At 33.4% G+C, this 138,202-nt stretch overlaps 24 protein-coding genes across 59 annotated transcripts in view; 12 read left to right on the top strand and 12 right to left on the bottom strand.

The window, feature by feature from the left end:
- Positions 1-112, top strand: part of LOC106759570 (membrane-anchored ubiquitin-fold protein 2) — a 3,921-nt gene extending 3,809 nt beyond the window's left edge. For both annotated transcript variants that reach the window (XM_014642800.2, XM_014642797.2), the window contains one exon: positions 1-112. This exon is cut by the window's left edge. The gene's annotated coding sequence lies outside the window, so the exon portion shown is untranslated.
- Positions 113-1,521: 1,409 nt separating this feature from the next.
- On the top strand, positions 1,522-7,973 carry LOC106759349 (chaperone protein ClpB3, chloroplastic). 2 transcript variants are annotated; one of them, XM_022780022.1, is made up of 11 exons: positions 1,522-1,955; positions 2,575-2,793; positions 2,908-3,145; positions 3,379-3,574; positions 4,179-4,233; positions 4,474-4,624; positions 4,887-5,195; positions 5,724-5,989; positions 6,241-6,928; positions 7,025-7,167; positions 7,434-7,973. In XM_022780022.1, the coding sequence occupies exons 1-11, from the start codon at positions 1,725-1,727 to the stop codon at positions 7,767-7,769; spliced, it is 2,832 nt and encodes a 943-aa protein (XP_022635743.1). In that variant the 5' UTR covers positions 1,522-1,724; the 3' UTR covers positions 7,770-7,973. The 2 variants fall into 2 exon arrangements, with proteins under 2 accessions (XP_022635743.1, XP_014497974.1); XM_014642488.2 differs by having other exon boundaries at positions 6,241-7,167.
- Positions 7,974-8,314: 341 nt separating this feature from the next.
- Positions 8,315-13,465, bottom strand: LOC106759574 (EID1-like F-box protein 2). 6 transcript variants are annotated; one of them, XM_014642808.2, is made up of 4 exons: positions 13,203-13,465; positions 10,435-10,611; positions 9,469-10,242; positions 8,315-8,796 (listed from the first exon to the last, which is right to left on the bottom strand). In XM_014642808.2, the coding sequence occupies exon 3, from the start codon at positions 10,231-10,233 to the stop codon at positions 9,487-9,489; it is 747 nt and encodes a 248-aa protein (XP_014498294.1). In that variant the 5' UTR covers positions 10,234-10,242; positions 10,435-10,611; positions 13,203-13,465; the 3' UTR covers positions 8,315-8,796; positions 9,469-9,486. The 6 variants fall into 6 exon arrangements, with proteins under 6 accessions (XP_014498294.1, XP_022635744.1, XP_022635745.1 ...); XM_022780023.1 differs by having other exon boundaries at positions 9,469-10,251; positions 10,449-10,611; XM_022780024.1 differs by having other exon boundaries at positions 10,449-10,611.
- Positions 13,466-14,276: 811 nt separating this feature from the next.
- Positions 14,277-17,447, bottom strand: LOC106758805. 2 transcript variants are annotated; one of them, XM_014641795.2, is made up of 3 exons: positions 17,267-17,447; positions 17,038-17,167; positions 14,277-16,327 (listed from the first exon to the last, which is right to left on the bottom strand). In XM_014641795.2, the coding sequence occupies exon 3, from the start codon at positions 16,247-16,249 to the stop codon at positions 14,696-14,698; it is 1,554 nt and encodes a 517-aa protein (XP_014497281.1). In that variant the 5' UTR covers positions 16,250-16,327; positions 17,038-17,167; positions 17,267-17,447; the 3' UTR covers positions 14,277-14,695. The 2 variants fall into 2 exon arrangements, with proteins under 2 accessions (XP_014497281.1, XP_014497280.1); XM_014641794.2 differs by having other exon boundaries at positions 17,038-17,447.
- Positions 17,448-21,959: 4,512 nt separating this feature from the next.
- On the bottom strand, positions 21,960-23,934 carry LOC106758768. Its single transcript, XM_014641753.2, has 2 exons — positions 23,805-23,934; positions 21,960-23,353 (listed from the first exon to the last, which is right to left on the bottom strand). The coding sequence occupies exon 2, from the start codon at positions 23,251-23,253 to the stop codon at positions 22,447-22,449; it is 807 nt and encodes a 268-aa protein (XP_014497239.1). The 5' UTR covers positions 23,254-23,353; positions 23,805-23,934; the 3' UTR covers positions 21,960-22,446.
- Positions 23,935-34,992: 11,058 nt separating this feature from the next.
- Positions 34,993-41,346, top strand: LOC106759266 (cyclic nucleotide-gated ion channel 2). The gene is made up of 8 exons (XM_014642355.2): positions 34,993-35,354; positions 35,512-36,166; positions 38,431-38,646; positions 38,761-39,071; positions 39,657-39,768; positions 39,849-40,085; positions 40,392-40,478; positions 40,580-41,346. Exons 1-8 carry the CDS (start codon positions 35,326-35,328, stop codon positions 41,063-41,065), a joined length of 2,133 nt encoding a protein of 710 aa, XP_014497841.1. The 5' UTR covers positions 34,993-35,325; the 3' UTR covers positions 41,066-41,346.
- A 123-nt stretch (positions 41,347-41,469) lies between these two features.
- Positions 41,470-47,055, top strand: LOC106759003 (phosphatidylinositol 3,4,5-trisphosphate 3-phosphatase and protein-tyrosine-phosphatase PTEN1). The gene is made up of 8 exons (XM_014642016.2): positions 41,470-42,328; positions 43,233-43,544; positions 44,195-44,371; positions 44,895-45,008; positions 45,234-45,428; positions 45,740-45,976; positions 46,198-46,299; positions 46,641-47,055. Exons 2-8 carry the CDS (start codon positions 43,269-43,271, stop codon positions 46,791-46,793), a joined length of 1,254 nt encoding a protein of 417 aa, XP_014497502.1. The 5' UTR covers positions 41,470-42,328; positions 43,233-43,268; the 3' UTR covers positions 46,794-47,055.
- Positions 47,056-47,708: 653 nt separating this feature from the next.
- LOC106758635 (tRNA (guanosine(18)-2'-O)-methyltransferase) lies at positions 47,709-50,889 on the bottom strand. Its single transcript, XM_014641574.2, has 5 exons — positions 50,239-50,889; positions 49,462-49,600; positions 49,170-49,231; positions 48,759-48,897; positions 47,709-48,166 (listed from the first exon to the last, which is right to left on the bottom strand). The coding sequence occupies exons 1-5, from the start codon at positions 50,754-50,756 to the stop codon at positions 48,038-48,040; spliced, it is 987 nt and encodes a 328-aa protein (XP_014497060.1). The 5' UTR covers positions 50,757-50,889; the 3' UTR covers positions 47,709-48,037.
- Positions 50,890-50,976: 87 nt separating this feature from the next.
- LOC106759043 (isoliquiritigenin 2'-O-methyltransferase) lies at positions 50,977-53,072 on the top strand. Its single transcript, XM_014642055.2, has 4 exons — positions 50,977-51,500; positions 52,083-52,396; positions 52,479-52,543; positions 52,655-53,072. Exons 1-4 carry the CDS (start codon positions 51,076-51,078, stop codon positions 52,949-52,951), a joined length of 1,101 nt encoding a protein of 366 aa, XP_014497541.2. The 5' UTR covers positions 50,977-51,075; the 3' UTR covers positions 52,952-53,072.
- An 85-nt stretch (positions 53,073-53,157) lies between these two features.
- Positions 53,158-55,613, bottom strand: LOC106759356 (probable mitochondrial saccharopine dehydrogenase-like oxidoreductase At5g39410). The gene is made up of 2 exons (XM_014642501.2): positions 54,785-55,613; positions 53,158-53,933 (listed from the first exon to the last, which is right to left on the bottom strand). The coding sequence occupies exons 1-2, from the start codon at positions 55,448-55,450 to the stop codon at positions 53,241-53,243; spliced, it is 1,359 nt and encodes a 452-aa protein (XP_014497987.1). The 5' UTR covers positions 55,451-55,613; the 3' UTR covers positions 53,158-53,240.
- An 81-nt stretch (positions 55,614-55,694) lies between these two features.
- LOC106759357 lies at positions 55,695-56,888 on the bottom strand. Its single transcript, XM_014642502.2, has 2 exons — positions 56,654-56,888; positions 55,695-56,578 (listed from the first exon to the last, which is right to left on the bottom strand). Exons 1-2 carry the CDS (start codon positions 56,799-56,801, stop codon positions 55,812-55,814), a joined length of 915 nt encoding a protein of 304 aa, XP_014497988.1. The 5' UTR covers positions 56,802-56,888; the 3' UTR covers positions 55,695-55,811.
- Positions 56,889-59,752: 2,864 nt separating this feature from the next.
- Positions 59,753-60,632, top strand: LOC106758143 (ATP-dependent zinc metalloprotease FTSH 6, chloroplastic-like). The gene is made up of 2 exons (XM_022780174.1): positions 59,753-59,846; positions 60,031-60,632. The coding sequence occupies exons 1-2, from the start codon at positions 59,753-59,755 to the stop codon at positions 60,630-60,632; spliced, it is 696 nt and encodes a 231-aa protein (XP_022635895.1).
- LOC106758142 (pentatricopeptide repeat-containing protein At3g29230) lies at positions 60,503-62,653 on the bottom strand. Its single transcript, XM_014641077.2, has one exon. It carries the CDS (start codon positions 62,522-62,524, stop codon positions 60,710-60,712), a length of 1,815 nt encoding a protein of 604 aa, XP_014496563.1. The 5' UTR covers positions 62,525-62,653; the 3' UTR covers positions 60,503-60,709.
- Positions 62,654-67,928: 5,275 nt separating this feature from the next.
- Positions 67,929-72,971, top strand: LOC106759365 (probable WRKY transcription factor 3). Of its 2 annotated transcripts, none has more exons than XM_014642510.2 (4): positions 67,929-68,417; positions 69,412-70,139; positions 70,225-70,383; positions 72,372-72,971. In XM_014642510.2, exons 1-4 carry the CDS (start codon positions 68,031-68,033, stop codon positions 72,652-72,654), a joined length of 1,557 nt encoding a protein of 518 aa, XP_014497996.1. In that variant the 5' UTR covers positions 67,929-68,030; the 3' UTR covers positions 72,655-72,971. The 2 variants fall into 2 exon arrangements, with proteins under 2 accessions (XP_014497996.1, XP_022635742.1); XM_022780021.1 differs by lacking the exon at positions 67,929-68,417 and adding an exon at positions 68,469-68,906.
- Positions 72,972-74,705: 1,734 nt separating this feature from the next.
- Positions 74,706-81,688, top strand: LOC106759505 (protein IMPAIRED IN BABA-INDUCED STERILITY 1). 6 transcript variants are annotated; one of them, XM_014642698.2, is made up of 9 exons: positions 74,707-76,009; positions 77,100-77,384; positions 77,490-77,807; positions 77,997-78,224; positions 78,444-78,541; positions 78,933-79,041; positions 79,124-79,630; positions 80,242-80,368; positions 81,249-81,688. In XM_014642698.2, the coding sequence occupies exons 1-9, from the start codon at positions 75,680-75,682 to the stop codon at positions 81,263-81,265; spliced, it is 2,019 nt and encodes a 672-aa protein (XP_014498184.1). In that variant the 5' UTR covers positions 74,707-75,679; the 3' UTR covers positions 81,266-81,688. The 6 variants fall into 6 exon arrangements, with proteins under 6 accessions (XP_014498186.1, XP_014498184.1, XP_014498183.1 ...); XM_014642697.2 differs by lacking the exon at positions 81,249-81,688 and having other exon boundaries at positions 74,707-75,538; positions 75,638-76,009; positions 80,242-81,216; XM_014642701.2 differs by lacking the exon at positions 81,249-81,688 and adding an exon at positions 80,569-81,214.
- Positions 81,689-83,534: 1,846 nt separating this feature from the next.
- Positions 83,535-88,673, bottom strand: LOC106758898. Of its 8 annotated transcripts, none has more exons than XM_022780018.1 (11): positions 87,146-87,263; positions 86,784-87,002; positions 86,651-86,690; positions 86,489-86,572; positions 85,889-86,338; positions 85,647-85,782; positions 85,383-85,545; positions 85,140-85,268; positions 84,811-85,005; positions 84,426-84,548; positions 83,535-83,886 (listed from the first exon to the last, which is right to left on the bottom strand). In XM_022780018.1, the coding sequence occupies exons 2-11, from the start codon at positions 86,952-86,954 to the stop codon at positions 83,770-83,772; spliced, it is 1,608 nt and encodes a 535-aa protein (XP_022635739.1). In that variant the 5' UTR covers positions 86,955-87,002; positions 87,146-87,263; the 3' UTR covers positions 83,535-83,769. The 8 variants fall into 8 exon arrangements, with proteins under 8 accessions (XP_022635739.1, XP_022635740.1, XP_022635735.1 ...); XM_022780019.1 differs by having other exon boundaries at positions 86,489-86,569; XM_022780014.1 differs by lacking the exon at positions 87,146-87,263 and adding an exon at positions 88,240-88,673 and having other exon boundaries at positions 86,651-87,002.
- A 7,333-nt stretch (positions 88,674-96,006) lies between these two features.
- On the top strand, positions 96,007-99,864 carry LOC106759158 (SNF1-related protein kinase catalytic subunit alpha KIN10). 4 transcript variants are annotated; one of them, XM_014642173.2, is made up of 7 exons: positions 96,007-96,223; positions 97,485-97,540; positions 97,791-97,988; positions 98,361-98,542; positions 98,636-98,818; positions 99,028-99,159; positions 99,498-99,864. In XM_014642173.2, the coding sequence occupies exons 1-7, from the start codon at positions 96,114-96,116 to the stop codon at positions 99,633-99,635; spliced, it is 999 nt and encodes a 332-aa protein (XP_014497659.1). In that variant the 5' UTR covers positions 96,007-96,113; the 3' UTR covers positions 99,636-99,864. The 4 variants fall into 4 exon arrangements, with proteins under 4 accessions (XP_014497659.1, XP_014497660.1, XP_014497661.1 ...); XM_014642175.2 differs by lacking the exon at positions 97,485-97,540 and adding an exon at positions 97,541-97,620 and having other exon boundaries at positions 96,102-96,223; XM_022780013.1 differs by having other exon boundaries at positions 96,108-96,223; positions 97,480-97,540.
- On the top strand, positions 96,095-107,984 carry LOC106759157 (SNF1-related protein kinase catalytic subunit alpha KIN10). Of its 2 annotated transcripts, none has more exons than XM_014642171.2 (11): positions 96,095-96,223; positions 103,558-103,755; positions 104,056-104,240; positions 104,323-104,505; positions 104,650-104,781; positions 105,219-105,404; positions 105,647-105,736; positions 105,804-105,887; positions 106,579-106,719; positions 106,965-107,207; positions 107,491-107,984. In XM_014642171.2, exons 2-11 carry the CDS (start codon positions 103,566-103,568, stop codon positions 107,602-107,604), a joined length of 1,548 nt encoding a protein of 515 aa, XP_014497657.1. In that variant the 5' UTR covers positions 96,095-96,223; positions 103,558-103,565; the 3' UTR covers positions 107,605-107,984. The 2 variants fall into 2 exon arrangements, with proteins under 2 accessions (XP_014497657.1, XP_014497656.1); XM_014642170.2 differs by lacking the exon at positions 96,095-96,223 and adding an exon at positions 100,925-101,124.
- Positions 107,985-108,151: 167 nt separating this feature from the next.
- On the bottom strand, positions 108,152-110,653 carry LOC106758464 (ethylene-responsive transcription factor ERF118-like). Its single transcript, XM_014641384.2, has one exon. The coding sequence runs from the start codon at positions 110,286-110,288 to the stop codon at positions 109,068-109,070; it is 1,221 nt and encodes a 406-aa protein (XP_014496870.1). The 5' UTR covers positions 110,289-110,653; the 3' UTR covers positions 108,152-109,067.
- A 1,421-nt stretch (positions 110,654-112,074) lies between these two features.
- Positions 112,075-120,012, bottom strand: LOC106759156 (CSC1-like protein HYP1). 3 transcript variants are annotated; one of them, XM_022780012.1, is made up of 12 exons: positions 119,843-120,012; positions 119,284-119,345; positions 118,149-118,498; positions 117,598-117,747; positions 116,898-116,961; positions 116,579-116,788; positions 115,795-115,983; positions 115,257-115,555; positions 114,256-114,532; positions 113,795-114,073; positions 112,844-113,077; positions 112,075-112,388 (listed from the first exon to the last, which is right to left on the bottom strand). In XM_022780012.1, exons 3-12 carry the CDS (start codon positions 118,427-118,429, stop codon positions 112,224-112,226), a joined length of 2,148 nt encoding a protein of 715 aa, XP_022635733.1. In that variant the 5' UTR covers positions 118,430-118,498; positions 119,284-119,345; positions 119,843-120,012; the 3' UTR covers positions 112,075-112,223. The 3 variants fall into 3 exon arrangements, with proteins under 3 accessions (XP_022635733.1, XP_022635732.1, XP_014497655.1); XM_022780011.1 differs by lacking the exon at positions 119,843-120,012 and adding an exon at positions 119,681-119,787 and having other exon boundaries at positions 119,284-119,361; XM_014642169.2 differs by lacking the exon at positions 119,843-120,012 and having other exon boundaries at positions 119,284-119,598.
- A 440-nt stretch (positions 120,013-120,452) lies between these two features.
- On the top strand, positions 120,453-123,006 carry LOC106759075 (vesicle transport v-SNARE 11). 2 transcript variants are annotated; one of them, XM_014642086.2, is made up of 6 exons: positions 120,453-120,565; positions 120,724-120,829; positions 121,585-121,643; positions 121,742-121,930; positions 122,241-122,411; positions 122,613-123,006. In XM_014642086.2, exons 2-6 carry the CDS (start codon positions 120,736-120,738, stop codon positions 122,760-122,762), a joined length of 663 nt encoding a protein of 220 aa, XP_014497572.1. In that variant the 5' UTR covers positions 120,453-120,565; positions 120,724-120,735; the 3' UTR covers positions 122,763-123,006. The 2 variants fall into 2 exon arrangements, with proteins under 2 accessions (XP_014497572.1, XP_022635731.1); XM_022780010.1 differs by having other exon boundaries at positions 120,519-120,565; positions 120,644-120,829.
- Positions 123,007-123,215: 209 nt separating this feature from the next.
- LOC106759333 (pectinesterase 31) lies at positions 123,216-126,741 on the bottom strand. The gene is made up of 6 exons (XM_014642462.2): positions 126,315-126,741; positions 125,969-126,073; positions 125,488-125,565; positions 124,977-125,164; positions 123,968-124,141; positions 123,216-123,709 (listed from the first exon to the last, which is right to left on the bottom strand). The coding sequence occupies exons 1-6, from the start codon at positions 126,555-126,557 to the stop codon at positions 123,547-123,549; spliced, it is 951 nt and encodes a 316-aa protein (XP_014497948.1). The 5' UTR covers positions 126,558-126,741; the 3' UTR covers positions 123,216-123,546.
- Positions 126,742-127,833: 1,092 nt separating this feature from the next.
- Positions 127,834-133,317, top strand: LOC106759332 (pentatricopeptide repeat-containing protein At2g26790, mitochondrial-like). Of its 8 annotated transcripts, none has more exons than XM_022780008.1 (6): positions 127,834-130,451; positions 130,551-130,605; positions 130,987-131,133; positions 131,760-131,859; positions 132,689-132,778; positions 132,863-133,317. In XM_022780008.1, exon 1 carries the CDS (start codon positions 127,968-127,970, stop codon positions 130,377-130,379), a length of 2,412 nt encoding a protein of 803 aa, XP_022635729.1. In that variant the 5' UTR covers positions 127,834-127,967; the 3' UTR covers positions 130,380-130,451; positions 130,551-130,605; positions 130,987-131,133; positions 131,760-131,859; positions 132,689-132,778; positions 132,863-133,317. The 8 variants fall into 8 exon arrangements, with proteins under 8 accessions (XP_022635729.1, XP_022635728.1, XP_022635726.1 ...); XM_022780007.1 differs by having other exon boundaries at positions 132,674-132,778; XM_022780005.1 differs by having other exon boundaries at positions 132,604-132,778.
- Positions 131,105-136,442, bottom strand: LOC106758978 (pentatricopeptide repeat-containing protein At5g06540). Its single transcript, XM_014641993.2, has 2 exons — positions 133,959-136,442; positions 131,105-131,160 (listed from the first exon to the last, which is right to left on the bottom strand). The coding sequence occupies exon 1, from the start codon at positions 136,239-136,241 to the stop codon at positions 134,775-134,777; it is 1,467 nt and encodes a 488-aa protein (XP_014497479.1). The 5' UTR covers positions 136,242-136,442; the 3' UTR covers positions 131,105-131,160; positions 133,959-134,774.
- Between the last annotated feature and the right edge of the window lie 1,760 nt (positions 136,443-138,202).

Genomic DNA, 138,202 nt, shown 5'->3' with positions numbered 1-138,202 from the left:
TTAATTTGCTTGTTATTTATTTGGTACCCTTGCCACTCTTGTATAGCAGTTTTTGGAATAGTGGTTTGCCCACACACCTCTTCCAAAATGGAGATTTGATGCTTGAATTAAACCTCCCTGGCCTTCATTTATTGTTTATATTTTAGAAAAAGAAAGTCTAATGTCTTACAATTCAAGTTTCATGCTAGAAGTCGCATACAGAATTGTTTAATCCTCTTACACCATTACTATTTTACCACAAGATATGCAGTATGTCTTGCCAAGATTATAGGCCTACAAAAAAAAAAAGATTCTTGTGAAATGCCCTATTTCTTGTCAGAAATATAATGAAATTACCTTTCCTATTATTTTCTCGTGTTCAACTATTGGGAGAGGTGTTCATTTCTTATAACATTCTAATTTCTTACTGCTTGAGGTTGTTATTATAACCCTATGCTGATTTTTTGGAGTAATATCTCATGCACTCTAAACAACAGCAGCAGATCCAGTCGCAAACATGGTTCTACACTAATTACATCCTTGTTTTTTCAAAGTAGGGATACATTAGGGGCAAAAGACCTCAGGTTCCAACATGTTGGTTACCTTTTTCTAAATAGTTTCTGAATTATTCTAGCCATACTTTTTGCAGTCTTCATATATACGAAAAACACAGAAGAATAAAATAAAAATGAGTTCATTTTACCAACATATTATTTCTTACAGTTTTTCCTTTAATACCATTGTTTATATTTGTGTTCATTTAGTTTTTGATCCTCAGTATTTAAATCAAGCGAAATTATAAGTACTTATTGCAATGGACAAATAATTATCCGTTATTCCCTACAACACTTTCTATTAGCTGGAGTGAGGGTCTGGAAGAAAGACATCTAAGAAAAGGAAGGAAAAGAAAAAAGAAAGACCATAAATTAGAAAGAGAAATGATTCTTCTATTATTTTGTCATAAAAAAAAAAATGAAAGGGAAAGAGATTATACACTAATTATTATGATACTTTTATTAATACTATTGTAACCACGATTAATTTTCACTTGACAGCAATTATCTTTACTTCTCAATTTTCAACTTTCAAAATTTAAATAAGAAATATGCAACAGAGAAGGCAAAATTGAATGATGTCGACAACAGAATTTCCTGTCTAAAGGATCTTATAGACCAACCATTTTACAGGTTTTCATTCAGTTGTAGGAAGATAATAATTTTTGTATAGGAATATAATAAATTATATATTAAGGAATCATTCTTTGCTAATTATAATTTAATTTCAAATTTCAATAATTTTATATAATCCATTAAAACGATATAGTTACTATTATGACAGTAGTTTGTTAACAAAATTCATGAAACTTTGAATTAAATGGTACAATTATGGCAAAATACACTGAAATATTACCAGTAATAAAGTTTTAGTGGATAAATTTCACGTGATGAAGGTTTTTGACAGCAACTGCATGGCTCCAAAAGGAAGATGAACACGTGTTGAGTGGCTGCATATCGATACAAATAACCATTTCAAGAACCTCCCAGAAAGCTCCACTCTCAGTCTTTCATTCCAAGTTCTGTTTCAATTCAGTAACACGCTTTCCCCTTTCTCTCTGTTTCTCTTTTTCTTTTCTCAATACCCAAGCAACACAAAGTTCCTTCTTCCTTCTTCCCTTCTTTAATTTTCCACTCTCATTCTTTCTTTCCACACTCCCTCTTTCCTCAAGTCTCTCTTCCTCCTCGGCAATGGCCTCTACGACGTCGTTTTCTCTCTCCCACGTCGCTGCCCCCTTCTCTTGCAACACTAACCGTGCTCGCTTTTCTCACCGCCGTTGTCCCTCCTTCTCAATACACATTTCCCTTAAGCCACTCCAATCGCTCCCCGTCAACAAAAGACACCCTTTTGCAAATGGGTTTTTGACAATTCGAAGAAATTCCTCACCTTTCACCGTTCGCTGTGAAGCTTCAAGTGGAAGGGTAAACTTCCTAGATAATGAATAGCGCATGTGCTTCTACTTTATTCTTTTTCCTTTCTTTCGAAACATGCAATCACCATGTTTGAGTTAAGTTCAGAATCGTTTTACTAGGTCCAGTTGGATGAATTGCTATACAAGAACTCTTAGAAAAATGAAACAAGAAAGTAATTGAACTAAGCTAAGTTAAAATTCATTGATTAAAGTTTAGGTAATTCAGAGAACTGCTGTTTTTAAATTATGAGATATTTTAATTGATTTCATCTTCTTATTCCTTCATCTAAAAGTGTTTATAGAAAAATTTATCCCGATCTGAACAACTGGTTTAAGTTTTCTCTATTTTTAAATTGTCTTCATTGGAAAACATGGTGGAGAGGAGAGACAGTTGAGAGATAAGAAGATAGGTTGAACGGAGAAAAGTGGTTCAAATTGAACTTCTATTTAGTAGCAGAGAAGCACGCAGTTATCAACTAACTAACCAAACTCAACCAATTTAACTATGTTTGTTAATTTTGTCACCCTATTTAGAATTTTGAATGTTTGTGAATTTGGGTTGTATGATGGCCTTAGAGCTTGTTAAGTAGGGTGAAGTGGTTGATACTGAGGTTTTGATGCTATGGCAGATTACGCAGCAAGAGTTCACAGAGATGGCGTGGCAGGCGATAGTTTCGTCGCCGGAGGTGGCCAAAGAGAACAAACATCAGATTGTGGAGACAGAGCACTTGATGAAGGCTTTATTAGAGCAGAAGAATGGGCTTGCTCGTAGGATCTTTTCCAAGGTTGGGGTGGATAACACTCGTCTTCTAGAAGCTACTGAAAAGTACATTCAGCGGCAACCCAAGGTTGAATTACATATTCAATTAAGATTGAAATTATTTTTGTTGTCTGGTTGAGTTTAACTGCTAGTTATTCCTCCCGAGAATCCCAGACGTTTAACGCATGTTCAATTATGTTAGGTTCTAGGGGAATCGTCTGGTTCAATGTTGGGACGTGATTTGGAGGCATTGATTCAGAGAGCTAGGGACCACAAGAAAAAGTTCGGGGATTCATTTGTTTCAGTTGAGCACTTGGTTCTTGCTTTTACCCAAGATCAGCGATTTGGGAAGCAATTATTTAGAGATTTTCAAATATCTGAGCCCGCTTTAAAATCTGCAATAGAGTCCATTAGGGGACCTCAGTCAGTTATTGATCAAGGTAGTTATATTTTTCCATTTGTCTTCTTTTTATAACTTTTAGTATGTGATATGTAACGAGGTGTTGTCTTCTTTTTATCTTCTTACCTCTTTTCTTTTGGAGGAAGGTTAGTTAGAGATTTTCGATATATACATTGTTGTTGTCCTTCATTTTTTTTTCCTTGAGTTTGAACTGTCTGCTTAAATGATTGACAACTTTGCATTGCTTAAGCCTCACTTTATGTTTCTATACAGATCCTGAAGGGAAGTATGAAGCCTTGGAAAAATATGGAAAAGATTTAACTGCAATGGCAAAAGCTGGAAAACTTGATCCAGTCATAGGAAGAGATGATGAAATACGTAGATGCATCCAAATTCTCTCCAGGAGGACAAAGAACAATCCTGTGCTGATTGGTGAGCCTGGTGTTGGAAAGACAGCCATTTCTGAAGGGTGAGTGCGCAGACGTTTATTCTCCATTGCCTATGATTGATTTCATTACCAGTTGTTTAACATTATTGCTGTTAAGATCTTTTTGAATGGAATGGAGAATTAAGCTTAACTAGTTTATAGCAATATTCACTAGCCTTAATTTCAATGTCTAACCTGCTTCATAAATACCAGCAATGCCATCTGTTAAACAGGTTAAAGAGTAATCAAATTTTGTCTGAACATTAAGTGTTATATTATGAAAAAAGGTAAATGAAATTTTAATGAAAATATGTGATATTGTAAAATTACATTTTAAAGGTAAGTTTTTGAATGGTCTTTTAGAGGTTGCCCAAGAGATAGTTTAGATAAAGATTTTTTCCGCCTACTTGTATAAATTAGAATGGAAAAATAAATTTGTTACATTTTTATACTCATTACTCAATGCGTAGTGTGAACATAATCACCTTTGGAGCACACATTTAGCAAAATTTAGCACAGGTTTTTCTTAACCTTAGTGGAAAACAATCAGGTTAACTAGTTTTTTCTTGCTTGTATCTTATTTGATACTTTTCTTAATGTTCCTTTCTTTGTTCTGTTTATTGATCTAATTCGTCCTTTGAAACAGACTAGCTCAGAGAATAGTGCAAGGTGATGTTCCTCAAGCTTTGATGAACCGTAGGGTATGTGCTTAATCCAAATGAATTGGCTATTCCTGATAGAGCTGTAAATCAATGGAACTTAATTTCAAGTGTCTATTCCCATTTTCAATTTCATATAATATTCTCTTTGACTTTATTCTATCCTCTGCCACCCTAGTTTTACTGTCATTTCTAAAGTAAAACGCCATATTTCCCTTTTCGGAAGTTTGTAGATTGTCTAGTAATTGTAAACTTGGTCTTTTTGCACTGGTTTCTCTTCAGCTTATATCGCTTGATATGGGTGCACTGATTGCTGGTGCAAAGTACCGTGGAGAATTTGAAGATAGGCTGAAAGCTGTGCTTAAAGAAGTAACAGAATCTGATGGTCAGACTATCCTTTTCATTGATGAGATTCATACTGTTGTTGGGGCAGGTAAGAAGCTTGAAACTCAACCATTTTGAACAGCTTATTTTGGGTATTGTTAAAGATGCTCAAATGGTCAGACTACTACTTGATGCAAAGTTTTAAATATCAAGACCCTTGGGATCAGTTGGGATTCTTATCATGGATGATGCATTTTAATTCACATCATTTTCCTGGGATATGTTTTTTTGGGTATCTGATGCCATATAGAGATTTGAAATTAACATGTTTGGTGCTGAATTTGATTGCAATTATTATCTATTCCTGTTAGGAGCTACAAATGGTGCTATGGATGCTGGTAATCTCTTAAAGCCTATGCTTGGTCGAGGTGAGCTTCGATGTATTGGTGCAACAACATTGGACGAGTATAGGAAGTATATTGAGAAAGACCCAGCACTAGAGAGACGTTTCCAGCAAGTTTATGTTGACCAACCTACGGTTGAAGACACAATTTCAATATTAAGGGGACTGCGGGAAAGGTATGAGCTACATCATGGAGTTCGAATTTCTGACAGTGCACTTGTGGAAGCTGCAATTCTTTCAGATCGATATATCAGTGGGAGATTTTTGCCGGACAAAGGTAATGATACTTATTTTAAACTCTAAATATTTTGCGTGAGGATTGAGAGGTTTCTGGAGCATTGACATTCATGCTACTAATTAGTACTATAATGACACAAGTTTTACTTGAAAGAGATTTGGATTCCAAATTAGAACATTTTCTAAGTGATGAAAACGTGCTTTTGAGAATTTATTAATTCAGTTGAGTTTGATGGAAAACAGTTAATTTACAGATGATTGATAGATTATATACCCTTGGAATGACAATGCTTAGAGAATATATTGCTGCTACAAAGGGATTGAAAATATTAAAGTTTAAAATCATTTGTAAAACCCTCAAATCTTTAGCACTTGGCTGCTGTTAGTAACATACATAGACCACAGTAGTGGTTTCTGAAGGGTTTGGCCTTGAATGATCCTAATATAGTGCTGACCTGTGAGTGATTCATCTCTTTTGTTACACATCTAAGTTAAACTTTCTTCTGGAATGGCATCAGCATCAACAATACCCGTGAAGCACTAATTGCTAGCTTCATCTAAATTGCAGCTATTGATCTGGTTGATGAGGCAGCTGCCAAACTGAAAATGGAAATCACTTCTAAACCAACTGCACTTGACGAGATCAACCGGTCAGTCCTAAAACTGGAGATGGAAAGACTCTCTCTCATGAATGATACAGATAAGGCTACTAAAGATAGGCTGAATCGTCTTGAGACCGAGCTCTCTCTCTTAAAAGAAAAACAGGCTGAACTGACTGAACAGTGGGAGCATGAAAAGTCTGTAATGACTCGTATTCAATCAATCAAAGAAGAGGTGTGTTGTTTATGTCTTTCCTGTTGGAGCTTTTTTTTTTTTTTTTTTCATTTTGAATTAAGCAGTGGTTCAGAAGAGGGGTAGGATTAATTTTGCATTCTGAAGTATTTTCTGTACATATAACTGGTGCAACTATTTGGGTTGATTTGACAATTATAATCTAAGAAAGCAATTCAATCAAATAAAAGATCGCTGTATTTTTAATATATGGTTTACAGCTGATAGTCATGATTTCTGAATTTATGCAACAGATAGACAGGGTGAATCTTGAGATCCAACAGGCTGAGCGGGAGTATGATCTTAATAGGGCTGCTGAATTAAAGTATGGCAGTCTAAACTCCTTGCAAAGACAGCTTGAAAGTGCAGAGAAGGAACTAGATGAGTATATGAATTCAGGGAAGTCTATGCTTAGAGAGGAAGTTTCAGGAAATGATATTGCTGAAATTGTAAGCAAGTGGACTGGGATCCCTGTTGCAAAGCTTCAACAATCAGAGAGGGAGAAGTTATTGTATTTGGAGGAAGTACTTCATAAGCGTGTTGTAGGTCAAGACCCTGCTGTTAAAGCAGTTGCTGAGGCTATCCAACGCTCAAGAGCAGGTCTTTCAGATCCCCATCGGCCAATTGCCAGCTTTATGTTTATGGGACCGACTGGTGTAGGGAAGACAGAGCTTGCTAAGGCACTTGCAGCCTACTTGTTCAACACCGAAGAAGCTCTTGTACGAATTGATATGAGTGAGTACATGGAAAAACATGCTGTTTCAAGATTGATTGGGGCTCCACCTGGATATGTTGGGTACGAAGAAGGAGGGCAACTTACTGAGCTAGTTCGCCGCAGACCATATGCCGTCATTTTGTTTGATGAGATCGAGAAGGCACACTCGGATGTCTTCAATGTATTCCTTCAAATTTTGGATGATGGAAGAGTAACCGACTCACAAGGTCGTACCGTGAGTTTTACCAACACTGTTATCATTATGACCTCTAATGTTGGATCTCAGTATATTCTAAACACAGATGATGACACCGTGCCAAAAGAGTTGGCTTATGAAACCATAAAACAGCGAGTAATGGATGCTGCAAGATCCATCTTCCGCCCCGAGTTTATGAATAGAGTTGATGAATATATCGTTTTCCAGCCTCTAGACCGTGAACAAATAAGTAGCATTGTCAGGTTACAGGTAATATATTCTTGTTACCACATTCTCAATGAGTTCAAGCCTCCCCATTTCCGAAAATTGCTTGATTCATATGTTCATATTGATTGTCCATACTTCTAAGGATGACAGTGGTTATGAATTTAGTGAAATTGACACTTTTTATTTGATTTCTCTTATCTCAACATCCGAAGTTACAACAAGTTTCAACTTCATTAAACCATGTTGAATTATTTTCATGGTGCTGTCAACATCCCTAATAACAAGTTTCCTTTTGTGGTGTATTGCAGTTGGAGCGTGTGCAGAAGAGAATTGCTGACCGCAAGATGAAAATCCAAGTGACAGATGCTGCTGTCCAACTTCTTGGAAGCTTGGGGTATGACCCTAATTATGGTGCTAGGCCAGTGAAGCGAGTGATTCAGCAGAATGTGGAGAATGAACTTGCCAAGGGTATTCTCAGAGGAGAATTTAAGGAAGAGGACTCAATTTTGATAGACACAGAACTCACTGCATTTACCAACGGCCAACTTCCCCAGCAAAAGCTTGTTTTTAAGAAGCTTGCAGCTGAATCAGAGTCTACCACTCAAGAAGACTCTTCCTTGGAACCCTTTCCACAGGCTCCATGAACTCTTACTACTCTTCCTTATTTTTTCCTTCACACAAATTTCAGTATACAGTTTCCTTATACTATTGAACAATGATCCTTCTGCACTTTGCATCTGATGTATATTTTCTATTAACAATACGAATAACATTTGTCACTCGATAGCAGTGTAATTGCCAGGTCACCCCATCATATAATGATATAATAATTGTGATAATGTACATGAGCTAGGCTGAGTTTTATTAAAGAATTAGTTTGAGAAGCATCAAACTGTTCCTGATATAGGCTATAAGACTGGATTTAATTCAATTATTTAATAAAGTACTTCTTTAAATAAATTTATATTTAAATTCTTATGTAAATTGAAAAGTTCATTTACAAGTTTGTTCTTTACGAGTATTTAATATTTGATAAACAACTACTTTGTATATAACAATGATTTTATAAATAATTTAAAAAAAAAAAAAATCTATTTCCATATAAACTTTAGTTAGAAACTTATATCCTTCCAGGACCCATTTGAGTATTTATTTAATTACTGAGAAAATAAAACAAAAATAGTATACGTATCCTAAACTTCATGAATTTATGGAATAATTAGAGTCATCCTTCTATAAATTGATACAAGTTCTACAGGAGTTCTAGTTATATCTCAAATACATTTATATCCCTAATCTCACCCATTCTTATTCAGACCTATGAAGACCGAGAGAACATTATTTTTCATTTAAATCCAATTTATTTTGTATTGTTCAGCTGGAGAGAGGGTTGAATAGAGGATTCATTACATTGAACTAGTGCGAAGTATTGCAGAGACATCTGTATCAATCAATATATTTGGGATATCACATATTTCACACTAACAACCTTGTCTATTAATCATTCCAAGAAATGCTTAATATCTCTGTATCGTTGGAAATGTTGGCTTGGAGAGACTGAAGCAACAAGATCGATGTAACAACCAGGACTTTACCAGCTCCGATTGGCTGAATTGACCCAAGAATTTACCACCAAAGTTTTCAACCAATTTGTGAAGATTTTCTGCCAACCTGTCCAAGGATAATAAGATGTGTCATAATGCCAGTTCTTCAGAATAATTCTTTACTCTTGTTGTCGTAAGTAGAAGGGAAGAATTTCAAGAACGACAGCAAATAATACATCTTTAGAAGAAACAGATTATCATTATTAAAAGAATTATGTACCACACAATAATTATTTGGTTTTGGCTGTTCGTACCACTGGCCCCACCACCTCCCATCCAGGGGTCAATAAACTTTCTACAAATATCCCTAGCATCAAATATACCTGGAGGAACCCTACACCAATTTGATACTTTGAAAGCGATTTAACTTGAAAACATTCAAACTACTGCCGATGATGAAATACAATTTTTATTTTCAATGTTCAATTTTACATATAATGTAAAGTTTCTTATTTATAATCTTTTGAATATTAACATAATCAAATTATATACTTTATAATCCATTTTAGGAAATATTATTTCATTTTTAAAAGAAAATAATAAATATTAACTACAAGTAAAACATTCAATAAAATTCCACCTAATGGCATTCTAAGTGGGTTCAGTTCTCAATGAAAACCAATTGTTACAATTACTAATACACATTTCAAACCCTATTTCCTTTTCATATTGAAATGTGAACAGATAACATAAACATCAGAGTAAAATAAGTGGTGATTTTACAGATAAACAAAAATACCTGAGAATTATTTAGATGTTATCTCAATTCAGATGCTTCTTCTGAATCTGACAGTGGTAACAGAGTACATATCCCAAGCATATGGCCGTTGAGGCACACATAATACTCAATACAGTCATCATAAGAACCCAATCTGAGACTAGCACTTTGAGGTATCATTTCGGCTTGCAGCATGCTCCACAACTTTGCCTTACAATAAGGGCAGACTTCAGTTGGATGGAGTTTGGCACCTTTATTAATAAGCATCTTTCTGACCTTTGAGGTAGCAAACGACTTAAAAATTCCACGGAAGAATCCTACATCTCCTTCTTCACCTTGGTCAAGATGCTCACAGGGATCAGACACATACAAAACATCAGTTCTGCATTGAGGCAAAAGAAAGCTTTTCCCTGATGTTCTAGAAAATCGTGTTTGATAAACAAAGTGACCGGGGATCTGAATGCTATTGAACAAGCCACCTTTTGTGCATCCTGAACAGTATATCAGCAGCTTCCCTAAGGCTCTCCAGTTTCCATCAACGATGTGGCTCCCATTAGATTGCAGATCCTGCAGCATCTTTGGAGCTCTCGTTCGACAAAACTCTTTCCATAGAACTCGCTTGGCAAGATCGTCAAACCATTTGCACACACAGGATAGAGTAGCAACCAGCCTGGGATTCCAGTTCAAATTATGAAATACTAAGAATATCACATCTTCACTTAAATGTCCTTTGGTACATTGACAGCTAGCTGAGTGTATGCATCGGTACTGCTTTGTGAGAATCATTTTCTTCACCTAGAAAGACTAAAAAACTATCAGTTCATGACAACCCTTTATTGGAAAATACAAGGGTATTCACATAAAGTTGACAAATTCATTAATTGAATACTTCTTAGTGATGAGGAGAAATCAAACCAACAGATGAAGCCAATATTGAACAATTCAAACAACAAATTAATGATTATACATTTAAAGCAAATAACTTACAATAAAGAAATAACCTAAGCAAGTTCCTTTCTATGTTACGCCAAAGTTAGCTCAAGAAAAGAATACAAGAAATTCTCTTCTCCTTCCAATGCTTTGGTATGGAGTGGATTTCCAGTGAACAGTAACTTCGATTACTTCTAGTCATGCAATCCATAAAACACCTTCTCTGTCACCAAACTGAAAATGAAGACTGCACATTAGAGTGTTTATTTTGGCCATTCTCGGTTTATATGTTTTTATCATAAATACAAAATAACGTGTTTTTATTTTTCTCACTACATGCGGAACAAGATGACTGTAAGGGATTGGCCAGGTATCAAAAGAGACACTCGATCAATCATGAGGCTTTGGACCAAGGGCTAAAAATATTTGGTAGTGTGGTGAGTCAAAGCACGAAACATAAGGTTAAGGTTAAAAGGGAGAGATATAAATCACAGTCCTTGTGTAAAAACCTGAAAATTGAATGCACACATAAATAGAAACGAAATGTAGGTAACAGCACTTGACAGATTATACCAAATCCTAATGCCTCAAGAAAAAAAGTATATACTTGTTATAGGTATAACAAAGAAAGACGAGACACGGACCAAGTGAAATGCATTATGAACAAAGAAGGTAAACTTGTACCATTATAGTCATAGAACAAGATACAAGGAAAAGTGGAAGCGTTACTCTGACAAGCCACTTAAAGAATGACAGAATTTTATTTCATCATGATAGGCTAAACCAAACAGACACGAAGCATAACCAAAATTGTACTTCTTTTAGTAGAATATAGAAATCTGGGGTGAAAAAAGCAAAGATGAGAATGAATAATGACAAAATAAAATAGTTAGATATCGTAATAACTATAACTATTGAGATACAAATGGGTTAAGGAGACAGACATAAAATTTACCATAAATATTTAACAAGATTGTAACTCTAAGATAACATCAGACAAGTTCGAGAGTAGTTATACCCCTATCTAAGAATAAGAGTGACTTGCAAAAAATTGTACAAATAATAGAAAGATTAAGCTTATAGTCATATTAAGAAGTTATAGGAAAGGGTAATAGAGCAAAGACTCAGATGATATTGACAGTATAGAAGATTAATTAGATTTTGTTATGGCGAGCTGATCAAGTATGAAATCAATACACTTTCTATGAATGTTGAAGAGTGGTAACAATGATTGATCGAAAGATATTATAGGAATAAAACTATAAAAGGACAAACATGGTTTCCACATTGATATGAAAAGTGTATAATAGGGTGCACAGGGAATTACCGTGGAATACGGGAAAAGAAAAAAGTTTATATTGTATATATTCAAGCAATCAAATATGCAAGGAGTTTGTGAGAACACAAGACCAAGTAATATATAATCGCAGAACTGAATCAAGGGCAACTGCAAGCCCTGTCTTTTTAACCAGGTTTTGATGAGTTTACTAAATGTATCCAAGTGCCAGGGCAATGATGCAAACTTTTTGCAGATACTATGGTCCTAATAGGGAGGTCCAGGAAAGAAATAAATTAGAGGTCATAGCTGTGAAGAAAAGCTATGGAAAGACAGATTTTGTAGAACTAGAACAGAAAATATTAAATAAGTTTATCAGAAGGCATAATAGTTCTAGCATAGATGTTATACCATACTATAAGTCACATGGTATAAGTATCTTGTGTGAACCATATGACATTGACAGGATTGTAGAAGGAATTATAAATCAAAAGATTCAAGTGGTTCGATGAAGGTGAGGAGGACTTCAAGTGTTATTTGTTGTATAAGTAAAAAACATCACTCAAGCATAAAAGGAACATTTTATATGTAACTATGCAGCCTACAATGTCATGTAGAGCTAAATATTAATTTGTAAAAGGGCAACAAAAAAGGAAGCTCGGCGTTGCATAGATGAGAATGCAACGATGGATAAGGGGACACAGGCTGAAATAGGATTTGAAATGAATGGATTATAAAGAAGACTTAATTTAGCTACTTGTCCATTGTGATTTGGGTATGTTTGAAGAGTTAGAGAAGATCCAGTAAGAAAAGTAGATCAAATGGAGGGTAGTCCAATGGTTAAGAGGTGAGAAATCAAGAAAAACAGCAAGTCAAACCGATAAGAAGTCTTAATTTAGCTCGCTAAAATAGTTATCTGTTTATAGACATAACGTACACTAAAACGTAATGATATCGTCTAACCCACGTAGTTAGTGGGGAAAAGGCATTTGGACATAATCGTTATCTCAAAATTTAGTTTCAAACTTTCTCTTACATCTAAGCTCCAAACCTAACAACGAAAACACCATGTCAATGGACATAAAATGGTGTTCAGTTGTTCAGTTCTCGCAGTGATGTACAATCTTACACCAAACGTTCAACATACTCATATTTCATACACCTACGAGTTCAAACTGGCCCAAATGCCTTGTGTAACACCAATATTTCATCCACGACATATAATATATCCAAACACCATAGGGGAAAGGCTAATCAGAGCTTCGGGCAACAGAGAAACACATTTTCAAATCTCCCAGAGTACCAGCCCCAAAATCTCAAATTCCAGACACGCGTTAATAAAATGCTCCCTAAATCAATCACAACCCCTCGCAGACACAAATTCAAATACAACCCCAAAGCAGAAATTCGTCACAAACCAGAAACTTCAAAAAGAAAAGAAAAACATACAAATAAAAAAAAAATAATAAAACCCGAATTTGAGAATTACACGGTTGCTTACGAATTAAAAGACTAAAAATATATAAAGAAGGAGACATATTTTCCTTACCAAAGCTTATTTAATCCGCTCTCGGCATATCCTCCAAACCCTAGAAAACCCCACTTCTGTATGCAAATTCCAAAACCCAGATAAGAAAAAAAAATGTTAGAAAAAATGGTGAAGTAATTTCACCTCTGAGCAGGGGCAATTTGGTAAAGAGATGCATAGAATAGAACACAGTGAAAGTTGCAACAGTGGCAACAACAAGAGAGGAAGTTGCAAGTGTACAATTGCAAGGATTGAATTGATAGATATGTAATGATTTATGGCAGTGTTTCTTATACATTTCAGGATAATCATTGATTCACAATATTGGTGCAATCCAAAATGAAGGTCCAATTATGTGATGAAACGTGTCATGTGACGTCATAACCACTTAGTTGTCAACAGATAGAGTGGGAGGTGGGTCCACATGTAGTGAGATGCCACGGAGACAATGGAGGGTCATTTTCGTAAAATGAGGTGTGCGAGAAGCACTCCACACACAACCTTGTTTTCAACAATAAAAATAAACAGATAGATTTCTTTGTCGGAAGAGCACTCAGAACTTTTTTATGGACCCTTATGCCACGTGTTTGGTCAATGATTTTCTCTCGTTTTCTGGTCAAACTCAGCATTTTTAGTCAGAAGTTCTGTTATACGTGGCTGAATCAACAAGGAGATGCATAATTACAATTATTTTCTAGCCCTTTTGATTGAAACTCCTAATTCAATTTCTAATGTAACATGTGTATGTTTTTCATAAATGAAAAAATGTACTTGAAAATAAATGATTTTTTAGTGGTGTGATGTTTTGATAGAAATTAATTATTAATAAATTTGGAGAATAATTTACATCTATAAAATACTAGAAAAAACACACGTGTATTTTTTATATGATGGTAAAAAAAGTTATAATTTTGTTCCAAATATAGATATTTTTTAAAACTTTTATTGTAAATAGATTATTTAATTTTTAGATAATTTTATAATTAGAAAATGGTTTCTGTGTGACTTGTAGCTATCACATTCACAATATCTAACTTTGCATCACTCTATCCTGATCAATCCAAATTCCAGAAATGCTGGAAGCAATTGTCCTCCTTTGGTATAGCAAGAAAACAGCCACTTTGATTTGGCAAGATACACAATGTTTTTCCTAAACATATGCACAGTGCCAACAACTATTACTACACAGAATTGAAATTTTCACAAGTTCAGAGACTTTTCATTTGCTGGCTAAATGAATTCCTAATCCATTGTATATTTTTTAAGTCAGATAAAATCAATAACAACAACAGATAAAGGGTGAACATAGTATTTTTGAGCAATTTAATGAGTGGTGGTGAACAGAGATTCCTCTTTCAACTCTACACACCCAGGTCTTCTACAGGCAAGGCTGATATATCTATACTTCAGCTGAACCAACAGCCTGTTGGCTAAAATTTATTGCAACAAGCTTGGATTTATTTTCCTATCATCTCTTTATAGGGTAAGAGAAATCTGGAAAATGTCTACCCAGATCAGTTGAAAATGTTTGCCAAAGTCCTTTTCTCTTCAAGAGATATTATATTTTCAAAGGCATGAATCAATGCTTTAACCTTGCCCTCTTCAACAAGCTTACTTGCTGCTGCTTCAATCACATTATCATACAATCCTTCTCCATCTCTCTTGTCCTTCACATCTTCAGGTCTCAAAACAATCTTCTCTGGACCAGTTCTAGCAGCAGACTTGGCATCAGTGCCGTTGTCCCTTGACACTTTTTCTCCCTCCATTTGAAGGCTTTTCAGATTATCTTCGTCAATTTGAGTTTCAGCCAATTCTCCACTCAACTTTGGGCCGTCCTTGTCTTCAGAAAAAGCAACCTCAACATCTTTTTGAGGCCTTCCATTCTCCTCAGTTTCCAGTGTATCCACATTAGCCTGGTATTCAAATTCATGGTTTTGGGGAAGAACATCCTCCTCAGATTCAGTATTTGCATATTCAGATTCCTCTTGGTGTTCTTGGGGTGAGGTTTGAGAAATTGAGGAGGGAGATAAGGAATTAGAACGGGGGAATTCAATTTCCTGGCTTTCGTTTTGATCAGATTGTGGACTTTGGTTTGCACTTTCCATCTTGATGACATACAAAGTCTTTTCCCGAGCCTCCTTATTGTGCTCTTCAGGTTCTACCCCTATAGCGGGTTGATTCATAAGATGAGGCACGATTTTCAGTCCTCTGTGCTTTCTTGCACTAACGCTTCCAATGCCTCCGGGTGAAGACCTTGGTGAGGTTTTTCTCTTTTTTAACTTAATCTTACTAATCCTTTGGCCACCAAGTCCCTCAGAAGACATCATAGAAGATGTGGTCTTCATTGAAGTCGCATGCTTTTCGGACAACTGCATTTCTTTATCTTCAAAACAAGACTTTGGTGAAGCTTGCTTCATTGTAGACATAGATTTTGATGAAGCTTTGACCATTTTTGGAGTTAATTTGGGATGAGTTTTCACCCTCTCAGAAGTTGCTGCTGGTGAAGATTCCACCCTTTTGGAAGTTGGTTTTGATGGAATCTCCCCCTCAAAATTTGAAGATTTTTCCCCTCTCCTTGTTTCGATGATTGAAGAAATGTGTGATTTTGAAAGGAATGATGATTCGGCCCTGAGCAGTGATGCTTTGCCCGTGTTTGCTAGAACTTCATTCCCTATTTGCTTTTGGCTGCCAGTTGATTTTGAGTGGAGTTCCACCTTATTTGTGTTAGAGTCATCAGAAATCTGCATGACAGAATTAACTGATTCGCTGCTTTTCACTGTTAACATCTGTGTTGGCTTGGAATGAAGTGAAGCTTTCTGTTTGGCAACCGATATCATTATCCCACCATTATTGTCCTCTGAACTTCGGGAAAGTGATTTTCTTCCAGCTCTCTTAAGCATGGAGAGTGTCTGCTTTGCTTCCTCCACATTCATCCTCCCATATTTACAAATGTCATGACAGGAGCCAATAGATGCTCTGAGATAACGAGGAACAACAACTTTTCTTTCATTATTTCCAGAGCTTGTTATTCCAACTGAGTGCCTTCTTAATTTGGCACCACTAGACATTGTTACTTCTGTGATCAGTGATGAATCAACCCTTGCCTTCTGCTACTTTGCTACCCAGAACAAGATCCGGCAGATATCCTTAAATAAAGAAACAAAGCTATTTTTAAAGAAACGAAGTAATGACTGATTAACAGAAAAAAGCAATATAATGATCAATATTCAAATCTGGTAAGATTAGAAGCAACAAAATTTATTAACCGTGCTTCAAAACTAAATACAAGATAATGTCAGATAACAAGAAAAGCACCGTTCTCAGCGAATCTTTGGAAGCTAACAAAAACAGAATATGTTTAAAGCAAATCTCAATTTAGGCTAAAAAGCTGCATAGTGTTCAGAAAAACAAATGATTTTATAATTTGAAACTCAAACAAGGTATCTCAAACTGAAAATGAACAAAAAATCTTTACTGCACAAAATGAATTGAATTTGATTCAAATATGAATATTAGAGGCAGATCCAAACATATTATTAAATAAATAATACTCTCACGTCTAACCATGCAGCTATAAACTGACCCTAATAATGAAAAAAAAAAACACGTATCAAGCACATCAATAACAAAAGTACCAACGCAACCAACTAAGAGGAAAAGAACTAGAAGATTAAATTACAGGCAGGTATATTTTGATCGTGATCAACTTAAACTATACTTGAGATAGAATGTAATAATATTCATGACCCAAACAAAATGATGATGATGCATGCATCACTGATCATCACCCATTTCATGCAAACGCAGAAACACACAATTGAAGAAATTCACATTTATATTCTAATTAAAGCATCACCTTAAGCCGATTCTTCAAGCTTCAGAACCCACAGCTAGAAACCGTAATGGCCAAGCAAACTTCTCAGCAAAACACACACCGAAATGAACGAATCCAAGAGAAGCAGCAGGGACAAATATCCAAGCATGGTCTTAAAAATTCACAAATATCGCATATTTTTCAGCAAATCCATTCGTTTTGGGGAGAAAAGCTGCAAAACCCAGATGATGATATTTTGAAAATAAGGTACCTTTGCTTTATACGTTGACAGCGGAGGCTCGGAAGCAAAAGGGTGGTTCAACAGAAAAGCGAAGAAAAGGAAACAGAACGTAACAGATAGAACACTGAGCCATTCCTTTGGAAGAGAAGGTGCGTGCAAGAAAGCAACAGTTTCTGGTTGTTGTTTCTTCTGCTTCGTTCGTTCAGCTTGTTACTTCACTACGCGTTTCTATTGTTATGTTATCTTATCATTATATAATACAAAATAGAAAATATAACGAAAATAGAAAAATAAATAATTTTTTTTTATTTTGGATTAAAAGTAAAATATGATAATCTTGTCAAAATTTGAAAATTTTAATTATTTTTTCAATTCAAATTTCAAATTGTTTACAAGAAATTACAATTCCTGCATTCACTTCAAGACATTAAAATTCTCCAAAAATCACAGAAATTCAAAATTTGAACTAAAAAAAATCAACAAACACATTTTTTTATTATTAACTAATTAAAATTTATCAAGAATCATAAATACGTGGTCCACATCTTGTCATTTAATATTATCACACAAAAAGAATGTTTTCATTAATTTTGATCATTTAATATATTTTCCAGTTAAAATTTGAATGAACATAACGTTTCTTTAACGGCATGTTGTTAAAGACGTCAAAAAAGTATATTTTAGGAAATTAATACACAATTCTTTTTGTTTGAAATTCATTTTCCAAACTCTTTTGGCAATAGTTTTTAATGTTAAATAATCTATTATTAACAATACGTGATATTGCAGTAAATAAAATCAAATGCATGTGAAGTAATAAATTATTAAAACTAAGATATCTCATATTCATTAATATAACTATAATTCATTAAAGTTTTAGCAATTCAAAATTCTAATTATCTGAAAAAACATTTCGTCAATTTGATGTGTATTAGCAAAGTTATTTAAAATAGAAAAATACAAATAAAATTAAATATTCAAAGTAAGAAAAGGGTATAATAATATTACTATAAGGATTTCCATGGATTAATTCATTAATCATGTTATTAGGGTTTCTATATATATGACTATTTTATATGAATGAGAAGGAACTCTCAAAAGCTTGACAAAACAATACGTATTAAGGATTTCCATGGATTAACTAACAATATGTATTTTGTTTGAATGATAAATTATTTCCTAAACTTGACAAAACAAAACGGCGAAAGAGAACATAAAAGGAATTTTCAAGGAAAGGGAAATAATTGATTTTCTTAATTTCTTACTAAGTTCCAAAAATATCATTATCAACAAACATCTCAATTTTAATTAGCTGAATTTGTGTAACTTAGTTTGTAGTAATATTTAATCATTTATTGAACACACTTTATGACATGAAAACAATATATACCATGCAATATGAATTTACAAATATTAATATAAAAATATTAAAATATTAATACAATTTACTTTCATGATCTTTTAACATATACAATTTTTTCTTCCATATTTTATTTTTATTTTTAATAATTAAAAATACTTGTATCCAAAACTTGCTAGTTATTCCTGAAATCCGTTTGGGTTAGTTTGAAAATAAAAATATGGAAATTTAATTCAATTTTACTATTGACAATAAATAGTTTGTCCTAAGTAACAGTTTAAAATTTAAATTCCTTACGAAACAAGCTGAAATTTCTATACAGCTTCCTATCCAGTTTTAGAGAAAGTGAATACGTATATGCAACCATTCACTTCACGTCTGTTTATGAAAAATACAATTTAAATCATCACAAAAAAACAATTTTTTAAATCTCAAAACAAACAAAATGATCAAAGTTATCAAAATTAACTTAAAAAAAAAAATTAAACACAAATATGATTTTCATTTGCTTAAAAAGGTCCCTATTGCTTTTCTGCACACAAAATTCTAATTATATTACCCAAATGTAGAAAATCTGTTGACAGTCTTTTATTTATCAGAATTTTATTTTTATCTCAATTTTTTTGGTTTATTACAAAATTTAAAAATTTAATTAAATCAGTCAATCAGCAATTGACACGTGGCAGTGTCAAAATGTTATAAACAATTTATTTAATTATTAATTATTATTTACAAGGTGAAGTGATGTTGATTTATTGATTTAATGATTTACCATCTCTTTAATAAGGTTAGATTTTCATAAAATAATTTAAAAAGACTTTATTACCAATTTTATTGATTCAATGGAAATGATGATCAACAAAAATATATAGAGACTAGAATCCCATACAACAAATTTATAAAAACTTAAATTTCATAAGTAAAAGTTTATATAATGGATAATAAACATCTAAAATCAATAAGAAATAACATTTATTATGTATCTTTGTTACTTTTCCTTATGTTAAATTTGTCATTCCAAAGTCAAATTTATTCTTAATATATTAATTACAACAAATACAATTTGAATTAAAATAATTACACCAAAAACTTCTAACAAAAATTAGTTTCAGATTTTGAAATTTTGTCAAACATAAGCTTGAAAATTTTAAGTGTGCTTTTTGAATTTAAAGTGCAATAAATATAAATAAATTACATGAATAACTTAAATTTTGAATAAAAAAAACAAAACAAAACATACAAAGCATTTAAACGAAGATAATAATTATACATTTCAATATAAGTTAGTGAAACCACTTAAATGCTTATGTTTTCCATATTGTGTATCTATTAAAATAAATTCTTCTTTTATAGACGAAATTATTTTATTCTTAGGAAAATGTTATATGTGTGTTTCAATGCAATATATCATAACTAGGAAAAGTCACTTTATATATATATATATATATATATATATATATATATATATATATATATATATATATATATATATATATATTCTCATATTTTTTAAACATTTACTAGATTTTACTTTATATTATTTATAGAAAAGTTATTTTAAACAATTCATATTAAAAAAAATTTACTGCATAAAATAAATAGAGAAAAAAAAGTTAAGTTATATTTTTGAACGATTAAAAAAAATCAATTTCAATTTGAAATTTATGATAAGTAACAATTTAATTTCAATATATTTTTAAAAATAAAGATTCATATTTTAAATAATGTATAAAATTTAAAAATTGAAATATATGATAAGAAAGTTTAATGTAGAAAATTTGAAATATATGATAATAAAATTTAAATATGAAATTTGAAATAGTAAAAAACTGTAAAAAAAATGTAACAAAATTTGAATTTGAATTCAAAATTTTAAAATTTACAGAAAATTTAAGTCTTTTTAATATCTCCAAACAATTTTCACATATATATTATATTTCATTACAGGAAAAAAAATACTATACCACCAAAACCATAATTAAATTAAGATAATATATTTATATTTTTTTTACAAAGTGATGGAAACAACGTATCAACAATTTTTTATTGTTTATAATATAACATCTCATTTTAATAATATAAAATTAATAAAATAAAGTATTTCAAAATATTTTAAACAAAAAATCCACAATAATTGTTATTAGAGTTATTTCAAAGTATAACGAGAATAACATGAGACATAGATATAGTTTCAAAGAAACTATGGTACAATAAGAATAATAAAATTAAGTTTTTTTTTTAAGATTCTAGGATAGTAAAACAATGTAGTCACAAGACAAGACGAAAACAACACATATTTCTTTTAAGATAAGTTCTTTCATTTGCTCACATAAGTAAAAGTAATCATTACAATAGAAAAAAATAATAATACAAAAGAAATGAGAAGTTACCTGTAAAATGAGTTTTCATATAACAATCTTAGAATTATCATCATTCATCACTCATTCATAAAAGCAATCATATCATATATAAAGACTCATATTAGACTCAGTTATTCAAATAACGTATTGATGCAAAATCTCGAGAGTTCTTAAACTTCATAAGGTTAGTCTGTCAACATTTTTTACCAAGAAAAAGCCCATAGACTAGGGTCTTTTGTACCTCTCACCACATTCTTCATTCTACTTTATGTTACTTAATGTAAACTTAAATGATTATTAAAACAACATGATGACTTCTCCCACGTCAATGCATATATTAATAAAACACCACTATAGAATCTTTCTAAGATATTCACGAAATTACATGCTCATAACTAATAACAAACTCATCATCATAATATCATACATAAATACCCACCATAAACCTATAAACATGCATAAAATACATTGCAAAATATATATCAAACAACCATGGAATAAGAAATTTCAAACATATATATTAACACCTAAAAAGGCTTTTCACATAAGATGACACTCAATGACAAACTCCTATCACTCAACGTCATGGAACAAAATGCTTTAGACCTGAAGTGAAAGATAGTACTCATCGATACCTTGTTATCGCTCTCAATGCCAAATAATTCACAACATTTTATTATGCTCAACGGTACAAAATTAACTTTCAACTCAAAATAAACTAAATATATATGAAAAATAACATTTCATTTAAAAATACAATCTACATTCTTCAAAATTAATGTTTCTCATTAAACATGAACATTGTTAACTTAATGTCTCTTATTTTAAATCATATCTATCATTACTAGCTAAAATATGGTATTTATATTTAATCTACTTCTAATTGTAATAAAAACAAAATTAAATGGTCTTAAAAATAGTCCCTTGCTAAATACTAGTTAAAGATACATTTCAAACTAGATTGCAGGGCCTTTTCCAGTATCAACCCTCGGGAATATCACTATAAATAAAGCATACAATGTTATATATGTAACCCGGCAAACAACTCCACTAATAATAATATTACAAATTACAGTTAGTAAAAATGACACCGTAAGCAATTTAATAAAAATAACTTTCTGTTATTGATCCACATGATAACTACAATACATCAGGGAGTTCTTATGAAGTTCAAATACTAATAAAACAACCATTTGCCACAGGAAATGGCAAAATCATTATTTATTACCTTATTCATTCCATGGCCTTGGTCGTCATCAAAATAGTTTGTGCCAGAAACTGATATCCTTCCTAACCAACCAGCCAAGCTCAACCAGAGCTAAAAACCCAAAAACTGTACTGAGATTGACTGGGGCTATATATGATAAGATAAACGATACAGGTTATAAATGGAGATGTTGGTAGTAAAAGACACTGGATGAAGGTGGCCACAAGGTGAAGCAAACTAACATTCATAATGCTTTCAAAGCAGAAGACATACAACCTCAATCTCAATTGATAATTTCCCTGACAAGCCAATCCAAACTAGGATATGCAAAGTACAAGGTGAGAAACGACGGGAGAGCAAACAGAATGGTAATTAAAATATACAGAGCCAAAATAGCTGCACTGGCTGGTATTGCATATAAGACAATCAAAAGAAAAATAATTATCAGTGGGAACTTTGCAGTCAAGTGAATAAATAAAACCAGCGACTTCCGCAGAGATGTATGCAGGGTTTCTATACTAAGGTAATTACTGGTATTGCCATGAAACTGATCGGAAATTGAAGACTCTGAATGGCAAATTTGTTCTCTCTGAAGGCTGCCAAGGCTTACTTGGCTTACTGTTGTTAAGCTGTCTTTAATTGGCCAAACTGGTTGATGATCCCCACAAACAGTAGAATGTGACTTCACTCCATCACCGTTCATGCTCTCAACCATCCAAAGAAGGAAATAGTTCTTGCGAGGGAATTTCAAATTTCCCTGGTACACTAAACGGAGAGACAAAAGGTTACACCATGGGCAGGAGATAAACAGTGGAAGCTGAATTGGCAGTGTTGGAAATTTCACCACAGCCCATTGTAATCCGAGGATACAATTTTTACAAAGAGTGTGACCACACCATAAGACATAAGGCACATTTTCAACAATGTTAAAGGATTCCCAGCATATTGGGCATTCCAGCCTTTCCTCTCTGCTCACCATAGAAGTCTCGTCATCAGAATATTCTGAAACAGGGTGATTTGGCTTTGGAGAATCATATTCATTTTTCAGACCCACACTTCCCGAAATGAGACTAGATGCAAAGTTCCACATTCTGAATCACGTTACAATACTACAGCAATAATCATGAATCAGGCATCATTGGGTCCTTATCGATGACATCAAAGCATCAAAAGAAGTGTCAGAACACAACCTGCAACACGTTCGCATTATATTGAGAAGTGACGTATCAACAGAAATGAAACATTTCCTTAAAATAAAATGTTATACACGTACATCAGATCATAATACATGCACTTCTAGAAGATCCTATAAGCATTATCGACTATGATGCACAAATATGACACGTATCGGATTGAAGGGAAATATGACGCTTAAATACCAACATCCCCTTATCATCCATTTCTTTTCATTGTAATACGAATTGTTTGCCACAATTAGCTTCTTAAAGCATAATCGCATCAGAAAAAAACACTAACATTCAATCAACAAGTGAATACACACACCTACAGAAACTGAATCAGATGATTAAAACGAAAATCAGTGTTTTGTTGTGAAGAAAAAAGAACCCTAATAATGAGAGAAAGAATGTGAAATGAGATGATAATAACCGCTGCAACAGATGAGGAAATAGAAAAACGTACCGAAGCCGGAAGCGATTGCAAGAAAAATTCATGATAGATAGGCACAACCAGAGATTGGAATTCCTTAACAAAAAGGAAAGGAGAAGAAGTACCATGTGTTCGGTCTCCATTTCTGGAAAATTAAAATACATTTCCATTTTTTTCTATTTAAATCTATTTTCAAATACTATATTTGAATAAAACAATTTAAATATAATAAAGTTTAATTTTGTGCATAGATAAAACATTTTAGTTATTATTAAATACATAAATTATTTCACTCAAATGAAATGAAGATGGAGGATAACATCAACCTTTGCTCTAAATCTTATTTTCACTTCAAGAATGAATTTTCATTTAAGTGAAAATAAATCATAAATTCAACCTTTTTGCTCATCCAATTTTTGCTTAAATGGTGAATTTTTCACTTAAGAAAAAATAGAGGAGTTGCTCTCTAATCTAATTTTTGCTAAAAAAAAACTCTTTAATTGAATGAATACGACTCTTATATAAATATGCAAATAGGATATTGAATTGTATATTTAATGGATTTAATTTTATTCTTTGACTTATTTATGTTATATATATATATATATATATATATATATATATATATATATATAAAAGGTTGATATTGACAAGAAATGTACGAATAAAAGATATAAGAGAATAATATGAGGACCATTTTTTCATTTGTATATTAAGTAAAAATGCTTATATTATAACATACATTTTCTTGTTTCTCTAATTGTATTTTAAGTCACATACATTTTAAGATATTAAGATGTGAAAGTTAAGAGGAATTCTTGTACATTATTACTTATATGAATATACAATTTGAATTGTAATGAAGTTCTCTTTGTCGATTAATTTTAGTTCTCCTCGTTAATATAAATCAGAAATGAGTCTATATATATAAAAAAAAAGATATTCAAACACATAGAATATTAACTAATGTTTTTTTAGAAAATGATTAATTAATTTATAAACTTATAATAGAAAAAAAAATCGAAAGAAAGGATTGAGAAGATAACCAAAGTATAAAGAATGGGATTTAGGGTTTAGGCATTGCAATTTTATTTATTTTATTTAGATAAGAGGGTATATTTAGTAATAACAAAAGTTAAATGAAGGTGGAATGCAATAAAAATTTAGGGAAGTGTAAATAGTAAACCTGATTTAGATTTCCGAGAGGGAGGCCCAACCTAGATACTGTGTTCTAATGGATTGCGTCGGAGTGTAGAATGCACCGTAACACTGGAATATACTTCCTCCATATATATATATTCTAAAAATGTAATGTAAATTATGTATATGGCCACTTTGGATGAATGATGATGAATGAAATACATTACATGACGTGGGAAATAGCTAATAATAACGTGTTGGTAAGAAGAACGAGTTTTGAAATATTTAAGCCTTGTTCACTTGAATGGATTTAGATGAGTGTAATTGAGAGGATTTAAAGGTAATTCTTTTTTGTTTATTTGAATAGATTTGAAGGTATATTAGAGTAGATTTGGAAATAAAATTTATGAGAATTAGTATAAAATTTTATTTATTTAACAGATTAAAAAAATTTATTTCCAAATTCATTCTCGATAACCTCCAAATTTATTCAAATAAACAACAAAAAAATTTATCATCAAATCTTCTTAAATTCTTTCAATTAATTTCTTTCAAATCCACTCAAATGAACAAAATCTATTAGAACACTAGTGCAAAAATGCTATTTAGCGTCACCTCTAGACGTCCGTTAAGGGTAAGCACGACGTATATTGATGACCGGTGGTATTTTCGTAAATAAGTTGGCCATATAGACATTAGTTAGAAGGTGCCCCGACGTTTATAATATTTTAGACGTCGAAGCCCCTCCTAACTGATGTCTATATGTTTGACAGGTGGGTGAAAAGTCATTTCTTTCAGTCATATAAACGTCAGTTAGGAGGGGCCCAACGTCTATATGGCGGAAATTAATGACTATTCACCTACCTGTCAGAAATATAGACGTCAGTTGGGAGAGCCCCGACTTCTAAAGCACTTTAGACGTCTGTTACTTTGGGAACCGACGTCTAAACCTTAAATCCAGAAATTCAAAAGGTCACTTTTTGACTCCATTTAGATGTCTGATCTCACCACTCTGACTTTTAAAGCACTTTAGACGTCTGTTACTCTGGGAACTGACGTCTAAACCCTAAATCCAGAAATTTTAAAAGACACTTTTTGACTCCATTTAGACGTCTGATCCCGCCACTCCAACTTCTAAAGCACTTTAAACGTCTGTTATTTTGGAAACCGACCTCTAAACCCTAAATCCAGAAATTTAAAAAGTCACTTTTTGACTTCATTTAGACATCTGATCTCGCCACTCTGACTTCTAAAGCACTTTAGACGTCTGTTGTAAAGGGAACCGACGTCTAAATGTCTGCATTAAAACACTGCGAACGCGGGGCAGTAATTATGCGCACTCATTGTTCATCATTTTCCTCGTGTTTTCTTTGCACATGCTACGTTTTTCAGGTTCGTTTTCTCACTTTTGCACCGTTTAAAATTAATTTTACTTCGATTACATTACTCTTTAATGAATTATTTTTCATTTGAACCGATTAAAATGCGTTTTCATTGAGTTTTTGTGCAGTTTTGCTCATGTCATTAAGCAGCGTTCTTGGACGGCGATTTCTTGCGTTTTGCACTCCTCCAATTCCCACCACTACATTATCAAAACCGTCCAATACAAAATAAGAACATACAATCCATTCTCTTTAACTAAAATATAAAGTTGTAAACTCGAATTACCATGACCTAGGAGCAACTCGAGAAGCCTCAAGCAGAGAAAGATCCTATCAAATACGACGACATTTTAGACGTTTGATGTATGAGTCTGACGTCTATATAGACGTCTGACCTATATAGTCCGATGTCTATATAGACGTCTGACCTATGGGATCCGACGTCTCATTTAACGTCACTCAAATAGACGTCGATTCAGGATCTGACATTAAAAGCCCAAAATAATCGACGTTAAACAATATTTTTTCACTAATGAAAATCGAACGAAGCAGTCAAAAATCAAGAAAGACAAGTTCCAATTTCAAAGTGTCACAAGTTTTCAGAGTACAATATCTTTCACATCATAATAATATAATATAGTATGACTCTTAAACAAAATTAAACACATCAAATATATTCATGTTCCTCTAACCAAAATAACAGGAACTCTTGTCATGTCTAATAAATTCAATCATTACTTTCTACTAAGAGAAGCTTCATTGCGTTGTTGGTAACGTAGGACTAAAACAAGCTCCACAAATTACGACAACAACAAACACCACATACCATTATAAAAGAACTCGCCAATTTCACGTTTTCTACATTGTTTTTGTCGGGTCACAAAAATTTCTTTAACTTACCATAATTTTAATTAGAAATTCTTGTAATCGAGTGAATATTATAATTTCTAATTTTTAAAATTTTGCATGATTACAAACTGTCGTTGTACCACGACCACCTCTGATGTTCGTCAGAGGTTGAATTTTATAATTTTTAGTGTAAAATCGAGCCAATAAAACTCAGCCACGTGTGTTCGTACTATGACCGTACTACCGGAAAAAATAACAGTAAAACATGTACCAAATAATTGAACCCTGACTAGAAAAACTACTCCATGGAAAGTGATGTTTAGAAACTATAAAAAGAATCAAACTACTACCATTTCGAAAAGTTAGATATTACTTTCATTACTCTCCAATTTGTCTTTCTATCGATACATTACAAGATAAGCATTGTTTAGGCATTTATTTCTGAAACACCAATCACACGTCATTCAATCTCATCACGTCGAAATCTCGCCTAACACCCATGTTTTTCTTTTCTTTTTTGGTAAAATTTTCTTTTTAATAAAAAGTTAAACACAAAAATTATTAATTTACTTAATTAAAGTTACAGAAATTAATAAAAAATGGTTTTGTTTGTCCTTGGTAGAAATAATAGGAAGCAAGAATTGCTTGCTTCGATTTTACTTCAGAATGGAGAAGAGAGAAAAGTAGGATATTTAATTTGTACGGATTTTTGAAAAGGACAGCGCGGCATTATTTGAGGGTCCCACGAAAGATAAGGGTTTTGTTGTTTTGTAATTATTGGAAGAATTTCGACCTATGCATGTGTCTGTTATCTTCCACTAAAAAAAATAATGTGGTTTCTTGATGTTATGTGTGCCTGCACTTGCGGCCATGGATGTTCGTAAACTCTTTCAAAGCTTCTTTCTTCGTCTCTCAGACTTCCACGGAAATAGATACATATCATTTTCCCAAGACATGAATGATACGAATTTGTACTATGAATGTTATTTTAGAAACTTTGATGCATTCTTTCACAATTTCACAACTTCACAGTTCCTGTTTGTGATGGGATAGTGATAACTTATATTATCATTCAATAAAAAAATTCTTTAGCATACTTATTCTTTTTATATTATTTAACATTATTTTTTTTCTAAAAGATATAAAACTTTATATTTTTATGATTATTTTTATTAAAAAACAAGTTTTTACGTCTAACTCAATCTCACAAAACCGACTTGTAAGATAAAAATTGCACTTCACTTATATATTATAAATTAGCCTTATTTATAGTTGATGTGGAACTTCTAACAATTTTATCTATGTTAAATGAATATAAAATGTATCTTGATATTATTGTTCTCAATACCAAAGAATGAGTTTGATGAAAATAATAAGCCTATGATAATACAATGGTGATGAGAAGTGAATTTAGGTTATTATTTTAATTTGTCTAATTTTTCTTTCTTTACCCACAAATTTCAAATTGAAAAAACATCATGACTTAAATATTAAAATAATAATTATAGAAGTATCAAATGATTATAAAAATTATAAATAATACATATACTTAAAATTTTATAGCAACTCAATAGTTTTTCTTTTGTAAAAGGTGAGAGGAAAAACATGTAAGAAACTTAAAAGATATTTGTGAAGGTCAATCTAGTCAAATTGTTGAAAAAGTCAATAAAAAATTGTGTATGAAGTTAAAAATAAGAGAACAAATAACATTTTTAAATTATTTGATACCATGAGATTTAAACAAGTAAAGACTTAAAATTGATAATCAAACTTTTTCACGTGAAAAAAAAAATAAAAACATAAATAATCAAATGATAATAATAATAATTTAATTTTAATAAAATTGATATTTATATTTTTCTGAAATGTAATATATAATAGGTTTAATAGGTTCGGAGGTCCCTATATTTGGGGTTTGTTTCAATTGGGTCCTCCAATTTTGAAAGTGATCAATTAGGTCCCTAATTTTGTCAATTTGAATCAATAAAAGTCTTTCCGTTAAATGCAGTTAACGCCGTGAAGTTTTTGAACATGTTGCACGCTGACNCTTCCAATTGGCACCGTTTCAAGTGCATAGGTGGATTATAAAAGGGTGAAATCCCTTTTAATTTAGGGATTTCACCTTCAAATACACCCTTTTATAATCCACCTATGCACTTGAAACGATGCCACCTGGAAGCATTAGCGTGCCACATGTTCAAAAACTTCACGGCGTTAACTGCATTTAACAACAAGGCTTTTATTGATTCAAATTGACAAAATTAAGGACCTAATTGATCACTTCAAAAATTGGAGGACCCAATTGAAACAAACCTCCAAATACAGGGACCTCCGAACCTATTAAACCTATATAATATGAATGATCCAAACAATTTAGAGAGATTAAAAAAATGTAAACTGTGGTATATATAAGATTTTTAATATACTGTGCTATATATAAGTCAAACTAAACATTAATAAATAATTTAATAACCATTCGATAGAAAGTAAAATAATATATCTAATAAACATAAATTTTTATTAAAATAAACTCATTAGTTAAGAAATAATCTTTAAGTTTAATTCATAAAAATAATTAGAAACATGAGATTTGCATTTATTTGAATAATATTGAAGATTTGTACATTTGAAACTTTAGGGTTTCGCTTTCAGTTTTGAGTTTCATGAAAAACTTTGATTTGAAGAAAAAACATGATCTGTTGCCTTTGCTATCATTATTCGTTACCCTTCTAGCTTTTACCATCCATGTCTGTCTGAAATCGTGCATCACGTTTCACTTTAAGAGGATTTGAACATTGAAAAAGACAAATTTTGATTCAACCTTTTTTTACAAAGATCCTTCCTTTTTTTTATTACAAACAGTACTCTAATTTATTAACAAGAAAAATAATAATTTTTTTTTATATTTATTTTGATACTATCTTTTTTATTTTTAAATTGTTTTTTTAAAATCATTTTACCTTTATTAAATATATCAAATAAACATTATATATGTCATATAGTCCATTAATAAATTACAATACGAAAAGAGTTGCAACGACAAAACTATTCCATCATAAATCATAATCATCATTATACAAACAAAATGTTACATCCAATTACAGTGCTACATACTTTTAACAATATAATGTTCTTTTTCAATACTTCCTCTGTTCATTTTAATTATATTTTGTAGTACTTTCTCCTAAATAAAATACCTTTTGGGCAATGAGAAGGAATATTTATAAAAAATAAAAAAAATTATTTGTTTCTATCTAACATAGTTATTGCTATTTATAAAGGTCGACGAAAGAAACATTATGCAAATCCAAACCTTTAAGAATCACGTGTATCACTAACATTATTTTAGTCTTTTGTTCTAAAGTTTCAATTAGTTATCATTAAAGTTCTTTTTGACTAGCATCAAACAACCCTTCTATTTCATGTCTTATTTTCTATATTCAAATTAAAATGTCACATTTTATATTTAGAAAAATCCATATTTTAGTTGTTATATTTTATGGTACATTAATAAATTTATATTAAATGTTTTTTAGTTCAATTTGACGTATGATATGTAATGGTGATTCGTGAACAAGATGAATTAAAACTAAAGGTTACCAGAGGAAAATAATAATTGTAATTTTTAATATAGGAGAAAAATATTTCGAGAATGAGACCAAACTGAATTATGGATAAGAAAGGACAAAAATGGAATGAGAAGTTTTGTCATTTTTTAGATTTTAAAACTATTTATTTGCACAAAAAAACACACATATATATTATTTAGAATATTTATAAATGCAAATATTTTGTCTATAATTTAATTCATAAAAAAGTTGTTTACCTACTTAATTTTACACATAGATTTGGATTTATAGATAAAACATGACTTATTTGCGAAACTTAAAGTACGAATTATGACTCATCAGTTTGTGTTTTTATCTTTTGAATTTTTTAATTTTTTTTAATTTTTAACTTTTTTTTTTTAAATTGTTACCAGTCAAACTGACATTTTATTACGTGGCAATGTCAGTGTCACATGTGACTGTCAAAGCATCTGTCATTGTATTTATCTTAGTTTAATCCTATATTTTTATTTTGTCTCAGTTTAGTACTGTATTTTTATTTTTTTAATTTAGTTCTAATTTTTTTTAAAATTAAATAATTTTTATCCTTTCCAAATTCAAACAAAAATTTAATTTGTACATAAATCTTTACAAATAAATTTATACAAATTGATTTTTTTATCAGAAAAATAAAAAAAAATTAAGAACCAACATATAACACATCTTTATTTATGTATAGTAACAAAAATAACTTAATTGCATTGCAGTTTTCAATTTAACCTAAATTACATGAATAAACAAATTATAAAAAATTATCATTTCAATAATGAATATTTTTGTGAAGGTGATCTATACAAAATAGTCTCAATACTTCCTCAATAATTCATAAAAAGTTTATAAGTTAAACATTAAGATTTGAAATACATCATCACTAAGGATTCACTTAACAAAAAAAGATTTAAAGACAAGAATTTGGAAAACGTACATACGGTTATTTCATTTAGTTAAATATTCTAAAATTATTCGTGCTTCAACTTTCTCCAAACCCTTTCCTGCAAAGATTATACTTAATTTAATCTTTTAATCATTTAACGCAAGGACCAAATTAAAACAAAATAAAAATAAAGGGATCAAATTGAAACAAATGCAATGACACGTGGCATGACAATGACACGTAGTGCCACATCATATTGTCATTGTTATGTGACACAATGTTAGTTTGACACGTGACATTTAAAAAAAAATAAAAAAATATTTGAAAAAAAAATTACAAGTTGACATGCGGTCTCTCTTTAACCGTGTTAGTATGAAACTAATACTAAAACCTAATTGCTCAAATTTTTAAAAAATAAAGACTTAAATGAAACAAAAAATAAGTGAAGAACTTATTTGAGAAAAGTTACTGAAATAGGAAGTTATATACATACATATTCATTCGTAGTTGATAATGCCAAAAATATTATGTAAAAATTATTTGTTGATATAATCTTCTATATAAATTTGGTCGAAAAATACTTAAAGGCTGGTGATGAACCTATAGGTTACCAAGTTGGTTCATTTGTAGTAAAGGTTGTGAGATTGATTGCACTGGTTACGCGAGTTTTCTGGTGATTTTATTTTTTGAGCCGACGAGATAATCCGTGTAAAATCCCTGATTCTCAGAGAGATGAATAAAATCCCTAATTCAAATAAACTAAATAATAGGCATTATGCCACGTGAAACACTGCTTATTTTAAAAAATAATTCATATAATTAAATAATACACGTCAGCATGTCCTCTGGCTACCACGTCAGCTAAACTTAAAGCCGTTTGAGATCAGTTAACGATTGGGGTAAAATGTGTGCATTTTTACAAAAATTATGACCCAATTGAGACAATTCAAAACTTGAGGATCGAACTGAGATTTTCACATAAATACGAGGATTAAGAAGGGATTAAGCCAACACGTCAGTATACCACGTCAACTAAACTTAACACCGTTTGAGATCAGTTAACGGTTGGGGTAAAATGTGTGCATTTTTACAAAAATTATGACCCAATTAAGACAATTCAAAACTTGAGGATCGAACTGATATTTTCACATAAATACGAGGACCAAAGGAAGTATTAAGCCTATAATAAATTGGTCTTATCTTTAATCGATATAGGACTTCCAACAATAACATCAATAAAACCTGAAACCTGAATCCAATTATATATAAGAGATTGATATTATTTAAAATAATAATCTTGCATAAGTTAACATAGTGAAACAGTTTAAAAGTTGTTCGATTATTGTGTGTTGAAAAAATGTGAGAATATATGTGCGTGAGTTTATGATGGCATGCAATTCATATACATGTCGAAATTTGATGTGTAATAATTGAGACACTAGGAACCTTCCACCTGCGGAAAGTTGTTCCCTACCACTTCGAACACTCACTCAACCCCGACACGCAAAATCTACGTTAGATTATAGTAATATTTTATTATTATAATATTAGTAACAATACTTTAAGATTATACAAATTTTTTAATTGTATATATTTAGCATTGTTAAGCTTAATACGACAAGATAAAAAGTGATAAAAATATTTATTTATCCATCATAGTGAAAGTGAAAAAGAGTTGTATATTTTAGTTGATACATGCACGTGGTGATGTCCTTCCACAACAAATCCTATTTTCTTAATTTATTCTAACACTTCCACTTTCCCATTTTGTCTTTCATTCTCAAATATATTATAATTTCAATACGAGTGGGGCTTCCATCATGATTCAATTCTAAGTAACCTAGCTTGAGTTCATGCTAACGAATAATATATAACTAATTAAATCAACCACTCAATTTTCGAATCCCTTTATTAATTACCCATCACGTCAATTTGAAAGCAACCATAGCTTATAAGAGAGAAAAAGAAGAATCAACTTATTTTCTCAAAACCATATCGTTAAAACTAATTGGATTTTGCTATTATTAGTCTTGTTTTATTATCTGGATATTGTAAATATTTTTTTTTATAACTAAGTTAAATAGGAGAGTTGATCATTTTGATTTAACTAATCATCCAATTGATTAATTATTTCGATATGATTGATTGAGAGATCAATAGACGAATTGTACTAACTTGATCGACTGATAAAATTTGATCGAATGATAAAATTGATTGATTACAAAATAAATTATTAACAAAACTTAGTTATTAATAATCATAAATTAACCATTTAATGTTGATGAAAATATGATTAGGTCAATAAAAAGATAAAATTCATAATAATTACGTTTAAAATAAAATTGTTTCCATGCAACTTATATTTAATGAGCATTCAAACGATTTCAAATAAATAAAAAATTTAAAAAGGTGACCAAACAAGAGATAAGAGAAATCAAGAAAAACTATCTAAGAATTAAGAGTACTCGTCGAATTATGTAGAAACATTATCTTTTATTAATCATTTTTTTTTAAATCACAGAACAAACAATTATAAAGATCACACGATTTATTTAATAAATATCTTCTACGGTTTCATAATTATGAATAAGCCATTTGCTCCACTGTGGATTGAAAAAGAAAGGACCGTGCTCCGATTCACAATAGCTTCGATTTCAGGGATTAGTTTCTATTTATTTTATTTATATTAGTTTTTTTTTTAAAAAGTTGTAACTTAATTGCTCTGATGCAGTCATTATCTTACTGCCAAATTACATCATGTAATACTTCAATTTTGTCCTATAGGTTAACCCTTTTTTCTTTCAGGAAATTATCACTTGAAAAAAAAATGTTTTTTTTCTTTTTTTTCTTCTTAACCTATTTCCTCAATATTTGAAAGTTTGATCTTATGTCAATTACTATGACATTTTAGGTTAAAGATCGTTGAGACAGAATAGAAAATAAACTTTTCAACGAACATGATACATACTCAAAAAATAAAACAAAATAAAACAAAACAAAACAGTGCATATATTAATTAATAATATCCTTGTACAGTGGTGATGAAATATGTGTTGCAGAAATGTTTGGATTTAAATATTATGTGTGGTTTGTTTTTATTGATGGAGCAGAAAAAGAAGCCAGCTGGTGTGGGGAGATTGGTAGAATGTTTTCTTGTTTTGAAATGATTGAAGATTTAAAAATATTAAATAATAAATTTATTTATTGAAAGCATATGAATATTTGCAATGTAGAAGAGAAAAAAAGTATTATTATCTGAATGTGTATATGTTTGAGATAGATATGATGAAACGTGAATGATTAAATGGGAAGAGATAAGAAGGTGAGAGTGTATATGTGTAAGATGAAGTAGGGAATGGCAACGGGAAGAGAAGGAAGAAACAAAGAAGGTGGTCCCAAAGGTTGGAGAAAAGGGCAAAGACCAAACAGAGGGTTGAGTAGAACCACGTAATGACATTCACAGAGAGAGAGAGAAAGAGAGTAGTACCAACCAACCCCACCATCATCACTTCTTCAACGTTGCGTAACCGTAAGCTCAATTTCCCTACACTCCTGATTTCACATGCAAATTCATCATCTTCTTCCAATGCTCTTTCTTATATACTCTTCTTCCATGTGCCTCCCCTGACACACTTCAACCCCACTTCAACTTTTCTCCTTCTAACTCCCCCTCCTCCCATGGTTTCTCTCCATCGTCAACCATGCCCAACACCTTCTCCTCTCTCTTCTGGTAATCTCATCACTTTCTATGCCCAAAATGTCATTTCTTCATCCTTAACCAATTTTCCAAACATTCTGTGTTTATAAGTTATATCATGTGTTCAACCGAGTTCTATTATAGCTAGGTTATATATAAGCTTTCTTTTCTTGTGTGTTCGTCTTGACAGGTGGATTGGTAAAAACTTGCGAAGAAGGAACACGGTTAGTAATGGAGAGAGTGGGAACAACGACAACGTTGTCGGTGCCGTTGTCGTCGATGATAATCCGTTTGGCAGCACGGTAGAGTGTTACGCTTGCACGCAGGTTGGCGTGCCGGCGTTTCACTCAACCAGCTGCGACAGTTTTAACCAGCCGCAATGGGAGGCTTCGGCCGGCTCTTCCCTCGTTCCGATTCAGAATCGGCCCAATAAGGCTCTCGGGTTTCGGGCCGCGTCGGGTTCGAATATTGGACCGTTTGGGCGGGTTTTGGATCCACGGAGCAAGCGCGTCCAAAAGTGGAACCGTGCGCTTCTGCTGGCGCGTGGTGTGGCGTTGGCGATTGACCCGCTGTTCTTCTACTCGCTTTCGATCGGGAGGGAGGGGTCACCGTGCCTGTACATGGACGGAGGGCTGGCGGCGATGGTGACGGTGGCGCGGACTTGCGTGGATGCGGTGCACCTCTTGCACGTGTGGCTGCAATTCAGGCTGGCGTACGTATCGCGCGAGTCGCTGGTAGTTGGGTGCGGGAAACTGGTGTGGGACGCGCGTGAGATTGCGTCGCATTACCTGCGATCGTTGAAGGGGTTCTGGTTCGACGCATTCGTAATCCTCCCAGTTCCCCAGGTGAGAGAATTTTTCGTAATTTTCTGCTTTCTCATTCTTTCACACCACACTTCACTTCATCCTTCTATCTCCACTTTGCTCACGCGCACGCACGATAACAATAAAATAATACCAATAGGGATTTTTTTTTATTTACTTGAAAAGAAAATATAACAAAATTAATTTCTCGAATTAAGTGAAATTTATTTTTTTCTCTCTTATTTGCTTTTTATCAGAACTAGCAAACATTTAGTTTGGCTATAAATTCTGTAATGATAAGAGAATTAAAAAAGCTATGGGAAACACGTTCCCTACACTCATCCGTATTTTAAATTTAAATAATACAATTAAAAAATATAGAATGCTAACATAATTTAATAATTAAAAAAAGTGTATGTTTATATTATTTTTAACAGAAAACTTAGACAATTATATTTGGTAAAAAAAGTTAAATAGCATATATATAGTGACAATAGAAGTAGTTAACAAAAATATATCTCTCCTTTTATTATAAAGGATAAAATTGTTAAATAATAAAAAATAGGGTTAAATATGTTTTTAGTTCTTTTGGGCGATTTTGGTTTTAGTTTCTTTTTTAAAATAATGTATAACTTAGTCCTTCAACTTTAGAAAACTCTGGTTTTAGTTCTTTTTATCAAATTTTTTTAACTTTATTTGTTGTTTCAAACGCGATTCTCAATTAACATTGAAGCAAAAGTATGCCAAACAGTAGAAATAATCCAAATGCTATATTGAAACAGAAAATAAAGTTAAAAAAATTTGGTAGAAAGGACTAAAACCAGAATTTTCTAAAGTTGAATGACTAAATTGTACCTTAATTTAAAAGAAGGACTAAAACCAAAATCGTCTCAAAAAATAAGGACTAAAAACATATTTAACCCTAAAAAATAACATTAAAGGGAGGGGAAAAAAATCATCTCCTTTCTGTCATGATATGATTATCAGAGGAAATATATGTACTTTTAAGGTTTATATTTGTATTTTTTTAATTTGAATAATACAATTTAAAATGGTATATAATTTTAAAAGAAATGATTTAAAAAAACATTTATGTTATTTTAACTGGGAAAATTAAATAATTACATTTGGTGAAAAAATTAGATATATATATATATATATATATATATATATATATATATATATTTCCTTTTCTTAAAAGAATAAATCTGTCTTGTAAAATAATATATCCACTTTATATAAAATATAGGTGATGATATAGATAAAAAAAATCTTTAAAATTAAGGAGAATTTCAAATCCAAATTATAATGAAAATAATGGTAAGGAATGTCACATATGCACTCTTTAAAAAATATTGAAGTTTAAATATTTAACTGGTAATTTGGATAAATTTGTTAATTTTTAACTATTATAAAACAATTTCTAAGTTTAGAAGTAATGAATTTCTTGTGAAAATTTAATAAAATTTGCAGGATTTTGTAGGATGTGAAATTAGGGTATATAGACGTAAAATTTATTAATTTTTGAGTGAAAAAAGGTTGAAGACAATTCGATCGATTCCATTTGTGAAAGTGTAGGAATGTAAAAATGAGAATTTAGGGATTTCAGATAGCATAAAACCTCTATAGGAACCAAATATGCTTAGTTTTAAACACGGGATGTATCAGAAAAAGGATATTGGAAGAGCAAACTGTTCATAATCTAAATTAAAGGAAACAAAAGTGTAATTGATACATTTTTCTGTATTTTCTGTGTAGCATATAACATGTGCTATCTTAATATATCACTCATTATTTTATAATAGTTTTATACATAATAATTGAAGTGACCAAATTGGAATTTTTCCTGAAGTGAAAACAATAGTTATTGAATATTGTGTTAACATCTTCATTTCAAATTTTAGTTAACTCAGAAATTTAAATCGGTTACTATTTTTTTCCAACTCCATTTAAATTCAACTCAAGTTAACTTTTTAACTAAAATCTAAGCATATACTTAGTAATCAAACACTGTGCACATACAGTTCTGAAAGTTTGATTTCACTGTCTGCTACATTCCATCGAGTGTTACAGGACTACACACCATAGACATCTCACATGGTTATTAGCACAGTGAAATATATTTAACAGTGTGACAATGTTTCACAGTCACAAACACAATTGTCTTCATCCAAATGCTGTCACCTTCTTAATAGAATATACTTGAAAAGGCCAATAAAATAAACATATACCCTATTGCATGCTGTGTCTCTTCCTGTTTAAAGGATGTCAACTCACTTTTAACTGCATTCTCCTTCTGTTTGCAGGCTGTGTTTTGGTTGATAGTGCCAAAATTGATAAGAGAAGAGCGAATTAAAATCATTATGACCATAATGCTATTGATTTTTTTGTTCCAATTTCTCCCCAAGGTTTACCACAGCATCTGCATGATGAGAAGAATGCAAAAAGTCACGGGCTACATCTTTGGTACCATTTGGTGGGGCTTTGGTCTCAATCTCATAGCTTATTTTATTGCTTCCCATGTAAGTAAACCCCCTATAACTAAAGTTTGAACCTTTCTATGATCAAGTTGTCACTAAATTCATTGCTAAAGAAATGAACATTCTTTTTTAATTTCCCTCATTGTTAATTTATAGGTTGCTGGAGGGTGCTGGTATGTCCTTGCAATTCAACGAGTTGCGTCATGCCTTCGGCAGCAGTGTCAGAAAACTAATGGATGCAACCTTTCTTTGTCGTGCTCAGAGGAGGTATGCTACCAGTCTTTGTCAAGCGCAATAGGAGATTCTTGTGGTGGAAATTCAACAGTAGTGTTAAAAAAGCCTTATTGCTTAGACGTTGAAGGACCTTTCAAATATGGGATCTACCAATGGGCACTTCCAGTCATATCAAGCAACTCTTTGGCTGTAAAGATTCTTTATCCCATTTTTTGGGGTTTGATGACCCTCAGGTAATTTTGTTAATTACCAGACTTAATGCTAATATTTCTCAAATTAAGAAGTTCGTGCTTGTTCATGTTAGAATATGTATAAATCCATGCATCTGAACTCAATAAACATTTATTATGCCTATGGGTTTGGCTCATGATGCATCTCTCTCAAACCTGTAGACATTTCGTTTGAATAACTGCTTTTCTATCCACCAGAACACATTCAAGTAGGTGAAAAGTAACAGTGCGTTTTAATTATTGTACTCGTGAAGTTTTTTTAGTGCAATTCTTTTAACAGTGTGTTTGATATATATTTTGTATTTTCGGTTTCATCTTATCTGATATTGCTTTCTTAGCTTCAATTTGTGGTTTTCCAGTGGTCATGTTATATCTAAATACCGTATAGTTAATCAGTTAAACAGAAACATGTCGCATTGTTTTATCTAGTTGGTAGTTTTTTAATGAATTAAGATAATAGAATGGGTTTGGGTTCATGCAAAAAATTGTTTCCTAAATGCGTTTGATTGAGATGTATCTAAATGTCATAAAGCTTCTCGCCTGTTTGACTGAAAATCGGTGTTTGAATAATCCCTACTGTTCTTGCAGCACTTTTGGAAATGATCTTGAACCCACAAGTAACTGGCTGGAAGTAATTTTCAGCATATGCATCGTACTCAGTGGACTATTGCTTTTCACATTATTGATTGGTAACATTCAGGTATGCAAAAATCATTATTATTATAAGTATAAAAAGATGCTCATACTCAAACATGGTGTAACAAATGGGGTCATTCCCAGGTATTCTTACATGCTGTCATGGCAAAGAAGAGAAAGATGCAGCTTAGATGTCGAGATATGGAATGGTGGATGAGGAGGAGGCAGCTGCCATCACGATTAAGACAAAGAGTTCGCCATTTTGAACGTCAGAGATGGGCTGCGATGGGAGGAGAAGATGAGATGGAAATGATCAAAGACTTGCCTGAGGGGCTGAGGAGGGACATCAAGCGCCATCTTTGTCTCGACCTCATTAGAAAGGTAAGTAGTATTCACTGCCGAAAAGTAAAACATGTTGGATAGTATAATACCTATAATAGTTAGTATCCTTAGATGTTAAATCAAGAAAAACAAACGAAAGAAGCTCGTATGTAAAACATTAGTTAACTAAACATTTTGTTATTAATAAGAATGTTGTTGAAGCATTGACTCCATCAGAAGTCATAACAGAACTTTTACTCACTTTCCCAAGAGAAATTTACATAATCACTTTGTGATGTGCAAATACCCTTTTGATATGGCTATTTAATCAACCATAACTAAAAAGTAGTTATTTCTGTTTGACAGGTTCCTTTGTTCCACAACTTGGATGAACTTATTCTTGACAACATCTGTGACAGGGTGAGGCCCTTGGTGTTCTCTAAAGATGAAAAGGTATTAATCATGCAAACAATTTACATCACCAGATGCCAAATTTTCTTCCAAGCCTTTTATGTGCAAAAGACTATCATGTTGTTAATGCCCTTTTGAAACAGATAATCAGAGAAGGTGATCCTGTACCAAGGATGGTGTTCATCGTCCGAGGACGGATGAAACGCAGCCAAAGTCTGAGCAAAGGCATGGTAGCCTCAAGCATTCTTGAGCCAGGAGGGTTTTTGGGTGACGAGCTACTTTCATGGTGCCTTCGCCGGCCGTTTATAGATAGACTTCCGGCCTCCTCAGCCACATTTGTGTGTCTTGAATCAGTAGAAGCCTTTGGCCTAGATGCAGAGCACTTGAGGTACATCACTGATCACTTCAGGTACAAGTTTGCCAACGAGAGGCTGAAGAGAACAGCAAGATATTACTCATCCAATTGGAGAACCTGGGCTGCTGTCAATATTCAATTTGCTTGGAGACGTTACAGGCAGAGGACTAGAGGTCCGGTGACGCCTGTAAGGGAGAGTGGAGGCACTGAGCGCAGGCTCTTGCAATATGCTGCAATGTTCATGTCAATAAGGCCACATGACCATCTTGAATGAAGGCTGCTGTCCATGTTCTTCAAATTGTTGTTGCTTCCTGATCCTCAATAAAACTGTCTCAAGTCCATCAAACCTTATGATTTTTGAGGTTGTCGAAGCCATGGAATCAGTCATGAAATTTATACTAGAAAGCAAGAAAGTGTGAGAAATTGCAAAATCATTGATTCCCTGTTTGTTCATTTTATTGTAAGTTTGACAGTGATTTTTTTCATGGGATTTGCATCTTGAGCAATCTCCTGTCGAGGCTTCTAGTGCTTAATATAATAACTGATTGAGAAGAACTAGTCAGATTTAGTTACATTATTGTACGAGAATTTACCCTGCGATACAAAAGGGTGACATAGGTTCAATTCTTACGGAATTCATGTTTCGAGAGAGAGACAATGAACTTTAGATGGGACCAAGTCTCACACTTGATCCAATATTTATGGAATACTTTAAGATCTAACCAAGAAGTCCAAAACTCTAAATATGAGATTACATAAGGAAAAAAAGAAGGAAAATAGATTTTACTGAGTAAACTATGTTCGAGTAATTATTTGATTTCACAATACAGACTAAATTGAGGTCACACCATCAGTAATTTAAATGTAAATTTAGTTTATACAAACTAATTGCCTAAATTTAATACTTATGATTTCTAATTGTTTGTGAATAGCATGAAATTATTTAAATATTTGAAAAACCATTAAAGTGAAAAACATCAGACATACATCGATTTTTAATTTAATGCAAGTCTCTCACATGACTTGTAAGATCTTAATCTATAAAAATTGGTAATTTTGGAAACCAGGAGAAAGTATGCATTTCATAATAAATTTTACGAACAGAAAAAATTGTAAAATCATATATGAGTGAAGTGAAGGAAGAGCATAAAGTGGTTTGCGTCCTTGTGAAATGCCTTATAACAGGAGAAAAACTAGTGGGGAAGAACAGAGTTAAGACAGAACAGAACAGAACAGAACAGAGCCCTTCCTATGTTTTCGGCTGTGTTGTGTCCAAATTTGGCGATATTGTGATGAAATGAGGTCATCATTACCTCTAAATATGGAAAATCATTTCTGCCAATCCCATTCCCAAATTTCTCTCTCTGTTGTTACCAACCTAACCTATCACAACATGGGTCATGAAGGTCCTCATCATTTCACCTCCTCATCAGCTTCTCTAGGGTCTCCTACATTCCTTTGGAGCCCTAGGTTTTGCTGTTTTATGCTATTCCAATTTCAGAGCCCCGATCTGCAGCTACATGTTCCGCTTAATTAAGTATCATCATTGATCACAACCACTCTCTCTCTCTCCCTCTCCCTCTCTCTCTCTCTCCCTCTCTGTCTTTTGTTTTCGTTTTTTCATTGTGGGATAATGTGGCTGTGAAAAATCACATATTTTTTCTGATGGTAGTAATCTGGGAAGGAAAATTTACGCCCAAATGTTTTATCTTTTTGAAAAGAGAATCTTAGAACAAAAAATATACAAAATTTGATAACTTTCGCCCGACCGTTTGTTCATCTTGTACTAATCGATCATAAATGCAATTTATAATTGATACTTTGGAGGATGTACTCTCTTGCTTATTTCTGTGATATTGTGTCGTAATTATCAACATTATGGAAAATTGCGGACAAATATGGGCACGTTGCGTTGTGGAGACCTCAAAAGCCATAATATCAAAGACTATGGTTTAAAACCTTTAACAGCCTGATGTTGCTTGAAACTTTTACAATTTTTGTTAAATGATTAGTATAATGGCAACTTCTATATAATGTTGTTTGAATTGTATTCAATTCTTAGTATAATATGAAAAAAAGAACCGACAAATACTTGCAATGCTTCCTTGTTTTCTGAGTTAGGTGAAAGCTTTTGTTGCTTCCATGAATACTTGTAATAAATAGAGTAGAATATGTAGCATAAAGCTTCATGAATGAATGATCAATAATGGCTTAAAATAAGTCAAATTTCTCAACATTTTTGTTTTATGTTTGTCTTTCCCAACAACTATGATAGGACTAGTCTCCTTTGAATCAAATCTCATCTCTCTTAATATTTATTGGTGACATTATCTCACTTCCCTTTTAGACAGTTCACTGTTTTTCTTTTCTTTTTCTTTTTGATTGTGCATCTAACCCTTATCACTCTATATTTTACAAACTCTTTTATTTTTTTGTCATAGGTTCCTTGTCAGTGTGGAACCTGGCATATCAACCAAATGGGATTGAAACTTACAAAGCAGGAACCACCCAAAGCTGAGGACCTAAGTATACATCATCACATGATCAATTACCTAACCAAGAATTTTATTCGTAACTTGGTATCTAAGCAACGTAGAAGAATGCTTATAGCTGGTTATGATCTTGACATGTCATATATCACCGATAGAGTATTAGCAATGTCATTTCCTTCTCAACGAATGCGAGCAATGTATCGAAATCCTCTCTGGCAGGTTAAATCTGTGTTGGACATGAGACATTATGAGCATTATAAGGTGCACCTTCAACTCGTAGTCATGTATAGAGCATATCGTTTTTCTTGTCTACAATGTATTGGAAATTCATCATGATTATCCGTACTTGTATAGTGGTGCTCTAATTTGTATGTCTATTGAACTATATTGTTCATTTACATTTTTTGGATATCAATCATTGGATGTTTTGTTCTATAAATTCAGAATTTCTTTTAGTGTGTCTTTGTCATTTAATCTAGTCTTGGGCATTGGCAGTGTTAGTTTCTTGTACCAATCTTTCAAATGGAACTGATGTCATGTTTATTTGATGAAAAAAACCAGATCTATCCCCTTGAATTCAGACCAATTATTTGTGTACTTGTGATACATAGAGGTCGCTTGTGGGTTATTATGATTTTCGTTTTTCATTTCTTGTTACTGATATTTACTTTTCTTCATTTGTCTGATATAACTAACATCTTCATGAAAGTGGATGAAACTATTTTTACCTATTTTTTCATGTTTACTGTGAAGACTAATCAAGAATCTTTTTTCTTGTTCAATCTTCTGACTAGGTATCAATGACAAATGACAATTGTAGAGGCTGTTGTTTGTACTTATCATTCTACTTGTTTCCTATCCCACCATCACTCATTGTTGTAGCTAATGAATACCACTTCTAAAATTTTCAGATCTATAATCTCTGTATAGAAGAAAGTTATGATCCTGCTCACTTTTATGGACGTGTGGAAGCATACCCCTTTGATGATAACCATGTGCCATCTCTTGAAATGATTAGAGATTTCTGTGAAAGTGTGGATTCATGGCTGTCAAGTGACCCAAAAAATATTGCTGTTATTCATTGCATGGTATGAGAGGTCACACTTCCTGTTAGAATCATTAGCAAATTTCAAATAAGATTTAGAATTTATCACATTAAATTTTGGGGGAATAAAAAACTAAATAAATATCACAATATGCTGCTACAAATGGGCTTAAGTTGTTATGGACTTCACTTCATCTTCAGAATTAAACCTTCACTTATCTGAATTAGTTTTAAAGTTGTTTGAAAGTTTGCCACAAATGGCCTTAAGTTCTTATGGACTTATGGCTATTCACTCTTGATGATCCTAGAAGCTTATATTTGATACTTCATGAAGATTGTGCAGACTTGTTTCGCTGTAAACTACTTATAAATCAGAGCCCTCTTATATATCAATGTAATTTAAAAATAAGCGAAATTTTGGTTGGGTGCTTCCAAGATTAATTAGTTTGCTACAAAGAAGAGAATTCTTTAGATGTTAAATTTAAGAGCAAAATACTTTCTCCTCTAGCACATCGAACTACAACTAGCTACATTTTTTCTTATTTGTATTCTTTGGTATTATGCAGGCAGGAAAAGGTAGAACAGGATTAATGGTGTGTGCATACTTAACTTATTGCGGCATGTCAGCAGATGAGGCTCTTCAACTGTATGCAGACAGACGAACAACCAATAATGAAGGAGTAAGTTAAATTAGGTATAGTTCCAACAATTTTAAAAGTAAATCTATCTTCACTAACAAAAGTTTTTGGTAATGTTTATCATTTTCTAGAAAGCAATGACTATACACTAATGGTAAACTGATAAGAAATGGATCTGAATGTGAAAATAATATCTACTTTCTTTCAAATCAAGGAAATTAATCAAAGAATTTAGTTCACTTAATGTTATTGCCTATGTGGGATCAGGTATCAATACCAAGTCAAAGACGATATGTGGCATATTGGGACAGTCTACTTTCAAATTGTGTCCCAAGAGAAACTGGAAATGGAACACTAAAAGTGAAGTTGCCTCTACCGTCTAGCAGAGAATTACGGCGAATCCGGCTTTATGATACAGTCAACATTGACACTATATTCTTTGTCATCTCAGAACTACAAGAGGCTAGTTCACCACAATTTATGATACAACAATGTTTGGAATACTGAATTATCTTTCTGGAATGGTTTATAAAGGCCACATTATATTTATTTTCTTGTTGGCATGCTAATTTTCACTTACTGAGGGCATGCTAATTTGGATTTTTTACATGTTAATAGTCTCATTTAGGTTGGAATACTTGTACAAAACTGGTAATTGAGCTACTAATTATTACTATTTCCCAACACATCTGTAGGATATATGAGCATCCCTAAATAATGAATTAGATATAAGACTTGATTTTTATTCTCATCAAGATGGGTTTTGTTCACAGATTCCTAATCAGGTGTATCGTCCACCAGTGGAAGCTTACCGTAGCAGCTGTAGACAGATTAAGAAAGGGTATCAGAGAAACAACAGCCCTCGCTATTATATATCTGTTCTTGAAGATGATAGTGATGGAAAGCAATCAGAAACAGAAGAACCTCGCATTGTAGTTCAAATGGACACAGAGAGTCCTGTTATATACCAGAAGTCATGTTTGGACCATTACTTTGATAAACCTATAAAAGTAAGTAATCAATGACCAAGAATTTAGTCCTTTTGCAATCAGTTTCTTTCCTAGCACCCTTGTATTGGTTTTGCTCATTTATGATTTACAAATTGTGAAAAAAGAATATGAAACTGCACAACATCAAGAAGTATTGGTTTTCGGTCATGGAATTCTTTTACTAATATCCATTTTCACTTCTACCAGCAAATGTTCTGATTTCACTTTAAATATTTGGACAGGTAAGTGGAGATGTACGTGTCATATTCTATGAGAAAATGATAGGTGGTCGCCTTTTCTACTGCTGTTTTAATACAGCTTTTATTAAGAACAGCTTGCTACAGGTAATCTCATCGCATCCTTTATTCTTGGTATTTTTTGTATGCTGATATATTTAGATGGAAAGGAATTATAGCCTCAAATTTGATCAAAACCAAAATAGCAAGAATATGTCCTTTGTCATGCAAAATCTTTTCAAGGTGAGGCTTATAAAACACTGGTATTATGCTAGTAAACAAGGAAATATAAGTGAGTAGACAAAACAAACTAGGTTATCATGATTTTAACTACAGGATATTATTTTAGAAATACAACTTCGAATATGAAATGAACTTCATATGGCATGTCATGTACAATTAAGTAGAGAATCTAGGGTGTTGACAGTGTTCCCTTTTGTATTTTGTAGCTCACAGTACAAGAGTTGGACAAAGTTGGGAAGAAGGGAAGCTCAATATGTGGTCCTGACTTCTGCCTAGAATTATTGTTTGGTCCTGCTAATACAGGATATTCGTCATCAAATATATCCAATGATGAACACTCTAGTGATGATTCTTTATAATACTATTTCTAAAAATCTTTACATATTATGAAAAGTCCATATCCAATTAACTTGTGTAATGTTTTCCTGCAAAATGATCCCAACCATGAGTCCCTCACAGTGCCATGTAGCAAGTGCATTCATTCCTCCAACTGTCTTGCTGTATATGTTTTCATTGGCGAAAGGCATGGGGAGTAAGTGTAATTTTTTGTATTATGTTAGTCATTGAGTAGCATTTGGCTGAAGATGAGGTTGAGAGCCTTTTAATGCAAAATTTCACCAATTTTCTTGTTGGATTTAGTTTCAATGTTCAAACAAATTAAAGAATCATCGGTTCGTGGAAAAATACGTCTAGGGTTTGATGACAACAGTTTAAAAATTAGCATTCTTATAACGGTTTAGCAACCTTTTAATGATAGTTTAAAGTTCTTTTTACTGAGGGTGGACCAAAAGTAAACACTTTCAGTACAGTTTAGTCGAACATGGATAAATTTTCAGTGCAATTCTATCAAGTTTTAGACACTGCAAAAAATTAGCAGTTTAGTGATTCTCTGGTACATCTGTTTCTTCCTCTTGGGGCTATTCTCTTATAGTAAAACAAATATCCAGTGCGTTCAAAAAAGGATGTTCGATTAACATTTCTCAGCATTATTACACCACCTTCGTTTCTTTAGTAAATCAAAAGTTTGAGAAAACAGCTATGCCAATTCAAAATCATGGTAAATGCAAATTGTTTTCGATGATCCTTTTGAACTGGTTATAATAGAGAATCAGACGAGATAGATGGAGTTTTGGTATACTTAACATAAATAGTTAGTAGTGATTTAAAGAAAGTAATAGGAACCATAAGTATTGGGATGTCATAAGATAGAAGCGAAAAGATTTAAGAGGAAATAAAAGTGGGTGAGAAGAATGCAAAGATTTTACTAAGGCAAATAAAAATAAAAAATAACTTTTCATTTTCTACTCTCATCCGAATAATACATTAGACATGGTAATGCCTGGAAAAATCCACATAAAAAAAAATACCATTACAATTTGGATGGCATCATTCCCCTTTCTAAGTACATTGGTTAAGGAAATAATCTATACTCTTAAACAGAAGCTGGGTAGTTGGTAAGGTCCCCATTGTAATCTGCGAGCCTTGCACACCATGTTTCAACTTAAGCTACTTTGTCGGAATCAATCTAGTATCTAGTTTGTCTCCTTGTCGAGGACAAACAAGCAGCCAAGCATACAATCAGAAGTTTGACTTCCTGTTGTTGTTAGGTCAATGTTGCTGCTTTACGCATTGCATAATCCTCGACAATACTGATCGAACTCTTGCTATGGCGGAGTGAAAACTCTGCAAGTAGAATCTGGCATTCTTCTACAGTCAGATCACCATGATGGCCCTGCATATGTTGCAGAAAATTCAGCCCCTAAGATGTCACAAGGCATACAGCAAACTTTGATGATGGCATAAAAAATTGATTGAACAATAAATCTTGTTTATATCTTTGTTTACACGAAAAATCAATTGTGATTATGTGCTATGCTCACAAATATTTCCAAAGAGTTTCCATTTCCTATTTGTATATGCAGGGATTAAACAGCTCTGATGTAATTTTTTTATCCTTTTTGGCTCACTGTTTTCTTTCAGGATACCTGATTTGCCCTCAACCACATTTGTACAATTGTACCTTTTATCGCTTCTATCAATTCCTTCTTTGAAACAAAAAAAAAATAAAAATTCTATGATAAACTTAATAATTTAATCTATAGGTTTTCAAGATTAATCAAATTTAGAAGTACAAAACTGAGAAGCAGCTTTTTCAATTCCTTGAATTCAGACTAAATGAAATATTCTCTTTAATTCATCAGATGGAGACAGTAAAGAATAAAGATTTGCCAAAATCACTATTAAAATAACAAAATCCAGATATTAGATTCCAATATACGACTCTTCATTGATCACCTCATAAAGTACATAACTAAAATCATTACCATGCGAGATATTCTATTACAAACAGCATGATGCATGAGGATTCCAGCAGCGACTGAAACATTGAAAGAGTCCACCATTCCTGCCATTGGAATACTGCAGTGCAAATCTGACAACTCCAATGCCTCATCACTAATACCCCTGCAACGTGAACATAATCATTGTTAAATACATACGAAACCTGAACAAAAGTAGAAGCCAAGTCACGGGAAATATAACAACTATTTAACATTTTCTTTAAAAGTCAAGACTGTTGGTGATTCCCTGACCACTTCAGTTAATATTCAGTAGACATGAATAAATGACAGTACATTGGGCTCACGTTTGCGTTGTCTAAAGTATTACACGGAATTTTCTTTATCCAATGGTTTACAAAATTAAGTATAGCACATCAAGAGAATGCAGGAATTAACCTATTTTCATTTCCGACCACGATTGCAGTTGGGTGCGACCAGTCTAAGTCATGAATAGAAACCTATACACAACAAGAAAAATGTGAGTAACATAAACTGACATATCAATTAAAAATTTTCAACATTTAGTTTAACGATTTATGATAATGAAAATCAACAATGAATATAAGGCACTAATATATACTATTATAACGGGCTGCACAAAATATCTCTAGAAATACCCATGTTAGAGATTCAACAAAGTTTTAACTTTTACTTAACACCATATGCACCTTTAACAGACAAATCATACCGCATCCATTCCCACATGAGTAGTGGCAATTCGATAACCACGTGATTTTAACATTTTAAAGCACTCCTTCGTAGAATCCCACAGTTCAATGTCCAACCATTTCTCTGCACCCATGCTTACATGTCGATTATCCTTATACCTGCAACAAGGAAGCCAGACAAAACATTTCAACCAAAAGAGTCTCCTAACTTCAGTTACACTTGATAATATCGAAATCATAACCTAAGACCCATCCCATAATCACCAGAGATAACACCAGCAGTTTCAACAATGACTAAACAACACAATTCAGAACTCATAATAATAATGCCTTAACATATCTCCGAAACTTTATGCATTGACATCAGTTTTCTATTAACAGGACCAGGAACCAAAAACATGAAGTCCGGAAAAGGGTATAGTGCCATCACATTAGTTCCTAATCCTAAGAAAACTCCAACGAAGTCTGAAATTTCAAGTTGCTTCACGTGAGTCCCTAAATTCCCAAACCGCTTACTGTCATGTTAATCCCTAAACATACCTTAATAATATTACATAATTAATTTATTTTTTTAATTTTGGATTAATGTTATTGATAGATTACATTCGGGAATTAAAATGATGCTTTCCTCTCTCTAAACTCGAAGCTAAAATATCTGCATTGCTGATTTAAATCATGGCTACCTACTATGAATCGTGATACTCTCTGATACGTCAAATATGAGTAGAAAAACTAAACCTATCTGAGAATGAAACGAGAGTGCTCCTAAAATTTCACCTCTACAATGTCAACAACACCTTTTGTTGGTGTCACACGACACGACGTGGACGGACTGAACGCCGAGAGCGTCGGCGGACCGGAAAGCAGCAGAGACGTTGCCAAAGTCGCAGAGCCCTTCGACGACAAGGCAGACGGAATAGCTCCGGTTCCGAACCACGCTCCCAAACCTCCGCCACCGGTCCTCAGAGATGCAGGGCGCGAGGACCTCGACGACCTCGGCGCTGGTCAAAACGGTGCCATTTTGACAGCGGAAGGCATCGAGGTAGGGGAACCAGCGAGGCAGGTGAGATTGGTGAGGAAGAAGAAGCTTGCGGTCCATTTTCATGAGCGTGGAGACACCGTCGGGGCTGGTGAGGAGGTGGTGGACGGTCGGAGATTGGAGTTCGGATTCTTCCGCGGTTAGGGCTGACGTGGAACATTTCCGAGTGAGGGTTAGACGTTGATGTGGTAGGATAAAGGTTCGTTTGAAGAAGGAAGAAGAAGAAGAAGAAGAAGAAGCGAACGGAAAACACGTGAGGGTTTTGCAAGCACTCATTTGCAGTTGCAGAGTTCAACCACACGATTCTCTCGTTTTCCGTTGATAAGAAAAATAGTAGGAGACAGAGGCAACAAATTTAAAATTAGGGCTAAATATGATTTTTTGTAGTATTCATAGGGTAAAACATGATTGCAATTTAAAAATCATTATTTTATTTAATTAACAACAGTTTGGAAATATCATAGTGACGAAGAGCTGAAAGCAAAACTATACGTTACCCCACAAGTGTTAAAGTGGCTATAAAAACAGCACGTAAATAAGGAAACCAAAACAGAGAAAAAAAAACATATACAGAACTGCATTAACCGACATTAACATGGAATTGTGTTTCTCAGAGAAGGACACTGAAACCACCCTCCGTGCCATGGTGCTGGGTTCCAACGTGGTGTTTCCCGCGGCTCTAAACGCTGCAATTGAGCTCAACGTGTTTGACATAATTGCGAAGGAAGGTTCAGCGGAGAGTGGTGGGTTCATGTCACCCCCTGAAATCGCTTCCAAGTTATTGATACCAAGACAACAACAACACCACCGTGATTTGGCCAATCGACTGGAGCGTTTGTTGCGATTGCTTGCTAGCTACTCTCTTCTCACTGTTTCTTCTCGCAGCGACGGAGATGGTGGCAGCGTGAGAGTTTATGGAGTTTCCGAATCGGGTAAATACTTCGTGCGTGATGAAAATGGTGATGGTTACCTCGCTTCTTTCACTTCGTTTCTGTGTCACCCTGCATTATCAGGGGTGTGGTAAGTGTTTTCATTAGTAAATTAGTAATCATCGTTTGCAAGATATATTTGTATGAATTGAACTGCACGAAATTTATTATAATATCAGATAAGTATAAATTAACCATTATTTTTACTGTTTAAGTTAATAACTATGGTTGACTTAAAGAAAAACTTCTATTAGTAGAGCACCTGACCAGAAGTGTTTGGAAATAAAAATTGGCTCTTAGAGTAATTTGATTCAAGTTGCTCAAGGGCATTGTTTAAATTAAGAGACTGATCTGTTTTTTCATTGGAGATGACATAAGTGAAAGAGTGAGGTGATTAAGTTTAGATTTAGAGGTTTTTAAATTGAGAATTTGTTTGCATGACAGGCAGATTAACTCGGTGAATTTTAATAATGTAATGTAGATTTAATAACATCGATGTTTTTAAGAATGAAAAAATAACTTCTTGTTTAAAAGATCATTGTGATGAATTGATTTAACTCTCATAATGTAAGCATGAATCTTATCATTTGAATGATCTAAAAGCTTTTGAAATGTTTTCTTATTAAAATAAGAAGAAATATGATTTAGAAATGCTGACTTTGCCGTAATGTAGGCTGAATTTTAAGGAAGTGGTTATTGATCCTGAGATTGACCTATTCAAGAAGGTTCATGGAATGTCCAAGTTCGAATACTTTGGGAAATATCCTGAAATAAACCACGTATTTAACACAGCAATGCATGACATTTGCACCACCCACATGAAAAAAATACTTGAAGTATACACAGGATACGAGGGCATATCAACTTTGGTTGATGTAGGAGGTGGAATTGGACAGTGTCTCAAAATAATCATCTCCAAATACCCTTCAATTAAGGGAATTAATTTTGACCTCCCACATGTAATTGAAAACTCATCACCCATTCCAGGTAAACCAATAAAACTTACTTATTTCTGGGCATGTAATTGATCAATCACCTTTACCATAACTGTGACGGCTCGTTCATTTAGGGGTTGAGCATGTTGGGGGGAATATGTTTGAAGGTGTTCCACAGGGTGACGCAATTATGCTTAAGGTTAGTAAACATATTACCTAAACTTCAATGATCTTTTTCTATCAGATGTGTAATGAAGAACCAACCAATTTTTATTTTCTGTGTGTTTGTACTTTGCTAACATTGTTACAGGCTATAACCCATAATTGGTCCGATGAAAAAGTCATAGAACTTTTGAGCAATTGTCACAAAGCTTTGCCACCAAAGGGAAAGGTCATTGTTGGGGATTTCATACTGCCAGAAGATCCAGAACCCACAAATGAACATAAAATGATTTCAATTCTTGATAACATCATGTTTATTACTCCTGGTGGAAGGGAAAGAACTGAGAAAGAATTTGATAGTCTGGGCAAGAGTTCTGGATTTTCTAGGTTTGAAGTTGTCTGTCGAGCTTTCTCTACAATGGCTGTGATGGAATTTTACAAATAAGTACACCGTGTCAGTAATAATTTGGCAGTTCAAATTCGAATAAAAAGAGAACATGAATTTCCTTATGCCACTATTGTACCAAATAGTAAGTTAAAATAATATCTTTTGAGACATGTTTTTATATTCTGCTTAACGTGATTCTGCCATTTTTTGAACTATCACTAGACAAAAGTAAATGAGTAGGTATAACATATAACAGACGACGATTCAATGACTGAAAGCATATCAAGCCAAATCTTAGTATAAAAGTTCGTTTTAAGGAGTACATTTCTATGAAACAGCAAAAGAGTCAAGAAGAAATATTGCTTTTTGAGATGACATCAAAGGATATTCCATTTTGTTGAAGTCTTTCCTGGAGATCAGTTGGACCAAAGATAATCCCAGGAGGGTAAACTCCTCCTTTTGGAAGGTTCTCGCGTTGGCTGAGAAGAATGAGAGCACACTGAATAAGAATTATTGGTGTAGTTAGATATCCAACTTCAGGTCCCATTACCCTTGTTACAATCTCCATGTTAGGTTTTGTGTTTCCCTGAGCAGCAATAGTCCTATCACTAAAACCATGTCCAACAAACCACATCTTGAAGGAAGCACTTGCCACCTCCTCTTCAGAGGGGCCCTTCTTCCTGAACCAACCAAGGCTGAATATTTCAGGAAATTTCAAAAGAAGCCACCTTCCAAAACTAGTGCTTCCTAAAAGACCAATGAAAACTCCAACCATGATGATTCGGAGAATGCCCAACAAAGATTTTGTGCCTATTTTCACACCAAAATGAGCTGGCTTCACAGTTGACCAGAAGGCTTCTCTTTTCTCAACCATTTCAGCACTCTCACTCAGCCCAGGGAGACCCTGAGGGTTTTCTGTCAGAGTTGACAGAGTTCTCCGAACTACAATTGAATCTGCTGAAGGTAGCTTCACTGCCCAAAGGCCAATTTTCTTCTGTTTCTCTATAGTTTCTCCTTTTGAAGGAGGAGGTCCAGGGATCTACAACCATGAAAATGTAAGTTCTTAAATGACACAATTTTAACGAGTTAGTAGTGAACACTATAAACAATAACTTAAGTTAATCTCCGTCAAAGACATGGTGACTAAATTAGAAAAGAAAAGCAAGAAAGAAGGAGAAAAGGATGATAGTGTGCTCAAGTAATTATAGATCTTATGAAAAAATGACAATAATCCACTATGAAAGTAAGAACTAAGAAGCATACTTTTACACGACGACATATTTTCCGTTAAACAACATTTACACATAATATTAATAACTGTCCAATTCTCATTCATATATATACCTTGTACAACTCTAGGAGAGACCTTCGAAAATCAGATTTCTATAATAACTAAATTAACTTCTATTGTTCTGACAATGGATACCTTTAACTGATATTTCCATAGCCATCATTTACAGATAGCGGTAGGCAGCAGGTGAATCCAAAACACTGTAGTGAGATAGCATACAGCAAGAATGCTACTATTTTAGATTTGTTTACATATTCAATAATTATTACTAGACACCTATGGATGCTGAAGAATTGAAAAAGAAAAAGAAAAATCCATAAAGTATTCAATCAACAATGAAAAGTTAAACATATCAAGCAAAATATACAAGTGTAACAACAAAATCAAGGAAATAAACGTTTAAGTCTTGAAGTAACCAAACATTAAAATTCAAATAAAAGTTTTTTAATATCACTTTCATCACTGCTAAAGTTCTAAAGATCTTTTCCTATCCCTCGTTTTCAGTTTCATAACACCCATGACCTTCTGTGGTTATGTTGATTTTGAATCCAAGAAAACAAAAATGAGAAGAAAAAAAAAAGATCAAGTGGTAATGTCACCTGAGGCCTAGGTTTTCTAGGCCGCGACCTTCTGAGTTGCTGCAACATGTGCGCATTGGCGACGCCGAGAACCGCGGATTCGTAAGTGGCAAAGTTTCCCACAATTCTCTTCTCCGATTCCAGCGCCACGTAAGCCTCCACACGGTTCGGCGCCGCGGGCTCCACCCACTGCCTCGAGTTGAACATCACGCCGAGCTCCGCGGGCACGGAGTCGAAGCCGCAGGCCGAGATCACGAGCGCCCCGCTCTCCTTCGCGTGGTCGTGGTACTTGGCCTCGACGCGCTCCATGAACTCAGGCTCGCCGGAGATGTCAAGGTAGTCGCAGCCGGCGGCCGCGCAGGCAGCGACGACAGGCTCGCCATGGAGGCGGAAGGGACCGACACAGTTGAGGAGGAGGCGCGTGCGGGCGCAGAGGGCGCGGAGGGAGGAAGGGTCGGAGGTGTCGGCGGTGAGGATGGGAAGCGAGAGTTGAGGGTTGGGCCGGGAGGCCCATTCCAGGGCCTGGGAAAGCTTTCGCGGGCTTCGGCCCGCTATGGCGATGGACTTGAGCGGCGAGGATGGGGTGTTAAGGAATTTGAGAGCTTCTCGGAGAACGTATTTGCCTGTGAATCCTGACGCCCCGAGTATTACAACATCGAAACGACCACCGTTTTGCTCTTCCTCCATGTCTGCTACAAGTAAGTAACCCAACCACACCTCCACACTCTTCTTCCCCTCGCCTTTCGGTGGTTCTCCCAATAAATATGTACTTATGTGTGATTATTCTTCGATAATTGATTTATAATATGCAATATTTGCCCTTTTACATGTTTATTATGGTCATGGTAATATAAATCCCAAGTCCTTGTTGAATGAGCAATACATTTAGGAATTGTGTTAAATTGAGTAGATGTTTGGTAGCGGAGTTAGATTAGATTAAGTTCAATTGAAATCCATTAATTTGGACAGTTAAACATACCAAAAGACAATAATTAGGAAAATAATTATAATTTACAACGCTGACAGATAGTAACTGTCACATTTCGATTCACATCACCTTTCTTCTGGACATAAGCCCAAGAACTTCATCCCAAAGCCCAACACTTCCGACTCTGCCAAGCCCAACAACACTTGGGCTACATGCAGCGACGGTCCAATAGCCAGCCCTTATCTCATCTCTGAGTTGGTCTCTCTCCCAGCCACAGTAGCCATCAAAGAACCTAAACTCCCCAAGCCCAACGACATTTCTCTTGACCATTTCCGCAGCACAACCCACACTCTCTTTTGCCCCATAATACAAGCCCTTCATCACTTCTTCAAACACCCCACTCTTCCCCACTCCATCATCACCACCCTCACCCTCTTTTGGACTCAATAGAAACAGCCCTTCCTCCAAGGGACCCCCAAAGAACAAGGGACTGTTGGAAAACGTCCCCTCCACATCTAACGCCGTTGATCTCGTCTCTTTGATGGACATCAGGGACGGTCTATTCAGGATGAGCCCCGATGGCCCTATGGGCCCGGTTGACAGCAGAAGGATCACCGTCCGCTCGAAGATGTGGACCCCATCCAGCTTTTCGGTCGCAATTAGCAAGCACCCCTTTTCGGGCTCGTGGATTACGTGGGCCCATTTATCGGCAATGGTGATGGCTGGAGGATGATCCACCACAGTGTCTGGATCATTCATCTTAGAAACCTCCTCCGGCCTTTGCAATTGCTCTCCCGCCACCAGTTTTGCACGGAAAGATCGCCAATCACCACTTAGTCTGGGCTTCTCATCATCATACAACGGTGACGATGATGACATGTGGCAACCTATCATGAGATTTGAAGCTTTTTTAAGATTAAAAACATTGTATTAAGAGCAAGATGTTAGTGTGAGGAACTTACATGATATGGGAAATGGGGTTGTAACTTTTGTAGAGTGGAAAGGTTGAAAAGATCGCTTGGAGTGTGATAGAGAGGCGTTTCTGGCAGTGGGGATGACTTGATCTGTGGATATGGCGAAGGAATTGTGGGAGAGAAAACATGCTTCCATGTTTGTTTTTGGACAGATAACAAGAGTGAAATGAAATGAATTGATGAGAATTCTGTAGAATGTGTATAAATGTAGAATGAGGCTTAATGTGCACCACAAATTTATTTTGTACGGTATCTACATCTTTTTTATATTTTTTGACAGTGGCATCTAATCCAAGTTGGGTGTCTCTGAAGTATGGGTCATTGGATAAACACGTAGGGTTCTTTATTTGGTAGTGTTGGATGGATCAAACCCTTTTTTGGCTATGTGTCAACTTCTTTGCCACTAACTTGTTTCTACACCAACTTCCAACTTTGAAAATTTTCACAACTTGTGGACGTTGGAAAATGTCATCATAGAGAACTACACGTAGGATTCAAAAGATAAAAAGAGAGTAGGATATTAGTCTTGTATTACTTTCTGAGGATTCCTCAAAATTATCATCAAACTCCTTTTTTATCCATAATCCAATACATTTATTTATTTGAAAAACAATGACACCCCATAATTTTTTGACAAATATTAGATTATGTATTCCTATGAGGTTCCTTCAGATTTTTGCAAAAAAGAGTTGAGTGATTTATTTTTGTTTTTGTCATATCATTGTGGGAAGCAAAGATAATATATTAAGTAATTTGTTGAACAGACGTATTCTAACCGTACTGAGTAACTATAATGAAAGTTACTTAATAAATATACTATAAAAATAATTGTAAATGGGATAACATATTGTCAGATTATCATAACTATATTATCTATTTTTACAAAATAAGGTACTTAATTTTTCTAGAGCTAAGAGCTTTTATATAAGGAATATTTGACATAGCTTTTTCCTTTAATTGAAAAGAAAACAAAAAGCGAGAAATAAGCTAACCCAAACATACCGAGTACACTTCCCAGAGAAAAATAATTCAGAATCAAAAGTATCGAATAACATTTATTGCAGAAAAAGAAAGAGGTTTCAAGCTACTTACGGTTCAGAGTGTCACCATGAGATCTTTTGGCCATCAAAGAGAAGTTAACTGGGATGAATATATATAAAAAAGGAAAAAGTCTCTTTAACACTTCAACACTAGTTTATGATTAGTCCATTTCAAATATTTTAAAATAAATCCAAACAAACCAATAAAACAGTAACACATATTCTATTATAAAAACATTATTAAAAAAAGTTATTAAAATATGTGTTAAATGTATAGCAGTACAATATTTTGTTTTTTAGGAAGGAATTTAAGAATGAATTGATTTTTATTTTTTTAGAGAATTAATAATGAATGAAAATAAATTTAAATGTAAAGTTTATGAAAATTAATGTAAAATTTGATAAATGTGATAAATTAAAAAATATTATTTAATTAATAAAAATTAAAAATTATTAAAATATCATAAAAGTAATATAAAATAATAATTATTAATATTATATTTAATTGTAAAAATATGTGTGAAGAATAAAAAAATAAAAATTAATTTAGTAAATTGAAATAATTATAACAACTACATTCAACGTACTTAAATCACATCAAACAGCCATACCAATCTTCAAATTTTATCTTTTCAATCCACCAGATATTTATTAAAAAAAAAAATACGCTTGCTTTCAACGTTAATTTTACTATGCATCAGGCAGATTCTTAGCAAATCAATAACACCCAATATCCATACATCAAATGCAAAATTACAACAGCATTATTAGCATATATAAGCTTTATAACCATTAGAAACAGTACCAGAAAGTCCTGAAATAGCAATACTACTATTTAACACTACTTCTCTGCAGAGTGTTTATAACCAACGAGATTTGCATATACTTTCACATACCCTTCTTCTAGGTTAAAAAATTTTCCCAGCAACCTTTTAACACTTAAAACAACCCCTATCCTCAAATTATAACATTATCTCAAAAATCTGAAATACAAAGTATCAACACATAACACTTACAAAAATTTATGCTAACTCAACTAACAATTATTCAAAACACAGTATCTTTTAATGGTTATCCTAGTTCACTGGTTTAGTATATATAACTGATGTAACTAGTTTAATCAACCTATACCCATACATACATTCTCTATGTTATTTTGATCACAGACCCAATACATCCAGAAAACTCATTTCAGCATGCAAGATTCATTAGTAAAACATTGGTTTCGTCTTATCATATGATGCTCAGATTAATTAAACAATTTATTTCCAGATTCAAATCAATAATTCCCTTCCTTAGACTAGCATTATATCCATGATTTGGTTTTCAGAATATCACACCACATAGTTCGACTAAGTTTCAGAATGCTTATGATACTCGCATGTCAATTTGAACATACGATAGGCAGCTTTAGTTTATGCAAGATTATCTACTAATTAGAATACTCTTAATACAGTTTTCAACCCAATTCAGAACTCATTCTGACATATATCAGTGTAGCAAACTCATACACGCATAAGATACAGCTAATCAGGTTAAAAAAAACATGACGCACAATGATTCAGAGTATCGGTTTTGTTGATATCTGGGCAATCTAAGCTCGAGGGGTAAGGTTAAATAAGCCTCATCAGATGGAGGAAAAAAGAATATAATTCTAAAATTAGGAAAACATAACAGAAAGACGAGATTCCTTTGCTAAAATTCAACAAGAAAAAAAACCCCATAATCTCTTTGCGCATGTTAAGACTATAGAGAATGACAACAAATCTGTTTGAGTGGTAATAAAAAACAGGAAAGTAGCCATAGCTGCCCATAATATCATTTAGATTAGATAAGACTTTTCTTCTATACACCTCATTTTGATTTTTATGTTACTTTTGCCCTCTGAAATAGGGCTCTAAAATGCACGCTTGCCCTCTGAAGATGCGTATTTATTTTGCTAACTCCATTACTATTATAATTGCAAAAAATTCTACACTTTCTCCAGCATAATTTGTATGCCGATGCAGCAAATCTTACTCAGAGAGCAAAACACTCGCGTGCCAATATGGACTCCATCACTCTCACTGCAGCATGGACTCTCGGGCTGCTGGATGAACCATGGGAGACTATATGCCTCACGACGACCTTGCATAAAAATGGTTTCATAATTCTCAAGCAGGTGAACTGAGAGAAAAATCAGTGCTCACCAATCAGTTCAAGCCTAATTTATTTTTCTCTCAATAATACTCGCAATCAAAGTAAACAATGAGAATGTTGATATTTCATGGCAAGTAAGATGATTTTAAAAGGAGTATATGTTCTTGTATAACTGATTTCTTTTAGTATGTCACTTCCACCTCGGTATAAACTACTATATTGAGCAACCTAACGTTATTTCCTCTGATGATACTAACTTCAGGAGCAAGGCAAAGTTTGAGATGGAACCAAATACGGGAGTGACATTTGAGGATGTAGCAGGAGTTGATGAAGCCAAGCAAGATTTCCAAGAGATTGTTGAGTTCTTGAAGACCCCAGAGAAGTTTTCAGCCGTTGGAGCCAAAATTCCGAAAGGNGTTCTTTTGGTAGGGCCTCCGGGGACTGGAAAGACATTGCTGGCCAAGGCAATTGCAGGAGAGGCTGGGGTTCCTTTCTTCTCCCTATCTGGATCGGAGTTCGTTGAGTTGTTTGTGGGTGTAGGGGCCTCAAGGGTGAGGGATTTGTTCAATAAGGCCAAGCAAAATTCACCATGTTTGGTGTTCATTGATGAGATAGATGCTGTAGGAAGGAAGAGAGGAACATGTATAGGTGGAGGGAACGATGAAAGAGAACAAACAAAAAGGTCTGCCAGCATTAGTAGGAAGGCAGATGATGCTTGCACCATAAGCATAGGTTCTGCCATTTATACAACTTTGTTGCTGAACCAGTGGTTGCAACCAATAATATGATTTGTATATATGCATTTCTTGAAGCATCAAATCAGTTGTGCTGTGCAAGCTAATGCAACCAATGATTTCATTCGACTCTATTGGTGTATCATTGGAACAGATCCAACCTGCTGGAGGTCCTCTACCAATCTGTCAATCATCCGATATATATCATCTGATTTAGGGTGTGACCGATCAAATACAGTAAATTCATGCACTTCTTCCTCTACCTCTATGAAACTAGCCCCTGAAGGCTTTTGGCTTCCTGTATTCTTCATTTGTAACCTTACACTGGCCACATTCATCCAATCTCCTGCTTGAGCATAAATATTTGACAGAAGGGAGTAATTCCCAGCATCTGATGGCTCCAACTTAAACAGTTGTTCACACACGGCTCTTGCAAGATCTACATCATTATGCATCCGACAAGCATTCAGAAGAGTACCCAATATAATGGCATTTGGTTCCATAGGCATGCTGCGCAGAAGCCTGAAAGCTTCTTCTAGGTGTCCCCCACGTCCAAGAAGGTCCACCATGCAACCATAATGCTCAATTTCAGGAACGATCCCGTACATTTTCTCCATTGAATAAAAGCATTTGCGCCCTTCGTTAACAAGTCCTGCATGGGTGCAAGCACATAAAAGGCCAATAAATGTACATCTATCTGGCTCAAAACCTTCGTCTACCATCCTAGAGAAAAGCTCAAGCGCTTTCTTGCCATGTCCATGCAGGGCAAACCCCTGGATCATGGAATTCCAAGACACCACATCTCTCTTCGCCATCATTCCACTAAAGACTTCAGACGCAGCATCCAAACAACCACACTTCGCGTACATATCAATAAACGCATTCAACACCTTACTGCTACACCTAAACCTCCACTTCTTCACAGACGCGTGAATTCTACTCCCTAACTCAAGCATTCCAGACTCAGCACAGGCCGCCAAAATACTAAACAAAAACCCATCGTCAGGCCTCAACCCAGCCTCCTCCATTTTCCCATATAACTCGGTCGCCTCCCTCGCATTCCCCTTTTCAGCATACCCCGCTATTATCGTCGTCCAAAGCACCACATTCTTCCCCGGACACCTATCAAACAGCACCCTCGCCATATCCATGTCACCTGCCTTACTATACCCACAAACCATAGTCGACCATGAAACAACATTCCTCTCCGGCATTCTCTCAAACAGCTCAAACGCCTTCTCCATCTCCCCAGCCTTGGTGTACCCATCCAACATCGTGTTCCAACTAACCATATCCCTTTCAGGCATTTCATCAAACAGCTTGCACGCACACTCCAATTCCCCAAATCGGACCAACCCACCAATCATGGAGTTCCAAGTGACCACATCCCTGTCCTCCATGACCAAAAACAAGGTCATGGCCGCATCAAGCCCGGAACTCCCGCACCTAGAATACGAATCAATGAGTGAATTGGGCACGAAAATATCCCCGTAGAGACCAAATTTTTCAACATGGGCATGAATCATTCGGACCAAGGGAAGCGAGGAAGAATCGATACAAGCCTTAAGGAGAGAAGGGTAGGTGAAGTTATCAGGAAAGAGACCGTTCTTCTGCATTTGGAGGAAAGCGTTGAAGGGTAGCGAGGGGTGTGAGTGGTTATTGGCGTGAGCTCTGATGATGGAATTGTAGAGGTGGACATTGGGGTGGGGAAGCTGGTTGAAGACGTTGACTGCGGCAGTGAGGTGGCGGCAGAGGGAGAAGGCGGCGATGAGTTTGGGAGCGACGAAGAGGTCATGGTGGAGATTGGCTTTAAGAATTTGGGCAAGGATTTGGTTGACATGGTTGAGGTTGGTGCACTTGTGGAGGTGACAGAGCTTCTCTTCCAGTAACCTCCGGCGAGAAAACCATGTGGGCACTCTCCCTCCCACCGGAATTTGCATTTGCATAGCCACTCAAACACTATATTCGGCAAATAACAGTAACTTCACTTCCTGGTTACACCACTATTATACGTAGAAAATTTTATAAATTGTTGAAATGATTCAGATCGGCCCATTTGTGTTGACAAAGCCCATTTTCCAGCTAACATTTTCATGGTTCTTAGACTTTCATAATTTCATCATAAATTTCAGTATATTTCGAGATTACAATTTTACCTTTTAATTTAAAATTTTTATTTTATAAACAATCCAGAAATGTTTTCACTTCACAATCTAAAATAAACAATCTATATTTTAGATTTTACTTCCAAAATACAAAATTATATTTTAGATTGTATGTTTTAATATATAAAATAAAAAATACATTGTGGAATGCACAACCTAATGTGTATATACATTCCATAAATGAAATATATATTTTTTTTTTATTTTAGAGTATAAATTTATGTTTTAGAATATACAACCTAATGTATATATTTATATTTTAGAATGTACAACCTAATATGTATAAATTTATATTTTTGACTAAACCTGTAAAACACAAAATTAAATTTCTAATTATACATTATAAATAAATAAATAATACATTTTATACTAATTATACATTATAAATAAATAAATAATACATTTTAAATTTTATAAGCCGAGTTACTTGAAAAATTTAAAAATAAATTATTAATTATAGAATTCAAATATATTTGAAATAAACATATACAATAATAAACCTCGTCGTTTTTAAACCATATATTAAGACCACTTTAGATCTGAACTCTCAAACATTGTAGGAATTATTAAATGCATAAAACACACATATATTAAAACAAATACATTTAAATTTTATTTTATTTCTTATCTCTTTTATTTTCGTCCAATTTTAGTGTATGTTTTACAAACCAATTAAATTCACTACTGATATAAACCCATTTCAATCTGTTTTAAACAAATAAAAATAAAAAATATTTAAAATTGAAATCTCATCAATGAAATAAATTTTCTCTTTTTTTATTAAATTATTTCAATAAAACAGTATCACTCCTATTTTTCAATTATATAATTATTAGTTGAGAAAAAAGAGACTGACCCAGGAGACCAGCCTAGACTTATATAACCTAAATGTCTCAAGACAAAAATAAAAAATAAAAAAAATATTTAATATCTTGACAGTGAAAGTGTGGCGTTTGGCAAGTTGTTTGGAAGCACGTTTGCATATAGTTGCTGTCAAATAGATGTATTAGCAAGTGGCAGTGTCATGCCATTTCACCAGCTAACCAAACTCAACTTGCTTTATACCAAACTATCTCACACTTTCATATTCATATACCTCAAACTACAACATTGTATAAAAACATTCTTAATCCACTCATTCGTTAAACATATTTAAACACTATCAACTCTACTTTATTATTTTATTATTATAAACTAAAGTATGTGTAGATTAATATTAGTGATTTTCTACTTAAAAGATAATTAAAAAGAAAATTTAAATATAAGTTTAAGTTTCCTATTATATAAAAAATATAAAATTAAACAAGATTCATAAATTTAAATGTCTTAAATATTTGGATTTTGTAAAATAAAATTTTTTTCGAGACATGTAAATTTATTATCTTTAAAAACTTATTTATTGTGTGTTAAGTAAGTCTTAAGAAATTTTTCAAAAAAATTTATGAAGACATCAAAACTAATAAATAACTCTAAAAAGGTAAAAATATATATATATATATATATATATATATATATATATATATAATATTGTAAGAAAGAAATATAAAAAGGAATAGAATAAGGTAAATAGAAGAATGAGAAAAAGTTGTGTATTTTGAAATAACACATGCTAACAACTTTTTTATAACAATTTTTTTACAACGGTTACATGTCATTATTTTATTAATATGTTTGAATTTATTTTTAAAAAATATTTTAAACGAGTTACCATATATACATTGTCAAAATGTTGTTAACAAAAATTGTTAAAAAAACACTTTTTATTTTGGAATGATCACAAACGGATAATGATATTTAGACAATATTTTTTTGACAACATTTGAACATCATCTACGTGACATCCTGTGATTGGTCCAAAATCACTAAAAACTATTCTCAACCTTTTTTGGAACAACATTTATAATATTATTATGACAATGTCTGTTGTATTTTTTCCGTAAGTAAAGACCCATCATACTTAAAAATGATTTTTGTATTTTTTAAATATTAAAATATAAAAATTATAATTATTTAAATTAACATGTTATGTTAATTTTAATTAGAAAAATTTAAACTTCTTAATCCATTAAGCAACGTAAAATTGATATATTAAAAGGGTCAACTAGAATGTGAAATGAGTGAGTTGCTAAGAGCACTTTGTCCTCTCATTCATAGTGCATGATAATGAACTAAAATTTAATGTGCCTTTAAAATTTAGGCCACTTGCTCCTTTATTCAGGACCCACTCTCCTTCTTCCTTTTAGCTGGCATTGCTATTTATTGCTACTTCTCTATTGCCACTTCAGTTTACTGAATTCATATTTTATAGTTAAAGAAATGTAATTAAATTTAGTTCATAAAATTTGTAAACTATAATAGAACTATATAACTTCCATTTTATATCATAAATAGCACATTTCTTTTTCAGATAAAATACTTCCTTTTTGGCATGGTTTCATTTATTTATTTGATTTTGATTTCTGAATTTAAAGAAGACAATAATTTCATAGAGCATGGTTTATCTTATTCCACCTACACAATCCTATCAAACTAAACTATATTCCAGGTGCTTAGAACATTCTATCTTTTGCAAATTAAATTATTTGATTTTTATTAGTTTACATTTTTAATTTGATTTAGTGAAAACAAATTAATTCAATCGTTTTGGGGGAAAACTGTTGCCTCGTATTTACATATAACACATCTAATTAACATAACATTACATAAAAATAATTATAATTTTTTACACGGACATTGTATTTGTAAAAAAAGAATAGCATGTTAGGAGACACAAATCATAATCAATTATATATTAAAAAAAATACATAATGAATAATTTATCAGTATTGCTATATCTTTGTTGTCATTAATAAAAGTAATAAGAAAACTTTCTTATCCTACAATTTAAACCATTTATACATCTTACGTAAAAATTTCAAGTTGTTTTGTTAAAGAGAGTAAAATAAATTGAATTTAATAGATATATAGTTCGAAAAATGATACTTTGACTCCTCTGACATGACAAAATTTTGATACTATTGACGTATAAGTATTTAATTGATCTGTTATTTTTTTTTATTTTTAAACTTCAACCAATGAAAAACTGACACTTCATTAGTGTCAAAATTTTGTCATATAATCAAAGTATCATTTTTCATATAGTTCAGTTGACATTACCATGTTTTTTTGTGGAAAATACTTAAACTTAAAGAAACGATGAACTTCAAATAAATCGATCAGTCATGAATTAGACTGAATACATTAATCAATATCAATGTTAATCAATTTAAAAGTAAATTATAAATTATATATAATTAAGACGTAATTATGTTAACATTAATAAAAAAAATTCTTTTTAAAACTTATAAATAGAGATTTTAGATATTTCAGGTAAAGAAGTTATGTGCATTTACTCCTATATTTATTGTTAATTATCAAACATTAATCTAATTTTGATATTGAAGTGTTTTTTGCACATATGCTTCTATGGATTTACATTTCAACGTTACACTTAAACTTCTGAAAAAAGTGTGAAAAAAGTGTGGAAAACTAAATTACTTTGAAGATTTTAACAAGATCTTTATGTAGAAGTGAAAGAATATCTTTAGAAAGGGTTCATTTTGTCTGTGCTAAATGGGACCCTTCAATGAAGTTATGAATTTTACAGTTGAATATGTTGAAGTAAGGGTAACAGCATAAAGCAATATCTGTTTCAGAAATGTGAAAGCATGGTGTCCCACTCTGTTCATCATGCTCACACGTTAATATAACTAAAACTATTTATTTTTTAGTTAAATATGTTTTTAATCTCTTAATTTTTAGTAAAAATTAGAATTGATCTAATTTTATCTTTTAACTTTAAAAATATGTTGATTTAGTTTTTTTAACCAATTTTTGTTAAGTTTATACTGTTTAACACATTTTTTTCTTCAATGTTAATTGAGAAATACATTTAAAACCTCAAATAAAATTAACAAAATTTGATTAAAAAGACTAAATTCATACAGTTTTAAAGATAAGAGACTAAATTAGTCTAAAGTTTCAAAGAGAGACTAATTCTAATTTTTAATAAAAATTAAGGGATCAAAAACATATTTAATCCTATACTTTTTCATAGTAAAAAAATTGTTTTCATTTAATCTCTTCGGTGTTATTCATCTTCATTTACAAAACTTTTTTTTTAAATAGTTTCTTTTACTATTTACCTTAGAAATTTCTGCAGGATAACACATTCCTGGGTTTTTTCAAGGTTTACAAATATGAATAACAAAGAGAAATATTAATAAAAGAAAAAATATGTATATTTCAAAATTCCATGAATCATTGACTATCTTTTGAACAATTAAATATTTATTAAAATTCCATGTATACTACCTCCATTCCTATATTTAGAGTATCTATTTTATAGTAAATATTTGCTAAAACTATTAATCTTTTTATATAATTTATTTTGATCTGTCTTTCATATTAATAGTTTTTGACTGTTCTTTTTTGTAGTCAACAAACAATAAATTTTAATCAACAGAGTAAACTGAATTTCTCTTATAATTAGAAAGAAATAGAAAAAGTATTAATTAATTGAATGGAAAATAATTATTCAAACTGTCTCTTATATTAATTATATTTACCAAAATATTTTAAAACCTTCATAATTTGTATAGTAAATAGAAAAAAAATAAAAATATAATTAATAAGACAAAATCCACATTCCTTTTAAGAAAAAGAAAACTGCCTATACAGGTTAATGAATTGAAAAAGAAAATTATAAATTATATAGATTATTAATAAATTTAATATTACTGACAATATTAATCAAACTATTAATTTTATAAATCCGATACCAGTAATAAGAAATGAAAAACAAACAAAACATAAAGAAGAAATGAGAACTTAGTAAAACAAACAAAAAGAAGAGAGAGTAAAACACAAAGACCAGTAATTTATATCATATTATAGATATTATTATATGATAACAAAACATATATATTAACTATATTTAGTATATTTTTTATTATTTTACCTTTTAATAAAAAATAAATGTATTTTTTAATAACTAATATCTAATTAAATAGTTTTGTTTTTTTAATAAGTTATTTTATTTAATAAAATACATAATTTTCATCCAATAATAATAATAATATTATTATTATTATTGAGTTTTGCACGACACCAATTGGACTTTGCGCTGAGAGTGTTGAAGATAACAACACAAAACAAAACGAAAATAAAGGAAACCCATAGTTTCGTGCCTTTCTCGCGCTATCTATCCATTTTATTTTCTCTTCCATAATTTTCTCACCCACCACCCATGTCCACTCCCAACGCCGACTCCGGCACGGCGCCGCATCCGCGCCCCACCATCACACTTCCTCCTCGTCCCTCCGCGGAGGCCTTTTTCTCCGCCGCTGGCGGTGCTAGCCCCGGTCCCATGACCCTCGTCTCCAGCTTCTTCGGTTCTGATGCCGCCGCCGACTGCCGCTCCTTCTCCCAGCTTCTTGCTGGCGCCATGGCCTCCCCGATGGCCTTCTCTGCCACCGTGGCCGACAACTCCGGCAAGGACGATGATGGGCCCCACAAGGGCTTCAAGCAGAGCAGACCCATGAATTTGGTCATTGCTCGTTCCCCTGTCTTCACTGTTCCACCCGGGTTGAGCCCTTCTGGGTTTCTTAACTCCCCTGGCTTCTTTTCCCCTCAGGTGATTAATTTCATTCGTGATAACGCTTCCTGAAGGTGTGTTGTGAGGATGAATTTCAGAAGGGTTGTGGTGTTTTTGTGAAGATGTGATTTTTTTGAAAGAAGGGTGTGGGATCGGTTGATGGGTATGGGGGATTGGAGTTTGGTGTTTTTGGGATTATCAGTGTCTTTGTAGGGAGGTACTTGTGGACTGTGATTGTAGTATATAGTACTCTCCACAGTTCAGATTTGATCTGGATTTTATTACAATTGTATTGTGCCGTGTGTTATGTTTTCAGTGGACTACTTCACTAGTGTCGAAGGATTTCTGGGTTGTGGAGTTGTATGGTGGATTTTCAGACAAGGGGTGGATTTTTTTAGCGCATTCAACTGCGTGAAAAGTATTGTTTTGGAGTAATACGATTACGAAGTTGGTGTTGTTGAATGGGTTGCTCTAGTGAAGCCAGTGGGATTTAGATCACACTTTTTCAAAATGTCAAAAGTTTTAGAGGTATTGTGTCCAAGTAAAATGGTGTTTGGTTGCATTACCCTGATTCGTCAGTGATAATTTTGATATGTTTTTTTGGCAATAACCGAAAATGAAGACAAAATTCGTGGCTGAAAAATGCGATCTCCGTGAGTCACTCGACAGTGAAAATAATCGAGACATTTTCGTTGTCCATGTCTATGTTGACTAGGAAACTCAATGATTGGATATATTTGTCTTCTGTTAACGGCTGTTTTAGCTTTGCATTCTACTTGTTCATTACTACATGGTAAAAATGTCATAAATGTTGTTGAAGATTCGTTTTGTCCTTAAAAATTTGTGTCTCTTTTATTTCTGGAATACTGTGCATGGTTATGTATGCATTCTATTACACATTTTGCTGGTCCTGCTGTTGGGGTATTTATTCATCATCATTATTATTATTATTATTTAATGTGATATTTTTACCATGGGATGGTGGATATACTTGTCGGAGGTTCTCACCATCTCTTCAATTTGATGTATACAGAGCCCCTTTGGGATGTCTCACCAACAGGCTTTAGCACAGGTTACAGCTCAAGCTGTCCTAGCGCAGTCTCATATGCACATGCAAGCTGATTACCAGATGCATCCAGTAACTGCCCCCACTGAACCACCTGTACAACAGCCATCTTTTGCTCTAAATGAAGCTTCAGAGCAGCAGATAGTTCCGTCTGTATCAGAAGCTAAAAATGCTCAACTGGAAACGTCGGATATCTCACAGGCTGATAAGAAATATCAGCTGGCTTCCCAGGCCATTGACAAGCCTGCAGATGATGGCTATAACTGGCGCAAGTATGGGCAGAAGCAGGTTAAAGGCAGCGAGTATCCAAGGAGCTACTACAAATGTACACATCTGAATTGCCTAGTGAAGAAAAAAGTTGAGCGTGCCCCTGATGGACACATAACTGAAATTATATATAAAGGTCAGCATAACCATGAAAAGCCTCAGGCAAATAGACGTGTCAAGGATAATAGTGATTCAAATGGAAGTGCAATTGTTCAGCCTAAGTCTGAGTCAAATTCACAAGGTTGGGTTGGACAACAAGTAAACAAGTTTAGTGAAAACATTCCTGATTGTTCAGTTCCTGAAAGTGACCAGATCTCCAACCAAGGGGCACCTAGGCAACTACTACCTGGGTCAAGTGGGCGCGAGGAAGTGGGTGATGTAGATAATAGGGAAGAGGCAGATGACATTGAACCAAACCCTAAGAGAAGGCAAGTTTAATCACGTTGATCCTTTATCATAGTGCTATGCACCTCTATAATTCTTCTCAATATAGGCTAAATTTCTGCTTTTCAGGAATACTGATCTTGCGGTTTCTGAAGTACCTCTTTCTCAGAAGACTGTCACAGAACCCAAAATTATTGTGCAAACAAGAAGCGAAGTTGATCTTTTGGATGATGGTTACAGGTGGAGAAAATATGGTCAGAAAGTGGTGAAGGGAAATCCTCATCCGAGGTGATTCTTTAACTCTTTGCTACAATATATCTTCTAAAAGACTTGTATGTCCATATTTCTCAAAAATTCAGAGTCTGTTTAATTCTTAACAGTATATCGCATTGGAATCATGTAACTAATTGTATAAAGTTTGATTACCTTAATAGATATGATATTAATCATAGATAGAAGAATCCTCTATTAGGTTTTCTGTATCTTCTTTTAAATTCCACTATAAAAATATCGAAGTCAAATTAATTAGCAAGCAGCAAATTTTTATGGTATAAGGTGAATCCGTGCTACCAGGTTATAAGAAGTTTAGGTTTGCTTTTTGCTTACACGAAATCCAGTCTGTGCTAAGTGTGTATAATGTGTGGTAATTTGTACTGTGAAATGACTCTCTCTATTTGTATATTATGCATTCACTTTAGTTGTTTTTAAATGGGTACGAAGTTCCTGAACAAATATAACACATTATGTATGTCTTTGCAAACTTCTAAATATTATGCCAGGGTTATTCGTCTAATGTAACAACTTTATTATCAGTGTAATTTCTGAAACTTAATAGGGAGTTTGCATGTGCTTCTTATACCTCAAGGAGGTCAATGTAAAATATACTCACAGACAAATCTGTGTTGATTGATACTACCTCTTTCAAAAATATCATTTTGTTTTGGATTATGAACATCTTAAATAAAGTGTATTTGATAATTTGACAATATTTCTCTTGTACTTCTTGATGTTTTGCTATCATTTCATTCAGTGGGAGATGTCAAGCAATAAGAATGAAGTTAGAGAAATTAATAGACATCTTCGTAGTTTCCTAAAGTAACAGATAAAATGAAACGAAATTTCTTCTGTAAGACTACTAATGTTTTGAGAAGGAGAAAGTATTATCTTTCCGTCTTACTGCTAAATTAACCTCACGTGCTTTTAGTTTTCTTCATATTGTGTACTATAAGTATTCGCTTAGAAATTTGCTGTCGCCTATCCTTGATTTCTGGCTTTTCATTTCTCTGTACAAATGATTTTCTGTGTCGGAATGTCTGCTTCTGCTTCCAGATTCGATTATAGAATTTTATCTGTCAGCTTCTATTAGCAATGTGATTGGGGACTATTACCCCAAATGTTGCGCTTGACAAATTTTTACTGGAAAATTGGGAGAAACTTGACATTTTATCTTGACAAATACGTTAATAGCCACCAGGAATAAGTACATTGTTATGTTTGTCACTTTTCATATTATTTTCAAGTCTTTCTTTAAATGAATCTTAGTGGTACATTTGATGGGAAATTTGGAATGCAATATGCAAAGTCGTTGAAAAGAATACGGTAACTAAAACTAAACCATTTGCTTGCTTTCCACGAAGCTTTTTAACGTATTTTAGTTGTTAATTCAGTTTCTATCCAATTTTTTAAATTTAAAATTAGAGAACTTTGTTGTTTCATCTTATAATTTAATAAAAAAATTTAAATTATCTCCTTGTTCTCACATTGTGTGTGCTCCTTTGATTCTAAAGTGTTTTCACTTTTTTTTTTTTCTGTACTGTTGTATTTATATTCTTACTGGGAGAATCTGTTGTGTTTCCCCACCTACATTGATGTTATTGAAACTTTTGCTGTTGTTTCTCGTAGCATTAGTCAGCGATCTGATTATCAGCACCACTTCAACTGTGTGATTAGTCTCTGAATTTCTGTATTCATTATAGCAATTTTTTTTTTACCATGAGATAATCGTAACATCAAGATTCAAGTTTTGTTCCCGTGCCCTCAACCCTCACTGAAATGTATGATGTTCGATAGAAAATGTTTCTTTCTTTTGTTTCCTTGAAGGTAGTGTGTTCTCATCTTTTGATGCATATCTGTTTCCTTTGTTAATGTATATGAGGAGACAGTCACTCATTCTTTCAATCTGAATACAATTCGATAACCAGTGTTGTTTGTAAGCCTTGAATGTATTATGTTTTGTAATACTTGTAACTTGTTTGGTACTGAATTCGTATGGACAGGAGTTATTACAAATGCACAAGTGCAGGATGCAACGTGCGTAAGCATGTTGAGAGAGCTTCAACCGACCCCAAAGCTGTCATAACCACGTATGAGGGTAAGCATAATCATGATGTGCCTGCTGCTAGAAATAGCAGCCACAACACAGCTAATAGCAATTCAATGCCATTAAAACCGCACAATGTCGTACCGGAGAAGCACCCTTTGCTTAAAGACATGGATTTTGGAAGCAATGATCAAAGACCTGTACATTTGCGCTTAAAAGAAGAGCAAATCATAGTATAAAAGTGTGACGTCATGATTACTCATTCCACCTAAAGTACAGAATGAAGTTGTCAAGAAGATGAAATGGATAATACGAAGGTGTAGTCACTAGTCAGAGTTGACAATGGTCAGTGCATGTTTATTGTTTTCTATTTTCACTGTATGTAACACCTTTTGTACATCTAAATTATGGAATTGGTTGTATAAGATATCGTTTACAGGTATGAAGATCATTTAAACTAATGTACGAACATTATTATATAATTTATAAAATACTCCTTGTAAGCTGTAAGGCAGTTCTAGAGAGTACAAATAATTGGAATGCTTGTACTGAATTCCTTTTTGTATGTTATGGAAGTTTAAAGAATGACTTTGATAACTCCAATCATCTTGAATGGATTTATCTTATTTAGCCGTCCCCACTAAGTGGGACAGTGCTTAGATTTTTGTATTACAACCATGTAAACTGATTTTGTTAAGATTCCCGTAATGTGAAGTTGTTGAATAATGTTTAACTCATTATTGTTCACATGAGATAAATGAAGTTAAATGTAACAAAAAATTTGTCACTACTTTCAGCTACCTTGTACTTAATAAAGGAAGCACTGTGGACAACACACTGAACTTGTATCTAGGATCTGTGTGACAATGTCTAGAGAAATTGATGGGATGAAAATAGATGAGACATAAAGTAGAAATTAATGCCTATTTGGTAGGTAGGAGATAGATGAAAAGAAGTTTTGTATTTGTAAGAAAAGAAATAATATGGAATTAACTTTTAAATTATATTGTCTTATTTTTCACACACATATTTTTATCTTCTTTTATATATATGTATGTATACACACACGTATTGAGTATTTCTTTCCTCGAGCAGGTTCTTCCTTTTCCTTCCATCAAACATTTTAAACTTATTTTATAAATTGCCACAATTTAAACTCTTTATTATTATATTTTTATATAAAATTGCATTTTCTCTGAGGGATGTTTTAGCAGGATCAGATTTAGGTTGGAGTGGATGATGTGTAATAGAGAAAGCATAGCTCCAGTTACTACTTTTATTCTGTCTACTTTAGTGTCAGACTTTGCTCCTTGGTGTTAGGCATCCCATAAACAATTGTGGATATTGATTTTGTTCTTAAGAGTTAAAAAATTCTTTCAAATCCATTTTAAATATGTAATTATTTGATTTTCTTTCAAAGAAAAGTATATCAGTTCTACATAGAAGTGGTTTAAAGACTTACTTTAATGATTAATTAACTAAAAAACTAAATTGGAATAAAAATGATTGAAAGGTTAAAATTATATGTTAATAGTAATAAAAGAATGTAAAATATAATTTCATCTTGAAAAAGAAACAAATTCTTTAGTAATTTGTTTATTTGTATGTAGATATGTTCTTGATAATCTGACAAGAAAGTATAGAAAGGAAAGGAAGCCCCCATCTGCTGCCACCTTTATTATTTTCTAAAGATGGTCAAAACATTAAAGTTTAGACTTGTTTAATTTAACTCATCCTTTTTTTTTTTTTTCTGCTCACTTTACCAGGCTCAAGGAATCTTAGCAACAGGAAATTATTTTAACCACTGAGTAACTTTTAGTAGTTTTTGAACAACAAACATCTTATATCACTCTCCAGAATAATATAAATTATATATTCTTCTTTTATCAGCAATTTATATATATATATATATATATATATATATATATATATATATATATATATATATATATATATATATATATATATATATATATATATATATGATAATAACTACAAATAACAATTATTATGTGTCAACATCATAAAAGAATTTATTACAGTATTGAGCAAGACATCAAATCATTTTCCGAGTACAAGATGTGAGCATTACACAACAATTATTAAGTGATGCTTAGATTATAAGTTTTTTTTTTTTTAAAACATTATTAAAAAATGGTTCAACATTAAACATAAACACTCATTTTAGTGAAAATTAAAACCTTGACTCCTAATTATTTTATTAAACTAACATCTATTACAATCTCTTATGATTAATACTGTGTAACTGATAGATGCACAACTACTGTGAAACTTTTTGCACTGTCTCTGATAATTAAACATGCACATATCAAAAACATGAATTGTTGCATTCTTTTAACAGAGAAACAAAATCATACAATGATGCACCAAAAAACTCCAAAACATGTACTACATAACTTTAGTCACATAATCAAAATACAATCAAAACCAGAAACAATCATGACCCACGTAGTCATGAACAGTTTGAAAGGAAAGAACATCATAACCACAATCACTCACTGAACATGTAAATTATCCAACAAGTCCAAAAGAGGTGTCAGGTCACAATTGGACAACAACTCAACTTAAAGAACTGTCGGATTACAACTATATCCAACTGACACTTGAACAAAAAAAAAAGAAGTAAATTTTATTGCTATTATAACGTGATGATAGAAAAGAAAGATGAGTGTAGATATATGATTGCTGATAAAATTATTTTTCCAACCCAAATCAACTAATTCCATCATGCGTTTGAATGGTGCTGTTAGGAGTTGGCATGTAACCATCGTGCACCATGCCATTACAGGACAGTCTCTTTTTTCTCTTTCTCTTTGTACTTCTCTGTGTATCCAAACAAAGCGACAAACAAACTGAAAACAATAAGACATTATTGGAACCGTTACATTACACCTTTCTCTCTCTTCTTTCTTTCTCTTACATTTAGAACACCAAAAAGAGATATGCACCCTTGGGACCCGCGAATGTCTCACGACCGTTCGCGACATCCTCGAAAATCCTCCGCAGATCTCGCGACATACGGAGAGAAAGACGAGGGTTGGATATTGATTACTGGATTGTGTCATTTTCGGAGGAGAGAAAAAACCAAGCCCAAAGAGCGAGGTAGGAGCAACAAAGCATCAGTTTTTTTCTCCTCTCCCAATGTTTTTCTTTCTGGGTTTCTCTCCGTTTTCTCTCTGATCGTTTCGTTTTTCTCCGGAGGCGTTTTCGCAACCCGTTTCTAGCCGGGTCGGACCCCGGCAAATGGGTTGCGCGAGCTCGAGGCGGGCTCTTGCTGGAAGCGATTTCACGCCGCCGGGACTGCTATCGTTGCGATCGAGCTCGCGGAAAAGGTGCAATGGGAAGAGGCGAAACAGCGTCGTGGAGGCGCGTGAGATAGACGCGGGATTGGAGGAGGAGAAGGAGTGGAAGAAGGGGAGCTTGAGAGGTCCGGTGTCGTTGAGGTTGTCGTGTAGGTTTGTGGAGGCTGAGCAGAATGCCGCTGGGTGGCCACCTTGGCTTACCTCTGTTGCAGGGGAAGCTATTCAAGGGTGGGTCCCTCTCAAAACCGATTCTTTTGAGAGATTGGATAAGGTACTCAACTCATTTATACATTGATATTCAAGTTGAAAAATGATTGATGACATCTCAAATACTAAATTATTCTAAAGGAAATTTGACAGTAAGATACAGTGCAATGGAAATAAATTATAGACATTGTTGTGGATGTTTAATGCTTAGAAGTAATTAGAGATTTGTGCATTCAATGTTATCTTGTATATTCTTCTTTAATATTCTATTAAATATTATCACGTATTATGAAAATCAAACAATTTTAATTGTAGTTGTTTGTTTCAAAGTGTTGTAACTTAATGCAGAAAAGGATAAAACTTACTAGCAATTTAATGACATGATTTTTTAGTGTTGCTTTTCATCATGTAATAGAGTTTCACCCATGATAATATTTAATAAACATTTATCAATCATGTTGTTGCGATGAATTATTAGAAAATAGTATCAAAAGTATGGGAGGAATTAAATCTAACTTTTTCAATTAGAATTTGACTTTTAACTTGGTAGTTCACATAATTAATAGAGGCATGTTTTGAAAGTTAACCAATATTATTGGGGTGAAACTCCAATTTGGATGAGAACAATCTTACTTTTTTGTTCTTGAAAAAATGAATGCTTTGTGGCGATGAATTACGTGTACATGATGGTTGGGCCATGTTCATGTAGGCTTTAATTTTTGTAATGATGATTTTATTTGAAGATGGCAATAAGCTTCGTAATGAGATGGAGGCAGTTTTTTGACTTTTTATAATTTGGTGGGAAATAAATGATGGGAGTGGTGGACCATTTGTTTTCTTAAACTTAAAGTTTTCAATTTTGGATGTAACTTCAGTTGTGTTCAAGAGTCCTCCTAATGTAGAACAAGGCTAAACAACAATTCTTCTAACCAAACATAATGATATTAAATGTTGAAGTTTTTGCATTTAACTATTAGAGAAGAAAACAAAAAATCAAATCATGGTTCTAAGGTTCGACGAAAATTTGATGTTAGATTCTCACGAAATAGCAACTAGCTTGTAAAGAACAGAGACAATTTCTTGGCCTTATTATGGCTTCTTAATGTCATTATGTTCTTAACATTTATCTATTTACAGCATTTTCTTTTCTGTAGATTGGACAAGGTACATATAGCACTGTATTCCAAGCACGTGAAATTGAAACTGGGAGGATGGTTGCCCTGAAGAAGGTACGATTTGACAAACTTAAAGATGATAGCATTAGGTTCATGGCAAGAGAAATAGTGATTCTTCGCTCACTTGACCACCCAAACATCATGAAATTGGATGGTATAATTACTTCACAACAATCAAACAACATATACCTTGTATTTGAATACATGGAGCATGACCTTGCTGGCCTAGTGGCTTCTCCTGATATAAAGTTCACTGAATCACAGGTTTGTCTGCATTTTATTACGTAATTTTGTGACTCACTAGGTTGGTTACTTTAGCTTAGTGCATTAAATGTTACCATAACTTTTGTTTCATATTTTACTAAACAGATTAAGTGTTACATGAGACAGTTATTGAGTGGAATCGAGCATTGTCACCTTCGAGGTATTATGCATCGAGACATTAAAGTATCTAATATACTAGTGAACAATAAAGGTGTTCTCAAGATAGCAGATTTTGGATTAGCAAATACCCTTAGTCCTAATAGCAAGCAACCCTTAACAAGTCGAGTGGTGACTCTATGGTATCGTCCTCCTGAACTCTTAATGGGATCAACAAACTATGGTGTTTCGGTGGATCTATGGAGTGTTGGCTGTGTATTTGCTGAACTTTTTCTGGGGAAGCCCATCCTTAAGGGGAGAACTGAGGTAATCCTCATTTTCAACATATCACATTAATGCATAGGATCCTGAAATTGCCATGTTGTTTTTCCTTCAGGGGGATAAAATCGAAGACTTTATTCATCCTTCCAAGGATAATCAATGCATCATTTCATTTGAGGCTAACACTAAGTCTTTGTAGGCTTAATTTGTTGTGTGTTCTTATTTAATCTACAGGTGGAACAATTACACAGAATTTTCAAGCTTTGCGGTTCTCCACCTGAGGAATACTGGAAAAAGAGTAAGCTTCCTCTGGCCACAATGTTTAAGCCTCAGACTAATTACGAAGCCTCTCTTCATGAGAGGTGTAAAGGTTTTCCTGTAACTGCTGTAAAACTACTTGAGACTTTACTTTCCATTGATCCCTCCAAGCGTGGGACTGCCTCCTCTGCACTCACGTCTGAGGTGAATTCTTTATGCATTTTGATCTTCTTCCTTTTTCAATAAGATTTATCTTTTCCATAAAGAATGAATCTTCAGTAGTTAACCATGAGGATGGTGTTCCACTAGTATTTTTCATAGTTGTTATTCTGAAACTGCTGCTTTATTAGGATGCATACTGGCTTTTGGCTATTGCACGTAAGTATGTTTCTGATTCTATGTTTCATGTTGGATATTTTGTAGTATTTCAGCACCAAGCCATATGCCTGTGATCCATCACTCATGCCAAAGTATCCACCAAGCAAAGAAATGGATGCTAGAAATCGGGAAGAAGCGAGCAGGTATATATAATTTCAGTGTTTTCTTGTATACATTATGGCAAAGCTATGTTACACTTGGCTTTTGCTCCTGCTTTGACTCTTATTTATAAATATAGTTATTATTATTACTACTATAGGGAATGTAAATTAAAGGTTGCATCATCTTCGAAAAGACCAAGGCCTAAATTTTGGTCATATTCGTGTATATCAAAACCTAATGCTGGAGAATTAGACCTTTGAAGTGAAAGAAGTTAGCATTCATTATTCATTTAAATCATTCACCAGGTCCAAACTTGAGTATCTTAACCACCGAATTATTTAAAATGGATACTCTTCTCAATCATGGTTTCTATTGGAACTACATGCTTAATTTATTTCCAATTTCTGCGACTGAATTCTGTCTTGTACACAGGAAAAAGACTTTAGGTAAAGGGAGAGAGGCTGCAACTTCAAAAAGGAATAGACGAGTCCACAAAGTTTCCCATGACCATATAAATTTCAACAAACCAGCTTGGAAAGAGGTGCTCTTGCTTTCAGTAATAGTGCCACGCTGCTTGAAGAAAATAACTATTTTTTATTCACTTCTCTTTCTTGTTTGTGAAGGAAATGCAGAATAGTTCTCAAAATATTGGCACAAGTGATGATGGTAGGGCACATGTTGCAAAAGTTAAAATAGGAGCTTTGCATAAAGAGCAACCAAAGGCTTCATGTGATGCAAAGTCTGAGGCTACCCAAGTGGTGGATGGTTGCAATGGAAACAGTTTATACTCTGGACCAGCACCAGTCTCAGCATCCAGTGGTTTTACATGGGCCAAAAGGAGAAAACCAGAAGCTTCATCCATATTGTCTGATGGTTCAAGAAGCAAAATCAGTGCTCTGGATCCAATCTTTGTACAAGGCGCATGTGATTTAACAAAACATGAGATAGAAGTTTCAGAAAGGAAACATGGTTTCAACACAAGACATCAGGACAGGACTTCCAGCCATGTATTACCAATATACCAGGCTCCTCGCTTTCAACAAAAATCATTCGATTTAGCTGATAAATACAACTCAAATTATTTCATGGAATTTGATTTCACAGATAAATTGGATACTCTGTTAGATCAGGTAAGTTTGAAATCCTCAGTCGAATTTGAACACGTTTTATGATCAAACAAAACCATAGGTTATCATTGTTGATCATGGACAATATATGCCACTTTTGATACATTAACTGATCTGTCAGATTTGGTAACTAATACTTCATACGTGTTTTTTCATTAATCGGTGGACATAATCATTTCTAATGGATTTACTTTTTTTTTTTACTAATTAGTGGTTGAAAAACTTCCCTTGCTATAGTATAACTTAATCCTCCAAATATCAGTAACATCCCAATGATTTCCAAATGATAATTTTAGTCCTTAAACGACTAATTTGGTCCTAGTGAATAGTAGCTTTGCACTATTTTGATGTCTACAAATTAACACCAGAGAAGCGATTTTGTCTAATAATCTTTGGTAAACTAAACTATTGTTCTTAGAATATTCCAATGACGAAAATTAAGGTTTTTTTTTTTTTATTTTTTTATTTTACTTACTATTCATGGAAATTCCTATTTAGCAGTGTTGTTTTCACCGAGTGCTGGTCTTATATGAAATCTTGATATGAATCAAAATACGTATGTACTGCTCTATATTAATCAGGTTGCATCTTATTATGTGCCAAATCTTTTACAGAACCACAGAAAATATGGTGAGCCTGTGAAGTTATCAGCGGCAAAAATGATTTCATCAAATAAAAAGGACGAGTTGTTGCAGCGAAATGATATGCGTCGATCTCTTCGTATGTCAACATCGGGAAGAGGTAAAAAGACTACTTTTATCTAGGGTGATGTTACACGAGAAACAAACATATTTCACCTCCATGCATGCTCAACATAATGTTGCAGTATACATTTTTCTTTGGTCTGTAACTGCAGTTTTAAGGGTAAATCACAAGTTGTTTAAAACAAAATTACAATATAGCTCGTTACGAATACCAGCATATGAATTTGTGTATTACAGACCAATGACACAAGGATCGATGGAGAGGATTAATCCCACATCTTCAAGGGCTGCATGGCTAAGAAAACATTGTGGCCATTGATGATATCCTTAATGGATATCTGAACCATTATATCTTGTACTTCAGCTTTCTTGATTTGTTCACTACAGAGTTAAGTGTACATATAGGACTAACTCTGAATTATACATAGGATTACAGTAACAAATTGCAGCTCCCAAGTGTTGGGTGATATGCTTAATGAAAAGTTAACTTTTCTAAGAATTCTTTTAACTTGGTGGCCATCCACTACATGTGTTCATTTATTTATTTCATCATGTTCTTTCAACCCTTGTATATGCTGCATTACAGATATTGAAAACTTGAAAAGAGAGAGAAATATAAATGTATTATTCTAAAAATACTCTTGCAAATAGGCAATACAAAGTACTACAATGAAGTTATACCAAAGCAACTAACTATATTCTATATTTCTGTTTTGTTGATTTAAAAATACTTAAGGATGAGATAAACCACAATTTCCTTTTCTATTTATACATTTTTTATTGTCTTTGTGGTTCTAACACTTACATATATTGTAGGAGATTACTTCGTGCATTCTTTATGAAATTGAAAATGTATTAAAAAATTCTGGATTACAGTTTCCAGAAATATTCTAAAAGAAAATATTTTAACTATTCAGGATTATTCATTCTATAACAACTTCATTCACCATGTTCCTCCTCTTGGCTACAAAAAACACATTAACGTTGTGGCCATGCTTGTTGGAATTTGTCTCCACTGACGACATCATTGTTGGCATGAAGCACGTTGGCGTCGGCCTATGTACAAAGGTTTCGTATGAAATTGCTTCGGTCACCATTGCAATTTTGATATAACTTAAGCACTCAAAATATCAGTAGGTTATTGACCATGTAGATGATGTTCTCAATCGCAATGCCAAGAAAATCATTCAGGAAACTAAGATTGAATGTTTTCTCTGACATGCGTGAGCCGACATATCTTTTTGCAGAACTTGTAACCCATGTACTTATTTGAAACATTCTAGATTTATATTCTAGAAGATGTACAGATTTTACAAGCCTCAATAGTAATGTCATCAGTTTATGGTCATCTCAATAAGCTTGGAAATGGGTCAATGAACATGTGGTGAAAGGATAAAATATTTTTATTGTATCATATAAAAAGCATACAAATTATTGAATGTTAATTTGTTTACTAATTTAAAACATTTAATGGTATAAATTTACTGCTTGCACTCTGTTTATGATTACAGGTTTTAAAAGGTTATGAATTCATAGAAAAATGACACTTAGGAGACCGTGGACAATTAGTACAATTTCTGGAGTCTCAAAAAGGAAATCACCTATATGCCTTTATCTGTTTTTAATGATCACTCAATATAATTTAATTAATAAAATAAAGAATTTAATCTGCTCGCTGTTTAAATTCTCTTGCTGTCAGAATTTCTGTGCTATCCAAAATCCTAGTTGATGGCCTCTTACAGTCTAAATTTGGAGGAGCTTGCAAAAAAGTTCAGATCATAAAATACAGGTTTTCACCTTATAATATCGTAACTAATAGAAGTGACAGGTTGCATGATAAAGAAAAATATTCTATTTTATCATGTTTAAAAGCTATATAAAAACTAAGGAAATGAAATAACAAAAGAACACTAAAACAATCAAGACAAAACAAAATTTAATACAAGTGATAGACCGTGTAATTAATCTTAACCCTGTCAGACACTTTTTAGTATAGACTTTTTTTTTATGTTTTTCACCAAATGATCATGATTTTAGGGCGAATTAAAGCTGTCAAAATGGATAATCTGGTTCGATCTGGTCTGATCTGAACTCGTGGTGAATCAGGTTGATCCGCATATTGTAACTCATTCTGACAGTTCTAAGACGAATACATCGCTGTAAAAGAATAATTGTGTTTGAGAAAAGAGACTATACTATTATTATATCAATATACTGTATCTAACTATGCACCTTAATTGCCAGCATTTTCACTTACTTTTTGTCAATCAGTGTTATATTTGTTTCCGTATATATTTTATATTAAATCTGTGTCAACACTAAAACCAATAATGGCCTCTGCTCACCATCCTCGTATTATTTATAGGAGAATATTGCTGCACTAACACATGCACCCACTTGAAGAGATAGAGACAGAGAGAGAGAGAGGAATATTTCACTTAACTTTATTCAATTGAAGCTATATTATGGCTCTTACAAGTGGTGGCATATTTGTAGGCATAATTTTCTTATAGAATAATGAGAAAATGATCCGGACAATATAAAATAACATTGTAAATCAATTTAACTTATGTAATAAGTACTTAACAAAGTAAACCCTACTATGCTTTCTTATTGATTTCCGTGAAGAAATTAAACTCAATTAATGTAAAACATATACAAGAACTTAGTAATGAAGTAAATTTAGCTTCCAATAAGAAAGTTATGCAATAAGGACAATGATACAGGTGAAACAGCTACCGGAATCTTTACCTAAACTCTTCAATGCATATTTGTGATATTTAAAGGTCAGGTTAATATTAAATGCTGCCATACAAAAGCAAATGTTTTGCACTTGCAAAAGCAACAAAAAGTGAATAGTATTAAAATTTAAATTTAAGTCTAATTCAATCTTACACAACCCTTTTAAGATTAGACATTAATGGTCTTATAGCACTCTCTGATAACAAATGAGGTGAAAGATCCAATAAATAACAATTCTTGTTATAATATATTTTGATGACTATGATACCATCTTAAGAATCTTAAGAAGTGAGTTTAATCCAAGTTTACAAAACTAACTTTTAAGATGAAATTTGCAAGATAAATTCATCTTATTTTTAGTTTATGTGGAATTTTCAACATATAACGCTTGAGAGATTAGAAACATTTGTCCTTTCCATAATGCAATGACTTCCACTTGTTTACAGGTTACATTACAATAGTTAATAAAGAAACACTTCTACCTTTCATTCATGTGGCAAAACATGTTAATCATCCTCTAAATTTCTTTTCCTGGAATGTACATTTGAACAAAAAACATAACCGCAGGAGTTGCATCATACTTAAACAAGTTGACTCCCACTTTTCCTAGACCGAGGAATTATACAAAAGTAGCTAATACATACATATGTTTATTTATACTGTTGAATGCTATTCCCTCCAATCAACTGAAAACCCTTAGCATTCACCGTCAATAGTCATTAGCATGGGTATTTGACCACTATCATTGAGATCAATCTTGTTCAATCTAAGGCAGCACAATACTTTTTCTGGAAGCTCTTCTTGTTTCTGTGCCTGTGTTAGGAATTTAGAGATTGTCAATCTTAGTCGAAGGCTAACTCTATAATTCTGCTGAAAAAAGGGTTGCAGTTCTCATAAAAGAATATTCAAATTCAATTTGACCTTCATGCATTTTGTATTATTAAATGTTACTAAAATAATTCTCCCTAGAATGGGTGAGAAACGAGTCCAGATTCTCTGCTGAGTCTTCAAAATACACTGATGTTGGTATATCAAAAAAGTTATCAATATATCTTAATACATCAAAATCAGTGTCCATCATTATATTTTCAAGACTTAATAGCACAGAAAACTCAGCAGGGTATCCAGGTTTGTGAGAAACAACAAATATTGTTAAGCATAGGAATTTATATGCATGTCATAGCAGAAGCTAGGAAGGGTTGATCTGTTTTTGAATTGAAAACTGGTGAGGGAAATGTTGACTGGATATTTGTAGTCATAGCAAGTTTAAAAGTAAAATATTTTATTTTGATGACGATGGATGCCAAATATTATATCTAAGAATGCCAGAGTATGCAAACATGATAAAATACCTGAATGGTTAGGCCTAAATCAAGAATGCCCTCTTTCAAACGACCCCTAAATGCATCAAGTCCTTTCCTGGATATGTAGCTAAATCGATGAATGTCCAGATCAATCTCAAAGTAATTAGGACCCTGTTAGGAGCAGAATAAACATAAGGAAATTCCATATAAGTTGCTACAACAAATGTTTGTTAACCTAGAGGAGAAATGTTACAATAGAAAGAGAAAAAAATTGAGCTAAGGGTACCCAAAGGTCTCCTAAGTCAAGACAAAAAAAATATCAGAAACTTTGGAAAAAAGGAATCACGTTAGTTAAAACATCACAAATTTGTATGTTTTGATACTTTTTTGTATAATATGGTAGAAAAATGATTATTTTTAAACTTTGCTGTACCTTGTAAAAGTTGTGCTGTGGGCGTGAGAGTACAGGTTTTCCGTTATAAGCATTTACTAGTTTCTTTTCAGCAGAACTCAAATCCATATCCTCTGAATTGACGAGTCCTACCATGATCTTCAGCCTTTCTCTAAAAGCAACACTACTTTCTTTTGCAAATCCTTTTACCTTTTCTGTCTCATCCTCAACTAATTTCTACAGCATAAACAAGAAACATGAACCATAATGACGTGAAAAGGAGAACTATATACTAAGGTTACTTGGTAACATAAATTGACTAAAATGAAAATGGTTTAGAATGGGATAATAGCAGCGAACAATATATTTACCATAATGCTTTCCTGAAACTGGGAAGAAATGTTTTCATCAAGAGTCTCAGAAGCTTTGAAATACAATACAAGACTCATCCCTTCTCCATCACTATCACCAAGGAACATTGCAGCTGGATATGTAGGCAACTGCCACAAAGCGCAGAAGATTGTATGATATATGTGAAACCAATCAACATGCATATGCCAACACTAGTACTGCATTTTCTTAATGTTGTTGAACTAAACACCAAAAAACTATACCTGGATATTTACCACAAGGAGTTGCGGAAAATCTCCTTTGGTCTTGACATTGGGAAGCTCAAGATGTCGAGCAATGTGATGTATTTTTCTTCGACAGGCAAATAGATCAACGCCAATAGGAGTGTAAGGACTGTGATTCGGTGCAGGGGACTTTTGCTTATCTCTACAAAGAGAGAATGGTCAGACGATTATATTTTCACCGAACTAAAACTGGTTATATCTGCATATAATGGAAACAAGATGCAAGGAAGTTCAGCAGCATACTTGAAATAGTTTTCACTTCGAAGATGAAATGTTGAGGGCGGAATTTCTGACCAACAACCAGGAGATGGCTTTTCTCCATTCTGGCATGGAATTGTGTGCCCTGCTCTGGGTCGCACAAAGTATCTTTTTGAACGACCTTACATTCAAATACAATATTAAGGAGCTTAATTAGCATAATCCCAAAGGAACCAATGCAGTAGTGTTAGAAAAGGACCATTGTTCTGTTAAATTTGATCACTTACTAATATATTCATTTGCATCATCTACATCACAGGACCTTCGTTTGAAAGAAAGCTTGAAGATATGTGACAGTCGTTTGCTTTGGCGATTCAGTGTTTTGTCATTGAAACTGTACGAGGGTGCCATCCGAAGAAGGCCTGATTTCCGTGCACTCTCTGGAGTTTTCTCTTCCAAACCATGTTTGTATTCCTTTATACCTTTGAAGCTTCCCTGAGTCTTGCTTAAGCGAGACATTCCACGACCTGGTGTACTCACAAGGCCAAAACCACTTTCATCTCTTCCCTTTAATTTGTCTTGATTGCTTCCATCAACTTTGAGATAGCTTTCATGATATTCTTCATACTGACACCTGGAATCTGCAAAACGTGATGATCTTCCATACTTGAGCACTTGACCACATGGGATGTTTCCAACTGTGCCGGATACTATTGGAAAACCATCTGCATAGAAATCTGCAACCCAAGGTAAGAAAAGTAAAGAAAGAAACAACAATCTATACGGTGCAAACATAACCACATAATAATAGCCATTCTTAGAGGCTTGAATTTCTGTTCACGTGGTTCAGTAATTGCTTATGTATGTTAACAGGTAATACATATTACCTCCATGAACACTATTGAAGTCTTCATCTGAATCAGATTCCAGAATGCTGACTGAATCAAAATATGTTTCTTCTTGACTCACTACTGCAAGCATTGACATAACAAATTCATCACAACTCCCAAAAGATAAAAATTTAAAATAGTAAAGTCAAAAGAATATACAGTTTGCATCGTCGTCATACTGACTGAGTTGCCATTGAAGCTGAGTAAGATGGAATACTGAATTAGAAACTTCTGAGCGCCTGCAAGCAGTAGTTGCACCATTTTCAAAGTCCATATGAACAAATTCACTTACAGAATAATCTGTCATACGCGCCCCTGCGCTGCCACTCCTTTTCAGGATGATATCATCTGGAATAGGAATGGAAATAGAACTTGAGATCTTTTGACGCCGTCTTGTTATCCGTCTACGGAGATTCCTTGGTCCTTTTATTGCATTAGAAGGTACTGATACGCAACCCCCCATGGTATATTGTTAGGAATACCAGTTTCAACGAATGACAAAACTCAAAACCTGCATAATATACGAAAGGAAATTCTAGAAAAAGTAAAAATCAAAGCAATGGAAAACAACATGTGGATAAATGAGATAATCTATATTCATATAATTAACACAAATCAAGCTTTCATAAACTAGGACATGATGGTTGCTTTTACCTTTGGGCTCGGTGTGGAGGAAATAAAGGAAAAGGTGGAATTCAACACTTTGAAAAAAGGAAGGCTGATAAACCAATGAAGATAACCACAACCAAAACAAATTTATAGTACTCACACAGTCATGGATGCAGAGAGATTTTCCTTTTGAGGTTGTTTCAAGGAAGCTACTGTTGCCTCCTTAAACGGAGAGCAAATACACTTACATTTATATGGAAAAGGCTGAAGAAAAGCAAAAAGATCCTCATGTGATACATCAGACAAACGAAAAGCATGTAAAGAATGGTAAAGAGAAATGACATTATAACAACCTTCAGAAGAGAAAAGCTATTATCATTTTTGTGTACAATGCATCTATACAGAAAACAATAATTAAATGATATCGTATAGATATAAAAGATAAATGTTTATTGTTGTATAGGTAAAAGGTTGTTTGTATAACGTGAAATATCGTGTGAAAAGAAAAAAGTTACAATAAAATAGTGGAACACAAGATAATGGCACAGGCAAAAGAACATGCAGATTTCACAAACAACAAAGAAGAAGACAACAACGCATAGAAATCTGAATCATACTGGAATTCCTTCCTTCAAATTTTATCTGATTAAAAAAAAAACACTCCAAAAGAATTCTGGAATCCCTTAAAGGAGGAAATATATATATAAAAAAAAGAATATCTATAAACCAAAAGAAAAATGTCATCATGGCTGACATTCATACCAGAAAAGTTATATAGAACTGTAGCAGAGAAGATATGTGACCGGCCAATTCAACATAAAAAACGAAACAACATAAATGGTGCTAACAAACTTGTAACTCGATTGACACCGGCCTATGTAAGAATTGGAGTGAGACATTGGTGTTTTTTAGCGTGTCATGCGGATAGAAAAAGTATTCATCTTTGCTTATAGATAGTCTCTGTCAAAAAATCTGGTTAATAGTGAAGTATTTCCTTTCTCCATTATGTTTTGCATCAGACTTTAACTTAAAACTTTGATTTAACAGATATATACCTACTTTTATTCAGACCAACCTAACGTTGATATTAACTGAATATTCATGGTTGGATACCTCCAACAATAAGAAGAAAGAATTACCTGTTCTATGAGAGATCTGTTGGGTGGGATATGATCTTCCTCTCCATGCAACAAGGAAAAAATATGAAGGAGTCAAAGTAGAGGGAGAAGGAAGAACATGTGGAGGTGGGTCCGACAATGGCTATGTCGGATCCAGAACGTTGCAAAAACACAACACCTTCTATGTGTCTTCCTGTTCAATAATTGCTCCGTTATAAACCACCTAATCAATCATTGATAACGTTGAAGAAAGAATTAAAAGGAGAGATGAAGGGGTTTGAACAAAGTTTGGTGCGGATAATAATAGCTACATATAAATAATATCAGAAAAGTGGAAGGTTCCGTTAGATGATGATAATGAGAAGTAGGAATGGTGTTGATGTTTGTTTGGTCGTGGTGTTCCCCTTGAGTTTAGCTCTTCATCCACGAGATTTAGTTGCCTTTATCCAATGAAACATAAACAACAACAAAAGTTCCCACGTTAGCAGTCATGTTGTACTATTTTTTCCTATTATTCGCCACCTTTTTAATTACAACCATAATTAATTAGTCAGTCTTAAATATAAGCTTTTAGAGATCAAACACTAGAAACTGTGATTTTGCATATTTAACAAGGTAATCTTCATAACACTATTTCTTTAATTCGAACCTTTATGAAAACCTGTGTGTTTCTTACATTAATTATACTAAGCTTCTGAGAAATGCATAGAAGCGTTGAAGATGAAAGCAAAGAACGAGGCAAAACACATGAGATAATAAATTACTGCATAGAATAGGGTAGCTTGTTAAACTTTCAAGGGCATCATAATAAATATGTAATAGAAGAAGGATCTGTCTTCACATGCAAGTGCAGTGATGCACGTGCAGCAGCACGTACGTTCATGTAAAAGAGAATTTATTTGGATTAATGCAACCGCCCTAGCTAGCCACGGTGCACTCGATCTGCATAATATCACCACTGCACGTGTCAACCATTTATGGAAACCAAAGTAGAAAATTCTCAGGTAACAATTCACCTTCATCACCCTCAATTATTGTACTTGTCCTATATTATTTCTAATTCAGAGATTCTCTGTATCTTTTGACTATACTGATATTAACTTCTGATTGGACTTTTCAATCACTGCTCCTATACCAATCTTTTCGATGCATTTATTTTATTGTTTTTCAGATTCATCAATGGTGTTTATTCCAATAATATATGTCCATATTCTATTCTGGCTATTGTTATTTTGTCATAAATTAATGAAAATGATGCTTAGAAGTAATAGGCAAAATTATACCTAAGATTTCAGTAGCATATATATACATACATATATATATATATATATATATATATATATGAGATCATAGATTTTAATAATTGTATTATAAGAAAATGAAGGGAAAATTTCTTAGTTAGTTAACTTTGTCTTCCGGTTAATATGGTTGAGTAATATAGTTAACGTCATCCACAATTTAATTTTAATTAATTTTATTACTTTTAGTTGTAAGAAATTAAGATAGAGGATTCTAAGAATATCTCCTTAGGCATGGTGATTCGTAGTAACAAAAATCAAATAATAAGAATATTAAATTTAATTAAAATATCAAGAAAAATTATATGCAACAAACGAGAAAATTGAAGTAAACTTACAAATAAAAATAAATAAAAGGTGGTTGTTACAAATTAAATCAACTTTAAACCTTTATATTAAGTGAATATTTAGTCATTCATAAAATGAATCAATATTTTTATAGGCCTAGGGTTATATATATTATTTATAATCAGTCTTGCCATATATTTCTCCACTGTTTTGATAAGTATGTTTTTATGTGCGTTTTTCATTGTGTATTGAACAAAAACTAGTATTTTTTATTTTATTTTATTTTAAAATTCCTTGCAATATGAGACAATTTCAGAGAATTTTTGAACTGTTTTATATCTCATTCGTTATCATTAATTGTTTGGATGTTTGTAACTTCAGTTTGTATGATTTTATATCAATGTAAGTTTATTGATTTATTTTAATTTTCTAATATTTTCGCTTTGTATTTTATTTAAAAAATGTATTACATTACTAAAAAAATTCAAAATAAATATGTATAAATTCAAGAGTAAATAAATTAGACACGTGAATACATTTACTTAGTATGTTATCCAATTCATAATATTTATTAAACTGTTTATCAAAATATATAAATTTAAAACATGCAATGAATAAATTAATTACATTATAAAATTGGTTTTAGTAGTGTTTCTCGAAGTAAAGGAGGAACAAATGTCCTAGTGGAATGGAAATATAGTTTTCGTCGAACATTTTCATAGAAAGAATAAAATAAACTTGATAGAAGAAAGGATAGAAATATTTAGGGTTAAATATGATTTTAGTCCTTAAACTATAAAGCAAATTTGTTTTTAGTTTCTTTTTCAAATTTTGATATACTTTGATCATTGTCTTTAAGGAAACTATCGTCCTCCAAAATAAACACTGTTAAAATTAGTCTGAGTTGGTGGATTGCCATGTTATTTTTTCTTTTTCTGACACTGAATCAAACCAAACCACATGCCCAACAAGGGCACCCTAATCTGCCAAGCCAACCCACATCCAGAGACTCCACGACCAGCCGCTACAACACTCCGACAGCACCCACCAGTGACACCACCATTGACTCCACTCATGCAACCACCACGAGGAACCTAGAACCGCGAGAAGAGACCCAAAATGCAGATAAAAAATCCAAAATTCATTCAAACTCTAGCCTTCTAAATCGCATCATCAAGAACACAAGAAATTTTCCAAAAACAGAGCCCAAACTGCAAAAATCAGAAACCCAAAATCCTCAATTCAATTCATGACCATCAATCTGCATAGAAGATTAGATGAATCAATGACAACCTTAAATCATAGAATCAAAACTCCAAAATTCTCATTTCCAACCTTAGCCCCGTCACGAGTCCAAAACTTGTGAAAGAATAGAAATCCAATTCGTACCACACCCAAAGTCACAAACCAAACGCGATTTCACTTTGTCGTGAAGCCATTGGAACTCATCGTCGAGAAGAAAGCGTTGCGAACTATAGGTCCAATGCCTCACCGCCACCAAGCCACACAACGCCAGAACCGTCTCCTACTTGCATAAATCGCAACCAAAGACTAAAAAAAAAGAAAGAGAAATTTATGTTTTCCCCTGCCGCGAGAATCAGAACTAGAAAGAATATGGAAAGAAAAAGAGAGTTTCAGGACCCAAGACCAGAGAACGAGACTAAGGACAATGCTTCCCTTGTGAGCAAACCAAACCAGAAAAGAGGAAGGAGAAAGGGTGTCTCCCTTTTCTAACCCGCGACCTCCTTTGAACGAGAAAGGAGAGAAACCCCCTTATGTTCAGCGTCACATGCAAGGAGAGAGGGAGAGGGAGGGAGAGGGAGAGAAGAATCAAAAGATTGACTTAGTGTCAAAGAAACAATGACGTGATAATTCGTTAGCCACCCCAACTTCTTTTTAAAGTCGTTGATTTTGGAATACGAAAAATTATGAGAAGAATCAAAATATATCAAAATTTGAAAAAAAAACTAAAAATAAATTTGTTTGATAATTTAAGAATTAAAAACATATTTAATCCACATTTATAACTTATTTATAACTTGTTTCAACATTATACGAAAATCATATTTTAATACCACCTATATTAATTTATGATTATCCTAATTGTATAATTATTTTTTATTAGCATAAGATTTAAGATTTTAAGTATTGTATTAAGCTATATAAATACTTAAATTCTTAAATGGTATGTTAATCAAATTAAGACAAAAATACCTAAAAGATTAAACAACTTCGCCTTAATTACACCGTCGAAACTACTGTTAGTATATTGTAATATTACGTAACATCGTAGGAAAGTGTCATGTGTTTTGATTGGTTTAAATAGTTTACACATTAATTCGAAAAAAAAATATATTAAATAATTTATAAAAAAAAATACGTACTTTCAAATCAATATTTGTTTCCGTGTCCCTGTGACCTTAATCTTAGGTTCGTCATTTCCAAAGTTCCAACCTCCATTAACACCCTGGTGAGACTTTCTCTTCCATTTTCAATTCTTTCTCTTTCTATGATTCTTATCACAAATTTTATTTATTGGTCTCTCTCAATCACTGTAAGTGAATGTTAATTTGATCAAATACTATATTTTGCTTTGTTTCTTCAATATTTTTTCTTGTAGATTTCAGAAATGGATGGAGGAACAGAAGAAGATAGTGTTGCAGGCATGGACATGTTTTTGAAAAATTATAAATTTGAAAAAACAGATGGCTTTGTATCCATGTCGGGCAAGATAAAAATTGCAGAACTGTATTGACTGGGGAGAAGGTCATCATCCAGATCCTTAAACGTGCCAAGATAAACAACATGAAAATGGAAGAACAAGGTTTATATTGTGTTTCGGTCGGGTTTGGAGGTCCCTTATAACATTCCTGACGGGGACTTGCTGGAGGTCGAACGATCATCATGGTCCTCTTCAAACTCAAGGTTGTTCGTTCTATCTCCTTCCTTCTTCTCCAAGCCAGGCGGGGGCGGGTACCTACCAAAGGCACTCCGACGCTAAAGTCAGTAAAAGTGACCGAACGGTCGTCAATATAAGGAATGCATATAGTGTGCATAATATATATCGTGGTCCAAAATCATACCTGAGACCTTTATTTATACTAGTTGTAATGGGCTTTTACCTTTCGTGGGTCTGATGACGACCCAATCACACCTTAACCTCCATTAGGGGCTTTAATGAACTATTATCGTTTATAATATATCCATGTGGTCGACCTGCTGGTTCGTCGACCCAGATGGTCGCCTTGGTAGTTGGTCGGCCTGGATGATCGGCCTGGTGGTTGTCGACCTAGAAGATCGGTCTGGTGGTTGGTTGACCTGGAAGATCGACCTGGTGACTCGGATGGTCGGCCTAGTGGTCGGCCTAGATGATCGGCCTGATGGTTAGTCGACCCAGATGGTCGGCCTGGTGACCCGAATGGTCGACCTGGATGATCGGCCTGATGACCCGGATGATCGACCTGGTGACCCGGATGGTCGACCTGGTGGTAGACCCAGATGGTAGGCCTGGTGATCTGAATGGTCGGCCTGGATGATCAGCCTGATGACCCAGATGATCGGCCTAGTGATGCCTAGGTCCCCGGGATACTATACGATACATATTGTTTTTTGTTTACTCATTAATATATTATTAATTATATTTAAGATTTTTTCCCCTTCTTTTTCTGAAATTTTGCTTTGTGGAATTAATATATTGATGTATAAATATAGGTACAGTATATATAACACACAATTGATTCATATTTTTTTAAAAATAAAATATATTTATGTTGTTATTAACATTTTTAATAATAATGGTTAACTGTGAGACTTGAAATCAAGATATTATATAAACATAATTTGTAAAAATTCTTCATAAAAAAATTTACATACATAAATCTTAATTTACAAAAAACATTTATTTATTTTTATCTGAAAGTGTTTGCATATAATTATCTAAATACTAAAGAATTTTTATTTTATGTTTTTATATACAAACAGCTTTAGAATTCACTCTCGAAGAATTTACCAAATGTTTTTTTAATCGTTATATAGATAGAATGATGGATATGATGAAAAGTAAGAGCAAAGTTGATAATATTAAGACAGATTAATAATAATATATTAATTATTTAATAAAAAGTGGATTTTAAATTTAATTTAACTTTTTAAAATCAATTTATAAAATAAGATTTACATTAAATGATTTTATCTTTTATTAACAGGAGACTTCTAACATTTTATTTTCTTCAAACTGTGTTGCAGTGAAATTAGAACTTGAAGTTTTAAAATTGCTGAATCATCCTCGCATTATAAAACTCCATGACGTGATAGAAACTCCAACTGACATACGTGTTGTTATGGAGTATGCTTTTAGACAGCTCTTTGATTACGTAATGGAAAAGGGAAGGTTAGAAGAAGACGAAGCTCGTAATATTTTTCAGCAGGTAAGACATTTTGAATCCGAAAATGTTTAACTGAAGAAAAAAACACATTTTTAAAATGTTTGGCACTTTAATTCAATTTTAAAAATGTTTAGATTTAAATTTTTTTAACTAAATTTTATTAAATTTATTTATCGTCTCAAAAAGTATTATAGAATAAGGTTTTTATAATTAACACATTTTTTTAATATTAATTGAAAAACATATATTTAAAATCTAAAATGAAATTAATAAGATTTGGTTGAAAAAGTTAAATCTACATATTTTTAAAATAAGAGATGAAATTAGTCTAAAGTATTAAAAAAGTAATTTTAATTTTTACTAAAAATTAAATATTCAAAAATACATTTAACTTGTGATTTGAATTATGTTAGTTTAAAGAAGATTTAATAATTAACTCTTCTTCTTCCTATACAGGAAGTGCTTTTCAGTCTTCCATGTTACCTATCTCCAGAAGCTAGAGATTTGATATCAAAGATGCTTAATGAACCTATGAAAAGGATAACAATATCTGAGATCCAACAACACCCATGGTTACAACTTCATCTTTAACCTAACACAATAGATTTTTTACAAAGGGCTTTTGTAGATTATATTAAGTAAATATGTTAAGTAGGTTCTTTCATGCTAATAAATCTTGATTTGGATGTGGAAAAAAAAAATCATGCATTTGTATTTATATAAGATTTTAGTAATGTCATGTTTATTAAAAGTTTAAGACTACAAAGTTATACCATTATTAATTACTAATATATATTTTGTCATTTCTTTAAAGTTCTTAGATGAATTTAACGAAAAATCACAAAGTAACGCTCAGATAACTTACAAAATATTGACTGTTCTCACACATCAACGCAAGACTTTTCAATGTACTTTCTTCTCAGTTGCATATTTTCCAGGAAAACTTCTCAGAAAGTTACCCATCCCAAAATTATGAATTAGGCTACCGAAAAGCAAATGCATTTGTTGATATGAGTAGTCAAATTAATTTCTTTAAGCTATCCTTTAACCGTATAGTCCCATACCTGTACAGTTTCTAAATCATTCTCATTCCGGTGTATGTTCGATTCGACCATGTGTCCCTTCCACTGGAAGCCTGCCAAGAACCGCTCCTTATCCGTACCTCTTGTACCGACGATCACTCTCCACCATCATCAGTACCCGAGTGTCACAACTTAGCCTCCTAATCTTCACATTATTTGAATAGGAGGGATGGTTCTAAGAAAATTTAGTTATGTTAATATTAATGGTAGAACATCCTAACAACTAATTATATTTATAATAATACTCAGAAATTTAACTGACTTAAAATATAAAAGATTTTTTTTTTTATAAATTTATTATTTTAAATTTTTGAAAAAATAGTATAAGTAAATAAATTAAATTGATATTTTATTTATATCACTCCGGTGAAATTTTCAAAAGAGAATATTACATTTTTATCTACAAAAACTTTACATGTTTAAGGTTTTGACCACACATCTCATCAAAATTATATTAACATGTTAATATCGAAAACTTTTTATATGTAAAAACTTTATCATCTTATAATATAAAGAAAAATATTTTTTTAATAATTATGATTATTCCGTTTTAAATATATTTTTAAAAATAAATATAAATTAAGGATAATAACACGTCATTTTTTAAAAATTGTTAAAAAAAAAAATAAAGTATCAAAATACTAGTATAAAAGAGATAAATTCTAATTGGAAAACCTCACTTATTTCTTCGTTAGCATGGGTAATATGGTAATAACGCTTAAAAATAGATGTTTTAGAATTAGACTCCAACGATTATTCAAAGCATCTGAGATTGAAAACGCAACGTCCTTTGTCGCGTAATAGCATCGCTGACGGAGATGCATACATAGAAGGAGAAAGCGATGCTTTGTTCCTCTTTTGTTCTTCCTCTTTCCAATCTTCAATTTCAGGGTTCCTTTAATCTCAACGTTCCTCTTCAATCTCAAGCTCCGTTCACTCCAACACCACTACGGTGAGCCTTTTCCCTTCTCTATCCTCAAACGATAAAAGAACATGAAAGATGATCTGGTGCTACTGTATTGTTATATATATTTTTCAGTTTTTTCTGTTCATTCCTGCTAAATTTTTTAGTAGCTCATTCTTTTCCTATATAAAAAATTTTATTTTATAATTAATGGTTATTAATACTTCACAACAGTGCTTTTGCCTTCTTATGTATTGCAGCTATTGTGCTGCTTTTGTGGTAGAATCAGTGTGGATTGTGCTGAGATTAAATCTTATCTCTAAACTAATGTATCTCAACTCTCTTCTCTTCTCTCTGCCAACAAGACCTGTAGTCTGTTTCTACCTTGTCTTGTATCATATCTGGCCATCTTCTGCCATTGACTTTCTATTATTGATTATTAATGTCCTGAATTGAGTAATTTATCATTTTCCGATAGTGATGTGTATATCGTATACATTTTATAAACCTGCATAAAAAATATCAGAATAGTGGCCATCCTATTATCACACCTAGTTCAGCTGGTTTGTGCCGCAATCTGGAATTGATAATGGTGTTTGTGACTAGATGTGTCCACTTGAATCTGGTCTCTGTTTTCTTTTTTATTTACAGCATATTGTGTTGAGTTTCTCAGTTTTTTTTTTGGTCTGTTTTATGTTCAAAGTATCAGCGATGCCTGAACTCAAGTGTTCTGTACCCTTCAAAGTTCTGATTCTGATTCCCATATGTTGCTAGACTTTTATCTTTAACTTGTGTGTTTAACTTAAAATTATGACTTTTGACTATTGGTATAACTTATAAGTATGCTGAATGTCTGGTACCTTTTTCGGTATTTATGTGTGGATTTAAGGGATTCATCTCTCCTCGTGGGATGAGGATTTGTTGTTTGTTTTGTTTATATACATCAAAGATAAATTATTTAGCATTGTAAATATAATCTTCAAAAGTATTAGTCATCCTGCTTTCCGCTATCCTGCCACAGCAGTTTTGGGGATAGTTGCTCCATGCTGCTATATGAGATCATTAACTATGTTATAATATAAAACTGTCAAATTTTTTCATATAATACAATTAATCAGGATCTCATTTTTTTATTGCAACAATTATTGAGGCAATTGTTCTCAATTACAATGATCTCTATCCTTTTTTCCCAAGCAATGTTGCCTTCATGTGAAGTATATGAGTCTTGGTGTACCCATTTGCTGGTATTTTAGTTAACAGTACTTAAAAGTTTTAGCTGCTGCTGAGACTTTATAGTCTTTTAGTGTAGGTTGCACAATGGGAGCCATTCCTGTTTATTCTCTGAACCCCTCCTTCATTTTAAAGGTTGGTTTGGATTGGATTATCAATCCCTTGCCCTCGAAGAAAAGTGCAGCTGGGGTGACATTTGGATTTGTACTTGAGCTGTAAACCCTTGTGACTGCTCATGGATGATTTTGCTTGTTCCTCCCTTCCTTCTACTATTCTTTTTGATGTTTTTATCTGAAGTAGATTTCAATATCATTTCCATTTTATGCTTGGATATACTTTTACTGGCATGACTTTTATGTTGATTCTTCCACAAATTTCACTATAGATTTAGAAATGGATGGACCAGCTGGCCGAGGTGGTACTGGCCTCGACATGTTTGTACCAAATTATAAATTGGGAAAAACTCTTGGGATTGGATCTTTTGGCAAGGTGAAAATTGCAGAACATGTATTGACTGGTCATAAGGTTGCAATCAAGATCCTAAATCGGCGCAAGATAAAGAACATGGAAATGGAAGAAAAAGGTTTGTTATTTCTTATCAATAAATTTCAATCATATAATTATCTAAATACTAAAGAATTTTTATTTTATGTTTTATATACAAACAGCTTTAGAATTGTGTTCACTCTCGAAGAATTTGCCAAATGTTTGTTTAATATATTTACTTTTATATAGATAGTATGATGAATATGATTAAAAGTAATAGAGAAATTGATAATATTAAGACAGATTAATAATAATATATTAATTATTTGTTAAGAGGTGGATTTTAAATTTAATTTTTTAAAATTAATTTATAAAATAATATTTACATTTAATGATATTATGAAATGATTTTATTTTTTCGTTAACGTGAGACTTTTAACATTTTTTTTTTCTTCAAACTGTGTTGCAGTGAAATTAGAACTTGAAGTTTTAAAATTGCTCAATCATCCTCGCATTATAAAACTTCATGAGGTGATAGAAACTCCAACTGACATATGTGTTGTTATGGAGTATGCTTGTAGAGAGCTTTTTGATTACGTAATAGAAAAAGGAAGGTTAGAAGAAGACGAAGCTCGTAATATTTTTCAGCAGGTAAGACATTTTGAATCTCTCTCAAAGTTGTACAAATTATAAGGAAAAACTTGAGTTAATACTATTTTTAATTCTTTTATTCTTTGAGAGTAGATAATCTCAGGAGTGGAGTATTGTCACAATAAGATGGTGGCTCATAGAGATTTGAAACCTGAAAACATACTTTTGGACTTCAATTGTGATGTCAAGATAACTGGTTTTGGCTGGAGCAACATCATGCATGCTGGTTACTTTCTTAAGACAAGTTGTGGAAGCCCTAACTATGCAGCTCCTGAGGTTTTAAATTTTATGATCTGATTGTTTCTACATAAAACACCCTTTTCAACACACTTTATTATTAATTCAAATTTAATATTAAAAAATAAAAATGGTCAATAACAAGATGTTTAATTAAGTATGAATTATTAAGATGAATTTATTAAATAATAGAATGTGCTGGTAGCGTGCTATTTATTGGTTACTTTTTGTTGGTTGAAATTTCACAGGTTATATGTGGAAAATTATATACTGGACCCGAAGTTGATGTATGGAGTTGTGGTGTAGTTCTGTATTTTATTCTTTGTGGATTTCTACCTTTTGACGATGAAAACATTCCAAATCTCTTCAACAAAATAAAGGTATTTCTAATTTTATAGTTATTGATTGATATAAACTTTTACATAAATATTACTTTTTTAAAGATTAATTATGTTTTTATCTCATAATTTTTAGTAAAAATTAGAATTAGTTTTTTTTTTTGAAATTTTGATTTAATTTACTCTTTCAATTTTAAAAATGTGTTTGAAACTTTAAATAAATTTTACAAAATTTAATTAAAATAACTAAATTAATACAAAGTTTGACTAGGGATTAATTCAAATTTTTATTGAAAATTAAAAGATAAAAACATATTTAACTTTTCTTTAATGATCTTAGCTTAAAGAAAAATTAATAATTAACTCTTCTTCGTATATAGGGAGGGGTTTTCACCATTCCATGTTACCTATCTCCTGGAGCTAGAGATTTGATATCAAAGATGCTTGATGTGGAACCTCTCAAAAGGATAACAGTATCTGAGATCCAACAACACCCATGGTTGCAACTTCAACTTTAGCCTAACAAATTAGATACAATGTATATTGTTGCCCATTTCTACAAAGGGTAGATTATGTTAAAAGTAAATTGGGTTAAGTAGGTTCTTTTATGCTAATAAATCTTGATTTGGATGTGGAAAAAAATCATGCATTTGTATTTATGTAAGATTGTAGTAGGTGTCATGTTTATTAACCGTTTAAGAATACAAAGTTATACCATTATTAATTACTACTATACATTTTGTCCTATGTTTAAAGTTCAAAGATGAATTTAAAATGTAATTGCAATAATATATACTTTTTTTTTTCTATAGTGAGTACATTCTCTTTTATTTTTTTCATTCCACAAGTAAATAGGTACTCAACTTATCCTCGTAAACTTTACTATTTCCAAATACTCCATGAAGAAATTATAAACAACTTAGGCTCTAGTTTTTGCATTATTTGAATCGTAGTGGTGGTTCTAAGAAACTCTAGTTATGTAATGCATATATAGTTTAATAAAGGTTATTGGTAGAACATCCTATAAAGTAATTATATTTACAATAATACTCAGAAAATGAATTGAGTTAAAATATTATAGTTATATAGTGTGATCGTACAGACAACATATTGAAATCTCAAAAGAGTCCATTGTCTAGTTGAGGGGTTGAGTTAAACAAAAATTCATGATAAGGATGATGATTATAAAACTAAACAATATTATTACAATAAAATTGTAATTAGATTAATGTAAATAAGAAGTCTATTATAAAATTTATAAATAAAAGTGAGGTATTATGATAGTTTGATTATATTTAATATGCATTTTGTTCCTGAAAGTAATTTAACACTAAAAAACACATAGTAGAAGAGAAACTTTAACTTAAGCTTTGAATTAGAAAAACGAAAGGAATTGACTTTGACCAACCAATCGAAACAGTACTAAATAATAAAAAAGTATTTTCTTTTTATAAATTTATTATTTTAAAATTTTAGACAAAAATAATATTATGTAAATAAATTAAATTGATATGGTGATTTTTTTTTTAAAAAGAAAAAAATACATTTTTAACTACAGAAACTTTACATGTTTAAGGTTTTGACACATCTCATCAAAATTATATCAACAGGTTAATATTGAAAAATTTTTATATGTGAAAATTTTTGTAGGTATTATAATTCAATCAGCATATAGTATAAAAGAGATAACTTTAATTGTAAAAGATTCTCTTGTTGGAAAAAATCAACTTGCTCACTTATTTCTTCGTTAGCATGGGTAATATGGTAATAACGCTTAAAAATAGATGTTTTAGAATTAGAATCCAAGGATTAGCCGAAGCATCTGAGATTGAAACGCACCGTCTTTTGTCGCGTAATAGCATCGCTGACGCAGATGCAAACATCGAAGGAGAACGCGATGCTTTGTTCCTCTTTTGTTCTTCCTCTTTCCAATCTTCAACTTTAGGGTTCCTTTAATCTCAACGTTCCTCCTCAATCTCAAGCTCCGTTCACTCCAACACCACTAGGGTAAGCCTTTTCCCTTCTCTATCCTCAAACCATTCTCTCTCTTTTTCTCTCTCTCTCTCTCGCCCTCTCCGTTAATTTCGCTTTTCTTTTTGTGCTAAGATTATTCTTCTCTTTACTGTTGGGAACATAAATAAGCGCTTTCGATCGGAAGTTTGCCAATTTCCAGATTTCAGATTCTGGATTGCGTTGCGTGTGGATAACAAATGGCTACCATTGCTTAGATTTTTTTTTTCTCGTTGAATTGTTCAGAGATTATTATATAAATTTAAATTATAGTTTTAATATTATGTTGATTTCCATATTCTTTTTATATTTTAATGAATTATATTATTGTTTTCTTCATGATGTATTACTGTTATTGTTATAACTTCTATCAGTTTTCAGCTTCTGTTTCCTGTGATTACCGTTACTATTATGATATGTACATCCATTACTTTTGGAGAAGTCAATGCCTTGTACACTTCCAATAAAGTGGAACATTAGCTGGTGTTTAGTGGTGATGTCAACGTCTGAAAAAATCTGTTGTTGTTAAGCTTGTAGTAGCTTGTTCGTGGTTGGAAAGATTGAAAAACAGTCAAGTTAAAGGTGCACCTAAGGTAAGGCAGCAGAATGGGTCAATGAGGCACATAGTGTGTCTTTTATGCTTTGTGTCTGTTGCTAGAATACCATAAGAGGCCGCTGATACAACTTGCTAACTGTGTTTAAACACGGTAAAATTGTATGAATGGTAGAAAATAATTCCTCAGTTTCAAAATATTTGTCAGTTCAGAAGTATAGTTTGTTCTAATTGTTTGTCTCCGTAAAAATTCATGGTGGCGTTATTTTTTGTTAATCTGGATTTTATTATTATCAATTTGTATCCCCAATAAGTGGAACGAGAGGTTTTTATCAAAGAAAAGGTCAGTTTAGAGAATTTAGGAATGTTCCCTCAAATTAAGGATAATTAATGACGCTGTTACTTCCTGAGTTTGACCCGGTGGAGTATCTTGATTGTCGATTTAAGTATTTCATAATGATATTCAATACACACACACTCACTCACACACACACATATACACACACACATATACAAACACACATACACACACACATATATATATATACACACACACATTTATATATATATGTATGTATGTATGTATATATATATGTATGTGTATATTGTTGTGTCCTTCATTTTGGAGATTAAAAGTGTGACAGTTTCCATGTCTATGTCAGGTGCTTCATATCTGATCTACAATAAATTAATGATAGTATACGATTCTAGGCCTTGGCCCTAATAATTGTGTGTTGAGATTTTGATCTTGAAATGTTGATGAATCACACAAATCCTACATGAATTGTGCCATCCAGGCAGAACTGGTTGTGCCCCTAGTAATGTCTTCTTTTGTTAAAAAATTGGGTAAAATGAGAGGGAACAGACTGAATTTGATCCCCACTCCGAACCAGGGTGGTCCTCTGTAACTATTCGTGTTTTAACTCATTCTTGTGGTCTCTCCTTCATTTCTTCACCTGTTTTTTGTTACTCCAGAAGAAACAGAGTAAACCACTATTTTTTTCCACCATTTCTTTGTATTTTATTGTGGTGCCTCAGCTCAGCCACTATTTTCCTGCCATGCTGTTATGATTTGGATCTTTGTTTTGGTGCTTTATATGTTGTTTTGTTAGCTATTTGAGTTTGAAATGCTAATAGATGCGTGGGTGTGTTTTGATGTTTTATACATTTCTTTGTGTTAAATTGCTACTAGTGTTATATTTTTTGGTATGAATTTGTGCTTTTAAATGTGTTAGTTTTACACACAATGTTTTATTATTGTTCATACCGTTTATGATATGGGTTGATATTTATTTCAGAAAATAGACCTCCCAATTCATGATTTAAATCCCAACTCTACTACCATGTTAATCCCTGTTGTGCAAAACCGTAGATGCCAATTATTTGAAATGGTGGAAGTAACCAGTTATCCACCTTTGGACTTCTACCAGTGAAAGTATTTGACAGGTTTTAGAAATTAAACAATTAATATTTCATTTTCAGTTTGTACTACAAATAGTGTTGTTTGAGTACTTGATTTGAGTAAAAATTAATGCAAAATACAAAACAGTCAAATATTTTATTGGTTTCTTTCTTTTCTTCAATCTTTTAGTGTAGGTTTCACAATGGGAGCCATCTCTGTTTATTCTCTGAACCCCTCCTTCATTTTAATGGTTGGTTTGGATTGGATTATCAATCCCTTGCCCTCAGAAAAGTGGAGCTGGGGTGACAATTGGATTGTGACTGCTCATGGATGATTTTGCTTGTTCCTCCCTTCATTCTACTATTCTTTTTGATGTTTGCATCTGAAGTAGATTTCAATATACTTTCCATTTTATGATTGGATATACTTTTACGGGCTGATGTTTATGTTGTGTCTTCCACAAATTTGCCTATAGATTTAGAAATGGATGGACAAGCTGGCCGAGGTGGCGCTGGCCTCGACATGTTTNTACCAAATTATAAATTGGGAAAAACTCTTGGGATTGGATCTTTTGGCAAGGTGAAAATTGCAGAACATGTATTGACTGGTCATAAGGTTGCAATCAAGATCCTAAATAGGCGCAAGATAAAGAACATGGAAATGGAAGAAAAAGGTTTGTCATTTCTTATCAATAAATTTCAATCATCATCTAATTGTGATTTTGGTGTTAGATTTTCCAATATTTGCAGCATTTTGCTTTGTATTGTGAATATTGATCAGTAAGGTTCAAGGAATTTTGCATTTTCTAATCCTGTTTTCCTTATATTCTAACGGTGTGGAGTTTGAGGACAAATATTACTGTTTTCCTTATGCTTGAGTATACAAAATTTATGCTTTCTCCTTCTTAATCATTTATTAATTAAATATACTTATCATTTCTTTTCCCCTTTTCTTTTCCCAAAACTTGTTGCAGTGAGAAGAGAAATCAAAATTTTAAGATTATTCATGCATCCTCACATTATACGACTTTATGAAGTCATAGAAACTCCATCTGACATATATGTTGTTATGGAGTATGTGAAGTCTGGAGAGCTCTTTGATTACATAGTAGAGAAGGGTAGGTTGCAGGAAGATGAAGCTCGTAATTTTTTTCAACAGGTAGGATTGTTTACTATTTTGTGTAGTTGAGAAGACAACTTTGTCACACATTATTCAAGCTAATTTCTGATTTTGGAAGCAGATAATCTCTGGTGTGGAGTACTGTCACAGGAATATGGTGGTTCATAGAGATTTGAAGCCTGAGAATTTACTTTTGGACTCCAAATGTAATGTCAAGATTGCTGATTTTGGCTTGAGTAACATCATGCGTGATGGTCACTTTCTCAAAACCAGTTGTGGAAGCCCTAACTATGCAGCTCCTGAGGTTTGAAATTCTTTTTGTAATGAAATACACAGTGATGATGATTATTGTTTTTATTATTGTTGAGGAATGTGTGCATGTGTGGTGTGTTTATGTTGTATCTTGTGATTTGTATTTCTTGGCTGCTAACTTGGTGATTTATCACAGGTTATCTCCGGGAAATTGTATGCTGGACCTGAAGTAGATGTCTGGAGCTGTGGTGTAATTTTATATGCTCTTCTTTGTGGCACTCTTCCTTTTGATGATGAAAACATTCCAAATCTCTTCAAGAAAATAAAGGTATTATTGATATTAATTTTATTTAGTTAATCAATATTATTGATTAATATTAAATAAATAGGTGTTTCCTGCTTTCTCTTCCTTCTTTTGTTTTTAGTGTGAAAACTACCCAGGCCTTGGATATGTGGCTAACTTTCTATGTGTTCAGTTCCTGCTTCTTTTTATGTTTATTTCTGCTATGTGCATTTTCTTTGTCCTTTGCCATTTTTTAATCATTTTAATCTTCTGAAACTTTGCAAATGCAAAGGTTGTATTTTTGAGTTATTTATGTTAATGCAACCTCGTAGGAGTGTTTGAATTAAACATTGGTTGTTTTTAATTCATATTAATATAATTTATATAGTAATTGATCTTTTAGAATCAGATAATCCAAAGCAAATTTATTCTTTAAAAGATATTATCACCAGAGAATTTTTACCTTATGTTGTTTCATGTAGGGTGGGATATACACCCTTCCCAGTCATCTATCACCTAGTGCTAGGGATTTGATACCAGGGATGCTTGTGGTTGATCCTATGAGGAGAATGACCATACCTGAGATACGTCAACACCCATGGTTCCAAGCTCGTCTTCCACGTTATTTGGCTGTGCCCCCACCAGATACACTGCAACAGGCCAAAAAGGTTTATTTTTATATCTTTATGTCATTCTCTTTCCACCTCCATTCTCTATATATAGTTGAGAATAATACTTTTGAAGTGAAAATGCCTGGTTGGAAACCTTGAGTGACTTCACAAGTCTTAAGGGTTCTGATATCTTTTCAGCTACTTTCTGTTTTCAAACTTTTGCACTTCACATTCATACACGTTGGAAACTCTCGTGTGTGTGTATTATAATCAGTCCAAATGATATCATGGTTTTGTAGATTGATGAGGAGATTCTTCAGGAAGTGGTGAAGATGGGATTTGACAGGAATCAATTGATTGAATCCCTTCGGAACAGGATACAAAATGAGGTTTGTGCCCATGTCTTTCTCCTTCTATGTTGCCAGATTATCTCTTACTACCATCCATATATTTCAGGGTACTGTAGCATACTATTTGCTATTGGACAATCGATTCCGTGTTTCCAGTGGTTATCTTGGAGCTGAGTTTCAGGAGTCCATGGTAGGTTTCTTTAAGCTCCCGCACTTTTTTTAATATTTCATAAGTAGTTGGGCTTTATTTTCTGGTTAAGTCATTTAGCTTGATAATGATTCAGAAACGAGACATTTTTCAGAAACAAGATATTATCCCTATGCAAACTGGGCTTTATGCTTGCTTGTGATATGTATTAGTATATGTTTGGCACCTATGTTACGATGAAGGGAAGGGACAGCAGAAAATTGGGTAATTAGATGCTCCAACCGAAGGTTGCATTGGAAATGTGAGAAAAGGGGTGAAGTGAAGGGGGGAGAGCTTTGTAAAGAGCTTTGTGAAGAGCTTTCTAACAAGGTGGGAAAGGGGGAGGAAGAGGTGGGGTTATATAGAATGTAAAGGGTGTAGGGGAAGGGGAGGGGCAGGGTAAACTTGTGGTGGGAGACCAGCTCCTCAATGAGCTACTCTGGTCCTGGGTTTGGTTCTTGTAATACGATTTTCATCACACTGATCTCAGTGTTTTCTGTAATTTAAGTGTGGTTTCTATCATTTTAACCTTGAAATTAAGTATGTCTTTCTAGCCTGAGTTTGGTTCTTTGTGGATTTATAATAATGGAATGGAACCGTAAGTTACTCGATATTATATTTCTTTAGGTGTTTCCATTTAAAACTGAATCCTATGCAAAGCTCATTAGTTTTGGGTTTATATTGTTTTTGCTAGGATTCCAGTTTTAACCAAATGCATTCCAGTGAAGTTGCTTCTTCAGTTGTTGGACAACGCTTTCCAGGCTATATGGATTATCCAGGAGTAGGATCGAGGCCACAATTCCCTGTTGAAAGGAAATGGGCCCTTGGACTTCAGGTACGACAGTATCACCCATGGTGATGTTGCTGTTTGAGAGGAATTAGTTGGATGTCCCTGTTTAACTTGTCTGTGTTGTATTTTAGACAATTTATTTCCTCTCTGGATATATTGCAGTTGTGAAGAACTAGCAAGTGTTTATACTTTATATCAAACGGTGTCTGATTTTTTGTAATAGTTGCCATCTTAAAAAATGTAGTTTGATGTCGTGTTGGTAGTTACTATTGTTCATTATCTTGTGACAGTCTCGAGCCCATCCTCGAGAAATAATGACTGAGGTCCTTAAAGCTTTGCAAGAGTTAAATGTTTGTTGGAAGAAAATTGGACACTACAACATGAAGTGCAGATGGGTTGCTGCCATTCCTGGTCATCACGATGGAATGGTTAACAATAATGTGCACAGTAACAACCATTACTTTGGAGATGATTCCAACATTATTGAGAACGATGCTGTTTCTACTGCAAACGTGGTCAAATTTGAAGTTCAGGTAATTTAGCTTTAGAACCATAATGTTTCACATAATGTGATATAGAAAAAAAAAATGTTCTATGGCATCTGTAATGACGGATTTTCTCTGATACTCGGATGATTAGTCTCCCTTGCTAAATTACGGCCAAAGATGAACCGCAAAAATAGAAAAACCGAAAGAGTCATCTTTTCATTTTCCTTCCCTCACTCGATGTTTAAATCATTGCTGTTTTTTGATTACAACTAATTCATCTCTTGTATTATTCCAGAATATTCTCTAATTCTTACGTTCACTTTCACAGCTTTACAAAACTCGGGAAGAAAAGTATCTGCTTGATCTTCAAAGGGTGCAGGGTCCACAGTTTCTTTTCTTGGATCTGTGTGCTGCCTTCCTTGCACAGCTTCGCGTCCTCTAGAGCAAAGAGCTTAGGATCACAAGAGACTTAAATAAGCCTTGTGTTCTATGTGAATAAGCTTTCATTGTACATATAAGTATCTTTTCTGTCCGAGCGTATCCTCTGATACCCGTTTTTCTATGGGTAAACATTATAAGGAGTCAATCCTAAATATGGGATTTGCTTCTTTAACAATGGTGTTGGACTAGCTGTTCCTATCTCTTGGTCGTTTAATTTCATGGGAAAAGCTAAATAGCCCCTAACTGACAGTATGTGTATGGTTTTCAACCAAGTGCTGTAAATGACTGTTGCTATCTGGAAGGGATGCCTAGGCTGCCTATAACTTTTGCAGATTAGCCTTGTTTTCTTATAAATCTAATTTCACATTACCCTTGTATGAATGCAACCTCCTATCAGACTGGTACTGAGAATTTAAATTTTCCAATATCACTGTGCCCTAGCATTTTGAAGCATTTTACTTGTCCGAGATCTTTTCGATGGAGATTGATTCATAATATTCAGATTTTATAATTTTGAATAATATTGTGGATCACGATATCTGAAGTAAAAGAATTGGGTATTGTGTAATTTAGAATTTTTTTTATTTAGGTAATTAGGAAAAGACTTGGTTATGCAATTCGCAATTATTTTTTATATTTTAGTTCCACAATTTAGATTGGTTAAAAATTCGAAAATGGATTCGGGATCTTACAAATGTTGGAACCTTAGCTATACTTAATTTTATATAACATGCCTTGGAAGAATATATTCATCCAAAAAGTAATGAAACAGTAGTATTAGGAGGAGGATGAATGCCTTCATGGCAAATTAATTTTTAATTTATATCACTCAGGGTCATAAGCTTCATATTATGTTACAAGTTTCTATAAAATTCAAAATATAAATTTATTACTCTAAAATTATATAAATCGAACTGAAAACACTAGAAGAAGACATGTCTCTCTTACACCACATGCATGTAACTTCCTTCAAGTTAAAAATCAAATAGCCGATTAGTCAATCCGAAAGTAAAAAATGGTTTACAGATTACTCAATATAAAAATATTATTACGTTAGATAATTTGAAATTGTTTTAATCAGATTGTGCAATTTACAACATATCCTCTTCTAGCCACAAATTATACCATCTTAAAGGCTCGACCCCTCTACTTTCATGGTTCTTATAAAATGGAAAGGGCATACTATTCATTTTCTAAAATTGATGAAGTGCAGGAAAAAAAAATCATAAATAATGGGATGCAGGAAGAAAACACCATTTTGAAAGAAATCATCAAGATATGTAGCCCACTTGTTTGATTTTTAGACCCTTAGGGGTTGTTTGTTTGGAAATATGAGCTAAGGAAATATGATTTCAGAAATAAATAACTACACATTATTTACTATAATATATTTTTCATTTCATAAATCCGATTTTACCGTACATGTTACATAGAATATTTCATTGTTACATAAATGAATGGTAGCTAGTTAACACAACAAACAGTAGGAAGATCAAGTGAATTCCATAGTAACAGTTCATCATCAATACTGGATGAAAAAGAGGGTGAAGAGCAATCCATGCCAACTGATGTTTGTGTCTCTTTCCTATCCATTGCTTCTATGTGTTCTTCATTCTTCTCAATAACCTCAATTTTGTTTTTGCTGCAAGCCATCTTGAGGTTGGTTAGTTCATTAGAAATACAAACCTCACTTCTATGTTTGTTTCCTGATTCAACTTTCAACTTCAAGCATTCAGGTATTCCATTGAAGGCATAGAGGGAAGCTGAAAACTTCCTCTCATATTTCATTCTCTTCAAGACTTCTCTAAACATTGGAGGCTCATCACCACAGTTTTCAGCCTCCAGCTGCTCCTCAATCTCTTCAGTGATCTCAAAAAGTGAATAATGATAACTGGATGGAACAACATTGTCTAGGAACTGAAAATCCTGAGCACTCAAATCAGTTCCTTCTTCACTGTCTTCCTCTCTTTCCCCTCCTGAATTTACATCAGCACTTGATGTTTGTGTCACACTGTTGAAGTCAAATTCCATTTCCATTTCTTTTTCGTTTTCCCTGCAATCATCATTCTCATTCAAACATGATTCAAGACTATTTGTGATGCAATCAATTTGTGCACTGTCATTACTAAACTCATTGTTGTTTGTGCTGTAATCTTCAGGGTCATTAAGGAAATCGGAGAATTGGTCCAATGTGAAATATGTTGACTCATTTCCATGTACATCTTCTTGTTGGCTTTGTTGCTGGTTGATTATAAGAGATGTGGAGGAGGAAGATGAAGAAACAGTGCAAGGCTTTGTTCTAGTGTCATTCCTTGCTTTGAGCCTTTGAAGGAGGAGATTGGTAATCTTTGAGGGAAGAGCAGGAGTAGAGGAAGATTGATAACCGGGCCAGAAGTTTGTTCTAGTATTTGCACCTCGAAGAAGACATGCAGCCTCATCATAGGCTCTTGCAGCTTCCTCAGCTGTATCAAAGGTTCCTAGCCAAACTCTTATCTTCTGAATTGTATCCTTTATCTCAGCCACCCATCTTCCGGAAGGCCTTTGCCTCACCCCAACAAATCTCTTCCTCAATTTCCTGCCACTTCCTAGTGCAGCAGCTTCCTTCATCACCTCATCCCATGCCATGGTTTCATCAGATAAATTTCTCTCTTTACCTTCTTCAGAAGCCTTTCTCTTCCTTGCCATTTTCCTGACAAGTTAAACTGCTTGCCTCCTTTTGTTTTCTTATGCTTCTAAGTGCTTCTTTTAAGGTACCGAGCTTGGTTTTGCTGTGAATTTTTGGTGCTTGTTTAGGCTTTTATAAGGAGGGGTAGTGTGGTGAGTGAAACTTTGGAATAGTTCAGTTTTTAGAGGTGAACAGGTCACACACTGATATTGGTTCCATTTGTTTGTTTCTTTATAATTTAGGCTTTATACTGAACATTTGGCAGCTTCTCAGACTTTGTAACTGCTGCAAGCTGGTTGGATATGGATAAAGGGTATTTATATTTCACTTTCTGTGAACATATATAAGAATTCAAATATGTTTTATGCTCTAGTGCTAGCTTGAACTGGTCGTTGCTACATATTAAGACTATATTTGATTTAGTATCTATTTTAAGATTATGATTTTCACGCTGTCCATTTGCTCTTTCTGGCAAATTTTTCTAGACATAAAGGAGATTTCAGACATAATAACTACGCGGCATTTTGTCAAGAAAAGATAGAACAGAAAAGAAAAATCCCGTGTAGTCAAAATCTATGAACTGAGATGCAGAAACCGTAGGTAGTTGCAGTTGGCGTTTGGATTATAGCTTGGAATCAGTTTTTAGTTATTCAAATGATTTTACATTGTTGTGTTATCAAATTTTGATTGATCAATAATTGTGTCATCTTCTGATGTTTTTATCTGCAAACTTCTTACAAATACATTTATTTTTTCTTATCGTCACTATACAAATATTCAGGAAGTTGGGTCCCAAAAACTTGTCTTAAATTTGATCACAAGATCATTAAACATTATAATGTGTCTTAACAAATATTCATGGTTTGTTTTTCTTAGACAGTTGTAAGGAACAGAATAAAATGTTCTTTAGGACAAAGTTTGGCCCATTTGGACTTATTTTATCTGTCTTGACTCAGCAAGAATAAAAATTGTCTCAACAGAAACTGGCAACAAATATGAAAGTTGACAAGAAAACAAACACAAACACATTAAAATGAATAATGCTTTCGTGAGGCACATTTGGAGGGTATTGTTCTTTACCGACATATCAAAGAAAGTTGTCACTGTCATGTTTTTATAAATATAAAGATCATGACATTTTGTACTGATATATTTATGCCATTCTTCTCATGTTTTATATTTAAAATGTTGATGTCACAATTGAGTCTCAACATAAGTGGATAATTGTATCGCTTAGCATTTTTATCAGATATTGAATGTGAAGTTAATATAGGAGTAAAAATTGTATAACGAAAATGGTCGATAAAACAAAAGCGTTGTTTAATATTATTATTATTATTATTCAAGAGATCTCTAAAACAATGAATGACACTATGTATGAACAATTTTCGAACACCATATTGTTAACTTTAGAATTAAATGATCATAGACAATGGAAAAGAGTTGTTTCCTTACATCATGCAATCGCAAATCACAAATTTATCATGCTGGTTTGCAATTAATTAATGGCATATAAATACTATTTTACACCGTCGCTTTATAGTTATTCCTGATAATATTTTATATGCAACAACAAAAAAATAGACTAAATTATGTTTTTCAAACCTATAATTATTTTAAGCATAAATTAATTTACATAAACTCTCATACTAGTTTCTTCAAAAGCTAATATTTAACTTACACAATAACGAAGGAATGAAAAATTATGCAAAAACTAATTTTAGTTAATGAGCAGCATTTTTTTGTTTCCAAGTATTGTGTAGAAACAAGTTTATCCAAAATGAGTGGCAACAATATTTAATGCAAATATCAAGAGGACATAAGAAACTTACACAAGATAATCAAATATAAATTCAAAGTCAGAAGATGAAGGTACATTGTCTTAGCATAACAAACCATCTGTTAAACTCTACAATGTTACTTACAAGTGAAGCCATAAGAAGCTAATTATGAACTTAAACTTTTGATTTATTGAGTAGAGGAAGCCAGGGGCTATTAACACTTCTTCCTGAATATTTGATTGGCATCAAAGCTGGATCATTATATGCACTGGCCAACTTATCATAAAATTCAGACATGTTAGGGTCATTTTGATCTTCTCTGTCCTTCTTGATCAAACACTGCATGCAGGACACTTTGCTTCATCAGATTGCAAAAAGGCCAAAAGAAAAAAAGGAAAAACAACTCAATTAAAAAAGGACAATCAGCTGTAAGTTACTTCAAAGCAGAAGGAAATGCTATAATCATATTAGCAACATGTGTTTCTCTACACTGGAAACAGTTCCTCATGAATTGTTACAATTTTGGTCAAGCCAACCCAATAACCAACACAAGAATTACAATAAGACATTATAAGGTGACTTTTATGATGCAAGTGAAAAACTAGCAGCCAGGTTTGCTGAATGAATAGAGCCAAGACAATGTTAACAATGAGAAGTTAAGTGCTTATCAGGGCATGCAAAAACTGCAGTAGCAATACTCATAACTTTGTAACTAAACAAGAAAAATGTATAGTAGACAAAGTAATCAACAAAAAAAGTTACAATAAATTAGAATGAGTTTTCAACCATCATACTTCGATAGGATAAGACTTGAAAATAGGAAAGAAGCGTTTCCGGCAATACTCATTGAATANAAGAGTNAGNATAGGAAGAGGCAGAATCAAAGCAGATGCAAGTGGAAGCTGCTTCTGCCCAAATATCCCAATTACTATAATATGCATCAGTATCAATGAAAANATTGTGTAGTTGTGCACTGTAGGCCAAAACTCTCCTCCAGTATGGTACTTTGCCACATAAACATTTAAGAGCTGTCACAGAAACAAAATTTAAGACATCATAAGAACTTTAGTAATCACATGGGAAACAAATGATTGACCCTATTTTGCCTCGGGAATCATATCAAATGAGAGAGAACCAAGACAAAAAGAAGTTAATTTAAGTTAATTGAAGCAACTATGAGCATTAGATGAAAACATTATTACAATTTTTTTCCAGCCTTTATGCAGTGGTGAATGAAAGGCTTGCTTGATAACACACGTATAGCACCTATAAAAACATTTTCTCATTGAAGAGTCTCTCAATAGAATTCCTTTCTTTTCTATTAATGAACTTAAATAATTAAGAAGTGTTCAAACAATAATAATTATTGATAGTTCTATTATAAAATATCTCCTTTTCTCTATTTTGCATTACGGCAAAACAGAATGAGCCTTTCATACTGATCTGCTGTGTAGTGTTCACAATGAAGAAAGTGAAATACAGTGACCAGGAATGAAAAAGACCAAAAGACAATCCAGAAACTGTCTAACAATTAAAGTTCAAAAGCATCGTGTTCAAAATTGCCAGAGTTAGACCATATGTGACAAGCTTTTATTGTGATAATTTGATAACACTTATATTTGCATCTCAAATCATTTGCAAAGTGATCACTTTTAATAAGGTAATATGCCAGCCATGCTATATTATACATGAAATAAGGAAGACAAGAGTATATGGAAAGAGGAAAACAAAAACAATTTGCAAACCTGGTTGCGATAAATGATGTATCCCAAACAAAAGTAGACTAAGAGAAATGGAAGTATTAGAGGAGCAAGGATGAAATATGTAACACCAAGAAGATCAAAGAAAAGAATCCTGGGAATTTCACTGTGGTAAGGAATTGATGGTGCCTCAAAATCATCTGTGTCGCTATCTCCATAAAAAATTACTTTAATATAGTTGTAAAGAAGTGGAATCAATTGAAAGAGTTCTGATGCTATGTTAGTCCATCCGAATGTCACAACATATGCTATGAAGAATGATGCCTGCACCAGACATGAAGTATAAATCATGAACATCTTATGCACAACATATGGAGCAGTTTCCTCACAGCATCAACAAATAATCATAAATTTTCATTTGAAGGAAAAGTATTCCCTCGATATGGTGAGATCTATAGATAATATTTCAGAATTCTGTGAGTTGTGAAACCAGTAATTGTTCTGACCTGTGCTGGTACAGCTTCAGCTAGTACTCTGGGAAACTCTTTAGGCTCAAGAAAAACCGTCAATCGATAGAAAGCTGACCCTGATAATACATTTGCAAAGAAAATGTTCCATATAGTAAACCATAACACTTTAGTGCATGCACTTTTTTGTATTTGACTCCATGATATGTATCCTTGCAAAGATGAAAGCATAATCATAATAGGTGGCACAACGGACAGAAACATCTGAAGAATCAGAATGGGAAGGTATCCTGTTATAACTTGGCTGACAACTGCCCTGCAACAAGCAAACACAGGAAGCTCTACTTTAGTTGCCATTCCAAACTCTTACTATTTCTGATCCAAAAAGTATAACATTGCTGCAACTTACAAGCTGTCAAAGTGGATTCAAAATTCTTAAAATTACATAATACATCTAATTTTGCAACTCGGTACACCCACCAATACTGGTTCACCAAATCTACCTATCTAATCCAATTAGCCTGCATATGTTCTACATTCTATCTCATAAAAACTGCACAAGTAGGAGAAATTAGAAGTACACAGCACAAAAATGAAAATAAGAAATGTATCATTTTCATTTTCCTGTATAAAACAAGAAAAAAATAGTTGATGGAAAAAGAAAAAAATCAAAGAGAGGGAGAGGAATTAGATAACTTCCTTTCGAAGTCAGAGCAAATAATGAAAAACAGAAAAAATTAAAAAAAAAATGCAACAGCTCAGAATACTAGTCAAGCCAACTGACATAATGCAACCAAAAGCTATGAACAAAATGTAACCCTTGTGAGTATCATTTGAAGACCCTCAATTAAAAAACACACAGAAAACAATCAAGAGGATAGAAAATCAAGTCTTTCCCAAAGATGTGTACTTAAATTGGGCAGAAAATATTTCCCATTTCTCATGTAATGCAATGCACAAACGTTTATATATTTTATCTGATTATATAGCGTGCGTAAGTAGGGAAAGGAAAAGTATAATGGGTAACATTTCCTACTTACATTCTCAATATGTTTTTCAGAGCAGGGAACATGGTTTCCAACTGATCAAGATGGGTAAGGCCTTGTACTAGAGCAACTGGGATTAAAAATAGCATTGTAAGAACATTGCAGGCAACAAAAGCCACCAGCTTGCTGATCCATCTTCTAATGAATGTGACAGAAAAGAAAGGCCAATAAACATCTTGAGGCTCCGGAGCTTGCTCAGTAATCCAGTGTGTGGGGTTGACACTTTCTTGAATGTTTAGAGCTATTGCAGCACCAAATCGTGACTTAAATGTGACAAAGGCAGCTGGAACTTCCTTTTAAATTGAAAATAGTTGTTAAACAAGTGCATATATTATACATTCAATTTAACCATGAAACACTGTATCTACTGCTGGATGGAATATTCATATACAAAAGCTTTTCACAAAGGATATCTACTACTCAACCGATAAGTTAAAGAGAAATCAAAGGTTAATCAAAAGCAAAACAAAACCTGATTACATGAGTCACATTAGTCCTGAAGGTTATTAGTAGACATGATAGATTAATTTACCTTTCCTGCCAATGAACACTGTTCTATTCTCACATTGTCCGCAATGTCTCCTAATGTCTTTTCATAATGATCTAACATATCAACTTTATGACCAAAAAGTCCCAAACATCCATCACGCCTTTGCCGTTGAGGAGTGTTGTCTTTATTCTTCAGGTGGGTAAGCCTTTTGTACAGTCTCTCTGCATCTGTCTGTCAGGAATATAGTTTAATCAGAAGATTATAATATAGACCCATAGGCAATATAGAAAAAACGAACTGAAGTTAGATACAACTATACATTTCTAAGGGCATACACACTTTGGTTGCCTATTCCTATTGAAGATCTCTAAGAAGTTCAAAACTTCACAGTAAAAAATATTTAAATCCAAACCCACCACCATCCCTCTGCCTCCAAAAAAGAGATGATTTTTGGCCTATAAGTGGCTTTGAACTCATTGGTGTTCACAAGAAGTTTAAAATGGTATGAACTCACTAGCTGTTCTTTTTATCCGTTTTTTATGTTCTATTGTTTTCTTTTAATAGGAATTTTCCTTATTTCATAATGGATTGTAGATATTGAGAATACATATATAGGATCAAGAATTTGAGACACTATAACCTATGTAGTACGGATACTAACATGGACATTGGACACAGACACTTTGACATAACATGCCGATATGTGTCGGACACGGGGTGGTGCATCCGAGCTTCATTGACTATAACAGAAAACTAAAAAAGGAAAAATTAAGCAAATGTCAAGAGAAAATATTTAAACCGACTAAAACTCCATGAAACTGCTTACAAGTAGAATTTGAAGTTTACTGCTTCTACGAACAACCTCATGTGAATGATAAGTAGAAGGATGATACTCCTGGAAGAACTGCTCAACAATATCGGTGCAATTGCTTCCAACTGGAACAGGAATACCTCTTACTAATATACTAAAGTGATGAGGCTCATGCTTGGATGAATAGAAACAAGCAATTCTTTTTGATGAAATATACTCATACTCCTGAATATGGCAAAAGCATCAAGCATGAAATTCAATCACTATCTTGTCATTTAGCAAAACTGGAAAAATCTTGTGAATTTATAAAACAATTTGAACAAAAACTACTTACATAATAAAGAAGAATGCAGACAACTCCAGTGAAGACATATACGGCACAAAAGTGGATCCATAACCTTGCGAAAGGCCAAATCTAGCGATCAGAGTTACCATGTTATGATATAGATAAAAAGTCATTAACACTCGTGAGGAAATCTTTTCATTCTCACAAATGGTGTAATTACAACAAACAAATAGATTTTTGTCCTAAGTGCTAGGATGGACTTGCATATTTTGGGAATAAAAATGGTAATTAAAAACCAAAACTAGCCAACATAAATGCATGACAGTTTGTAAATCAGTCGTGATCAGAACTTCCTCCTCCATTCATACAAGGAACATAGTAATAAGATAGAGATTTGAAACCACAATGGTATACCTTTAATGAAGAAATGAAAAAGGGAATGAGAGGCTAACTACTGAATGCAGCCAGCAATGTCGTTCAATAACATAAAAATAGGCACAAAAATGGAGAGGTGAACCATCTAGTAATATGTCATAATACTACATGATAAAAGCTTTAAAATGTAATAAGGATGACACTGACATACCTAGAAGTTTTCCCCTTCCAGCGTTTAGTGATAATATGAATGGATCAATCCCAATTTCTTATAAAGATTTCTTTCTAACACTTTATAGCTAAAACAGATTTAATAAATAAATAATCAAGTCCCAAATTAGAGGAGAAAAGCATCTGGATCAATAATATTCACCTGTGTGAACCATTGTTAACATTAGAAATGCTGAAGGAATCCAAAGACCTGTTTTGAAAATCAGAGTCATCACGAAGCTGACTCCCCATACAATTAATTGGAAGAAGAATGAGTAGCCCCACAATTCCACCAAAAGTAAATATTTTTAAACTGGACAATATACAAAGAGGAAAACATTAGTAAGCAAAAAACGTGATCCCTTCAAAAACATACAACATGGTGACAGAAAATTGAAACACCAATATATATTTTAAAGAAATGTTGATATAAAAGTAGTCAGAGACACAGTGATCACTAATAAAATTTAGTCTGAGTTAACTAATGAATACACATTTGAATCAAATTTACTGCAACAATGGGAATCCAGTTCATATGCAGAGACCACATATACATGTTTTTACCTTTATGTATAAACATAGATAAGTTACACTCATGATGTAGGAATGTATATCAAAATTAGTGAAAGAGGCTTCATTAGCTAATATAATGAGTTTTAACAAAATGACATGATAGTTCTTTAAATCTAGAATCCATGGAGTAATTTAAATCACCTGAAGACAAATATGCGCATAAAGACAAAAGCGTCTAAGCCTGCAGTTGATAAAAATTCTTCTTCAGAGGTCTCCCAGGCTTTTATTACCCAATCAGTAGTAGCTAATAAACATTCCAAGTTAGATTGACCACCCTCTTCACGTTTTCTTTCAGAAACTAAGCGTGGAGCATAGACGGTAAGATTACAAGGTTGTTTTCTCAATATAGAGTAGAGGGTGAAAAATATAAAACATAGCCCAAGGTTAATTCCAACCGAAGTTAGAAGAGCAGAAAGAATCATTATTGAAATCTGCTTCAAAACCAGCACATCAACTCTGTGCAACTGACAACAGAACAGAAGTCCTGACTCCTGAAATCAAATAAATGGAACTCTCAATAGTCTCTTTGAACAAATCCAATCTGGCAAAGTGAAATACAAGAGGACAAAATCACCTCAAAAAATAAGCACAAAAGAAAAACTTTCACTTAAAATTTTTTTTAAGAAAATTGGCCATTCAAATGCACTATGAGCTGGAGGATATTGAGCTTTCCACACAAAACTCGGTGATCTAAAATATTCTTATCAGAATGTATGTAATTTTGCATTTCAGTAAATCTAGAATGGCTGTCTTGACATTCTCAGTCTTCATATGTTATACATTGAGGATAAACAAAGTGCATTTTCTTTCTGCTGTTAACACTTAGATAGTGGAAAACGTTATGATGGTATAGATGAAGTTTTAGACTTTCAAAAGTTAAGTATTTTATAGCCTTGGTGTTTATACTAATGTTTGGTGATATCATGTAAGCTAATTATGCAAGGTCAAAATAGAGTGTATAAGTGGAAGGAAACCTTCTCCTCTACTCAAATTCAAATAATGTTCTTATATTGTTTCAGCCAGTAAAAACAACATCACAATGATACAACCATAACAACAACAATATTAACATAAACTCAATGTCTTAAGGTTTTGAATAAAAAGTGATATCAATTTCTCATGTGGATTAAACTCATGTCAAACATATATACCGCAAGTGCAATGGACTGGTTAATAAACTTTACTGGTATCTTGCAACAATCGTAAGTTTAAAATCTAGAAACAAAAACTTGAGACATTCTAAGTCTACGCAAACACAGTGAGCATTATAGGTTACCTTGCCCCAAGAAGAAAGTTTATCATTTCACAAACCCCAAGCGCTCCATTAAGGCTAGAAATCTGTGTCAAATGCAGTCTTAAAAACTTTCTATTAGTTTACGCATCAATTAATTCAACATGAAGGTAGAACAGTATATGGTTGATACGAGATAGTGGCTTCAGATTTCAAAGGGTCTGTTAGATATATTAAAGTGTTACAAAGCAGATCTACATCAAAAACATCTCTTTGTACAATTTCTAACAGGACTTCCTATAACCATACATCATGCAAGGATATGTTGCGTTACAAATTTTTGTTAGATATGATAACCGATTAGGTAGATTTCACAATAAAACAAAGATATAATATATAGCCCAAATGATAGAAACTAAAGAGTTTGTGGAAAGAGAGAAACCTGGCTAGGAAGCAAAAGAGAGAAGCATCACTGAGTACAGTTGCGGGAAAGATTCATGATAAAAAAATTCATGATACAAATGCAAGGAAGGAATTTGTGTGTATGTGAATATGAACAACAACAGCAACAATATGGTACCCAAAGAAAAAGAAAATAAACTACCGATCAAGTTTGCTCTCCCGCCTTTTTTGGTGGCCAACATGAAACTCTACGTACATCCACGTGTCAATGCCTGGTTTGTTTGTTTCTGTTGGTTTCATGTATTTTTCTTGAACCCAAATGAGCATTGTTTCGATGCCTTTGAGATTGCGTGTTCACGAGGAAATACGAAAGTTCCTTAAAGCCATGCAATAGTGTTTTTGGAATAAGTTTAATATAATTAACAGTCATAATAATAAAAAATATTAATTATGCTTAATCCTTTTATGAAAAAAAAACATGTAAATTGATTCTAGGACGATAATGTAGGAACAACTCTCACGATTGATTATTATAAATATCAGTTGTTTATTTAAAGTTTTACAAAAGATGACGATGAAAATTCTCTCCAAAACATCCTCACTCATAACTACTCTCTTTAAGTCAAGATAACGGTTGAAATAATAATAATAATAATAATACTTTAATATTCAACAACAACAGTAATAATTTAACAATAAATAAGAATAATAAACCCATCAACTTGGTGTCACACAGATATCATACCATGACACATGTTATCTACACAAGTGTCCACGTAAACAATCCACGTCAGCCCCCAAACAAAATACATGCAGAGCTGCCACATCATCGTCGTCCTCTTCCCCTACATAAATAACCTTCTTCTTTTGTCATAAACCAAGACTCAGTTCCTTATTTTTGCGACATTTTCGACTCAAATTTCAGGTAACCTCTGCATGCATCCTCAATATCTTGTTCAGTTTAGTTAAGTAATTATTAGTGTTTTTTTTTTTTAACTGGAAGGTATCAGAAGGTTCTGAATTCTGCTTTTGTTTTCCAAATTGGAAAATTTTGGATAACACTGAAATTTGATTGTTCAAAAGAGGTTGAAGACAATGAGTGGTGAGTTTGAGGGGTACGAGCGCAAATACTGCCACCTTTCTGCAAAACTATCAAAAGCATGCATTGAAGCTGGTGCTATTAATGGAGGTACTCAATATTGCTTTTCATTTTTGCTACTTTGATTACATATTATCAAAGCACAATCTCTGTATCTGTCGGCATGATGTTTTCAAATTCAACTCAAATTTAAGTAATTGGCTTTAGAGAAAATTAAATTACAAATATATTTACTTCGTGGATCTTTTTTTGGTATAGATTTCTATTAGTGTGCTTTAACTATTATGACGAGTAAAAAAAAAGTGATTATTTAAGTATGATATCAATCTGAGTCTTGTAAGATGAAGAAAAAGAGATCTCCATTAAAGATCCACAGTTAACCTCTTTGATGGAAGAAGTTTCATTGAAAAATGAAACCATACTTCACTCACTTAAGAGATAATAAAAATCAAAGAAGGTTCCACATTCTAACATATGAAGTCTTAAAATTAATCATTTTGTCTCTTTCACTGCACTTATAGTCATGCTTTTGGATAATATATCTTCCTGCTGACTTGGATGGTAGCATTATCTTCAAGTCTTTCACCTTAGATTTGTTAAATGTTTATTTTCTTAAATTGGTGCTTATGATGTGTTAAAAAGTCATTCACGTTATATATATATATATATATATATATATATATATATATATATATANTATATATATATATATATATATATATATATATATATATATATATATATATATATATATATATACACACACACACACACACATATACATATTATATACATATTATATAATAGAGATTTTTTAAATTTGTATATTTCTGTTCAATTTGCAGAGCTAAAGAAACAAAAAGTTTCAGAAATAAAGGAGGGAATTGAGGAGGCAGAAGTTATGGTATCCTCTTCACTTTTTATTTTTTTGGTTGGTAAAGCTTCTTTTATTTCCTTTGTATTCTGGCTTTCTGATGTGTTGGTGCTATTATGAATTTGTAGATTCGAAAAATGGACCTTGAGGCAAGAAGTTTCCAGTCAGACTTTAAGGCTGTGCTTCTTGCTAAGGTGAGGGAGTACAAAGCAGATCTGAACAACATAAAAAGAGAAATGAAGAAAATTGTATCTGGTGTGTTAAACCCTTCTGCACGGGATGAGTTGTTAGAATCGAACATGGCAAATGTTATGAAGGTATATTTTTAAGTTAACATCTTTTACTGATGTTAAAGGGCAATCCACAGTCCTGTTTAACCAAGGCAACAATTCGGTCCTCCTTTTCCTTTGTAGTTATGTCAATGCAGTAATTGGTTACATTAATTTTTTTAGTCATCTTTACAGAAAAATGGTGATATTTTCAGTCCTTGAGTGGAAAATAACATTTTTAACTGGTTGATAAGTGATAGTAGATGTTGTGATTGATTAAAGGGATTCAATTTGAACACTTATGTTCATTGGAACGACGCTGCTAATCTGATACTTATTGCTGCTATGACTACAATAGGCCTCAGCTGATCACAGAGAAAGATTAATGACGTCAACACAAAGGTTGAACAAGTCTAGTGACGAAATCAAGGACAGTAGAAGAACAATGTTGGAGACAGAAGATCTGGGAGTTATGATTCTTCAAGATCTGCATTCCCAGAGACAAGCTCTGCTGCATGCACATGACACGGTAACTCTCTCCTGCTTGAACTTTTTTTGTGTTTTATTTTAGTTACAAGACGTTTTTCAAAATTTACGTTCATCTAGTGGTAAGTTACTTTGATCTGCAGAATTTATTTGGGTTGTACCCTTTAGAATTTTGAGCATTGCGAAACATCGCTTGTTAGAATTTATATACTTTCTGCTCTGATGGTTATATTCCCTCATGCAGCTTCATGGAGTGGATGATAACGTAGGCAAGAGCAAGAAAATTTTGTCTAACATATCAACAATGATGAACAGGAACAAGTGGATTTTCAGCACCGTTGTTGTGGTCCTGATAGTTGTTATCACCTTGATTCTGTATTTCAAGCTTTCTTAATAGCCACTACCAGACCATTGCTCTTTTGATCATATACACAATCCATTCTCAATTTTCTATTACAAGTATATTGACAGTGGTAACGTAATGAACGTAGCATTGGTTGTAGAATGAAACCTTCGGGAAATGAGAAACTCCAAGAAAGGTGTTTCCCTTTGTTTCCTCGATTAATAAATGTGTTCTACTCTAGCTTTTTGTTTGTTACCAACAGAATTGTGAAAAATAATGAAGTTATTTCCGCCAACTTTCCTATTTTACAGCTTAATAATACAAATAGATATTATTACTTTGTGCTATTTAATTTGAGCCGAACAAGTAAAATAAGATGGAATAAATTAAAAAATTATCATGTATCAACTGATTAAAACTAACTGCAAATCAAGTTAAACCTTGCTAACTCAAGTAGTACTTCATCCACCCAATGTACTGACCAGATAATCATCCAAACTCAAATAACCGTTATGTGTGCTATTTTGAATTGATTTTGCAAAATATTTAAAAATCAACTCAATCTTAGTCCCAAGAACGAAGTCCTACAATGGAAACCACTAAATCACATCTATATTTTGGATATGAAGGACTATTCTATTTATTACACATTCACAAAAAGTTTTAATTAAGGAAATATAACCTCGTGGGAGGTTTCATACGGAAAACGCATCATCTATCACGTCACAGGGATGCAAACAAGGCATATTTTCTTAAGCGAACAAACACAATGTTTTATGCTTGTAAACTATGTATGGCTGTTTGGAACATTCTCATCAAGGGTCCTTAATAATGTTCATGCAGAATACGGAATCCTGAGGGCCATCCTTTGAGCAAGCCAAGGTTTCTCTGGTTCGGGATCGATGAAAGGATGCGTGACGAACTGCATAGCTTCTTCATCCACCAATTCTCTACACCATATTACTCGCTTCGATGGACAGCAACCAGGTCCAAAACACCTACAGTTATGATAAAATTACTTCAGACTTTAACTCAGCAAGCACATTTTGCATTTAAGGCAAGTAAAAAATGTTTCCATCAGCATATTCATGGTGTCAGCATAACACATCATAATCTTTATTCAAATCAAACTCCTTAACATGAACAGTTCACTAGCTCAGTATGAGATTTCTACATTATAACTGTTGCAGAATTCTAGAGCTCTTTGATACGCTGCAAAGCATAAACAATGTAAAATGGAATGTGACATGAGCTACCTGTATTCATAAAAGCAAGCACTTCTCTCGTTCTCCATGTTCCCCCAGTTATCCCAGCCAACATGTCTTATACACTGATCCATGTAAGTGTATGCAAAGACCACCCTTCCAAAAGGGCCCCACGGTCGTCCAAGATATGCATACGATTTTCCTCCATTACCTGTGATAATGCATCTGCAATGGCACCAAAGACCACTCGGGTAAAATACTTAGGAACCAAATTTTACTTGTGTGTGGGTGTGTATCTTTGCACAGTAACCAATAATTTTAGAAGGCTTAAAAGTGAACGCACGAGTTAGTATTGTTTGATCGTGAAGAATTTGTCAAATGGTGACTAACAAGACATCAATGACCCTGTCTTTCACAGGGGTCTATCTCCTTAGGTTTAAGATTTTAAAAGGAATGGTTTAACTCATAAGGTTTAAGTTGTCCTTTTAAGCATTTTAACTCATAAGTCAGTATCATTTCTGCCTTGTTGTTTCTATAAATCTACGTAACTGCATTCTACTGTTAAAGGTTGGAAGTCCTGTGAGACTTGGAACTTTACTCCATGAATACTTATTATGAACTATGATATTAATATATTTCATGTTCCCATATTTCTTTTACAACGGGTTTACAAATAAAATCATGCATGGCCAGTACTTTTTGTAAATCATTAGTTGTAGATATATGACCCTAATCCCATCACCAGATTTACCATTTCCAAAACTTTTTCCCTGAGTGTAGAGCCCAGTGTTGTTAGTGATTAAGGATGATACAATCGTTTCATATCATTTATTCACACGTGCAAGGTAAAGATAGTACAATAAGAGAAACTCGTTCATGCTAGCTTGCCATGGGTAGAGAATGAATTCTAGTAGTTTTGTATGGAGATTAGATATTAAAATTACACTTAGATAAGAACTAACTCCTTCCTCAGTGGACAGCTTAAGAACTTATAGAGACTAAAGCACAGTGATAGGGCGTATATAAGATTGTTGAAACTGGAAAGTAATCAGTTACACACCTTAAGAATACATAACCAGTTGTTTCCTGTGATGATTTTCTGCTCTGTGCAGTTATGAAGCCCTCAGACTTGCAGTGGATATGACAATGCTCCAAAAGTGCAGTGCTATTGCCAAAGATGAAGTCCACACTTCCTTCAATGTAACAATCTTTCAAATATTGTTTACCGTAATGTAAGTACAACGTGTCCTGCACCGTAATCATTGAAGAAATGTATCCACTCGTAACTTTGATAAAATATCACTACTAGTGAAAAAGAATCGGGGGACTGAACCTAAGACCAGATAGTCTACTGATAATAGTTCCAAGTTAATTTAACATACCTCTCTTTTCAAGAGAATGAGCCAGAAAAGTAACAATCATAACTTGCACAAGAACACATCCATCAAAGAAATCATTACTATAGGGTCTTCAAATTTTTTTAAGAAATTCAAGATACGTATATCACCAACACACAATGATGCTGTGAAGCCCCAAAGCTATATAAAATGACATCAAGATATTGAAGCTACCTGCCATCCAAGGAACCTACAATTGTAGAAGGCACATCGATCCGCTGTTACTCTAATTGCAACTGCTTGACCTGAGCCCTGTCCAAAAGAGAAGAAAAAGGAAGGAGCACTATATAAGGTCTGGCATAGTTTCTACCTAAATATATGTACTGTCTCCATTAAACTTATGAAGAAACAAATTGGGATATAGGTGTATAAAGCAATAATACTAGATCATCTAAAGAATCTACAACCAGATAATTGCCTACCAAACAACTAATGTCAAAGGATCTCAATTCTCTATCTTCAGCAATAAGTAGATCCAAAAATGAAAAGCGTCAATTTACCGGTATTCTTTCTATTAAATAAAGATTACATTTGTAAGTAAGACTATGACAGGCCATTTACATGTATCAACATGTCAAAAATTGACAAAGGTTAGGGTGGTACAATGAAAAAACTTGAAACCAGTGAGATTTTACCATAAAAGCAATGCCATTACCTTAGGGGCAGAATTCTCAAAAGTAATATTCTCAGCAATAAAGTCCTCCCCTTCCACAATGGTACTTCCACAACCGAAGGTCCCAGTTCCTATTATCCTCGCAGGCTGAAAAAATGCCAACAGAAAAATCTGACACATACCCACTAATTCAAATGATAAAAAACAAAAAATAAAAATGAACAATTTTGACTAACCCATTAGAATTGAGAAATGATCAAAACAAATTAACAATTTTGACAAACACCCAATAACCCAAACGAATGATAATATCATAAATATGAACAATTTTGATACATGCCCACAAGCCCATCTGAGGAAAATGTCGAAGAGAAGAAAAGATGCGTACTTGATGGTGATTGATTCCGGAGACAGTGTTGTTCCAGGTAAGCACAGTGTCCTCAGGGGACAGAGCAGCGAGAGTGATGAAATTCTTGGTCTTGGGGATGTACACCGGCTGCCGGTAGATTCCCGGCGAGACCCGAATCACCGTCCGGCGAATGTTGCCAAGCGGCACGGCGTCGATCGCCGCCTGCACCGTTAGGAAATCAGCGGTTCCGTCCTGTGAAACCGTGATTATGCACGCTGCCATTCTGTAGAGAGAGGGAAGAGAGATTTTGGTGACAAAGAAAACGCACGAAAGGTATGACTCACAACATCTCACAAGATGGAATAAGAATATAAGAATGTCGTAACGTTGTGTGTCATGTAACTGAGGAAACAAATGGAATGGTGAGTTAAAAATGAGTGAGTCAGTTAGGTATCAGCAGTTAACTCAGATTATGACAGACTCTTACTTCTATGCTTTACTCAATCTAATTTTTTGTCCATAGATTCTCCCGTGATTCATTTCTAGGAAAGGAACATCATTGAAGAATAAAAAAATACACATACATATATTTTTTAAATTTGTTTATTTATATCTACATCTAAATTCTAGTCTCCTGATTTTTAAATGTTATTCTTTAAATATTTTTTAATTAAAATTATTATTTTATCAATTTTTTTTAAAGATGATTTTTTAAATTTATGATCTTTTAAACTTAAGTATTTTTTCAATTATAAAGTTACTTTGGAAAATAAATAAAAATTATAAAAAATATTTATATTAAATAATAATAATTTTATTTTATTATTACAAAAAAAATAACACACGAATGTATTTTTACTAGTATTTATAACTGAAAACACTTTTAGAAATTTTATTATATTAATGGATTAAAATTTAATACTTATATTAGTTTCAAAATTTATACTTATTTAAATAAAAGTATATGTATTATTACTATTTTTTTTATGTGATGTGTGATTCATAATTCAAGTGAAAAGAATCTTGGAAAAATAGTAGGAATAGTAGATTTTCAAGAAATATATATATCATGGAATAGGAATTTATATGACATTATATAGCTTGGAATAGGAATTTGTGTGATTTGAATCATTGAACATCTTATGGCATTGCACTGTCAATTCGATTAAGAAGGAAATGAAGAAAATACTATGATCTATCTACCATGGCTAGAATGGTTATCATGGACAGAGTGAGAAAGGTTGAAGGATTACAGAAGTTATATAATAATTACCCTTATTTTCTCATAGAAAACCTAACACTAAAATCTGAGTTTAATTACTCACATAGTTGAAACATATTTTACTCTTTAATTTTGAAAAACACTTTACTTTTTAACATAATCTTTAATGTATCATTTACAATCTATTATAGTTGATATAATCTAAATCTATAAGATAAAATTATATATAAAAAATTTAAATGATATTAAGATTAATGCTAAAAATTACCATTTGAATAATACAATTGAATTACCATTTAATCTAATTATATTAAGATTAATGGTAAAAATTAAATAGATGGGAAATAAATATGGTTTCATTAGAAAAGATGTAGAACATGTTGAAAAGAAAAATGCTGAAGTAGGGTGAAGTCGCAGCCGTCGTTACCATACCACCACCGCCGCCGCCGCCGCATGTTGTTCTCCTTTCCATGTCCATGCGGCTTTGTGTTTTCAACCTTGTCTTCAAAACCATTCAAAAACCCAACCTAAGATCCTTTTCACAGCCATTTGCATCCACTGCACTCGCTCACTCCGCCCCACCCTCTTTCTCCGACACCACCCCTTCCACGCCCCTTTCACACCCAACCACCCTCCAAGTCCTTCAAACCCTCCAATGTCTCCACCACCACCCCTCCCTCGCCCTCTCCCTCCTCAACCACCTCCACCGCACCGGCTTCCCGCACACCCTCTCAACCTATGCCGCCATCACCAAACTGTTCGCTTTCTGGAACCTGCCCAGAAAACTAGACTCCCTCTTTCTCCACCTCATTACCCTCTCAAAACACCACCATCTTTCCTTTCACCTCCTTCAACTCTTCGAAATACTCTTCCAGGACTTCGACCACCATAACCATTACTTGCTCAGAGCTTTTGGTGGCTTTGTCAAAACCTGTGTCACCCTCAACATGTTTGATGAGGCCATTGATTTCTTGTTCCAAACTCGGCGCCGCGGAATTGTCCCTGATGTTCTCACTTGCAACTTCCTCTTCAACAGGTTGGTGGAACAGGGCGAGGTCGATAAAGCACTGGCTATTTTTGAGCAACTCAAGAGGTTTGGTTTCAGACCCAATTGTTATTCCTATGCAATTGTCATCAAGGCGTTGTGTAAAAAGGGTGACTTGAGGCAACCTCTCTGTGTTTTTGAGGAAATGGAGAGAGTCGGGATCACCCCTCATTCGTATTGCTATGCTGCTTACATTGAAGGGTTTTGTAATAAGCATAGGTCTGATTTGGGGTATGAGGTGCTGCAGGCATTTAGAAAAAGTAATGCCCCTTTGGAGGTTTATGCATACACTGCGATTGTTCGCGGGTTTTGTAATGAGATGAAGTTGGATGAGGCTCAGGCTGTGTTTGATGACATGGAGAGGCAAGGGTTGGTTCCTGATGTGTTTGTTTATTCTGCGTTGATTCAAGGGTATTGTAAGGGTCATAATCTGCTCAAGGCTTTGGCTTTGCATGATGAGATGATTTCCAGGGGTGTGAAGACGAATTGTGTTATTGTTAGTTACATTCTGCATTGTTTGGAAAAGATGGGCATGACTTTGGAGGTGGTGGATCAGTTTAAGGAACTAAAGGAGTCTGGGATGTTTCTTGATGGGGTTGCCTACAACATTGTTTTTGATGCTTTGTTTAAGTTGGGAAAGGTGGAGGATGCGATAGAGATGTCGGAAGACATGAAGAGAAGGGGTGTGGCTTTAGATCTTAAGCACTACACAACGTTTATCAAGGGATACTGCCTTCAGGGTGATCTCGTTAGTGGGTATAGGGTGTTTAAGGAAATGAGTGATGAGGGTTTCAAACCTGATATTATAACATATAATGTACTGGCAACTGGGTTGTTTAGAAATGGTCATGCTTGTGAGGCATTAAAGCTTTTGGATTGTTTGGAGAGTCAAGGCGTGAAGCCAAACTCTACTACACATAAGTTAATCATTGAAATTTTGTGTTCAGTGGGAAAGGTTTTGGAAGCCGAGGCGTATTTTAACAGTCTTGAAGATAAGAGTATTGAAATCTATTCTGCCATGGTTAATGGCTATTGTGAAGCGGACCTTGTAAAAAAAGCCTATGAAATTTTCCTTAAGCTGTCAAACCAAGGAGATATGGCTAACAATACCTCCTGTTCTAAGCTAATTACCAAACTCTGTATGACAGGCGACATTGAGAAAGCTAAGATGTTGCTGGAGAGAATGTTGTTGTCAAATGCTGAACCTAGCAAAATAATGTATTCAAAAGTTATAGCTTCACTGTGCCAGACTGGGGATATGAAGAATGCCCGCTCTCTTTTTGATTTTTTAGTAAATAGAGGACTCATCCCTAATGTTATAATTTACACAATTATGATAAATAGTTATTGTAGGATGAACTTCTTACAAGAGGCCCATGACCTCTTGCAGGATATGAAGAGGAGAGGAATCAAACCTAATGTCATTACCTACACAGTTTTACTTGATGGAAACTTCAAAGCAAATTTAAGAAGGCGTGTCTCTCGTCATGGAGAAGGAAATAAGACATCATTGAAAGTTTCTTCCATCTTGAGAGATATGGAGCAAATGGAAATAAATCCGGATGTTGTTTGTTACACTGTGTTGATTGATGGACACATGAAGATAGAGAACTTTCAAGAAGCAGTAAGCCTATTTGATAACATGATTGACAATGGACTAGAACCAGATACTGTAACATACAATGCTCTGGTCTCTGGCTTATGTAGGAGAGGGCACATGAAAAAAGCCATTATACTGCTTGATGAAATGTATTCCAAGGGAATGACACCAGATGCGTGTGTCATCTCAGCTTTAAAACGTGGTATTGTAAAAGCTAGAAGGGTGCATTTTCATTAGAAGTTTGTCAGTTAGATGGTTTGCACTTGGATTTATTCTGATTTCTAAAGTTTATCCAGTCAAAACCTAAAGGTAAAGCAAAATCACATGCTATTGGCTTATTTGCTAAGACATATGACTGAAACATGGTCTTTTAATTACTGAGCTGAAGGATTGTGTTTCTTTCTACAGGTTGAAAAGAAAAGGACTGTGCTGAAATTGCATATTGGTTACCAGGTCATTGCAGGTAGGTAAGAAAGTTTAAAATGATACTAATCACAAAAGTATAAGGAGTGTAGTTAAGCAATTTTTGAGAATGTTTTTCTTGTTTCTACTTGTTTAGCTTAATATAAGATGCATATTGTGTTTTAACTGGATTAAATGAGTTTGTTGCAATTTATATTTGTATGGATACGCTTTATACAAAATTAAAATGATACTAATTACAAAAGTATAAGGAGTGTAGTTAAGCAATGTTTTAAGAAAGTTTTTCTTGTTTCTACTTGTTTAGCTTAATATAAGATGCATATTGTGTTTTAACTGGATTAAATTTGAGTTTGTTGCAATTTATATTTGAATTGAGGTCTTTCTTCTATATCTAATGAGGTATTTGTTCTGCATTGTATAGAAACAGAAAAGTATATTCTACAGAGTAGTAAGGCTCGGCATTCCTTACCTACCAGTGGCATCTTCCTGGCTTTTCTTGTCCTGGGGTGACCCAGTCTTTACCATGTGATCTAAACATTGATTTACCTTCTCTCAGAGTATGCCAAAGGTTTGTAACCAAACCCATATCAACATCCTGTGAATATCAAGTAACTGTGCTCTGTTATGAAAACCATCCCTACACTTAATGAAAGAAAGATTTTTTGAACCTGATTTTCTTGCTCATGATCACAGTTTGTTTTCTAGTAAAAGTAACACATTGCAGTTTAGTGAATATGCTGATGAAAATAAACCTTGACAAACCAACAATCCAATGATGGTCCACACATCTTAAATCTCCCACTACATCTCTTGCATTAATTAAAGCATTGCAATTGGCGTTTAGTTTAATAAAGACAGGATATGGAGGAGTAATCTCTCATTGTATCTACATACTTGGTTGCTTCCAGTGAATTAGGACACAATTTTTGTTATTTTTCAATAAAATGAAATGATTTGTATTTGGATGCCTTGTTATTTTGTAACTAAAAGAAGACAGTTAAAGAAGAAAATTGGAATATAAAAGAAGAGTGATGAAACCCTTCTACAAAATTCAATAAATAAGCCTTCCACCAAACAGACAAAAGGTGACCACTGACGAAATTTAATTATAAATCTACAATGAGGACTATCTGTTCTGTAAAAAACATGTCAGAATGCATAGTATATAAGCTGAATAGAAGATATTCTTTTCAGGAATCTGTTAGGGTCCTGAAGAGTCTCTGGCCTTTGGGAGAACAGTCCTGGAGACTCAACCATGTGACAGTTCTAGCAAGTGGAGAGCTCAACATAAAAAGTATTTTTTCCCATCTATGATTTTCATTCTTCCATTTATTAATTGTCATGGTCGATTATTTTATTTATCTAAAACAATATGCAATAAATTAATCCCTCAATCCAGGTTTGGTAAAATAGTCGGTGTGACAAGATTACTTTTGGGTGATCTTTAAGACTTTTCAAAATTGGATCCTGGTGGTAACGTATTTTCTGGTTCTGTGATTTATGAAATATGCGGATGATATCATAAACGTAGCTATCCCTTTTAGTCCTCTTGTATATCCTTTTTCTCTTACATTAGTCTGGACACTTCACTTAATCTTTTCGGAAATGTTTCTGTTAGGTTCTTTTTTCTGAAGAAAGTCAAGAATCACCCTAGAACCAAGGTTTACGTGTATGCCCCCAAAGGAGCTTTCTCCTTTTCAAACTGGAATAAGACCATTACACTGAAAATTAAAAAAAAAAAAAAAAAAAAAAAAGAGAGATCCCCCTTTACACATAAGAGGACCTATTTAGAGGAATTATGGTAAACCGGATAATAGTTATGTCATGCTTTATAGAATATGGAAAGATGCTTTGCTGTTTTTTACTAGTTAAGTTTATTGGCCTTAAATGTTGGGGAATGCTTAGTTTAATTATTCTCATGAGAAGTTATTCTGATTTCAAGTGATTTTCAAATACCTTTTAACTTTCAAGTGATTCCTTCTCGTCTTTTTGTTAGGTTGCGATTCAATATTGATCTTCAGTTTCATTCTCTCTGCAGCTTCTTTTCGGCATTATTATTTTTGCAATGCCTCTATCCATGTATTTTCCCTAAACAAATATGCTTGAAGATCTTCTGTTAACAGTGAAATCAGATAAAGAATAACTCTGTACAGTATCCGTTGATGGAAGAACACAATCATGATGTTATACTGCTATCCGAATACAATTATTTGGTTAGTTGGCCTGTCACATCTAACTAACTGCATGAAGATGATCTTGTGTCCTGTGATTGAATTTTCTAATAAAACTACGTGCAGGTTCATATGGATTTTTCAGTGTTCCATGTCTAGCTAAATCCCGGGACTACAATTTTGGCTGTGATGAAAGAGGGAAGTGGAGATGAAACGAAACAACACGCTCAAATATTAACTTGGTCGTAGTTTTCCCTTGTTTTATTGACCCACTATAAACCTATCCTGTTTGCCTAGCTTTGGCTGTGTGACATGGAAGTGGAATTTAATAATGTTATAATGATTGCTTGCCAAGTACTAGGTTAGGCTATGGTTTACCAAATCATTGTTTCTATTGGCCTGATTATACCTCACTTCTACAACAATAGTTGTATTGGAAACTAGTACCTGGTGTACTTATAAATTGCACCTACTTCTGTATCTAGGTTTCTACTGACATTTTATCCTTTCTCTTCTCATTCTGTAAAAAATTTATCATTATAAATGAGATCATAAGAGAGGTGTATCCAAGTCATCTGAAATATATTTTCTCTATTATTAATCTTAAGTATTTCATGAGTGAATAAAAAGAATTATTTGTTGATTATATTAGGTAATCGCTCTGTATTTCTTGCACTTGTAGTATTAACTTGCACTTACAGAGAAAACCATCTATATTTCTTATGTTGATAAGTTTTGGTATGTATGGTACAAGTTATCCTGTAGTTTTGTAAGATTTGACTGATGCTGGTTATGTTTATAGATGTTTTCCATTCATTAATTAGTCCTTTTGTTAGTCACTTTATGACAACTAGAGTTAAAATTACTTATGAACGCCGTATCTATGCATGCACCTTCTCACGGCATTCGACCAATCAAAATGGAACGCTAAAAGACACCAGTTCGGAAAAGAAGCTTACAGAGAAATAAAAAGTTGAAACGAATTTTTATTTATTTATTAAGGAATCCAACAATGCCTTTAAACATTATAAAAGATCTCTTGTATACCGAGGTGTATCATCAGATAAAAAAACCAAAAAATATACAACAGAACTTTAAAATCCATAAATAGAACTAGACAAAAAACTATAATACAGAACCATTAAAAAGGTTCATAACAAGGGCTTCACCACAAGAAGTTGTGAGAGCTAATATATAAGGTAAAAAATTATTTAATATTTACCGCAATCAAACGGGACAAACGAACTACCACTCCCGCCGGTTTCAATAGGAGCCTTGGGCCTCAACTTCTCTGCTAATATAGGTTTGTAATAAAGGTAGTTAGAGAGTAATGTATATTAAAGAAGTGTTACTACAGTGTTTCATCTGGTGAGTATAAGATCGTAATTGCCTCGGTAAATCTTCAAGCTAAAGAACAAATCTGATCAATCATATACATACCCGTATGTGAATACTTTATTCATAGCACTAGGGTTTACAACCCTTCAACAATCAGCAGCACGATACTGTCATCTGATCATTATTTCAACTAGCTATGGTATCTATGGTTAGACCTGGTTCCACGAAAGAAAAAATATCCACACTGTAATGACCCAAACTTTGAAGCAAACACCGAGTAACTGTAGATGGGCATTATTTTAGAGTCAGATCCAGCTTCTGCTTGTTTAATCCATCATAGAACTAAATCATCAACTTTTATTTGCAAGAATAACTTCAAACTTGCTGCTTCATGAGATATATACAGAAACAGTAGGTTCCTAAAAATCTTCATCAGTACCAATGGCTCAACAGAAAATTGAAGAGCGAGACTTAAAGAAATCATGGGCTGGCTGATTCAAATTTGAAGTACAACAGTGAATGGAAACAGTTAAATGGTCATCTAACAATCCTTTCAACCATTCTACTTGCCGATTTACTGCCTTGAATCAATAACATACTGGCTTATGGAGATTCCTTGCAAACAAATCTACATCCTGCACTGCACAGAGGCTATTACCATTGCCTTGCATGATGATTGCTTTGGATGCACACCTAAATTTCATCCTTCCACCCAACTACAACCAGGATTTTTCCTTGCTCCACTAGCTAACATGGCTTGCCTCATCTCATTGGCTTCAACTGTCCGGCCTGCAGCAACATAGATATCACGCAGGAGAATATAGTATCCGCCTTCATCTGGTTTCAATTCCAGCAACTTCTTTATAATCTTTTCCCCCATATCAACATCACCATGAATCCTGCAAGCTCCAAGCAGAGCTCCCCAAACAACATCATTGCATGGAATAGAAATATTTGCAAGTAGATCATAAGCCTCCTGTATTCGCCCTGCACGCCCCAACATATCTACCACTGCTCCATAATGCTCAATCCTAGGTTCAACTCCATAGTCCCTTTCCATTCTCTCAAACAATCTAATTCCATCATCCACCAACCCTTTATGAGCAAACGCAACCAGAAGCGCCAGAAGTGTCACTGAATCAGGCACAACCCCCGAACAAACCATCCGTTGAAACAACCTGAAAGCATCATCAGCATTCCCATGGTTCGCACATACGGTTATCATTGAGTTCCATGTGACCAAGCTCCTTCTCGTCATCCCATGAAACACGTACCATGCCTCCTCCAAGCATCCACACTTCCCATACATATCAATGAGCGCATTGCAAAGAGCAACCATCCAACCAAACCCATTCTCTTCCACGAAATGGTGAACCATCCTCCCTGTCTCTACATCTCCCAAAGTTGCACAAGCTGAGATCACACTCACCATGGTAACCTCGTCTGGCCACACCCCTGCATGCCTCATCTCCCTGAACAACTCCAGAGCATCTCTGGGTCGCCTAGCCCGGGAATACCCCGATAACATGGCAGTCCACGCAACCACATCCCTATGGGGCATTTCATCAAACACCCTCCTCGCAACTTCCAACTCACCAGCCTTTACGTGCGCCACAAGCAACCCAGACCAGGACACAACGTCAACCTTCAAACCCAGGTTCAAAGCATCCTCAAATGCCCTTCTTGCCAAAAGAGTCATCCCCCTATGGGCATACAAGTGTATCAGCCCGTTCTGAACGTGCAAGTGGCTGCAAAACCCAAACTTCAAAACAGCACCATGTATGTCGTTGTGGTGGGTCAAAGGGATGGTTCTTGAGCGGGACTTGAGCAAGAAGGTGAAGGAAAACTGATCCGGGGCGACGTCGTTTTGCATCATGACGTTGAAGAAGAGGGAAGAGAGAGAAGGGGAGGTGGAATGGGAGTGGGCGCGTATGAGGGTGTTGTAGAAGAAGGTGGTTCGGTGGGGCATTATATCGAACATTAGGTGAGCGTACCTCAAGTCTCCCAACGGCGACACCGCAGCGAACCGGAAGAGCTTGCCGAGGACCACCACGTGGTCGTCGAGGTGGGTACGGAACGCGTGCGCGTGGAGGAGCTTGAGGTCGCGCATGCACGTGCACCTCTGGGCCATTTGGACGAGGGTTGACGCAACAGTGGCGCTTCCCATTGTTGTTGCAATGCAAGACGAAGACTGTTCCTCAGATACCAAACGTTGGGAACGAATGAGACGAGGGTATTATAGTAACCTCTGTTTTCTGTTCCCTTAGAAGGAAGAAGGAAGAAGGAAGAGTCTAACTGTAACTGCACAATGTCAAATGTGACGAAGCATGTATGTGATGTCATCATGATACAATTTAAAAATAAACTAAAAATAAAAAACCATTTGTTCAATATTTTTTTTCCCAATCCAATTATAAGACAGGATAAAGCAATCTGAAATTATACATATGCAACCATTTTACCTGTGTTTTTTTTTCTTTATACAGCAACACGGGATTAACTATCATATCTTTCATTAAAAAGATATATTAAAATTTTAAATTAGAAGATAAATATAATAAAAAAAATATGTAATTGTCAAATAGTTAAATTTTTTTTATAGATGGGTGTTAAATATCGATTTTTTTAATTTTTTTATTTTTTTTTATAAATGTTCCGCCACTGGTACCATTGTCTTGGTGACATGCTTACCTTGTATGAACATGATAGTGGAAAAAAAAAATCAGGAATAGGGAAGATTTTACACAAATTTTTAAATTTGAAAAGATAATACAATATACAAAATCATTGTTTTAAGTCTTTGTGATTAAATTATGGTTAAATTTGTATTGGTAAAATAATTAAATTAATAATATTAAAAACATAATGTAATGACTATTTAAATCAAATTTAAAAAAAGAAATTATGCATATATTCCCAATTCATATACAGTAACAATCTAAATTATATATATTATAATGCTAAAGTCTCAATTTCAATAATAAATAATAATTTCTATTAACAATAACAAGTTTATTATGTAAAATTATTTTTTTTTCTATTTTTTAAAGAAAACTATCAAAATAACATCGATTAAACATTTTATTGACAGATATAAATTGGTTTTCGGTCATTATTTTCAGTTTTTTATTATTATTTTTTTCTATTTACTTTTTTCTAATTGGTTAAAAGCTCTTTTTGGTCCCAGTTTTGGTTAGGAAAATTCGAAATGGTCCCTGAGTTGATTTTGTGTTCAATTTCGTCCCAAAGAACGAATTTAATGTTCAATTTGGTCCTTTTCAGTAACTCCGTTAAAATTGTTAACGACAACTAGTCCACATGTTTAACTGCTAAGTGATGTGTCAGTTTTTTGCTGACTGGGATTTTAATGTTCAATTTTAATGTTCAATTTGGTCCTTTTTAAATTGTGGAACTTGTTTATTTCACTTTTTATACTTTTTCTTTTCTTTTCTTTCATTATTAATAGATTTTCATCTTCTTCTTCGTTGGCCACCATCAATGCAGCAACCACCATCTCCCTTGGGCCACCACCACGTTGGCCACTGCGAGAGCTTCCTCGTTCCTTTCTCTCGTGCAACCATGAATCTGAAACAACAAACCATACCCAAATCACAACCACTAATAACCTCGTTCCATAGCCATCATGGCTAATTCTCTTCTCCTCAAGATCTGCAAGAATGAGAGAAACCTTCCTTCAAACCTCCATGGTCATGGCTCAACCTGCAAGAAACCACCACAAAACCCTAAATTGAGAACGCGAAACCCTAATCACAATCATCCTCTTCTCGAGAACAACAACCAAACCACAATGTTGCCAGCCTAAAATCCCAAATCAGAAAACCCTAAAATCTCAATTCAGGATACTGTAAAATTTTAAATAAGAAAACCCTAAAATCCCAAATCAGAAAACTGTAAACCTAAATTAGAAAACCCCTAATATGAAAAAACCCAAATTGCATCATCACTTCACCATGTTTGTCCTTTCCGATTACAAAAGCACGTTACTGATGTCCAAGGCCAAAGTTGTTCTTCTCAAGTTGCAGAAGTTGTTCTTCGCAAGTTCCACAATTTAAAAAGATCCTAATTCTAACGGCTAAAAAGGACCAAATTGAACATTAAAATCCCAAT

This window comes from Vigna radiata, chromosome 4, assembly GCF_000741045.1.
Source record: "Vigna radiata var. radiata cultivar VC1973A chromosome 4, Vradiata_ver6, whole genome shotgun sequence".
Taxonomy (NCBI): Eukaryota; Viridiplantae; Streptophyta; class Magnoliopsida; order Fabales; family Fabaceae; genus Vigna; species Vigna radiata.
The sequence above is the reverse complement of the archived record's forward strand: the minus strand, read 5'-3'. Positions and strand labels throughout refer to the sequence as shown.

Bases quoted from the DNA above. Each gene is read 5' to 3' on its own strand.
- LOC106759349 (XM_014642488.2), top strand. From the start codon at position 1,725: ATGGCCTCTACGACGTCGTTTTCTCTCTCCCACGTCGCTGCCCCCTTC. The intron at 2,794-2,907 runs GTTGAATTACAT...CAATTATGTTAG, and splicing joins ACATTCAGCGGCAACCCAAG to GTTCTAGGGGAATCGTCTGG. The intron at 5,990-6,240 runs GTGTGTTGTTTA...TTTATGCAACAG, and splicing joins TTCAATCAATCAAAGAAGAG to ATAGACAGGGTGAATCTTGA.
- LOC106759574 (XM_014642808.2), bottom strand. From the start codon at position 10,233: ATGATTCTCACAAAGCAGTACCGATGCATACACTCAGCTAGCTGTCAA.
- LOC106758805 (XM_014641794.2), bottom strand. From the start codon at position 16,249: ATGTCTAGTGGTGCCAAATTAAGAAGGCACTCAGTTGGAATAACAAGC.
- LOC106758768 (XM_014641753.2), bottom strand. From the start codon at position 23,253: ATGTGGAACTTTGCATCTAGTCTCATTTCGGGAAGTGTGGGTCTGAAA.
- LOC106759266 (XM_014642355.2), top strand. From the start codon at position 35,326: ATGCCCAACACCTTCTCCTCTCTCTTCTG. The intron at 38,647-38,760 runs GTAAGTAAACCC...GTTAATTTATAG, and splicing joins CTTATTTTATTGCTTCCCAT to GTTGCTGGAGGGTGCTGGTA. The intron at 40,479-40,579 runs GTATTAATCATG...CTTTTGAAACAG, and splicing joins TGTTCTCTAAAGATGAAAAG to ATAATCAGAGAAGGTGATCC.
- LOC106759003 (XM_014642016.2), top strand. From the start codon at position 43,269: ATGGGATTGAAACTTACAAAGCAGGAACCACCCAAAGCTGAGGACCTA. The intron at 43,545-44,194 runs GTGCACCTTCAA...TAAAATTTTCAG, and splicing joins GACATTATGAGCATTATAAG to ATCTATAATCTCTGTATAGA. The intron at 45,429-45,739 runs GCTAGTTCACCA...TTTTGTTCACAG, and splicing joins TCATCTCAGAACTACAAGAG to ATTCCTAATCAGGTGTATCG.
- LOC106758635 (XM_014641574.2), bottom strand. From the start codon at position 50,756: ATGAGTGCTTGCAAAACCCTCACGTGTTTTCCGTTCGCTTCTTCTTCT. The intron at 49,601-50,238 runs GTGTTGTTGACA...TCCTTGTTGCAG, and splicing joins TCGTGTGACACCAACAAAAG to GTATAAGGATAATCGACATG. The intron at 48,167-48,758 runs GTAATGATTTTA...CAACATATGCAG, and splicing joins GTAATAGAATATCTCGCATG to GGCCATCATGGTGATCTGAC.
- LOC106759043 (XM_014642055.2), top strand. From the start codon at position 51,076: ATGGAATTGTGTTTCTCAGAGAAGGACACTGAAACCACCCTCCGTGCC. The intron at 51,501-52,082 runs GTAAGTGTTTTC...GCCGTAATGTAG, and splicing joins CCTGCATTATCAGGGGTGTG to GCTGAATTTTAAGGAAGTGG. The intron at 52,397-52,478 runs GTAAACCAATAA...TCGTTCATTTAG, and splicing joins AAACTCATCACCCATTCCAG to GGGTTGAGCATGTTGGGGGG.
- LOC106759356 (XM_014642501.2), bottom strand. From the start codon at position 55,450: ATGGAGGAAGAGCAAAACGGTGGTCGTTTCGATGTTGTAATACTCGGG. The intron at 53,934-54,784 runs GTGACATTACCA...TCATGGTTGTAG, and splicing joins CTAGAAAACCTAGGCCTCAG to ATCCCTGGACCTCCTCCTTC.
- LOC106759357 (XM_014642502.2), bottom strand. From the start codon at position 56,801: ATGGAAGCATGTTTTCTCTCCCACAATTCCTTCGCCATATCCACAGAT. The intron at 56,579-56,653 runs GTAAGTTCCTCA...ATCTCATGATAG, and splicing joins AACCCCATTTCCCATATCAT to GTTGCCACATGTCATCATCG.
- LOC106758142 (XM_014641077.2), bottom strand. From the start codon at position 62,524: ATGCAAATGCAAATTCCGGTGGGAGGGAGAGTGCCCACATGGTTTTCT.
- LOC106759365 (XM_014642510.2), top strand. From the start codon at position 68,031: ATGTCCACTCCCAACGCCGACTCCGGCACGGCGCCGCATCCGCGCCCC. The intron at 68,418-69,411 runs GTGATTAATTTC...TGATGTATACAG, and splicing joins CTGGCTTCTTTTCCCCTCAG to AGCCCCTTTGGGATGTCTCA. The intron at 70,384-72,371 runs GTGATTCTTTAA...TCGTATGGACAG, and splicing joins AAGGGAAATCCTCATCCGAG to GAGTTATTACAAATGCACAA.
- LOC106759505 (XM_014642697.2), top strand. From the start codon at position 75,680: ATGGGTTGCGCGAGCTCGAGGCGGGCTCTTGCTGGAAGCGATTTCACG. The intron at 77,385-77,489 runs GTTTGTCTGCAT...TTTACTAAACAG, and splicing joins TAAAGTTCACTGAATCACAG to ATTAAGTGTTACATGAGACA. The intron at 78,225-78,443 runs GTGAATTCTTTA...GATATTTTGTAG, and splicing joins CCTCTGCACTCACGTCTGAG to TATTTCAGCACCAAGCCATA.
- LOC106758898 (XM_022780014.1), bottom strand. From the start codon at position 86,954: ATGGGGGGTTGCGTATCAGTACCTTCTAATGCAATAAAAGGACCAAGG. The intron at 85,546-85,646 runs GTATGCTGCTGA...CTCTCTTTGTAG, and splicing joins CGAAGTGAAAACTATTTCAA to AGATAAGCAAAAGTCCCCTG. The intron at 83,887-84,425 runs GTATTTTATCAT...TTCCTAACACAG, and splicing joins ATTTAGGCCTAACCATTCAG to GCACAGAAACAAGAAGAGCT.
- LOC106759158 (XM_014642173.2), top strand. From the start codon at position 96,114: ATGCTTTGTTCCTCTTTTGTTCTTCCTCTTTCCAATCTTCAATTTCAG. The intron at 97,989-98,360 runs GTTTGTTATTTC...ACTGTGTTGCAG, and splicing joins CATGGAAATGGAAGAAAAAG to TGAAATTAGAACTTGAAGTT. The intron at 99,160-99,497 runs GTATTTCTAATT...CTTCGTATATAG, and splicing joins ATCTCTTCAACAAAATAAAG to GGAGGGGTTTTCACCATTCC.
- LOC106758464 (XM_014641384.2), bottom strand. From the start codon at position 110,288: ATGGCAAGGAAGAGAAAGGCTTCTGAAGAAGGTAAAGAGAGAAATTTA.
- LOC106759075 (XM_014642086.2), top strand. From the start codon at position 120,736: ATGAGTGGTGAGTTTGAGGGGTACGAGCGCAAATACTGCCACCTTTCT. The intron at 120,830-121,584 runs GTACTCAATATT...TTCAATTTGCAG, and splicing joins AGCTGGTGCTATTAATGGAG to AGCTAAAGAAACAAAAAGTT. The intron at 121,931-122,240 runs GTATATTTTTAA...TGACTACAATAG, and splicing joins ACATGGCAAATGTTATGAAG to GCCTCAGCTGATCACAGAGA.
- LOC106759333 (XM_014642462.2), bottom strand. From the start codon at position 126,557: ATGGCAGCGTGCATAATCACGGTTTCACAGGACGGAACCGCTGATTTC. The intron at 125,165-125,487 runs GTAGCTTCAATA...ATTACGGTGCAG, and splicing joins GTAGGTTCCTTGGATGGCAG to GACACGTTGTACTTACATTA. The intron at 123,710-123,967 runs GTAGCTCATGTC...TCATAACTGTAG, and splicing joins GCTTGCTTTTATGAATACAG to GTGTTTTGGACCTGGTTGCT.
- LOC106759332 (XM_014642461.2), top strand. From the start codon at position 127,968: ATGTCCATGCGGCTTTGTGTTTTCAACCTTGTCTTCAAAACCATTCAA.
- LOC106758978 (XM_014641993.2), bottom strand. From the start codon at position 136,241: ATGGGAAGCGCCACTGTTGCGTCAACCCTCGTCCAAATGGCCCAGAGG.